This window comes from Oreochromis niloticus, linkage group LG6 (assembly GCF_001858045.2).
Source record: "Oreochromis niloticus isolate F11D_XX linkage group LG6, O_niloticus_UMD_NMBU, whole genome shotgun sequence".
NCBI lineage: Eukaryota > Metazoa > Chordata > Actinopteri > Cichliformes > Cichlidae > Oreochromis > Oreochromis niloticus.
The window spans coordinates 15848244-15970139 of NC_031971.2; the positions used below are offsets into that span (position 1 = coordinate 15848244).

At 40.7% G+C, this 121896-nt stretch overlaps 1 protein-coding gene and 1 long non-coding RNA gene across 3 annotated transcripts; one reads left to right on the forward strand and one right to left on the reverse strand.

The window, feature by feature from the left end:
* The first annotated feature begins 33252 nt into the window (after positions 1-33252).
* Positions 33253-120995, forward strand: nr3c2 (nuclear receptor subfamily 3, group C, member 2). 2 transcript variants are annotated; one of them, XM_003449674.5, is made up of 9 exons: positions 33253-33749; positions 35309-37138; positions 79846-79973; positions 90427-90543; positions 98000-98338; positions 99875-100019; positions 104025-104155; positions 114041-114198; positions 115424-115749. In XM_003449674.5, the coding sequence occupies exons 2-9, from the start codon at positions 35328-35330 to the stop codon at positions 115577-115579; spliced, it is 2985 nt and encodes a 994-aa protein (XP_003449722.1). In that variant the 5' UTR covers positions 33253-33749; positions 35309-35327; the 3' UTR covers positions 115580-115749. The 2 variants fall into 2 exon arrangements, with proteins under 2 accessions (XP_003449722.1, XP_025763414.1); XM_025907629.1 differs by lacking the exon at positions 33253-33749 and having other exon boundaries at positions 35328-37138; positions 115424-120995.
* Positions 79894-86794, reverse strand: LOC112847031 (uncharacterized). The gene is made up of 3 exons (XR_003220311.1): positions 86513-86794; positions 84341-84490; positions 79894-80026 (listed from the first exon to the last, which is right to left on the reverse strand). It is a non-coding gene; the product is annotated as an uncharacterized LOC112847031 (long non-coding RNA).
* Positions 120996-121896: the final 901 nt, after the last annotated feature.

The following is a 121896-nucleotide window of genomic DNA, read 5'->3' on the forward strand; positions in this document are numbered from 1 at the left end:
AAAAATGAAGCTGGCTCTTTGGGCTCCGGGTAATTGTGATTGATTGGCAATAATATTAACATGCAGATTACAGTAAAAACTGTTCAAGGCTCTTCTCTATAAAAAATTAATTGCATTTAATGTGTATATTTATTCAATCATTTTTAATCGAGCCAGCAACAGTAAAAGTCGCATGCTTCCCCAAAGCCCCATGAGCAGACTGCGTGTAGTAGTTGTTGAAGTAAATATTAATAGACAGACAAGAGCGCCGGCTTGAATATTTCAAATCAGAGAGGCTGAATGGTGTGACTGAGTCCAAGCCTGTGTGCTGCGCTCCATTAGTGTTGTGTTCTCCACTACAACCGTCCCCCAGGGCCGCCGAACCAAGTGGAATACAGTACTGTGTTCGCAATCTGCGCCAGCAGTCTTTCCTCAGTGTCTGCTGACTGTCTATGGGCACGTTTACTGTGGGAAGAGTTGAATCACATTTCTTTAAGCATTCTTCAGGAATAGTTCTCAGGGCTTCTTAAAGATCCTTCAAAGTTCTTCTTCGGATGTTGGCTGCCTTTTGTTCTGTTCTCTGCCAAAATGATCCCGCACTGCTTCAACAATGTGGAGGTCCGGGCTCTGGGAAGACCAATCCATGACTGATGATGTTCCACTGTGTGTGTTTGGGATCACTGTCATACTGAAAAATGAAGCTCTTGGCAATTACACTCTCTCCAGATGGTATTTTTCACAGAATTTTGCAGATTTTCATAATTTAGTCTCCAACACCACTGGCTGAAATACAGCCCCAAACCATGACAGAGCCTCCACCGTGTTTTATAAATGTCTGACACTCACAGTTGTACCTCTCTACTGAACGCATATAATGACCACAGTATAACCAAAACTTTCAAATTTGGGTTAAGCACTCCATCAGCCCTGTTGCCACTAATTTTCAGTCAAATTCTTGTGTATTTTGGCACAGCTCAGGGTTTTCTTCCTGTTTCCCTTCCTTAGGAATGCCTTCTTGACAGACATCCTTAAGTTAGGTGCCTTTTTTATATTTATTCTGGTTAAATAATAACATGAGTGAAAGGTCATTCTTACCTCTAATGTTATTATTTGTTAAAATTGCTTTAAATATACTATGGTAGTAGTATATATGTATTGCAGACTACTGTCTATTCCTTGGTTTCTTGAATTGGCTCTCATAATTTTTTTGCTCACTTATGGAGAGAGCTTCACAAAAACCTGAACACCGTACACACATGAAATCACTCAGGCTTCATATTCTGACCTTTACTGTACGTCAGCAAGAACCACTATAGTCAGAAACAGATTTTTATATCTCTAGCTGCAATAATTGTATTTTGTGGAAAGCAAGCAGTAAGACCCAGGAGAGCAACAATCAATAACAACATATATGACAGTAATTCAATCAGACAGCATGAAAAATGAGGTGGTAGGGTGCAGGTGGGTTGCAAAGCATCCTGTAAATGCACAGCAGATGTGAGAAAGCTAAAAGATGCATAACTCACACACACCCTATATGAGACCTACCAGCTGGATGTGTAGGGGGAAATCAGCTGATGTGCAGATTACAGTTGTTTCAAGACTGTCTGGCACGGTTGCTATGCTCTCTGAGGTAGTGAAATGATAGGAAGGAAATGATTTCTCTTTTAGCTCATAAACACAATGTGGTGATGAGTAGAAGGACACTGAAAAGATGGCGCACAAAGCTGCTGGACAGACAGAATGTTGGCAGGTGCAATGTTATCGATGGTTACACCCTCGTGCAATAAAGAGGATGTATATTGTGTCACGAGACGGCTGATCAATTTGTTTCACTCACTCATCTACACGAGGCATTTTGTAGAGGGTATAGCAAACATGGCAGTCTGCCTTGAAACAACAGCTGTTATCTCTACATTTCAACCTTTTTTTCTCCAAATAGAATTTCGACTTTAAGCTTGAAATTTCACCTTTATTTTCAAAATGATCAATAATATTTTTTTTCTTAATGTCGTCCTAATTTCCTTTGAACTTCAGCAGGTTCTCTTGCCAAAACACATTGAGTTTCTGCCATGTGCTTGGCTGATTACATAGTATAGACATTTCAGTTTTAATGCACCACATAATAAAAAGTCTGCAAAGCCTTCTTATGAATATTCATCAGTCATTCACATCGCATTGAATTCTAGCTTTCATGATTCTTACTGTAGACCTACCTTATTTGTCACTGCCAATGGCAAGATGCTATCCTCATGCTCATAATGTGTCATCTTGTGTATGTGTATATGTGAGAGAGAGACAGCCTGCATCTCATCATGAAGGCTTTCAGCTTGCGTCAGTGAGGTTAGAGTTGTAAAACCTCGTCTCAAAGATGCTCGCTAAATTTTAATCACATTCAACAGTTTTTGAATGGACCAGTAAGCAGGTTTAGTTTGGTTAGCTAGTTTAACTTAAATTTGCCAGTGATATTGTTGGAAAACTGTTACAGGTATTCAAATAAAGTCAAATAAAGTATTGAAGGATAATTTATTTTTACATTATACAGCCTGTCTTCACCATCGCTGTAATGTTGGCTGAGCAATGATGAAAACCTGTAGAGTTTTATTACTGAACTCCATCATAAATACTAAAATACATGTTTAAAAAAATATTGTATTGATGAGTTTTAACTCTGTAGTTGTATATGAATAGCTCTCAGTGGAGTAACAGTAGAGTAAAAAACACTCCATCAGTATTTTATAACTATTTGATAAAGTTTGGAGACTTGATCCTAATGGTTAAAAGACACCTTGACTTATACCCTGCAATATGAGTCATGCTCCAGAAAAGACTTCCCATAATAAAACAATATTTTATTAGACATAACTATTAAAATCTGGTGCTGTCGCTTGATACATTTTCTCACCCTATAAGCCTCTATCACAAAACGTGTTATACGAGGATTCAGAGGATGAGTTACCTGACGAAGAGTTTTACAACTTTGAGAACAATTTTTTGGTCTTTTTGTGCACAGAAACGTTCCTAAAAAACTTAACAGTCAGTGGTGTACAGGGAAACACAACCGGCACTGATGGTGCAACAATCAAACAAGGAAGAAGAAAGACGCAAAATAGTCAAAAATATAGGTGATGCTAACAAACCAAAACACGAATTAAAACTCCAAAATATTAAAATATGTATTTGCAATGCACAAGAAGCTGAAGAGTCGCCTAAAAACACTAAAAAGATTTGAATAAAGTACATGCATGATTAAAAGGTAATAAAGAAGAATTACTTCATCATCATCGTTCAATTATATAGCACTTTAAAAACACACCTGGTAGACCAAAGTGCTCAACAATACAACTATAAATAGTAATAATACTATTATTTAATACTAATTACTTAACAGTTACGTAATACAGATTATCTTATCGGAGATCTGAGAAACCTTCACTTTAGTTTTTCTGTGAATATTTCACTACTCAGCAACACTGTCACCCCCCCCCTCTGGTTCTGACCTTCCTTCTTTCTGTTCTCCTCTGTCTGATGTCTCATTTGTCATATGCATGTGTGTGGGCGTGAGTATTAACTCATAGGTGTGGCTGCCCTAGTTCCCACCGGCACACCTGATCTTCATCTATCATCTCCAGCTGTATATAATCCCGGTTCTCCTCCTCCTCCTGGTTCTCATATACCCCTCGTTAAGCTATTCGGTGTGGCAGAGTACTTCAGTCTTCTGAGTTTGATACTTCGTTTGCTTGCTAACCTGTGAACTTGTGCTCTGTGCTTTCCTGACCTGTTCTTCTTTGTCACATATTCAGTCCTGGTGTGCCTGTCTTCCCTGCTTCTGGCCAAACCTGCCTGACCCACTCTCACTCACAAACCAGAGCTTGTGGAGAAAAAGTGAATCATTCCCAGTATATACGTTTGTGGAAAACAGAGAAGTCTTACCTGCAAATTCCACCTGTAAAAAATAACCACAACAGACCTGTGTCTGCGACCTGTGGGAACAGTGAACACTTACCAGCCTGTGGTAACTAAACTTGAACCTACAAAACCACTGTTTGAATATCAACATCAGCAACATCCTGAAAATTTGCAAATTGTTAAAGGTCATGAACTAAAAAGTGTAAATTAAAGTCTTTGAACTTTTTCCAGCATCCAGCTGGTGTGAGTATTTCGGAAACTGCTGCCCTACTGGGATTTTCCCACACCAACAGCTCTAGGGTTCACAGAAGATGGTCTGAAAAAGAAAATATCCAGTGGGCAGCAGTTCTCGAGCCCAAAATGTCTTGCTGATGTCAGAGTAGAAAGGCCAGACTGCTTTGAGCTGAAAGGAAGGCAACAATAACTCAGATAACGTCTCATTATAGCCAGAGTAGGCAGTGGTATCATGTGCATCTATAAGAGACAAAAGACTGCACAAGGTGCCACTCCTGCCAGGTAAGTAGAGGAAACTGAGGCTACAATTCACACAGGCTCACCAAAAATGAGAAAATAGAATAAAAGTGCTTCCTCTGATGAATCTCAGCTTTACTGCTGCAAAGAATGGTTGGGCCAGAATTTGGTGTAAACAAAATAAAACCATGAATCTCGCTGTATCAACCATTCAGGCTGCTGCTGGTTTAATGGTGTGGGGGATTTTTTTTTGGCACACTTTGGGCTTCTTAGTATCTACTGAGAATTGTGTTGTCATTTTGATTCTGGCTTATTTAATATTCTAGGTTTGGTTCTTTTATTTATTTTTTTCTGTTTTGTGTATTTTCTGGTCTTATGCTATCTAGTCTTTAGGTTTCTGTTAAAATGCCTCCCTGTGATCCTCATCCCATGCTTTTTCACTCTTGTCCACATGTTTATCTCTGGTCTCTGTGTTTAATGTTCCCTTTCCCTCTCCTCTCCCTGTCCTAGTGTCAAGTCCACGTGTGTTAGTCTGTGCCTCAGTTGTTTTATTTTGGCAGTCTCTTGTCCTGTGTACATTGTGTTCAGTTTTGCTTCCTGTCTCTTTAGTCTGTGTTACCTCCAGCTGTGTTCCCACCTGTTGCCCATCCTCTCATCATCCGGTGTGTGTATTAAGTCCCTGTGTTCCTTGTTGCGTTTTCCCATTTGCTGTGTGTTTCCCTGAGCTCCTTGTTTCCCTCTCTACTCCTAATTAACTCCTTTTCCCTCAATTCTAGTTCCTAGTTTCCAGTTTCTGTATTCTTGTATGTTTATATTTAAGCGCATCATGTTACAGCTAATAGAGCTGCTTCTTTTGTTTATCCCTTTTGTCTCCAAGTCCTGCGTTTGGGTCCTACTGGTTTCTTGAACACAGCAGTTAACTCTGGTTCTGTGATGCTATCATGTCAACGTGAACCAAAATCTCTGAGTAATGTTTCCGGCACATTGTTTGAATCTATGCCTCAAAGAATTAAGGCAGCTCTGAAAGTGAAAGGAAGTCCAATCTGGCATTACTAATGAAGTGCCCAGTGAGTGCATATACACACAGTCATTGGGTATCTAAAACTAGAATTTTTTTATATAATCTGTAATTTGCTAAATGTTTTATAGCACGACTCATTTTGCACATGTCAAGAATAAATGGCTCCAGCAAAAATAATGATTTAGGTCCAGGTAAGCATTTTTCTTTCTCAAAAATCATACAGTTCATTATCTATTTTGCGGTTTCTATATCAGAGCAGGCAGATTCAGACAGAGGCATGATCAAAAACTGCACAGACTCCTAATGGTAAAAGCATTGTTGGCAGGAAATTTACTGCACAGTGTGGCTAACTGTATTTTTTACTTAATTCAACAGGAATATGCATACTGAATTATTAGGATGTGGTGGATCATATATTCTTCCTGCTTTTTAAAATTTTCCTATTTTGGTAATGCATACAGTAGGCTTACATGAATATGCAGCAGAAGAAAGCGCACAGTGTAATGCATGCTGAATGCAAAGTGACATCGACATAGAAATGGATGACTGATTACATCTGCTTAAATGGTGCTGTGCTTATAATAGACCATCTATTCCCCTCTGAGCAGACGCTACCAAACACAGGAGATGAGGCAGTAGTCGACTATGACCACGTTGCTCCAGAAATGAAAAGTTGTAAAGGCTCCTTTGGTATCCAAAGTATGACTTGGGTTCACGGGAAGCTCATTAACACAGCAAATCCCCTTGATCTTTTCCAATTAACTGTCCTGGCCAGGATGATGTGAGACATGCAATTAACAAAGGCCAGTGGCTGACTCACCCCTCATCCCCCTATTTCATTACTGGCAAGCCTTGGATCTGAGTCAGATTCAACAGCTGACATATGTGCTTTAACAATCTAAGTGCTGTGAGTTTGATGCGTAGCAGGTCGTCTTCCTCTGTGCTGTAATTATGGAGATGGCCTCCTGTCATTGGGAGAGTTGGTTCAAGGTCTCGCTCAGATGGCGAGGGGTAACACATAAGAGTCGATCATCAAATGAGGGAGATGATCAGAGAGGTGTCTGACACCACACAGATTTTACATCTATACACGGCCGTGTTTGATCTATTTGTGTAATGGCATTACTCAGCTAGATTCACCATTGTTTCCTGTTTTGTTTTTTCATTCCTGTGGTGAAACTGTGCTAAAAGAGGCAAAAGTTAATGTTACAGACACAAACTAGGGCATTATAAGTCCACATGTGATGTGAGAAACAGAACATTTCTTTGTACTGTAGTGCAAAAGTAGTAGGTTAAGAAAATGTAATAATTAGGTCTGACTAGAGCCTCATGCAGATTTTTTTTTCTCATATTGCATGACAAGTACTGATTGGACAAGTGATGTAGCCCCAAGGGAGGCAACCCGATATGAGACAAAAGCGTCAAGTCATTGCATTCATTTCCATCTTCACTCTGACACTTGATCCACTCCAACACAGATTTCCAGCAGAGAGCAGTTTCAGTATTCCCCATCTAACTAGATCTATATGCCCGCATGTGCCTGAATCAGTTTAATTCAACACCAATGAGTAGCCATGCCAACGTAGTGGTTTTATCTGGGTTTTAATAGTGGAACAACAAAAACAGTTCAGCATGTTTCTCTGTTTGTCATTCAGCAGCTATGCTTTGAGGGTGCTTGGGAACAAGAGGAGACTGTTTCAAACACCCCCCTTGCAGAACGCACCTTGACCACGGCGTTAATCCCCCCCGCAGCTACGATTGGCTAATTGTTAGTCCTCCTATGGTGCTCATTAAACGGATTGTTTTTTTTTTTAATTGAGAAAGTTTCACATCACGATGCCAACTGAATGAGTCAGCTCGCTGGTGTGGACAGACACAAAGGTCCTCACCCAGGCAAGAGGGGAGGGATTTCAAGGAGAAGGTGGAGGAAGAGTCAATTTGCAGAGCTGTTCCCTTTAGTATCCGTGAATCAAGCAAAGCTAAGCTGAACTCACTGCTTAAATTAAAACACAGGGAGAAAAAAAACATATTTTCCCCTCCCTCAAGTAAAGCTGTAGGAACACAGAGAGCATGGAAGGAAAGAAGGAAGGAATAATTTCCATTAGGAAAAGGAAGCTTTGCCAAACACAACGGCAGATTGTAGGTGTACTCAAGAAAGCTTCACTGCTCCTTCCTCTATTTGTACAAACCTATTTTTAATTGTCCAACATATCCAAAGAGGAAAACAAATAACACATAAAATAAAATGGTGCTGAAGAAATTACCATGCTTCAAATACTCTCCTGTTGAACAGCTGCCAGTGTGCAAAAAGCTTTGAGTCTTTGAAAATGTAGTCGGACTGAAAATGTGACCTTACCATTTTGACGCAAATGACACAATTAGTGGAGGGAAGGGGAGAAAAAAACAAAAACGACAAAATGGAGATTCAGAAGCCTCTTTGAAGGTATGATTTGCATGTCCTGTGAAGCGATCATGTTAGTGGGCGCACAGACTTCCTGGCTTTAAATGAAGAATTTGCCGCCCACCAGCACGGACGCATACAGTGCCCACAAACCAACACATGAAGCCCAGTATGTATATGCACACGTGAAACATGAACACAACATTGCATTGACTCAAACGCTTTCCCTTAAAGCTTGCATGATTGTGATCATTGTTTTTGCCTTAGTTCACCTTAAAAAAAATCAAACCTGTGAGGATTATATTACTGGCTCCTTTATTTGGAAAGAAAAGTGCAAATAAGAAAAAGGAAATACTAAAACCTCCTCTGAATCCAATCTTTATTGTGAATTTGGTTTCAAAAATGAGACATGCACCAGGTTTTTCTGTCTATTCCTCTGTCTAAGGTAGCTTCTTGTTTCCAATACCCGAGTGGATGTGTGTGTTGTGCGTGTCTGTGACTGTGTGTATTACTGCTACTGTATTTCTCTGCATGTGTGGGCTGCTGGAAATCAGTTTTAGTGAGAGTGAAATTCAAACTCCTTGGTACTGTCTGGGTAGCTGCATGGGCTCAGATTTCTGGCACTGTAATGTCTCCGTATTTTCATTTTGTTTGCTATAATATTCATCGCCACATTATATTTAATGTTAATTAAATGTAAAAAAGAATCTAACCAACACATTTTGAAAAAATGTTGATCGTTGAATGTGAAGCAATAAAACTGCCAGGGTCATGGTAAACAGGAGAGATCACGCTGGGAGGAAAGCTGTGCTAGAAGCAGGGTTGTCACAATACTAGAATTTCAAGCTTGATACCAGAAATCAGGAAAATGCAAAGTGCATTTTTATACTGTGGGGCAAAAAATATAGGGGTGGGTTACACATTTTCCTAAAAAGTAAATGATCCTTCATCCAATCTTGCGAGATGCAAATCCCTTCGGCTTTGCATCTGGTGTAAAACTCTGCCCATATATACATAAATATGTGGAGTTGTCTACTATGGTGATCCCTTGTGAATACAAACAATAGTGTCAGACAAATAAACAGTTTTTAATGTGACTGATCTATTGCAACAGACAGACAGACAGATAGATATCTTTAAGGCGTATATATATATATTTTATATATATATATATATATATATATATATATATATATATATATATATATATATATATATATATATATATATACATATATGGCAAAATGTTAAGACTGTAGTGTCAAAAAAACAAAAAAAGTCAACAATATTTTCAGGTTAACTGAGGTAGTGGTGTGCATCTGGTGACTTGGCATCATATTTTCTTTGCTAATCAACCAGAGTTGGTAAAGTAGGCTGCCACTGTTTTTGCCTAGTTGCTGGTATGCTTTACTCAGTTTCAATCTGGGACTCTAAGAGACACACAACACTTTTTAAACACAAATAATTGTGTAATATTGTTAAAATAATGGAACATATTAGAAAATTACAGATGCAGGACTGATAACGTTTGTTGCCTAGCCCAAATATTAATGTTATAATTTTATTATTATAGCCACTAGCCACTGTTTTAATGATAACTTAACAGAGAGAAAATGTGACTACTGGATAAAGATACTTTCCCCTGTTCCCTTATTTCCATAGGAGGTGCCACAGCAGATGAATCTGAGAGTTTGATTTGGCAAAAATGTTATGCCCTTGCAATTATCTAAGCTTGTGATTGACACTAGCAGTATACTTGCTTATGACCTAAAAACATTTGGTTTAGACTTTTCTTTGTAGTTTGTTGAATCTTTATAGAGCCTACGATTTCACCTATGTAAGTGGCCCAGATTGTTGCCAGCACTTATGGTTGTGTGTGGTAATTACATGTTAATTACCCTGTGGTGTATCCAGGTGGGAAAAAATATACCAGGACTTTATTCCCTCAAGTTTTTCCACTTCTTTGTACATTCCCTCACATCCGTTGCCACAGTTTTGGAAATCTGCCTCCAGGGATTTACTGACATTTGGACATCTGTGAGTATTATGCTGTTTACTATTCCTTGTACTGAAGAAGACTGTTGATGAATATGATGAAGATCACTAATAAAAAATAGCTAGAATTGCACAGGAGGAACTGACAGTACTGAAAAGGTCAATCACAGTATCAACTTGATATAGTTACATTTCCAGGGAGTCAGATTACTATATAGGTTACATTACAGGGTTTCAGGAAGGCTTGCGGTTACAGCATACTTATTCCCCCCTGAATCGCAAACCCCCAGTAAGGCTGGGTTTGTGGCTTTCATGTAAATGCTAATAGATTAACAGTCAACATTAACTGTTTAAGAGCTTTACTGACCTCTCAAAATGAAAAGTGTCGAACCGAGCTGTGAACTTCTACTAGTTCAGCCGCTAGTGAGGGGAGGGCCTGTATGCCTGTCTGTCTGCAGGGTGCTGTGTGAAGTTGTGTCTCAGCTGAAGGTGAAGAAAGCACAATACTGTTGCGAATGAGTAACCTACCAAATCCGATGGTAAATATTAGTACCGATTAGTGTCTAAATATGCACTATTCTTTTGTTACATTATAAAAAGGAAAAAATGATGCCTTTAAAAGATATTTGCTGATCACTGAGAAGTTTTAAACTGTGGTTGTGTGCAGGTTGTGAATCGCTGGGAGTTAATTAGTGACATGTTCATTTTAATAGCTTTTGTAAGGTGTGAGCGTTCACAAGAGTTGCAGACAAAAGCCTAGAACATATGCAGCTCTAAGCAGTGCCTCAGGTCTCGGCACAGTGCAGGCTGTTAAACTGAAATGATCTGAAAGACCTATCTGCCTCTTCAGTCAGTCTCAGTATCGTCGTGACACTATTAAACTACATCTTTAAGTGAATATGAAAAAGATGCTTGCCTTCAGTTACCTCTTATTTATCGACTGTGCGTCTTAATTTTCAGCTCTTGTCATGAAATATTCACGATAGCCTAAATTAGATGGATTGACTGGACCAAATATTGACAGCAGCAAATGCAAAAGGACTTTGAATCCCAATCGCCAAGCACGTAAGCAAAGCAAGCAGCAGCGGTGTGTCATTTTAAGATTAGCATTATGGGTCACCTTTAAAAGAGGTCTAACAAATGCCACTTTTATGTGACTTCTCTGAGCAGCGTGAAGCAACTAATGGAGCTCTAAAGTGGTCAAAGAGACGGTGCCACAAATTGCGGGCACATCAATTACGACAACCGCAAAAGTATTTACAGCAGCAGGGGTCTCAATTATCACACGACAAAATGCGCTGGTAGAGAAGAACGGCGCATGCATGTAAATGTTCACAGGAAACAAGAGACGGGCGCCACGACATGACATTATTAGTTCGATGTGTTCGTTTCAGTTGTGCCTCGTTTTTCTAAACTGTTTACTTATCAGCACGAATATTTTAGGTACTCTTGGTGGTACAGTTTGGTGGAGATTGGAAAAATTCCAACATCTGGTTGACTGGCTTTGAATATTTATGGACTCCAGAGGGTGCAGCCTAATGACTTTGGTCTATCACCATGAGGTTGACGTTTCTGGATTTAACTGAAATGTTTTTTTTAACAGTTAGAGAAATCTAACTGTTAAATAATACCCTCAGATTGTGAGAATTCTGCTTATTTTGTCGCCCTTTCATCTTGCACCGATGACAAGCCAGACCATTATTTTGGTTTATGAACCAAACGGCAGCAAAACTAATGACACTTCTGTACGGCATAGTTCAGATGTCGATCTTGTGACCGTGTCAGCATGTAGCTGCTAAAGTCAATTGATGGCTTTCACGTCTGTGCCCAAGGACAACTGTAGGCTCAAATTCAAAGCAGTCATCTGGCATGTAAGCTACATGCTACACAGTGTGGGCGTGCAGGAAAACGTGACGATGACCCCCGCAAGACCAACAAGATCTGCAGTGTTTAACACGAAAAAGTTCAAAAGAAAAGCCAGTGTGCAACTGCTTAGCATGGTTAACGCCAAGGACGTGGAATACAGTACTGGACATCTTCACGTACAGATGGAGTACCAAACATGCGCAAAGTCTCATATTTTCAGAAATGGGGGACCCGTGATTCATGTAAAATAATAGTTATAAATCCAAGATTTACAAAAGAGCAACAACAACTCTCTTTTATTAAAATTACAGAAGTACGTTGGGTGTACATAATGAACAATAACAGCCAGCCTCTCACTGCTGTAACTTTTATACTGCTGTGAGCTACAGAGCTTGAAAAGTCTTATTAACCTAGGTGCCATTCATTAACATCACAATATGCATATGCATTTCTATACTGTACCGCCTGCATTTCCAATCCTGCGACAATTACGCAGTTACCAAGGATTAAGGGATCCTATATTTAGGAGCAGTTACAGAGATAAGCAATTATTTTCAGCACCGAACAAATTCAAATTAGAGTCTCTCAAGCAGGGCTCTGTCATAATGACCATATAATTCTATTTTATCAGACTGCCAGCAAAATACTTGCATTAGTGTAATTTGAGATAAATAAAAACGACCTTGGACCACAGTTTGATCATGTAGCTGGCTACTCATGGTGCCATGTATTGTATAATACAATCCATCTTCCACAACCAGCTATATGTAACACATGTTTTGGGGTTATATGTCATTGCTGTCATGAGCTTAACGCAATATTATAAAATGTTATTAAACATACATTATCCAACTTCTCAAGCTTTGGGTACTGGGTCACCTCCCCATGTTACGTTTAAGATTAAATGGGCTGTTGCCATAACAACGCCGAGAGGCATGGGCAGCGAGTTTCCTCTTCCTGAAATAGCCTGCAAAATTGTTTAAACAGATAACTGGGAATCTGGCTGCTGGCCAGGAGCGTGCCCCAGTGCCTCATGGGATATTAATGGTAGCCCAAGCTGAAGCAGGTCCGCAGTGAGGGAATAGATCCCAGAACCAGCACGACACATCTCCCCTAATCAGTGCTTTAAAATCAGCTGTGCCTCTGCTAATTGGCTTCATTTCAATCTGAGGATGTCTCCATTTGCTATTGAATTAGAGCAGTGAGGGAGTGCTGTGAGGCATGTTGTAGGAATACATGTTTCTCAGCTGAAATCACACTTAGGATTAGCCCTGATTTCCACATTTCATTTGCCTGGCACTACTAGTTTGTACAGTGCATGCAGATTTGTTCTTGTGTCTTTACTGACTTCCCCCTCCCTGCCCCGTGGGGCTGCCGGTAGATGAATATCAGCTCTTTTGGCAGCGTTCTCCATGTTCTTTTCCCCAGTGAGCCCATGGGCCCCTTGATGAAAGCCATCAGTCACCGCTATGGGATGACCTGTCTGCACTGACCACCGCACACCTCCCCCCTTGACCACTAGACTGTGAAGGGGATGTCTCCATGAGCACCCTCACACAACACCAAATCATGATTTAATGCCTTTAATTTACACTGTCTCAAGGGCTTATCAAAAGGTTAGCTCAGGAGCACTGAGACAAGTCTATAAAGGTTTTGCTGGGACACTGCTACACAGGACACAGAGTACATTGTAGCACTGACTTTTGGATGCCATTTAGAAGTGATATGAAATCCTGATTGCAGCAGTAAGTTCCTGCTTAGTTTAACGTTCAGTGCTGCAACTGCATTGCATTTTGGCAAGCAGAGCATGCTTGTCTGTTGTTGTATCCCAAGGGACCAGGCAAGTGAGAGCGATGTGAAGCTGAGTGAGATTAATGCATGGTAAATGGAACATGTGCTGGGATGACAGAGTAGATGAGGAATGATGCCTCCACGGGAGATGGAGAGTGACAGGCTGAAAACAACATAGTACAGAGGGGGACATTCCCATGAATATTCCTCCCAAATATTTCAGCAAGGAAGTGCAAACTGTGGATACAGTTTAAATCGGCGTTGCAGGCGTTTGACGCAATTTGCTGTAATATTTTATCACAGGAGTCACATAGTAATGGTCTAATTGAAAGCGATTAAATGGTTTATTAAGCAAGGCCTGGTTGGGCAGCAGCGAACAACACAAAATCCATGCAGGTTTCATCTGTTGTGTGCCACCATGACCACTTTATGTCTGTCATCATCATTACTTGAAGTAATGTCATTGGAGAGCATATGGAACGGTAAATCCTGTTCCCGTGGTCCTCGTTACTGTAAATGTTCCTCCTACTCAGGCAATCAAAGAGATAATTCATGTAGCAATATGCTCCTGTAGGTCAAAGTAGGACAGAGGATGCACAACACGGTGAAGATGACGACTTTATAATGAAGACTGTATCAGATGTAAACATGTAAATGTTTGATCAATTGAAAATATCAAATCTCTGCGCAACATAAAATATTCAGTGTTAACAGCACTTCTTGTGAGTGATGAATTCTATATTCATCACGGAGAGGTTTTTTTTGTGCATTATTATCATTATTAGTATAAAGATGTGCTAAATTATAGATATCCATCAACTGTAGGATTTTGTAACACTTTTTTAAAAAATTGATTTGATTTAAAGGCATTAAAATCTTTATTTTAGGGTAAATACAAGACATATAACTGTGTTCTTAGGAATAAAACGTTTTTTTTTTTTTTTTAATGTTTTTAAATCAAACTGATGACATTAAATATATTTTTTTAGGCCCCGCAACTTTTGAAGCATCACCTGTCCCACATTTTTCAGGATGAGGAATGATCAGGTAAAATGGGCCAGTCAGTCTGCAAAGTGAAACCTAACACTGCATGTAAATACCTTGAAAACATCAGTTTAATGAAAAATGTAACAATCGCCTCTCCTCTACCCTGATTTGGTATTTCTCTTTTCCCATCACTTGCAGGCATCCTGTTTTCTTTCTCTTACTTTCTGACCTTTGTGTCTCTTTTCTGTTCAGTCCTTTTTGATGTGCTCTCTGCAATGAATAGTTTAACATTACTTTACTTCAGCATCTATCACTTCTTTATCACCATTCCTCTTTCTTCCTCTCCATTTCATGGAGTGTGAGATGGTGCGCATGACTATGTTCACATGTGCATGTTAGTGTTTCTATGCACGGTTGTGAATATATACAATGCACACACAAATGTAGTTAAGCACACACAAACACACACCATATGCAAAGATACTTAGAAGGGAGAATGTGAGGAAGGCAATAATAAAGCATGCAATAATAAAATATATTAGCAATATCAATTATTTTTAATATGACGATCCATCAGTAAGGTGGCCCATTTTATCTAACACATTAAAGTAAATTGGGCCAGTAGCTAAAAGTGCTTTTACATTCAAATGAAACTTAAGTGTAAGTTCAATGGGAAGATCTGAATTCATTCATCTGCCTGATATCCTGGGTGTTCAGATTACCAATATATTCGTTATACATCACATCTGCTTTTCCACACTAATAATCTGAATACTGACGTAATTAATATTATTACCTCAGTCCAGTCATTCTCTTGCCCACCTTCAGAAAGCCAATCAGTCTCTATACTGTGTGCTTTAGCCCTAGTCTAATTAACAGATAGCTTATTAATCAAATTCTGTATATCAGTAAATCATGTTTAGTTCTTCCAAATGATCTCTCCTGGTTGACATTTGATTTATTTTGCAAATATCAGCACTTTATCTGACTGAGGACTTCACAAGTATGAATCATAACTTATGTATGTTCATTTTTTTCTCACTGACAAATAAGGTATCATATGTCAGGCCACTTGCCAAGCAGTTTTCTCAGGCAGGAGGCATTTCCTTGTCCATCTTAGTAACCTCAGACCAATAAAATCGAATGCTAAATGTCAACAACTAGTGTGGCAACAGTTTGCAATGGTTTACAGCCATTGCTGTTAACATTTAAAGAGTTGAGACGTTCAAACCTTAAATGGCCTGTTTTACCAATGGCACAGTGTACCTGAGTCCATCTTATATTTGGTCATAAATGTGCTGCAAGTCTGCCACAGCATTTTTGTGTATAAAGGCATCAGGAAGGAGGGTGATGGTGACTCCTGACTCACTTGAATGCAACCAAAAAGGTGACAGATTGCTAGCTTGCCTCTCACCAATTAGGGTCCATGAAAAATATATGAATTTCACTTATTACTCCACTATACCCCAAAGCTTCTGCAGTCTGAACTAATACAGTCATCTACAGGCAAGAAAAAGAGGTACACTGTAACAAAAGTCAGTAAAACACCTGCGAATTATTCACTCGGTCAGACTCCTTGAAGGTGTCTAGGAACTGAAGACTGCAAAACCTCATTTTCTATAGTACTCAGATTAAAATGCTCACAAAATTTACTCACAACACCTTCATAGCCTTTGACACTGGATTATAGCAAGCAGTTGATAAGAGCTCAAGGCACTATTTCAGTTCTTCACAATTAGAATAGGTTCCATGCTCATCATGTTACATGGGACAACAATGGAGTAAATATCAGTAATAGAAGAAGTGTTTAGCCGTGACTCTCTCTGTATTACATTCCTTACCACCGAGTAGTTTCAGTGACCTCATACTTAAGGAGCAAGAAATCTTCAGATAGAATGCACTTTACAAACTCTTTATGCACACAGTGATTGACAGAGTTTAGAAGGAAACTCAAATGTTCATTCCACATTTTCATGACATCTCTCCCACAACAACCACATGCTGAGTTGGCAGAGTGGGCGTACTACTACTAGCTCAGACAACTCTAAAGAACCGCCATGTGTCTTGGTAGAGGAAACTGGCTAGTGTGTACTCTGCTCTTCACAGCAACAAAGTTACCTAGAAATACACTTAAGGTTGGGTGTTTGAACCACAGACTGCATATTAAACAAGGCAGCCACTGGTTGCTAGGGAAAAATGAATATTCCCCGACTAGCTGCTAGTGGACAGTCACTGTTGACCTGATTGCTAAAGCCCCAGTCAGCCCCAGCCCAGAGAACATTAAGCGACTCCCTGGTAACTATTGGGTTCTAGGAAAACGTGTATTCCCTGACCAGTTGCTTGCTGTCACTGGGTGAAACTGGTAACAAAAGAGCATGTGGTTCTCTACTGAAAACCTCCCTGCAGTGTCTTTGGTTGCAAGGAGAATGTCACGATTAGCCATAGTTTGAATGGAAGATGCAAACTTGGCAGTGAAACTATGTGTGATGACAACTGGAGAATGTTCGCCTAAAGTAAAAGTTGTGCCTTTTGAAACATGCTAGTTTCTGTGGCATGAGGCACAACTGTTGGCAATTGGTCTCAATTTCTAGTTTGCACTTTTTCAAGTTTCACTAACGCTCAGTAGTTACATAGTGAATGTTTACAGAGAAGTCGCGATGATCTGCTAGTGACCGAAGCAATCAGAAGGTGGTTTTTGATGTAGTATCTCCCTGTGACCAATTTTACCCAGTGACAGCAGGCTCCAGCAATCACTCAGCTAAGGTTCAGGGAATAACCCTTTTCCCCTATCCACAGTTGCCAGTTGTCCTATCGATCACGTTTATTGGTTCCACTTGGTACTGGGATACTGGGAACTGATTCTCTGCAAGAACAGGTTCTCGATTCCCATCCCAAGTGGTCCCCACTGTTGGGTGTAATCAGTGACACTGCACACAGTGTCATTGTGCAAATGTACTGTTTATAAGGATGGGGCAACCTGCCACTTGGATGAGTGATGAAACATTTCTCCCACTGAAAATGCTACGTCCAGATTAACAGAATCAGCTTTTTGGGATTTACTTGCCTGGATGATTGAGCATGCATCAACATTATTTTACACCTGTTTATAATTTTTGAACATGTCGGGAATTTCAGGGACCGGCTTCAAATTGCAATTTGAAGAACTGCAAATTTCTGGCAGGGTCTTTCTCAGCTTCATTTTTCAGTCTCAGCAGTAGCTGCTTGCTTTGGGCAAAGCCTAGCTGTTTTGGATATTGGTGCTACCTGCAAAGCTCAAAGCTGATAGTGGTAGTTTCACATTTAGATATGAGAATGACATTGATCTTGTCATCGGACTCGAGTACAGCAAAGTTAAGAAGTAAGAAAAAAAATAATCCGTCAGCTAGCAGAAACTTAACAACAACTTCTACTGAAGTTTTGGCTTAAAATTTTACGCAAAACTATTTACAATTTGTTCGCATGTCAACAGATCCATTGTTATTAGAACTGATTATGTGCTCCATTGATGAGGATGGATCACGTAACTTTTAAAAGAAACAATAGATGGATGGATAGATAAGCCAGCATTAAGAGAAAAAAAGGGAAAATTGTGAAATCACCCCAGTCGCTGGCAAGAGGGCATATATGCCTTGGAAAAAAAATCTTTGGCTGCTCTGGAAAAAGCTATCAATAATATTGAAAATTGTAACTTTTTTTGCAGACCAAAAGGAATTCATTGTTTTTAAGAAACTGTGCAAACAGACACGCTGTAGTGTGGTCAAATAATTAACAGTTTTATAGCCTAACCACTGCTTTTAATTTCATATAAAACCTCAACACAATCATGCTGCAGTCTTTCTAAGTATGGTATTTTTTGTGTTCGGGCAAAATGTGTTTACTCATTACGGATAACCCAGTTCAATCTGATTTGATATTCTTACTGTCAGAACACACATATGTTCCTACTCCATCCTCCACGTTGCAGTTTTATTTCCTTTGCTTCAAACACAAACACACACACACGAGTGTGCTTTTGTTGCTTTGTACTGGAGAAGTTTCCTTTGACTTTGTCTTAATCCTAAGTTTAAAAATGAGAAAATTTCCTGTGTGACGCTGCAAGCACATCTGCAGCCTTCGCAAACACGGAGATAATGAGGGCGCAAAAGAATAGAAAAATTAAAAAGAACGAAAAGTTAGTTTGTGAGAGGAGATTCCTCCCAGGCAGTTGAGGCTGGTGTGTGTATATATAGCAGAGCAGCCTTGCTTGTCTAAGGGGGTGTGCATGCTGATGGCCATCGATTGAAACAGAAGGTGTTGTCTGGCACTTCGGGCCATTCACACAGACTTCTGGCTTTGAGAGCAGTTATATTAACAACTTTGCCAGTTTGTAATTAATATGAATCTGCTGTTAGAGTTTGATGCACCCTGTTTCACTGTGCTTGTTTTGTAAGTCGCGATGCTTCTTTGCCATGTCTTCATGTGTGTTTACCAGGAGTAATATATACATCTGTTTAAAGTTAAGGATCACTATGAAGGATCATAAAAGAACAGAAATGAACAGCATTTGAATCAATTTGTTGAATAATAGAAAATTATTCTACAGCTAAAAATATTTTTGATAGTTTGGCAAAACTGCCGAATATCTGTCAGTTCGACCTTCATAAATGTGAGCAATTCTCTCACGTCATTATAAAATCCTAAATCATTTTGGGACCAAGACTATAATGATCTGGTATTTTAACATAAAGAAAATAATGAATGAATCAGTCAAAGAAATAGGCCATAATTAGGTCATAATAACAAAATACAGAGCCACAGACAGAAATACTTACTATTTATTTTTTGTGTTGTTCCTAAAGTGACAGTATGTACAGTATCGCCGCTAGATTTCAGCAGAATGCCGATTGCACTCATTGACTTCTTTTCTCTTTCCCCTCCCAATTCAAGTGCATAATCCTAGCTACTGTGGCTTCTGTAGGACAAACAATCTGTAGTGAGTGTAGGCTGTCAGTCTGCTGTTTATCTCAGCTGCCAATATGTGTTCACCTCTATTTATTCTGGAGGAGGGTGTAAAACTTAGTCAAAGGAATCTGATAGGAGTTGGTGAGTCAGTGAAGCTCACTTCTATCCAATGACTGTGATACTGAGGTAAGGTTTCTGTCTATGAGAGCTCCTGTTTTTGCCGCTGTTAGCCTCTGTTAGCTGCTGTTAGCTACTGTTAGTCGGTGTTAGTAAAACTCTCTTTCAAGTGGATCTAACATCGTTGGACTCTTAGTGAATAAAATCTCATATGATGTGAGAATGCAAATGTATTGATCCTTCATATTTTCAGTCTACCTGCAGATATTGATTAAAATTTGCCTCTATGGCAACAAAAGACTTCAAGCCATATACATAACATGTGATTAGGCGTAATTGCAATGTCCATTTTGACCACTGTTTACGAGATGGTGGGTCAACATGTTCAATCTGCTATCCTTGTGCTGGTGTTGTCCCTATATCATCATAATAATGCTGGTTCAGGATCAACATCCCAACTGACCAATGACGTCTGAGCATTCAGTTAGCAATAGCCAAGAAATTAGCTAATGCTTTTAAAAACCATCACTAGCAAACAACACCAGTAATCTATATTTTCAGCAAATCTAACTTCATAATATATATTAATTTATATAAATTAAGAACTTAAACACTTGAAATGCCCCCCCACAATGGAATGCTATGAGATAACAAGATGAAACATTATTATGATGATGTAGGAACAACACCAAAACCAGGGCAACATGGCAGATTCGACAAACCGGGACCTGTTTCTATGTGTTTTTAATAGATTAAACCTAAGTTTATGAGAATGCATCAATTTGATGGAAGACATAATTACACAGTATTCTTTTTTCTATTAAATAACCTCAAAAAATTGACTGACTGTACCTTTAACTTGCCATAATCTCCTCCATGAGCATGTCTCACTTTGCAGTCCCAGGGAATTTTAAGGAAATTGGCATATACTTTTTGCTGAAATCATTTGATCTCATATCAGGGAATGTGTGGCGGTCAAATGGTGCAAATTATTACCTCTGCTAAGTCTACTTTATAGTTTGTGTGCCCAATGTGGCATTACTTCTCCTACTCATACCCTTCTCTCTCTGCTCACTCCTCTACAATCACGCACCAAAGACAGAACTTGTGAACTCGTGTTCACAACCTGAAAAGTTTCTAAGTCTTGTAACAACTTTAACCCTTCCCCATTGGCAAAACTAATCCTGTGAAGAAAATGATCATCAAAGCCAGACAAATTTACACCTTAGCCAAGTATCATGAGTCTTGCAATTTCACACAGACCCAGTTTTCCTCCACAGCAACACCAGGAAAACAGCCAAGTTTGCCACTTTCCAGATGGAGGCTAGGCTTTTGAATAATGACTAGCTCTAAAAGTTGCATTTGAATCTCTGTGCTACAGTGTTTACAAAAGTGCTGATCCCTACACCGGTGCTGAAGTCACAATACGCACAGTAAACTTTCTCACACATCAATCTCAAGAACACATTTACGCCTCATTTGAATATGGATTTCTGTAAGGAGAAACTATTTTCACATCAGTTCGCGTTAAAATTACCAGAACTATTTCTTCTCTCACATTTTTTTTTTAGGTATTTGAATATTTCTCACTTCTCCAAACATTCTGCTGTCAGGTGTGTACACGCACTGCACATATACTGTAGGTGGACAGCAGAAAAATGCGCACCGAGCTTGTGTACACAGCTCGAAGATGAGCTTCTTTCCCTTCATTTCTATCAAGGCGATTCTCCTCTTCCAGTCACTGCTCTCTCTCACACAAACACACATATGCGCACACTCACTCACACACACACAGAGGCACACTCAGTGCACATCTTTGTAGCGGCTCCTTCCTCAAATAGAAAATGTGCACTAAAACATGACAGCACTGGCGGCTAGTCTCCGAGAGCAGCCCCACTCTCTCTGGCCTAGATTCTTTCAAATCCGCTCTGGAAGTGCCTGCGTCCTCAGCTGCACTGCCAGCCCGCCAGAGAGTGAGTGAGCAAGCCATCTGGCTGCACAGCACATCAAATCCCAATCTGTGTTAATTTGAGTGTTATGGGCCATTGTTTATTTTTGAAAAAAAAAAAAAAAGAAAGACAGAGAGAGAAAGAGAGAAAAAGCTCACTCGCAGGATTAATAACCCTTTTGTAGTTAATTGAGTGCTTTCCCCAAAGTTTTTGCACCATGCCAGACACGCTGCAGGTCACTGCTGAAAATTAGATGCGTCTAACCTGGCGACATAAAGATTTTATATAGCTACGAGACAATAATACCTCGTAGACTGTGCACAAATGAAGCTAATTCATAAATGGAGCATTTTTATAAATAAAAAACGACACTATCTAGGCCAGTAATCACGCTGAGCAGATAAAAGTAATTTTGCATTTGTTTCTACCACCTGGTGAAAACATTTGGACTCCCATAGGCGCTCCTTGATGTTTATTGTTTTTTTATTCAGATCCCAAATAACAGTCACCGGCAGCTACTCTTCCACAGGTTTTTTTCTTCTTCTTTTTAAATCCCTCTGCATTAAAATGCTTTGATAAACACATTGCATTTCCATGTTGAAGACCAGATAGACAGATAATTTTCTTGAGGAGTCCGTGGCTTGTAAGTGCAACACAGCTACTCGCTAAACAAGTAGTTGAAGCCATGTCTCTTTTTCTTTGTCCCCCCCCTCCTTCCTCTCCCTCTCTCTTTCGCTTTTTTTTTTATCTCTCTCTCTCTCACACACACACACACACACACACACACACACACGCACATGCCACCCACCCTGACACATGGTGTGTTATGCAATGGGTGATGCCTAATTACCACTGACATCGCGGAGACTGTTCACTGCGAAATTAATCATGACACAGGCGTCAGCTTTTGATTTTTTTTTTTCTTCGCCAAGTGCTCCGAGTTCGTACCAGCCGATGTAATTAATAAACCAAATGCACACAAATACTGATTAGACGCTGACACTGATGTCTTAATAATAACGAGGCGCCTTAAAAACTAATGTCAGGTGAGAGATGAGGAGAACAGTGAGTGCGGAGAGACAGAGAAATTGAAACTAATTATTTTCCAACTATTAGGATGAGGTTGTTTTCACTTTGAGGGGCTGTGGGCACGGAGAGGGAAATAATATAAGAGATCATGTGTAACAAGGGTGCACGAGTGTATCTCCACACAAATTCCAAACAGCTGTGAGCCCACAGTAGCTCATAGAAGGCTAGAGAGCTATTTATAAACGCGGCATTGTACTGGAAAGAGCTTACAGTATATTCAGCCATGCATAACATAAACAGTTGCTTTTCAGTTAGCAGAAAAACCTCGCTGTTACTTTATTATTACAAATAGATGAACTGAGACTCCAGAAACGCAGCCCACCCATATCTGGCATAATTAATGTGACATGCAGCTCATCAGAGCACAAACCTCTCTACGAGAGCCGGTTGCTCATTTCAAGAGGTTTTTGCTGCCTCGGTGGCAAATGATTACAAGCCAAGCAGTTTGGGACGAGACGCAGGCTAATTGATTTGACATCTCACTTTTTTGTTGTTTACCTCTCATACAGACGTCCTTTTTTTTCCCTTTATTTTTTTTTTTCATTTGTGTGGCTGCGATTAGCTTTGATCTTCCACTGGCTTCAAAGTGTAATGTCTCGGAGTTGTTCATTTGGAAAACACAAAGAAAACTTGTTTCCCATTTGAGACACGACTAAAGAGAACAGTGCACGGCTTTTGCTTTAGGTCTGTCTGATGTGTCTTATGTTTTTCCAGCAAAGTGCACCATTAAGCTATTTTAGACCATTTCAACTTTAAATCTTTGCTTCAGCTATTCTCCAAAGCCTCAGCTCCCGTCTGCTCTCAAGCTCAGGTGCGTCACTGAGTGCACCTGGAAGAGCAGAGTTTGGACCTTAGAGTACTGAGAGATACTCTCAGAGCTTATTTTCCTTTTTTATTTAACATTTATCCTTTGTATTTTTTTCCCAGTGCATTTTTATATTGTTTTGTGTGATAGCAGAGAAAGTAAGACTAGGGTAAAAAAAAAAAAGTAAAACAGAAAAAGCCCTCACCCTGACTTAAACAATGTAGGCTGGAGTTATATGGTAAGTGACACGAACCAGGTAGGTCAGGATGCCCGTTTTCTTTTGATTGAATTATTATAAACAATTTTTTCCTGTCTATACACGACATACGTATCATGGGCATAGCATGGAAACTTTGGGCTTTTTTAAAAGATTTCTTTGAGCTGTTCTACTTCCAGTGTGGAATGGCCGCCCAACCAGTCACAGCAGATGGCCCCGCCCCTCCTTGAGCCTGGTTCTGCTGGAGGTTTCTTCCTGTTAAAAGGGAGTTTTTCCTTTTCACTGTCGCCAGAGTGCTTGCTCATAGGGGTCATATGATTGTTGATTTTTTTCTCTGTATGTATTATTGTAAGGTCTACCTTACAATATAAAGCACCTTGAGGTGACTGTTGTTTTGATTTGCGTTGTGAAAATAAAACTGAATTGAACTGTACAACATACATACACACATACATTTAACAACTTTAACTAACAAGAATTGGTACACAAATCTGAATTTGTTTTAGATTATCTCTAATCGGCACAGGATCAACTCTTTTGTGTGCTAAAGGCTCTACAATGTCTATTAACTTGACAATGCCAAGTTCTATTAATTTCTCGTTAGTTTCTCTTTGCCAGCATAAAAATGTATTTGTTTGACAGCAATCTTTGGATTGAGCAACACATGAACAATGAGAAATGACAAGGAAATCAATGAAAATCTAAGAAGGAAAATTGTTTGCCAAAGTCTGGACCATAATTGTCACCCTGAGATGAAAGGGAAATTGGTTATGATGTTCAGGAGCAACCCACCAAGGCTCAAGCCTACAGGAACACCAGCATTACTGTCCCTTTTTGATATGTGACAAATCAAGAGCTAAACAGTTGACACTTGTACATGGTTGGGTGTTCCAGCAAGACAATAATCCCTAACTTACATAAAAACTGGTTTTGGAATGGACAAAGCAGGCTAAGCAGCTTCTCAAAGCTCAACTTTACCCATATTGAACATTTGTGGACTACCAACAAATTTAAATGAACTCTACAGATTCTGCCAAGCAGAGTGTTCAAAGATTCACTGTAAATTATGCAAAAGCTTGTTGAAGCAAGTTTTAAATCACCATGGACTTAGAGGATGGCGACCGCGAAAGAAGCCCACATGCCGAGCCAAATACCTTCTTGAGAAAAGTTTCATGGTCAGACAAAGTTTGAGCTATTTTGCCACACTGAGAGGTGTGTTTGAAGGAGGCTTTCAAACCTAAGAACACTACCAGCTGTGAAGTATGGCGGTGGTAGCATCATGCTCTCGGGTTGTTTTGCTGGCAGTGGCATTGATACATTTCACAAAACAAATGGAATAATGAAGAAAGAGGACTTTACCTCAAATCAATGGCTAAGTGTTGAAACTTTGATACATTTGGTTGTTCCAACACGACAATGATACCAAACACAAATCAGAACTGGTTTTGGAACTGGATAAAGCAGGTTATCCCCCCCCACCCAATGCCCCAACATCAACCCTTAAAAGCTGAGATTTAAGGACATATTAGTAGAGATGTATGTGTATATTTGAGCCTGCGTGGATTAGAGAAAATCCAAAATAAATTCTAGATCTATGATCTATTTGTACAATAATTCCACCTTGGAGAAAGAACGATTGAAAGAAATCATTGAAACCCCCAAATTACAATGGTAATTCATGCCCATAATAGGTGGATGTAAACGTCTGACCACAGATATAACACACTCATACTTTGAGCGCTTTCTACTACAAGCCTCATTCACCAAATCACACAAGTGCTTCTATTTAACATTGCCATAAAAGATGCCTTGATGAGGAGCCAGAGACCTTCAGTTTGGTAGATGACAACTTTCTCAGGTGCAGTATGGAAGCACAATAAAGGCAATCAGTGTGGCTTTTGCCCAAAACGTCTTTGGAATTCACCAAAAATTCGTCTGTGTTTGACCCTAAGTGTATCATTACACACTTCCACTGTCCTGGTGAAGGTGCATGTGGAAATCCAAATATGATGAGTCAAGTCAAGTGGCTTTATTGTCTTTTCAACCATGTACAGTGGTACAGTACACAGTGAAACGAAACCATGGCGCTACATATAACAGACAATCAACACAGGACTACATAAAGTGCATCACAGTCACTTCTGATTGTGGTTGCTCGATTCTACCTGCATCTGAGGAAAAGAACAACACAGAACGCACAGGGAAAAAATAGCAGGGGAAAGAAGTTTGTAAATAGGCCAGAACGTGTTTGCACAAAGTATCAGCACAGAGCCATATGTGCGAACACATGCGCACACAAACAGAAAAACATATGACAGTCACAAGAGACCCGCCGTTAACATACAGCACAGTTGTTTCCATATGCAAAGGCCAGATTCTTAGATCAAAGTTTTTAAGCGGGATCCGCTTTGATTCACTGTGTAGATTTGTTTAGAAATGTGTTTTATCCTCTGGTGAAACTACAGGCATCTAGGGACATGTGTGTCGTACGTGACAGACAGAGCAGCAGAAGGTAACCTTTACAAATGACACACAAACAGCTAGACAGTGCATCAGAGTAAAGGTGGCTCCTCTAATCCTCTCTCCTCCTGTTGTCTGGTTTCTTTTGTCTACTGTATCACTACATTACATCCCAGGCAGAGTGACACACTGAGCTCGGCCATTTCTTTGGCTACTGTTCTGATGTTCTGTTTGCTTCAGGGCTTTACCCGCCTCACTCCTTCCACTCAAGACAGCAGCAAAGAAAGAACCACTACAGTAATGCCTGTGTGTTAGCACTGTGATAAGTGTGTTGACACTTTGCTTTAGGTAATTTAATCTATATCTTTATACAAACGGCACTGCTTACACAGTAAATTGCCTATAATAATATATCTACAGTGGGTATTAAGATGATTTTCATAATCAATCTCAGAACAAAACCACCTGTGTTGTATCATTATGTTCTGCAGAAGTTACACACCCTTAATATCTGCACACCCTCTACAGACAAAATAACAGTTGGTATAATACAAAGGCCAACTCAATTTCAACTTTATTTTATATTTCCATTTTATCTAATATGTATCGGGATATTTATATATTAGAGATATTTGTATTATTAGACCTATTTTGTAATGTTTTGTACAATTTAATATTGGCGCTTTAACTTGTTCGTTACTGGTCTTATGGTTTTGGAGCAACTGTGACCACATAATTTCCTCTGGGATTAGTAAAGTATTCTATTCTGATCACTCCAACAACCCAATAGTGTTGCAGCAGACACAGGCTGGAAAAATACTAAAGCACTGCCTGTACAATACTGGGAGAAGTAGTGTAAAGAATATCTGAAAGTCCATCCAGAGTATTGGATAAATAGGTTTGTGTCCTGTGTGGACCAAAAGAAGCTTTTTAGTTTTTATTTGTATTTTCTTATTAATTTTAAGTTTGGAAAGGTTTAGAAAGGATCATTGTTTGGGTTAAAAAAAAAAAAAAAGGATCATTTTGCAACACAATTCACAACCAGTCCAGAAAGTATATCTTGTTGTTAAGATACCAAGCTCTGACATCTTAACAACAACTGCCTCTGGTGCTGTTGGTCAACAGGGAAACTTTGCTAGTGCTGGCAAAGAAAGAGAAAGGGGTGAAGGTGTGTTCAGGGGCAGTGAGAGAGAAGAAAAGGTGGAAGTGTGGAGGGGAGAGGAGGGGCTTTAAATGTGGGGACTCTGAGTTGTAAAGAGAGAGAGCTGACTGATATGATGGAGCCAAGGAAGGTTGATATGTTGTGTGTGCCAGGTGGAAGAGAAGTAAGTCCACAAGCATCAGAGGTGGATTCCAGCCCATAAAGTTGGTCAAGATAGGGCTCTGCGATATGACCAAAATCTCATATCCCGATATAAGGCATTTCTCATCGCCATAACTATATATATCACAAAATAGTACATTTTCTGTAAATTCTGTGAATCTCAGGCAACTCAACTTGTGTGAAGTGTTTTCAGCTGGGCGTTGTGTGCCTGGAGTCGAGTGTTTTGACCGATGCATGAAACGATATATTTTCATATATAAGTTGTAACGGCTGACATTTTCTTTGTAGTATTTGGTGTGGGGAAACGCCTGTTCTAACGTTTGAGTCTAAGGTTTATTTTGAGCACCTGACGGCTTCTCATCCGTAAACTCTCTCCATACTCTTTCACGTGATTCTTGTGTAGGTGGTTGAAGAGGTTTGCCATGTTTGAGTCTGAGGTGGGGACCAGTTTGTGCCATAATTTGCATAGTACAGTTTTCTGGTCCGCTTCAGACTTTTCATAACTAAACCATGTCCGTGCCACAGAGGTAACCCCTTGTTTAGGAATAAGGGCCTCGGTTTGTTTTGACTGGTCCTTCTGTTTGGAGCTACCTGGTTCTGCCTCATCTTCACTGGCCATGCTGGTATCCTCTGTGCCTGCATCCATGTGGTGACCATGCAAACGATGAAAAAATGTTGCCGTAAACTGTGTATTTTGTGACACCATGAAACAAACGACAGCATTTAAATTAAATTAAAATTAAATGTTTTAATTTAGTCATCTGATATATTTCGTCATATCACACAGCCTTAGGTCAAGATGACCTGCTGAAGTAGAAAGAAAGCTGATTTAAGTGACTTTAAATGTGACACGGTTTTATATGCCAGACAGACTGGTCTGTACAATTCAGAAACTGTTGCTCTGCTGGAAGTTTCCCACACAACCATGGATTTTTTTCAGCAATGGTCTGAAAAAGAGAAAATATCCAGCGAGCGCGGCAGTGAGAATGCCTTGTTGATGCCAGAGAATGGCCGGACTGCTTTAAGCTGATAGCTTCAACAATAGAAAAGTCTTGATCTCTGATCAGTCTCATTTAGATAGCAGGGTCAAAATATGGCAGACATGAGGTCCCTTAGTACCATCATCTCAGACTGGTTTCTTGAACATGACAAAGATTTTACTGAACCCACAGTCACCAGATCTCAATCCAACAGAACAACTTGGAGATGTGGTGTAACAGGAGATTCTCATAATGTGCAGAAGCAGTGTGACGCTATCATGCCAATATGAACCAAACGTTTCCAGAACTTTGTTGAATCTATCCCACGAAGAATTAAAGGCAGTTCTGAAAATGCTGATACCTGATAGGTGTAATAAAAAAAAGTCTGTGGTGAGTATATTTTACAGCTACAAACAAAAACTGCCAAATTCATAAGGTGTTAACGCATGCATACCTTTATTGCTTAGCATCTTTTATTGCACATCTGCAAAACAATGTCATATTTTATATACATCTCCAATCTCCAATTAGAAAACGTGTCAAATTTATTGCGCAACAGAATCAAGTGATAATTCAACACCAAAGCATACTCGGATGTACACATTGCAATCTGGGCATTTGCTCTTAAAGCTCACTCTACCTTGGCATCTAAATGCTGCGGGAGGTGGGGGGAGGGGAGGTTGGGTGGGGTGGGAGTGGTGGGTGCAAGCAGGCACCAGGAATATGAATTCATAATGTACTTGACACAGTTTTGTTGAACAACACATTATTTAGTGATAATTTTCTGCATGTTAATAATCTGATCTGAAGTCAGGCTGTAGCCTATACGCCGTGTTCCCACTGAATATGTATTTCTGACCACACTGAGGGTAAACATGTTATTTAATCATCGCCGTGTTGTCTGTCATCATTGCTTAAGTAGGGTGAACAAACCCCAGGTGTTGTACACATAGTACGAGAGACTTTTCTGTAGGGAGGCTGGCTGAACATGCTCGGGATTTAAACGATACGTGCCGTCCGTGCAGTCAGGCAACTTAAGGTGAACTGTGATCTGTGTCAAAACGTGGAGCTGGAAGGTAGCTTTATTTCTGCTGTGTTATAACAGACACAGTAAGGTTTTGCATAACATGCTATTTACTTGTAATAGCATTCTATCTATCTATCTATCTATCTTAGAATCAGTAAAATATGCCTTTATTTTAAATAAGTGTAAATTTTCACACCCATACAGTCACACTTGAATGATTCAGTATGTAATTATACCCTTGGGTGAATTAATTAATATCTTGCCAAGTTGGTTGTGTAACTCTTCAACTTTGCATTTATTCAAATGTTTGCAGTGCGGGGATATGATTTCTGTTAAATGAACTATTTCAGGAACTGGTCAACTTTGATTACCAGGTGAAAGTTAAATCTAATTAGCTGCCTCTAAATGTTTAACTACACACGATAACTGTGAATAAAAGTATCAATCGTCTTTGAAAAGCATGAATCCCTATAAAGTTAGCAAATAAATTTTCGCTTTTTTTTCTTTCTCTCTTGCATTTGCTCCATAAACTCTCTTTATTGTTATGAAATGTAAAAGAGTTCATTCCCAATGTTAATTCACATTTATTAACATTTGCAGTAGCCCAAGGCTAATTTTTTTCACATGCTGCCTACACTGACCATGGCTGCAGAGTTCAGATACAAAAACATGCTAGTTCCCATAACAACCCCATTTAAAATTCAATGGTATGTATGCCCGTGTCTGACCTTCATAGGCTTATCATCCAACTGTGAGGTTATTCAGTCTGCGAGCCAGATACGACAGCATGTACTCCTCATCTTGAAATCTGCATCGGCCAAAGTAAAGAACGGATTTTTCATCCAATCATATTAGTTATAAGAAACTTACTATGGCAAGTAGACATGTCTAATGAACTGTGAGCTACTAGACAGTGCCTGACCGCTTTCTCCTTGCCTTACAGTCTGCTACCACACAAACACTGAGCTGCACCTGACTGGTTGATTGCCTCTCAAGGGCTGTCTGCTTCAAACCAAACTAACACGGGGAGCTGTTTGCAAACTTTTTCATGTAATCCAGCAAAATGTGCTTTTTAAAAAACATCTAAAACAAGACAAGAGCCATGCAGCTGCTGAATATCTTTTCCTATTTGGGAAATCTTTTGATGATCAGAGGTACAGGTTAAGGGAAACACTCCTGTATACAGTCACCTACCCCTCAACTTTATGCAGATGAGAAGTTGTCAACTTTCTGCTCTGTTGCTACCAGATGACATTGAACAAACGGACATAATACATGGAAACATGACGGATGCTGTGAACACAATCATAATGACTGCACAGAGGCAAGAAATGTAGCTTAAGTGTTAAATGTTAGGTGAATAGTCACCCTTTAGTTTATAGTAATGAAAAGAAATTGCATTTCCCCTCACCTCAGCTTTATTTTTTATTGTTTCTAAGCTCACTTGAGGTGGCGGTGGTGGTGGTCTTGCAGCCAAAAACTGCATTGCTTTGGTTCACCCTCAGGAATCTTATTAGCAGTTAAAAGTCAGCTGTTTTCAGTGGAAACGCTCTGTTAAATCTAATTAACAGCACGAGAAAACAGGTGGAGAAAGCTTGCAACTATCTGGTGAGCAGAGCTGCAGCTAAAGAGCCACGTATTTCCCTCAGGGGTTGGTGGAGACTAAAGTAGAGCCAAAAGGAGAGTCAGTGCTTGCATTTATCGAATATTCAAAGACAACTTCTGTGTGAAAAAGGCTTTTGAATCCGGGATGTAAAAATGCCAAGCTCGATCAAACGCTTGTCTGATGGACTTCTTGGACATAAAGTCAACACATCATCATTTCGACCCATGAAGTCAGAGTTGTGAAAAAAAAAAAAAGGTGGTAATGGAATAGTTTAGTAACTGGTGGAGCGACTGCATTATCGCTTTATCTGCGAATGGATGACCCTCAAGAAAAACTGAACTGAAACAATAAGCGGATTGGGGGAGGGTGTCGGTGATGGACTTCTTCTCTGATTAAAAACTACATCTGTAATTACCACACGATGGGGACAGGGTCTTCTGCTGAGTTGACGAGTGTTTTGTTTCAGAGTTAACATGCTCCAATTCACCTGTCCCCAGGAGGCGCAGCATCCACTTCTCTGTTTTGCAGCCGGGCCTTTCAGCTACTGGAGTTGTCTGCTATGTGTCTAAACTGGAGTGGAAGCCTGCTCCTAATCATGGCAATCACTCATCTGAGAGGATCCCTACACACACACAGACACACATGCACACCCTCCCCCCAATCACTTCAAAACACAGCTATTTTTAAACTCCCATATATGTACAGTGTTTTCAGGCTATTGCGATTATCATTGATTTGTCTAAAATGACAGTGCTTGGAAGCTCAGAGAGATTCAAGGGGGCTCCCTTCAATTTCTACCAATGAGGGAGCCAATTATTACTGATTTCATATCAGCCGTGTTCTGCTGTCAGTCTGCAAATTCTTAGGACTTTGTCACTGTGGAAGGAAAATCTGTGGTGCAAAGCTAAATTAGATTTGCCCATGATGTGTTTGACTGGCACCCATTATGCGCAATGGACAAGTGGGAGCTGCATGAATGGGTGTGGGAAACATTGCTTATATCTCAATTCTGCTGCGCTTTTTTTCTGTTTTTGTGAAGCAGGTCCCCATTCATGGGTGATTAACAGGCAGATCAGGGAGGCGGGCAGTGTTGCTTGGTTGGCTTTGACTAATCTAACTGCTGCTGCCTGGCTTGGGAAATGGCTACAGGCTGGTATGGAGTATCCAGACAAGCAACGAAGAGAAACGCTGGAACTGCTGTATAAAGCGCCACCCTCACAGTCGAAACCCCTACACACTGCCTGTTATGCAGTCAAATAAATAAAAAAAACCCTACAAAGTGTGATTGACAACTCCACAGATTAAACTGATTATTGGATGTTGCTGGAGTAAAACCAAAGTCAACACCATGAGATGTGGGTCGTGAAATGTAAACAGCAGCTTAATCCAGATGACAGAGTCACAAATGACGAACCCGAGAACATTTATTTATTTAGTTTTTACGTTCGAGTGAAGGCACCTATGGACGTTAACCATGCACTGTAATCATCTCATCACCGAATGTCAGGTGCGACATGCCAGCGAGACAGCGTGAACACGCAGTGACCAGATGGACACGGATGTGTCACCATCAGGGATGAGTGGATGTCTTGCACTTCATTTTAAAAGAAAGAAGGTGTCCGAATGTCCACACTCAGATAGGAAACATTCTATGTGACTTTTATTATTATTTTCTTCTTTATGAAGACAGATGATGTGGAGAGAGAGCTACAGGTCAACACGCAAAAGCAGAAAGTGTGCATTTGGATTCATTAGAGATTAGAGGGTTTTTTTCTAATATAGTTTGACATGGACGAAATCAAGTGACAGCTTGACCACTCTGTAATTTGTTTCTGAACAGCAGCTCCACCTAGTGGGGGGCAGCCGTCACGCTCTCACCGACTTGATTTCAGTCTTCTCTCAGCACTCGCGAGGGTCTCATTAGCTCCACGTTCACTGTGGACGAGGAGGGGAGGGGGGGTCGTGCGGGGAAAGCACCTGAAATACTTTCTTGTGGTCTAAAATTGCTATGCGTGACCGTGACGGGATCTCCGAAGTGTCAGTTGGCAGAAATGACTAATATTGAAAAGTCACAAATGAGAAAGAGAGAGAGAGAAAATATAACGTAACAAAACTTGCAAGACTTCAACAGACAAAAAGAAGAAGACGAAAAAAAAATGAAATCACGAAAGCCTTACTGTCGCCATCACACGAGTTTCTTTCACACAGCTCGGTGCCCTATTTCCAGACGGCTCCGTCTACCTGCGCTCCGAGCCCCTCCCTCCCCTTCTGCCACTCTCTCTCTCTTTCTCTCTCTCCTCCCCCCCCACCTCCTCCTCGGAGTTTGTGTTGCACTCGTTGCAGTAGGAGGGTCCATGTGCACAGAATGACGTCGCTCTGACTGCAAGTCCGACTCGACTCCTTCGTTTGTTTTTATTACTCTTCTTCTTCTTCTGTTTTTTTTTCTTTTCTTTTCCAGAATCGTCAATCTTGGAAAAAAAAAATTTTTTTCTTACGGCCATAATGTGAGTGTGATTATCCGTCGCTGCCGTCCGACCCATCGCTGTCGTTTCGTCCTGTCAGGAGCAGCGGCTCGCTGTTGAGGATTACTAGTGATAATACGCAGTAGACTTCTCCGGTGTGTCTAGCTGTCAAACTGGCAACAATGTATTGGAAAGAGTAGAGGGGTGAGGAGGTGGGGGGCGGAGAGCACGTTGGTTGATATTTATTGACTTTGCTTCTTTTTTTTTTTTTTTGCGTTTTTCTTTTTCTGTCCTCTGGATTATCGCTGCCCAGCAACACAGCCACCTGACAACTCTGAATGTCGTAATTAAGGTAAGGACGGACGGAGCCCTGTGTTTTGACTGTACATTTTTAATTCAAGGTGATAATGAAAGCAAGCCCCCCTCGCAGTTGGAGTCGGGAGAACTGGATACTTACGGACACTAGCCTTGGTGCTGTGGAGGAGAAATCTAATAACTTTTAACCGGGACCGTTAGCCTCTCCCCTCCGTGTCTGCTCCTTAATAAAAGTGGCCAAGAAGTTTATGCACTTTAGGAAATCGCCACCGTGATTTAGAGCAGCGTTCGTGGATTTAACGTGCATGCGCTCACCTGTCTGCGGAGAGTGAGATATACATGTATATATATATGTACAGGGCTGTCAAATTCTGTCTAAAAAAAGTGGCTTAAATAATTCATACTTTGATCGTAGTGCACGTAATCATTCAAAAGCAATACATGCGAGTTTTAAAGCAAAAAGAAAAAAAAAAGGAGTGAAAAACGGAAACAATATAGCAGACGGACAGGCTTTTGGCTTCTTTTTTCATCTACTTTTTGTATTCTGCGCACACGCAAAATGCAGACTTGTGCATGTCCTGCAAAGGCAGAGCGATCGCGGCAGGACAACAAGGAGGGGAATTATGAGTCTGACAGCTGTTCGGGGTGGTTTTTTTCTTTCTTTTCTTTTTTTTACTTTCAAAGTCTCTGCACATGTGCACAGGACAGCCTGTCTTTTTTGCAGACAGCAACACTTTAACGCCGATATCTCGGCCGCTCGCTGCGAGCCCTTCGCGGACTTGCACCGTTGCATGCAAAATAAATAGCTTGAACATTAACCCCAAATCAGCCAGAAATGAATGCACTCTGTTGTGTTTTATCGTCCGGTTGTTGCCAGTGATGTAAAATCATTTTAGCACACAGGGAAGCCGCTCCGGCCGCCTAAAACAACAATTCAAGTTGTGTCGCAGCAATGTTGTGGCTGCATGAGCGATAACTATTGAGTGACAGCTTTCGGGCCAATCCATGAATGGGGCCTGATGAAGCTGCTGGATTTCTGGCCGCACTGGCCAATAGAGACGCAGTAGAGGTGGGAATTTAAAAAAAAAAAAAAAAAGCCCAGGCGACGTCACGTACAGATAAATTAACCCTTGTGGTCTGGGTTTCTTTAAGTTATCGCTGCATTCCTTCTTCCCTGCGCCGATAAGGGGTTTGAATCATGTGAGAGGGAAATACTGTACAGATTTATTTTGGACTTTATTAGATTTAACTTGTTTTCCAAAAAAATATGAGATACTTTAATGTTAAAAAATGTTGCCCGTGTAAATAAAACAATCAAACAGAGGCTTCACACTCAGAAATTTTTCAGTTCCTCCACTTTTTTTTTTTTTTTTTTTGCCTTGTTAGGTTTCACTTAAGTGCAACTTTTTATAAGCTATAAACAGGAGGCTGATTAGATTTTAAAGGGAAATAAAATTGCATAATCCTGAATATGTAACGTAATCTTACGTAGTCTCTTTATCAGAAAGTAAATACTCTTAAAAACCTTTGCCAACTATTGCAGCTCGACTGACCCTTTTTTTTGTTTGTTTTTTGTCTGTTTGCCATGTTTACTAGGTAACTCAATGAGCCAGCAATGGAGACCAAAAGATACCAAAGTTTCTTTGATGGAAAGGACACAGAGAACAGATGGCCTCAGGTCCCTGGCACTATGGAGTACTGCTGCAGTACAGAGGATTCAAGTCTGACTGGCAGTGATATCCTGATGGACATAGTTAATGTCAACTGCCCTGCTGGAAGCCCGGCCACCGACTGCAAAGACAACAATACAAAAAAGCAGGAGCAGCCAATGCTGCAGCTCAGCCAGAACCAGCCATTTGTTCTCCCACACTTCAACAACTCACTCCTTGGTCATAAGCAGGAAATGGACTCCAAAGAGCTTTCCAAGACTGTGGCTGAGTCTATGGGCCTGTATATGAATGCTGCCAGGGAGGCAGATTTTGCTTTTAACCAGCAGGGAGCCAATACCAGCCCAGGAAAGCTGTATCCAGCATGTGGACGGCCTTTAGAGGAGAACCAATGTGGTCCCACAAAGAGCCCCAAATTGAAGCCGTTTGGTTTCCAGCAGCCTAGCGCGACTCCCAGAGAATGCACCGCGGGGACCCCGGTTAGCTCAGCATCTATGCTGGCCTCTTCTCTTTCCTGCAGTCCCCAAACCTCCAGTGCCATTTCCAGCCCTGGAGGCAGCAACAATATGGTGTCGTCTACCACCAGTCCTCCTACGTGCTTTGCGCCTCTGTGCTCGTCTGTCAGTAGCCCTGTCAGCCAGACTTCGTGTGCTGCAACTCTAGCCAACATCAAGCGCAGGAATTCAGTCACATGTAGCCCTGTGGAGTCCAGCACCGTGGGCTCACCGCCGCTCACCAGCCCGCTCAATGTCATGAGGTCTCCCATGTCCAGTCCTCAGAGCATGAGTAGTGTGAGATCCCCTCCATCCTGCAGCACTACATGTAACATTAGGTCCTCTGTCTCAAGCCCAACAGCTGGCAGCTGCTCTGGCAACACCACCAACAACTGCAACACAGCAATGCCCTCCATCTCCAGTCCGGCCACAGCAGGCACCATGACTGTCAGCAGCCCACAGAACCCCTCCTCTGCCGGGTTTCCTGTGTCCAGTCCTGCTGACGGACTGGGTCTGGTGCAGAATGACACCAACAGCCCGGAAGCAGCGGGGCTGACCAGAGAAACGGACTTCAAGAATTTCGAGTTCCCTAAAGTAGAGATGGTAGACGGGGAGGTGTTCAACGTCGGATTAGATCAGATGGGGATGGTTAAGTACATAAAGAACGAGCCTGGGACTGACTTCAGGAGCATGTGTTTAGGCAGCTCCAAATGTAACGCGAGCAGCACGCCCTTTATCACACAGATTAAGAGTGAGCCAAACAAAAGTGAGGGATGTATGAATCACCAGCCCTACGGTGAGCAGTCACCATCGATTGGCCTCTTCCCTGCGTCTGAGACCACTTATCTGTCCCTGAGGAATAACATTGATGAATACAGTCTTTCTGGTATCTTAGGACCCCCTGTCTCCTCTGTGAATGGGAACTATGAGTCTGATGTGTTCTCCAACAATGTCCTGTCTAAAGGGGTTAAGCAGGAATCCACTGATGGCAGCTATTACCAAGAGAATAACAGCATGTCCACATCCGCCATTGTTGGAGTTAATTCCGGTGGACACTCATTCCATTACCAGATTGGAGCGCAAGGAACAATGTCTTTCACGCGGCACGATATGAGGGACCAGACCAACCCTTTGTTGAATCTAATTTCACCCGTAACGGCGTTAATGGAGTCGTGGAAATCTCACCCGGGCATGTCCCAGGGGTCTCTCGCAGCCAGAGGTGAAGGATATCCGGGTCAGAACTGCATCTCGGACGGCATGTCGAGGTAAGGAAGAAGAAGGTGTATTTAGGCAGTGTCTGTGTGTGCCTGTTTAGTGTAAATATCAAATCATGTTTGGGGTTTTTTTCTCTTCAGTGTACCTGTATAATAGTATGTCTCTCCAGGGTCTCCCATAGATGGAGAGCCAGTTTTTTGTTTAGTTTTTTTTGTAATGGGACTCGTGTTGCACAGGGGATTTAGGGCGTTTGCTTTGAGAAGTGCAAAATAATAACAACAACAACAGGGCTTGGGAAAGGCAGCGGGATGCTGGCTGGGGGAACAGGAATTAAAGGACAGGGTCCAGGTCATTGTTGTAGCAGCAAGTGACCACAACATCATCGTCTCTCTTATTACAGGCCTGTGTTCTACTGTAAAACAGAGGCAAAGTTTGCTTCTTATCAGGAGCCTGTGTGTACGTACAACAACAAAATTTATTGGTCTGTTATCAGAAGGTCTAGCTGAGACCTTGTGTAATGCAAATATCTGCTTTTATGGGCCCTAGGCCTTTGGCAGCATTATAAATTATGAATGATTGATCACAGGCTTTGGTTGCCAAACTGATGAAATAAACAGTTGATTTTTGTGAGGGTGGTGGTGGTGGGGGGGTGGCTGGAACAAAACAAACAGGCCGAAGGGGGAAAAAAATCTATAACAGCCGCCAATCTGACATAGTGGAACTTTGACACAGTTGTTGTGGTTCCAGTGTATTCTAATGTCCCGGCTGCATGTGAAGGAGGTGAATTATCAGCACGATTAATAATAGTGAATGCCACAGCCGTAAGCCATAAAACACACGGTTGTGTTGCTGAAAATACATCGCTACATTCGCCTAACAGTGACGGATGCTGCTGTTTATTTACAGTAAATCAAAGAATGGTTTGTGGTATATGGAGAATTTGCACGTATTATAAATGTTTTTAAATAACAGCGAGTGCCTCCTAGTGCTTTATAAAATACACTTTGCTATAATCTATTTATGCTTGGGGATGTCATAAATTCACAGTTTTTATGAGCTCGAGCAAAGACGCACTAAACAAAACCATAAATGACTTCCTGCTTACTTGGATCGCTTTTGATAAAAGTCAGACGCTTGCTGTAAGATAAGTGCAGCGCTGTATCCGAGCCTCCGCTGGGATTTTGATGTACATTGCTTTGCTATGTTTGACTGACCATGCCAAGTCCAAGCTGAGCTCGAGCCGAGATGTTGCACAGAACCCCGTAATGGACATGTATTAGATCAAAAGTTTTCTTGATTGATTTAATTTTAAAAAAACAAACAAAAAAACTCTGCAGATCTTTTTGATTTCTCTGCCGTTTTCTATCATTTTCTTCAGCTCAGTTACTATCATTCAGATTGGAGGGATATTATTTTAGAAAAAGCCGGCATAATAAAGCTCTTGATCACTGGATATTCAATTAGGTCATCACTAGAAGTATGATTTACTGCAGAATATAAATGTAATCTATATAATTGCTACTGCTTCTAAGGGGTTGATTGTTGTGTTTAGAATTTACCTTAAAAAGAGAGGTGTCAAACACGAGGTGTGCGGGCCAGAACGGGCCCGTGAAAGGGTCCGCCGGAAGTGAAAATCGTGGAGAAGGAGAGCAGCAATTTTCAGTGCACTTTGCACCAGGAAGTATTCTGTCTGCAGGTCATTAAGATAGACTCATGTTATGGGAGTGATTGTCTGGACTGTTAATTTCATCTGAGACAAAGATCTGAAACATCATCGGTTTTACAGCCTGCTTACTGACAAAGACGTTACCCTTAGCCAGCCATACGTCTTCAGGGGAAGGTGGTTAAGGCAAAGAGCCGTGCCGACGCACTGGTGTTTTGTTTCTAATGACTGTAAACAGAATGATGTGAAAAACAGAAAAAAACGTTGAAATTGCAATTAAATTTCTTAAGATTCCTTAAAATTCTGCTCATCTTCTGTTGTGTAAACGGATGGTTCATTAAACATGAATAGTTTGTCAATGCACGCTGAAAGAAATGTAACACTTACATCAAATTCGGCTGCATGTGGTCTGTGATCTACGATGGGTTTGACACCCCTGAATTAAAGGTTTATGTACTTATAATAACCATTATTCAGTGACACAAGATAACCAGATGAATTCCTTTTAACCTTGTTCACACCTCACAAAAAATTCTTTTGTCTCGGTGTCATTTTTGTTCTTTTATGTGTTAAACCTATATAGCAAGCACTCTGTGCTCTGTGCCTGCCCCTGTGTGTATCTGTGACAGTGTTTATTTCTTCTGCATCTAAAACATTTGGCCTGATTATCATATCAAAATTACACGCTTTCTCCCGTTTGACGCGCTTTTCAGCTTCATACGTACACACTTGTCTAGAAAGTAGATCCTGCGTCTGCTTGTTTGTGCATGTGCTATAACAAGGCTTGCAGCTCCGAGGAGACTGATACAGCCCCGTTACCTTGGAGGCGACCCATATGGCAGGAGCCAAAGCGATGTTGACGGGATCACTGCCACCTTGGTCCTAATGAGATCCAGCTTAGCCCTAATGTCAGACAGGATGACAGTAAGAGGTGGGCCACATGGCAGGCAGTCAGGCAGACAGGGAAGCAGACAGATGCAAATATACATGTGTACATACAATACATGCACACACACACACACATGCATACTGTATACATATATATATGCATTAGGCAGAAGGCAAGACTGCTTTTTTTCTTCAGAGGTTACTGCCTTCTTTCAGTTTCCTGTTGTACTACTGGTGCTGTATTGATTGACAGCTATACTTAGGCATAAACACAGGCTTAGTGTATCCTGCCTGAAATTTAAAAGAGCACTGCAGGAAAATCTGTGGTACTGTCCAGCTTTGGACTGACTGCATGGTACCCGGGCCCAATATTTCATAGGCAAAAATGTTACGTAACCATTAAAAAGCACAACTAAAACTCTTTGATCCGCTGAAGCCTTGGATGACAGAGTGTTAAATCCCTTGGCTCTTTTTTTCTCACTTTGGTTTCCTCTGTAAATGGTTTTAATTAAAAATGGCTGCTCATCTGAGCAGTCTGGATTACTTTGTGCAAAATGTTTTAACTTAGATTCAGAGCAGAGGAGGAAGGGGGAAAAAGGAGTCGTGGAATATTTGTATTTCTGTGATGTTTAATTTAAACCTAATGCTAGGATAAAGTAGAAAGCCAGAATGGAATATCACATGTTATTAGAAGCTTGAATGCAGAGATGTTCATTTAATATATGTGTTATAAATGTATCATTTCTGTATTTATTTGATTTTTTTGAGGAAAAAAAGTAGAGTGCGCTGCAGTTTTGAAGATATATAAATATGGTAATGATCATAAAATGACCTACATTAGGGCTCTGGATTATGTTTGCTCACAGCCTAAATCTCCAAATCTCTTTTCACCCTATTTAGGGCATTTTTGTGTTGGTTTTCACAGCAATTTTTCACCACATAGAATTTCTCTAAAACTTGTCAGTGCTAACCTTATAATTTCATAATCCGACAACTCGAAGCCAACAATGCTTTTTTCAATTTAAATAAGCCCTGGCTGAAACTTGTAGCTTTCAGCCCAGCAACAGGAAAAGTTGCCCAGCGCTGACAGACACTTTCATTTGTTTTAAACTCGCAGCCGGTTTCTATAGATTGAACGAGAGCCCATCGTGAAGAGGCACCAGATTCAAGCAAGGAGAAGGCTTCACGCTGGACTCTGGCCAACTCTCAATGTTCTGCAGAGGGATGAAAAGGCATACTCCTGAGAGCGCGCTAATAAGGCTTTAATTGTATGTTCCTCCACTAAATTAATGGATGGAAATGATTTGATTAATTCAGACACTGCTGGATACTAATATCCAATTAAACCCCAACACCAGGCATGCACAGGGGCTCCCGGTGCATTATGGGTTCCTGACTATGAAGCGGACAGCTATTTCTTTGGGTTGTGGAAAAGGACGTTACAGGTGAAGGTGCTGGGGAATGGCTCTCACGTGTCTGCCCAGCAGACATAACAGTGTGGCAGAGATATTGTCTTTTGTTGCGCTCAAGCGTTTTAATTATATGCGCTCTCATGTGTGCCGGTGAATATTTAATTATATTGTAGTAATTAAGTGAAGACTATGATCATTTAATTGTGCTGGATATCATTTAAACCACTTATTCTGGCAAACTTCAAGGAGCAAGTTCAGATTTCTGCAGTATTAGTGTTGCTCTTCTTCTATTGTGTAATAAAATGTAATGAATGTCAGGCTGCTTTAGAAAAACTCTCTTAATCTTGAGTGTGTACGAGTTCTTGTTAACTACGTCTCAAGTGCAGCCCTGATACTCATCGAGCGTGAGTGCTGTTTTATGCGCTCGTGAGCAAGATGAGATTTATCATATTTATATATGTATATATGGAACTAGCACATAATAGCATAGAACTTTTTAACTAATACACTGGGTTTAGCTTTATGAGGATTGAAGATATCATGTTGCCATGCAGATTTTAGTTGTCACATGTAGACAAAAACTATTAATAAATAAATAAAAAACAAACTAGATCTAAAACTATAACTCCATGTCAAAATAATAGATATTTGTATTTGTAGCATGTGTCTATATACGTCTGGTGGTTTAGGAAGAGACTGTGTAACCAGCTGTTAACAGCCCACTATTAAGGGGCTCTCAAAGGATGTTGAGAAAAGGATACGCGCTATTTATTTAGAAGAAAATGAGGCTATATTACGTAAAACCAATTTAGTCAAAATGCGTTAGCCACAGCATTGGGACGGCATACAGAATAATCCTTAAATAAAAAGACAGGTAGAGAGCCTGTGCTTCTACAATCGAGTTACACGTGTTTTAAATGAAGTTAAATGCTGCACGTAAAAAAAAGTAAAGTACAGTACGCTAAAATGCACAAGCACATCCGTGTACGGGGCTTTCTGTCTTCTTGGCTTCAGTGCAGCATTTAACTAAACCAGTCCTGCCGAGCACTCCTCACATTGAGCACAGAATAAAGTAAGGACAGAGAGTAGTCTAAATAGGTTTAGATTTTCAGCCTGTGAATCGTATTAATAAAATAAAGCAGTGGGCTACCGCGGCTTGTAGATGCAAACTGGATTTTCAGTGTAATAGGATTTGTTAAGTTAAATCAACTTTAAATGTAGATCTCACAAATACGAATCCACACAGTGTTTGTCAAGCCCACAGAGTGTTACTGCCTGAACCATGCTTTTCGTGACCTCATCATACGTATTTAAATTTTTATCCCCTTTTATTTTGAATTGATGTAAAAACAGATGCATTGAAATGCAATAAAAAAAGATTAATGTCTAGAAAAAAATGAAAAAAACAAACAAAACGTGTGCAGAAACACACAAGTTAATGAACACACACACAGACCACAAGGATCCAGTTCTTTCAGTTCTTTTCTGTCTTCTGGGTAGCCCAGCACTGGTTGGTGTGGGTGGATTGGAGGCTGTGTAAAGCAGAGTCGAAAGGCAGCATTCAAGGTATGAATAGTAAGAGCTGGTCCAAGTGGTGAATTCAGCTGTCTACAGTTCTTAAAGTCTAAAAATGTATCCTTAAAAGTGACGGTAAAAGCTCTCCGTGAGGCGTTTCGGCTCAGGAAAACCTGTAAAGAGCAGTGAAAATGTATTTTATGGAACTTAGGAGTTCGTACGACTATGAATGTACATATTTTATGTATAGTAACCTGTGTTTGTGTTGTTGGCCTTTTCTCTGTGTAATAGTTAACCATTTTATGGGCTTATGCTTGGAAACAGTTTTGTTCTTTTCAAAACAGAATTTCAGTATTGCAGATATCCTCAGTTCAGTCAGATGTTCATGGTGTTGTTTGGCCAGTGTGTTCATTTAGGTTATAAGACAATGAGTGTAAGTTTTGAATAATCAACACCAAGCTTTTCCTGATTGATTGGTATCACTCGAGCAATTGGATCACAGTTATCTAAGCATTTTGAGGACATTAAATTATCACCAACTTGACTTGGCAGTAGTGTTTGCAATTTTAGTACCATCACAGCCAACTATTGCTGTGCTGCAGTTGCTCTCAGCTATTAACTGTCCCTGGTGTGGTCTTTCAGACTGTGTGAACCATGTTTACAGCAGCAGCAGCAGCAGCAGCGGGCCACTCTTTTCCACAAAAAACTGATAGACCAACTGGTTTCTCAGGAGCAGTGAGCAGACATATAAAGTAATCCACTAGTAAGTATAGCTGCTGAATAGTCACATATCTCGTTGGGTGTGGCTGTATACCCGAACAGAGCTAAAAGGGCGTAAATGTTGAGATTTCTCATATCAAACAAAAGCTCATTTGTTTGATTTGTCTGCATTTGCTGGATAATCTGGTAGTTTTTGCTAAGAGGTTCACCGCAACAACTTTATAAGGTGATAATATGTCGGTGTTATGTTTATGGCTTGTCGTGCTGCCCAAACTGTATTTATGGTGCTTTAAGGGGGAAGTAATGGTTACCATTAAAATGTAAAGAGACATATTTTCACCTCTGTCAGCTCTACTTTCGCTTCTACGAGATTTGGTGTTGCAAGCAGCTCTGTCCAAACGCTCTGTTTCCATTACTTCCTTTACTGTTACTGCTCCAACACAGCAACGCTGAATTCATTTGTCGGCTCCTGCCGGAAGAGCAAAATTACATTAGTTAAGAGTTGAGCTATTTTTCCTGCTATAAAATAATCTTAAAAACAGCTCTAAATCGGGTACACATCTGATCAGAATATCCCCCCTTATTTTAACAAGCATAGCCATGAGGATAAAGTGAAAGCCAGTTTTCCTTTCCAGCTTTTATGAATGGATATGTTTTTTACCTTGTGCTACCAGAGTGTAGGAGTAGATGCCTACAGTGGATGTAATCTTTTTAAAAGAACCCAGATGATACTGTGTAGCACAATGGTCGGGTGCTTTTGTTGCACAGAAAAGAAATCATGTTAAAAGTTCCCACTCAGCCTCTCCCACACACAGCCATGAAGGCGCGCGCGCACACACACACAAGTACACACGCATACAAGCACAAAACGCTGCCGCCATGGTCGCCAACAGCAAGAACAACAGCACACATTCTAGGCCGGACTTGACACTCCAATAAAAGTGTGGTTACTGCTGGCCAAGGCTCCTGGGATTTCAATGCTTGTCTTGTCCTCACTTGAACTTCTTCCTGAAACACAGTCTGGTGACAGAGGGCCAGATTTCCACTAGGCTGGTCCTGTAGTTGGAGATCTACCCTCTATTACCTACCGCTGACATTCCCTTCTTTTGTTGAGGTTATTAACAAACTGCATAAAGGAGGTGGAAACTAAATACCGGAGCTGCAACAAAGCATAGTGCATGCTTCTGTGTGTTGCCCTGATTTCTGTGGCGTGCTGCTGTGTGAGATGCTGTGGCCGTCTTTTGTGCACCAAGTACTTTGTTTACCTAGCATGCAAGAAGTCTCAATGATTTCTCACAAGTGCTCTTGAACATCTCCTGAGTCATGAGCCTTGTGGGTCAGCTTGGCGATTTAGTCATACACCGCAACTAGAGGAAAATATGCGCATATTAAATCACAAATTATAGAGATTAACTGGTCATAAGAGCCTATTGCTATTGTCATAAATAAAGAAAGTACCGCTTGTTGATCTAAATGCAAGGTGATGTCTCTTTCACTGGCTGGATATTATTCATTCAGCGCTATAAAACCCAATTAGATCTATATTTCATTTTTGGTGGAGAGGATGCAGAGAGAATCCATTTCGATTCACTCTCTCAGCATATAATTGTGTTCCTCTTGTATCCTGATATATTTGACTAAGCAAACAAGGCATGCCTTTATCATTCATGTTTAATTAGAGCTTGCCCAAGTATTCGTGCCAGAGTGCTTACGTTTAAGCCTGGTGTTTGTCTTGTCACTTTCTCTATGGAAGGGATGCCATGAAGGAAGACACTTCCAAAAAATGTTAATTGTTCAGCTTGAAAGGTTCCCAAAGTAGGTCATGCATAGTTGGCTCAAATAAACCAAAGGAACTGCGTTTGTGTGCTGCTGAGTTGTTGTTGGTGGTGGTGGTGGTGGTGAGGGGGGGGAGGGGCTTCTGGGCGTTTTACATAACACTTTCATTCTTCCCTGAATAAAACACACACACACACAAACATAGACACTCATACGAGGTGCATCCACTTTTACGTCAGCAGAACCCGTGATTCAGAAAAGTGTGACTGTGACTTAAAACCATAACTTTGTCGATTTTACATTCACAAATAGAAATGCGAAAAATCTGAGTAAGCAGCGAGCACTGATCGATTTTCTGAATCGCAAATTGTAACAAGTAAAGTTGAACTCGAGCCTCTTCAGTGAACCTCATAGATATTAGTTTAGTCTTGTTTTCACTCTAGATTAATAAATCAGTTCTGTGCAAAAGTATTATTTATTTATTTATATTTTCCTGCTAAGGAGATGTTCTTGTAATTTTTTAGAAGTGGTCTTGAGCAGTAGTTCTCCTTTCTAATTCACTTTCAGTCCAGTTCTTGTACCTGGCCATTTTCAGAGGAATCATTTAAGCATCTACTGTACCTCAAGGGATGAACAGATCTCGTGTCTATACATAACAAGCAACTTAGCAAAGAACCAATTTTTAAATTGTATTTTTAGGCACTTTGTTCCCACCAGCGTGCCACAAAAACACAAGTTTGTTCCAGATTTTGTTGAATCTATGAAAAACACAGTTTGACGGGCATAAAATTGTATTTGTGCACAAACAAGTTGATTTCCAAAGACCCATTGGCTTAAAATTTGACGTGTCTTGGCTTGGCATGCTTTTTGTGTCCTTAAAAATGTTGAGGAAACTGAACAAGTGGAAGACAAAAGGAAAGTTGGCAGGCCTAGAAAACAATCTACAGCAAGGGCGAGGGACTCCAGGTCTCGAGGGCTGGTGTCCTGCAGGTTTTAGAGCTCACCCTGGGCCAACATACCTGAATTAAATGATTAGTTCATTACCAGGCCTCTGGAGAACTAAAGGGCAAGTTTAGGAGGTCATTTAGCCATTTAAATCAGCCGTGTTGGATCAAGGACACATCTAAAACCTGCAGGACACCGGCCCTTGAGTTGCCCACCCCTGATCTACAGCATATAAACAGCATGTGTAACTCCTGTCCTTAACAATAAAAAGTTCACCAAAAACCTGATACATGACCCAAGAGATGAATCAGCCCTTTCAGTTAATCCATATATCGTTCATGAAGCATCATCAGAAATGGTCTCAGTGGAAGGACGCCTGTAAAGAAGTCATTCTTAAGTAAGGGAAACGGGGATAAAAGACTGACGTATGCCACGTTACCCAAGGAATGGATCAGTGGCAACAGGTCTTATGGACTCCAATTTTCGGATTAGTTTTCATCAATATATATGGAGAAGGTCAGGAGAGGTACAACAGTGAGTCTCTACATTCATCTGTAAATGACAGTAGAGGCTCTGTAATGGTTTGGAGCTGCATTTCAGCCAGTGGTTTGGGGGATTTCGTCAAATTTTATGGAATGATTATCCCCAAAAAGTACCAACATATTTTGATCCACCATGCAATACCAAGTGTAAAGTATTTTAATTGGCAACAGCTTCATTATTCAGCATGACAATGATCCCAAACACACTGCCAGTTCAGTAAAAGCATACCTGGATATAAAAACACACAGTCATGGACTGGCCTCCCCAGAACCCGGACAATAACATGATCTAATCAATGTGGAATCATCTTGACAGAGAACAGAACAAAAGGCAGCCAAAATCCAAAGAATAGCTTTGTGTTCTTTAAGAAGCCTGGAAACTATTCCTGAAGACTTAGAGAAGTTAGGAGACAGCTTTCCTGAGAGAGTTCAGCCTGTACCGAATAAAGGTGGTGATACAAAATATTACATTACAAGGTTGTTAGAATTGTACGAACTCTGTTTTTGCCTTCGATACTGTTACTTCCTTTATGTTTTCACACATTTCAATAAATCGCTGTACCTATTTCTCATTTCCTAGAAAAACATTAAAAAAAATGAGAACTAGCTCAAGAGTTTATCAAAGTAACTTTAATAGCAAATAATATTAAATCATGTGAAGCACTGAACTATTTAACAAACTACAAACTACATATCTAGTAGTGTAACTACTAGTAACTAGTCACGTTCACACTTGTGAAGCTTTAAAATGGCTGCCATCATGACCTAGAAAAACATGTTTAGTGGGTACCCCGGGCTTCCTGCTTTGCTGTGGGATAAAAAACATTAAATGATTTGTGCGTGTCCTTTGTCAAGCATTTAGAAGAATCCATATGAGACTGTCCCACAAAATCCCTGTTATTGAGGATGGGGCAGCTTCCTGTGATACACTGACCCAGAAAGTAAAAGGAAGCTTCCGAGGATCAAGTGGCAGCTCGGAGAAAAGATACTATATTATAACTGAACCTGTTGCTAAAGAGAGAATTCACTAGTCTGGCGCTGCAAAGGGGTAAACATGTTTGTCAGGAAGTGTAATATGAGCCTGGTTTTCTGTAGAGGAGAGAAGAAAAGCCATAATTGAAGGGATATTAAAGGGTCAGCGTTCAAATTACACACACACAAAAACAAAACAAAAACTTTTCTTTCTCTTTTTTTCATGACCTTGGGTTGTGTCTAGTCATGCAGAAAGTATTAGTTTCCCTTGTGTAGGTGCTGAAATTGTTTTCATTGTCATACCTGTCAACCTTCCTGTTTTTCCGATGATTGACCTGTATTTTTTCTTACTTCTCCTCCACCATCCTCCCGTATTTTCCCATATTTGTTTAAAAAACAGAAGAAAACTTAAAAAAGCCCAGCCCGTTAGATGTGTTTGTTACGATACATTTCGCTGTGGTGTAACAAGAAGAAAAAGCAGGGCGGCCCTGCAAACTTTCAGGCCTTTGTTTTCTGGCAGTATGGGTGTGAAGGCGGGTGCAGGCATGATTTAAAGGGGAAAAAATGATTATTAACACTTGTGACTCACAATTTAATAACAATTCTTGACTCAAGTCAAGAATTTGAATATATATTTTTGGTACTTCTGGTGTCATTTCTGACATTAATAAATGTCATTATATTAGCATGAATATGTCTGAATGTACTAGTGAATCTCAAAACATATTTACTTACCTCCAGCAGTACTGAAATCTTTTTACTAGATAAAGCTGGTTGTTTATCTATCTTTTACTTTATTCTAATGAATGGTGGATGTTATAAGTTATCATATAGTCACTAGAATGTGTTGAAATGTGGTTGAGTGTTTGGGACAAACAATTAAGACACTGTTGATTTAGCATGAAGTCCGCAGCTCTGGAAAATCCTCTGATCTTACTGTTCTCCTGGTAGATTTTACTGCACTGTACCTGGCATAGACAAACGTGCCACTGTTCTGTGTCTGCATTTTGTTCTGCTTGCCTCCCTCTGACTTGGCTAGGACTGCCTGTTTCACTGTAACAGTCAGTCTGGGGCTGTTTTGGGTTTCGACTGTTAAGCAGCAGCTTTCTTTTTTATTCACATTCTTGCTCAGCTGCTGGACCTTGGATAAAATGAAAGAAGCTGACTCATCACCATACCGTAATGTCGGACTTTTAAGAGACGGAAAAGGCTGGAATGTGACATTCATAACTTCATTTTTTAGTTTGTCTGACCACATGCATACTTTCCAAAAGACTGATATCTACCTTATTGTGGTTAAAATGTGAGATTGGCATTAAGATAAACAAGACACAGTGTAAGATGTGATGTAAAGCACGAGTCAGGTTCATCGAGTTTATTCACTCCGACTAGTTGCCAACACTTCAGTGATCTCTCATGTAATATGTACATTGAAGTTGTTCGTACAGCCTGAAACAGTCAAATCCTTTGCGGCAATGATTGCAGCCTTTTAGGTGTGTTGTTGTTTTCCGAGCAACAGCCCTACATTCAGCTACAAGGATGTACTGTATCCCTGGATTGCAGAAAGTAAGCATCGTCCGTGAGAGTAGGCACATTTTATAATTAGAAATGAAGACTGATTAAATTAAGGCTTTGCTAACTCAGACTGGTAAAGCCTCACATTGGTTTTTACTAAAATTTGAACTGGATTGTTTTTTCTTTTACCCCAATCTACAATCTAAGATGGTTCACTACCAGCATGCATAGAGGGAATTTTGATGAATCACACTGTCAATATGGGCATCACCATAAAACATTGTTTTTCTCATTATGAATTTGTAATCCTAATGTTGCAAGCTGTTGCAGAATAAATGGCAGTGCAAATGAGCTTTTGAGCTACACTTATGGCACTTGGAGTGCATACAGTGTCTCGGTGAGCATTCACTATTGTATAATTTAATACCTTATGTGTTGGATGGTCAGAAATCATTGTTGCATTCAGCTGGCAAGTTTACATTTTAAACCTCCTTTCATTGTGCCAGTGCATTGTCCTCTCACACAACACTAAGCTAATGCTGAAAGGTGACAATGAATTGCCATTTCAGCACAATTTGTATATAGAAGAGGGAAAGAAAGACCAGTTGTCATTGAATGCATCTAGTTTCTTCTGGGTTGTCTGTGAAGGAGGATCTTATCCTGTGATTGTTGCTTACATGCCTGAAGTTCTTTCTTCATTCCAGTATTATTACTCACACTTGTTTCACTGCCTCGATGCTGGTGCGATGCTGTGTTGTTTTAACTACCTTCGCAGTGGTATGTTTGATGAGTTGATAAGATGACTGTCTACCTGAGCATGTCTAAAATAGAAACACAACTGCAGAAAAAGGGAGATGAGGAAGTTATGAAAAGTGATGACCTACTTTTTCATATGAACTGCTGCATACAGGTTAACCTTGGTCAATAGTGAGGTGGGAAATTACATTGAGTTTATAATAGCACGAGGCACATGACTACACTTCAAAGCATGTGTGTCAGTGTTTGCACAAAGAATTAAAATTGCTCTCAGAAAAGGTCAGATTTTTTTGCCATGAATTTACTGACTATGGAGAGTCATTGGAAAAATCCTAAGAAATGTTTCTTCCCTTTAGGTTGAATACCAAACCATGGACACATTTGTCTGCTGAAACTTCCATTAAACTTTGTTCAAATAAGGCTACTGTGTTCTCATTGCCAATATATAGCAAAAGCATAAGCACTACTTTGTGCATATTTTAAAACTGAAACTGGAATAGCTGGCTTTTAATGTAGAATGAATGTGTTTCACTGATCTTAATGGATTTTTTTAACTTGATTTTTTTTACATGAAAATCCTATCTCATTGGCAGTATGCAGTGGCCAAATTTTAGCACTCTACCGTTTTTTGTTTTGATAACATGTCGAAAATTCAATTCCAAAACTGAGCCGAGTACTGAAATGTGAATGTTCTCCACCAGTGTGATTTTTAAGAATGATACCATCACCGATATTTGGTGATTTAAAAACCTGATATATTGGTCGATATGTTTTTTTTGTATGTTTTATTACTTATGATACTTTACTACGATAACATGGCAATGCAGTTTAATTTGTTTTTATTGTGAGTGCAAACAATTGTACTTAAACAACTGTGCTTAAAGGAGATATATGACTGTTGCACGTTGTTGTGTTTGTGGCGTTCCAAACATGTATTGCCAGAGAGCCCTCTAGTGGACAAACTATGCAACATCAATGCTCGTAACATGATTGAAGGGTGTTTCTTCTTTTCTTCTTTCTTTTTTTAAATTTTTATTTATCAGCTGTTTTAAATACATGTACTGATATATTGGCAAATAGCTTAAATCAGCCAATTATATCACCCAGCCAATATCACCCTCACGTTTTAGAGGAGGAAACTTAACATAAACCATTTTTATACTTAAACTTCAGGCAGTTTGGAAAATCAGGTCAGGACATCATACAGAGTTGCCCTCCTCACATGTAGCACAGAACAGGAGATAGCCTGTGGCAGATGCGTTCTCACTGCTAAAAATATTGCTGGATGTTAACCTTGGTAGCGCAAGCAGGGGGCAGGACACATGGCTATGAATTACCGGTTTCATTCCCACTCAGGATGATCCCTGCCAGCTAGTATTTGATTTGGGGAAAAATAAGACTGATTGTAGCGAAACAGCCCAAATGAGCAAAATCCAATAGGCAAAGTTCAATATAGTCATTTGAAATATTGTATATAAGAGCCATTTGAAGACGGTGCTCACATTCAGTAAACTAAGCGTGTTTTAAAAGTTGCTTAAGTGTGTGGCTTCTTTTTGGGGTGCATAACATTGCACACATGCAACATCAAGTTAGTTTGCTGAGCGTGGCTAATGTTAGCATTGCAGGCACCAGCAGCCTTGGTTATATGCCAGTTCCCTCTGACACAGCCTACACACAACGGTCAATTTTCCACATCAAAGTGCTGGAGAACCACATTGGTTAGCGGGGCTGTCATCTGTCTCACTTCACATCTTGCTTGTTTACAACTTCCTGTCGGCGGGAGAGAGAGGTGTGCTGATGTGTGCCAGGGCTACAAGTTCACTGGCATTGCGCGTTACTAAGTATTTTAACAAAGTAGTTAAACGTGCAGTCACATACATGCCTGATTCTCATATATTATGAAAACAGTGTACTGGGGCGATGGTGGGATGGACACAGTCGACCATCTGATCTAAGTTGTACTCTTGTATTCTTCTTTAATGTTGAGTAATGGTGAGAACAGTTCAGGGTTTAAGGGTTTTTTTTCCTTACTGCTGTCCTGATTTGTCCTTGTGACCTACTGTTCATTTAATCCAGCATTAGCGCGAATCAAACAGCCACTTTACCACTGAGGAAACAAACTATCCACAGCTCCATTTACGTAAGAATAAGACTGTTGCTGGGAACAAAATCAGTGTTGATCAAATCACTGAAAGTAGTGGTGAATAATTAACAGAACAGCGCAATTAAAAAACACTGAATGAGTCATCGTTTATAGCCAAATTCAGAACAGAGATTAAAATAAGTAACTTTATGATTATTATCAGTAGGTGCCATGAGCCCGATACAAATTGCTAGCAATGTAGAGCAGCATGTGCCCCGTATATTAAATATTTCACGTCTGTAGACTAGCAGGTGCTGTCACATTAGGTACAGGTCCCATTTATTTGTTGTTTTATTCTCCTGGCCCTGCTATGAGTTATTAGAGCTCCCATCTGTGGGTTGTATTAGAAAAGTTATACCGACAGCATGGCATTGTTTTCCCTGTGTGAACAGAGCTCCATGCTCATTTCATGAAATATGAATTAAGGGACAAACACTCAGAAGTGTTCAAGGGGCGATTTCCCCTTAGCGATTACGCTGGAGAGGTGCCAAAAAAAACTAAACAGGGGAAAATTACCATACTATAGCAAGACAGGAAGAACCTGCTGTAAAAGTACGACACTTGATGCGTTTGCCACAGAGAGAGAAGGAGCGAGATAAAGAATATAGACTAAGGCGGAAAGAAGGAGAAGACTGTTGCACATTTTAATGTACTGCATCGTTTAAAGGGAGTTTTTCTGATTCTTAAGCAAAGAAATGTGACAGGTTTTTCAAAAAGACGTGTGAGTAGTAGTGGTTAGGAAAGCAGGAAAGTTAGGAAGTTGTTGTGGAAGGATGGAAGAATTTTTTTTCTGAAAGGATTAAAGGGAAACTTAAAAGTACATTTCAAAGAATTTTTTACAGCAAGGACAAAGTACAGTTAGGTCCATATATATTTGGACACTGAAACAAGTTTTGTTTCTTTTACCTCTTTACTGAAACATATTCCAGTTATAGCTATATAATGGACATGACGTAATGTGTAGACTCTCAGCTTTCATTTCAGGGTATCCACAATCAAACTGGATGAAGGGTTTAGGACCAAAAGTAGTTGGACAATTGACTCAAAAGCTATTTCATAGGCAGCTGTGGGCAATTCCTTTGTTATATCATTATCAATTAATCAGATAAAAGACCTGGAGTTGATTTGAGGTGTATTGCTTGCATTTGGAAGATTTTGCTGTCAACAGACAACATGCCGTCAAAGGAGCAGGTGAAACAAGCCATCCTTCAGGTGTGAAAACAGAAAAAACCCATCTATTAGTAGTGGCAAAATCTACACTTTGATACAGTCTGAGAAACAAAGAAAACACTGGTGAACGACAACAGTGGTGGATGATCGCAGAATCGTTTTCATGGTGAAGAGAAACCGCTTCACAACAGCCAACCGAGTGAACAACGCTCTCCAGGAGGCAGGCACAACGATATCCAAGGCTACCTTAAAGAGAAGACTGCATGAAAGTAAAACACAGGGTTCACTGCAAGGTGCAAGCCACTCATAAGCCCAAAGAATAGAAAGGCTGGATTGAACTTTGCTAAAAAACATCTGCAAAAGCCAGCACAGTTCTGGAAAACATTCTTTGGACAGATGAAACAAAGATCAACATCTACCAGAATGATGGCAAGAAAAAAGTATGGAGAAGGTGTGGGACAGCTCATTTCACTGTTTGAAGACTAAACATCGGACAGAAAGTATTAGAAATGAACATTTTATTTTCAGTTATTTAATTTGTCCAATTACTTTTAAGCCCCTGAATTGAAGGGATTGTGTTAAAAATGCTGTTCCTCACATTTTGTTGCAGTCTTGTTCGACCCACTGAATTAAAGCTGAAAGCCTGCACTTGAACTGCATCTGAGTTGTTTCAATTAAAATCCATTGTGGTAATGTAAAGAACCAAAATGAGGAAAAAGTTGTCTCTGTCCAAACATATATGGACCTAACTGAATGCAACTGTGCATTAACTAATGTTTTTTTAATTGTTTTTAAGGCCTCCCCTCTCAATCATGTCTCCTAATACTGATTCATATAATCAGTGCGCGCGATTATTCGGTTTCAGACTCCGACTCAGCACACACCCCCATTTACAGTCCATTTTTCCACGGCAAAATGCTGAGTCAAACCCCGCTGTGATTAATGGTGTTGAAAATGAGGGCATGTCACATATGTTGCCACGTTCAGAGATGCAGTGGCCTCAGCAGAGATGGCCCGAAGGCTCAATCACTGTACCGCCTGCTGTGTATATAATCTCATCATGAAGCATCTTCCACGTGTTGAAATGATTTGAATTCTGGCTCAAGGTTTATTTCTTTTTTTTGCCACAATTTTCATTTGTGCTAGTAAGGCAGTTATCTCATTGTCACGTTTGTGTGCGCCTCTCTGTCCTCCTGTGGTCTAATTTACATTTGATAGTACTGCACAAAGGCACCATCAAATGGATTTGGAGATGGATTTCAGTTCACATCTATCTAATGGATTCTAACAAGTGGTCAGACTGGATTTGATTAAAAAAAAAACACACACACATCACAGAACAATCTGACAATTTTGGACCCCTCATTTTTTTTGTCTCTTTGTGGCATTTAACAAACATCTGTGGGCTGCATGATTTAGTTATTTCCCCTCAGTGGTCTCCCTTTGGTTTTGGTCCCCTTGTGGCTCCCTTTTGGGGTGTGCACACACCATCAGACACACATAAATAAATGCACACTTGTAAACAACCACATCTGCTTAGCGGACATGTTAATATTTCAGTGTGGCTTCTCAGTTTTGTGCTCTTTTATATTGTATCCTGAGAGAATAAATGTAGTTTGTAAAAGATTTAAAGATATATTTTTTTTTTTTGTGAATGATGCAATTGAGAATTTTCTGGAAGAAATTCTGGAAGCAGAGTGTTATCTAGTGCTCGCAGGGTTTGGCATTGGTAGGAAGGGAATGTGGCTGAGGTAATTATTTGGACATCGGGAAGCCAACGCGATCACAGAAATGTAGGTAAACGTCTGTGCTTGAGATACCAACAAATCCTGTGGTGTAACCGTTAGATCATAGGATTCAAATGAAGCTGAACCTTTATTTAGCAACATCTACACAAACATAAGAGCAGAACCTATAACTCGAGAGCAATGTCTGACCAAGGTCTCAAAGCTCCATTAAAACACAGTGAATGCACGACAACGGGCTTCTTTTTTTAGATGGCTTCGATCTATTTTGAGAGATGGGTAATGATACAGGACAGATACTGAAGGACATTCAAACCTGTCAACTCCTCTTTCTTCACACCTCATTGGGCAGAGGGAAGATGGCATTGATGAAAGGTCGCGGTGACTCTGATTAAAAGGGAATATATTCAGCTAAAGCTCGGACAGCACGGGGTAGTTTCTACTCGCTGTCTATTGATGGATCGGGTAATTGATCCGATCTGTCCTCGCAGAGCTGAGCTCTCTCTGCCTCCAGCATCAGTTAACCCTGCAGTGTATTAAAGTCAGATTAGGCTCTTCCACATAAAGGAGTGTGCCAAGGGGAGCGCTGCTGCACCTTCACGTGCGCTAACACACCTGTACTCCACAGGATGAGGAAGAAGTAAGCCAGATTATCTGAAGAATACAAACAACCTAATGGCTAGCAAGTTATTTCTCCATGATATTCATTTTCCAAAATTAGGTTTGCAGTTACAGTAATACCTGCTAAAAAGACACTAGAAAAAAATGCATGAAATTGTACTTTTTGTAGCTCTCATGTTACCTCACTTTCTAAGTAGCTAAATTAATGTACTTATGTTTTTCTATGCTGATCTTATGTTGTTTTATTGTGATGTTTTTTGCACTTCTGTAACACTGGCATAACACTCTGCATTACTGAGAAAAGGGAGGTGTTATGCGAACACGGTTTAACTTATAGCATACTATCACTTTGCAGGCATATGACACAAAGAAGGTGCAAAAAAATGCAGGAAATTGTGCTCAAATGAAGCTTCTACAAAAATGAAGAAACTGAGCGACACTTTAGGAAGAAATAAAAAGTTTTATACTTCTTTTCTGGGATCTACACACGTCTCGGATCTGCTAGAGAGTGCTTTGGAATTTCTGGGGCAAATGATTAATATGCACTACATCTCATTTACATAAAATGATTTTTTTTTCTGCAAATAAGGTCTTATTTTACATCCACTGTTAGTATTTTGTCCTCATTTTTCTAAGATATCACCACCAACCCCCAAGGTGCCCTGGGAAAGACTACCTTCTCTATCACTGCTATAAATTTTTTCATCCAAATACGTTATATTTTTTGTGGGCTTTATTAATATTGCACACTGTCAATATTGGTGGGTAGAATATGAATATAATGGATTTGCTTCACAACAGAAATTTGGTAATGTTAAAGAAAAGTAATGCAGATTAAAGAGTGGTATTAAATTGTTGTGGTAAAAAATTGTATAATAGCATTATAAAATTATACCACTAGTGATATTACCCGTTCAGTATACATACTATGGGCTAAACACACTCATGCATACACCTTGGTAGTAATGGGTTGGATTTTTTTCCCCTTCAAAATTCTGAATTCTTTGTGGCACAGATTCAACAAAGTGCTGGAAACAGAGATTTTGGTCTAGCATCACACAGTTGCTGCAGATTTGTCAGCTGCGCATTCATGATTCATTCACCCACATCCCAAAGGTGCTCTACTGGGTGACTGTGGAGTACAGTGAACTCATTGCCATGTTCACGAATCCAATTTGAGATGATCTGAGCTTTGTGACATGGCAGATTATCTTGCTAGAAGCAGCCATCAGAAAATGTGCACACTGTGGCCATAAAGGGGTGGACTTGGTCAGCAACAATACTCAGGTAGGCTGTGACCCTTGAACGATCCTTAGTTGATATTAAGGAGCCAAAGCGTGCTAAGAAAATACCTCCCACACCAGAATGGATCCATGCGTACATGTTGTTTATGTCAAATTCGGAAAAGCAGAACCAGGTGGCATTTTTCTAGCTTGTGACAGGAGTGGTGTGGTCTTCTGCTGCTGTAGTCCATCTGCTTCAAGATTCGACATTTGCGTCCAGAGATGCACCTCTGCATACCCAGGTTGTAAGAAGTGATTATTTGAGCTACTGTATCCTTACAAAAAGACAGAACTGCTGCTCACTGAATATTTTCTCTTTTCTCTGTAAACCCTAGAGATAGATGTGCAGAAAAATCCCAGTAGATCAGCAGCTTCTGAAATACTCAGACCAGCCCGTCTGGCACCATCAACCACATTTAAAGTCACCATCACCTTCCTCACACATTCTAAAACTCTGGTTAAGCTTCAGGAGGTTGTCTTAACCGCATCTGCATGCCTAAATCATTGGATTTCTGCCATGCGATTGACTGATTAGATATTTGCATTAACAAGCGGTAAAACAGAACTGCACGGCGAGCGTGTGCATGCAGGAGGGAATCAGCCTAAATTAAAGCTCGTTCAGAAACGTGAAATAAGCCCTCCTTTGTCATTTATTATGGGAGCCACATAAAACTTAAGTACTGAAATAACTTTAAAAACGTGTCTCACTTAATTCATAACAGTGCCTTTCGAAGGATATGTAGCCTAATTTAAAGTGAAAAGAAAATGAAGAGGAGCAGAAAGATGGATAGAAACTGATGAAGTGCTGCACAGAAATGGACAGATACTGATCAGAGAGACAAAAGAGCAGCGGGTAAGGGCATTTGTAAGTCCCCTTTTAATTTATTCCATATTGCTGAGATTTCAGTGTGAAAAAATCTCAATAAAGTACCCCACATGACCATAAGTAACCCTCATATATCAACCCACATGTCAGTAAACGTATCCCCATGTTTTTAATTATGTAAAAATTGATTTACCCAGGAAATACATGTGCCTAATAGTAATGATTATAGTTGCTAAAATGAGACATGGGTCTGAAAATAGCGCAAATAGTATGAATAAGTTGCTTTGTCCTTGTGCTACATGAGAAGCACCATTAGAGAAAACATTAAGGCCATGTACAGTATGCTGTTTATTTTAAACAGCAAGAGGAAATACCCTTTACAGTGGATGCCTGAAGGGAGAAAGGAATGTAAGGCAAACAAAGTCTCTTGCCCTTCCTGTCATCTTTTCCTTCTGGCTCGTAGCCAGAGACTTGCCACTAAGTTTATGCATCAGGCTTGAATTTTAAACATTAAACAGCCCGGCTTGCTGCAGCTCAAGGTGAGGCACCGAAGACCAAGATTTAGCTTCCCTTTGACATTTTGAAGTGAAACGAACATCCACGTCTGAGCAGAGACGGTAGCTCGCTATTGTTAACAAGATATTTTAATGATTTTTTTATTACCTAGCTTGATGTCTACTAATACCGTAAGAGAGCGACAAGAAATAGATATATGGAGCGACTGTTGTTCTGCATATTGAACACAGTTCAGAGAAATGACTGCTTAGAGAGGAAGAGCGAGTAGACAGACCAGACAAACTTGGCAGGAAGACTGAGCTCTCACAAGAACGTAGAGGTTTGTTCCAAAATCAATGCAGCCTACTAATATTTGATTCTCCAAAAAACGAGGCTTCCATTGGCAGACGCGATGCACGCAAGCACACACTCTCCCCAACTGCAAAACCCTGCACTGCCCTCCAGATTACATCAGATAGATGAAAATTTAAAGTAATCTGACACTTAATTTGTTCAAGTACACCTTAGGGGAAATAATAAGATGTGGAATTTGGTGGGTTGCAGCTGAAGCAAACCACAAATAGTGCAAACCGCCAATCAGCTGTAACAACTGTTTAGAGGGTGTATAATATAGCGAACGACTCGTATTTAGATATAAAACCACAAAGCCTAATCAAAGCAAAGGTTTGATTAGGCGATGTGCCGTGTGGGATTTGCCCTTTTGCATTGTCTTGACTGAAAATAAAGAATATGAGGTTTTGTATACTAACAGGTTTTAGAAATGCCTCGAGTCCTCCTTCACTCCTTGAAGGTAGCTACTGGGGATTTCCTGAGGGTAACTACCTGCTGTGATGTTCCCCCAAGAACTACTTAACCTCAAGGGTTTTTTTTTTTCTCTGTTTGCACTTGCACATCCAATAGGAAGGTTTATGCTGCTGGTTGGGATAGCAGCAGTAAGGCTACAGCAGCAGCAAGCAGGTGGATGTTGCATTTACCTCTGTGTGTTTTCAAAGTTTCCAACATAATTAGACGACTTGTGAATTCAGACTTGTGTGTTGTCACCTATAGAATAAGCCACTAACCTTAAAGGCTCCCTCCATCGAACTGAAGCTCACAAGTCGCTTATGATGGTGTCCGAAAAGTAGACTAATGTTACCAGCACATGCTAGTCAAATCTGACCAGGGATAGCATCTAGTAAAGGTGATTTCACATCTGTTTGGTCTACTTAAATCAATCTCTGGTTCATTTACCCCCTTGGTGCAATTGGAAGTTAAGAGGAAGTTGTAGCTAAGTTTTAAAAAATATTTTGCTTTGATGAGTCAGAATCACCTTGTATTTCCTCTGTTGCATATAGATTTAATAAAGCCTGGATCGTACTGCCGGGCCATGTCCTTCTATAAAATGCCTATGCTGATATTCTTTAATATGGAACTTGAAAGTGCTGCACCTCTCAGCGTACACTGAGATGAATCAGCGTACACGTCACTCAAAGGTTCCTCTTGTGCTGGAGGGTTTCCCCTTGAAGTATGAGCTAAAATAAGGGAAAGAAAATTTTAAAGTAATGCACTTAAGGTGATTTATTTATCACACTCACACAAAGGTAGATGCATAAAGAGGAATTCCAAGTCTTGCCCAAGACATGCAAACATGGATAAGGGCACTGAAGCATTGATCTTCTGATTAGCGGACAATCTGCTCTATGTCCTGTATGCATTTTTCATATGATATTGGCAGAGGCTTGTTTAACAATCTGGAAATAAACTGTGGATAAAACTGGGGGGGGGAAACAAACGAAAACATTAATTCCCAAAAACTGAATGAGTGAAGAAAGAAAGAACATCAAGCTCCACTGTGAGCTGGATGTAAGCAGAGGATGCAACAGAGAGATGCCTGAGAATAACTGGAAGTGCAAAACTATACATTGTATGCAAATCATGTGTGCAATCACACACCGTCCTGATAGATGCGAATGTGGTAATTTCACTCTTCACTTCTGTCAAGACAAAGAATTGTTTCTGTGTTAACCTTTAAAAATCTTTCCTCATTACATAACCACCTACTGCCCAGTCTTTGGCATCTGATAAGCCAGCACCTGGAGCAAAACACACCCACCACACGGCCCCTTGTTTAGTTTTATTGCTGTGCTGCTTTCAGACTGAATTCCTGGTGGTGCTCAAAGTGCGTGAGAAGGTGCCCACATACATCCTTACAGAATAAACTGGAACAAAATTCTATACGAAGCTAGAATATTTTCAGCTGTCTATCTGGAGTATATTAGACAAAAAGCCACAAAAAAATGATTAGAAATTATTGCTTTTCAGATTGCTTGAGACTGCCTTCATTACGACTAATTGGATTGAATGGTGCCCACTCATTGGCCCACATTTATACATTTACATCGTATTTAAGGCGCTTAATCTGAGTGGCACTGATATCATGAGACTGACATTTAAGCTCTTAAATCCGAAGGATGTTATAAGGGTTTTAGAGAGAGAGAGAGAGAGGGGGAGGGAGGGAGGGAGGGAGGGAGCGCAAAACAGGGTGAGGGAGCAGAAGAAAGAAAGCAGCGAGAGGGTCTCAGTGACTGTGTGCTCAGAGAGACAGTAAAGTAGGAATGACAGTGTATGGCTTTTGTTAGAAGGACTGCCAGCACGTCAATTTCGATATAACATTTTTATCGACACCCTCCTCACCGCAACCTGACAGGCGGGCAGGAGCTCAACTTTTTACGTTCCACACCAGAAGTTCAGGGTTACTGAAACAGGTTTCTTTGGCAAACTTTGGAGGAAGTCTTTCTTTTACCCCCTGTTGTCTGCTGCTTAAGGAAGTATGCGAGACTGGCAATATTTATTCAGTTGACCTAGAAAAAGCTCTCGCTATAACTGCGCACATATTCTGAAGTCAAAAGTAATTTTTGATTTTATAGTGGGACTATACGCTGCATGTGGGTGCACAATGTACCATGTAAGCTATTTACTGCATGATTTGCTGTTGTTTTGGAGAATCTCAGGGGGAAATATATTTTTCTTTTTGGGGGGCTTCTACATCAGGCAGTGTACTGGAATGGTGATGGCTTTATTCTGTCAGTAAAAAACATACGTGTTAAAGCTCCTATTATTGCTCCCCCCTAATTGACAAACAAGCCAAGTATCACCTTGTTACTGGAGTTACGCTACACTCGCCAGACACTTTATCAGGTACACCTTATTAGTATTGGGTTGGATCACCTTTTGCCTTCGGAACTGCATTAATTCTTCATGGCATTGATTCAGCAAGGTGCTGGAAATTTTGGTCCATACTGATATGTTGGCTTCAGACGGTTGTACAGATTTGTCAGCTTTAATGATGCACATCTCCTGTTAGACCACATTCCAAAGTTGCTCTATTGGTCTGAGATCTGGTGACTTTTGAGTACAGTGAACTCATTGTGATGTTCATGAAACCACTTTGAGATCACTTGAGCTTTGTGCCATGTTGCACTGTCTTGCAGCCATCATAAGATGGGAACATTGTGGTCAAAAAGGAATGGACATGGTCAACAACAATACTCGGGTAGGGCGTGCCATTTAATTGATGCTTAGGGGCCCAAAGTTTGCCAAGAAAATATCACGCGGACTGTTACAACACCATGAGCAGCCTGAACCATTGATATAAGGTAGGATGCATCCATAATTTCATATTGTTTATGCCAAATTCTGACCCTATCATGGGAAAATTGTAGCAGCAATCGAGACACATCTGACCTGGCAACATTTTTCCAGTTTTGGTAAACCTGTGTGAATTATAGCCTCGGTTTCCAGTTCTTGGCCGATAGGAGTGGCACCTGGTGTGGTCTTCTGCTGCTGTAGCTCATGCAGCTTCAACATATTGTGGATTCAGAAATGCTCCTCTGCATACATTAGCTGTAACAAGTGGTTATTTGAGTTACTCTAATCAGCTGAAAGCAGTGTAATCATTCTTCTCTGACCTCTGGCATCATCAAGGCATTTTTGCCGAGAGAACTGCTGCTCCCTGGATATTTTCACTTTTTGGACCATTTTCTAAAAACACCAGAGATGATTGTGCCAGAAAGTCCCAGTAGATCCACGGTTTCTGACACCGAAAAAGCTCATTTCTAAATCCCAACAACCAAGCCACATTCAAATTCTCTTAAATCACCTTTCTTCCCCAATCTGCTGTTCAGTTTGAACTTTGGAAGGTCGTCTTGACCATTTCTGTGTACCTAAATGCACTAATTTGCTGCAGTGTGATTTGGCTGATCAAATATTTGCATCAATGAGCGGTAGAACAGGTTTTCCCTAATTACAGGTGTCTGATAATCATATATATTACTAACTAAATTAATAAGTTAATCAAGTCGACAATTAAAAGAAAATGAATATCATTGTTACGTATTATGAGTAATCCTTTTAGCTGCTTTTGAAGCAAGGAGCTAAATATTTTCTGCTTCTAGCTAATAGGATGCGAGGCCTTGCAGCTTTTCTTTCTCATATGTCAAGTTTAATTGTCTTGATTTAAGGCCGGAGAGTGAGAAAGCTAAATTTGTCATTACTTCTGCAATTTTTATGAGTTTGTCACAGCAGCTATCTTGTATCACTGCTGACATGCTAGCCAGCTGAATTTTGCTAACACTACTCCAGCGGTCCCCAACCTTTTTTGCCTCACGGACCGGTTTATGCCCGACAATATTTTCACGGACCGGCCTTTAAGGTGTCGCGGATAAATACAACAAAATAAAACTAGTACCGGTACCGAAAAAAAGAAGATTTATTCATAACACACGTGAAAAGACCCAGGAAAACCGAGTTAACGAGAAAAACGATAACAAAATAACGCTGAAAACCGATAAAAACCCTGAAAACCATACATTTCACACCTGAGCCTCAACTCTCGCGGCCCGGTACCAAGTGACTCACGGACCGGTACCGGTCCGAGGCCCGGGGGTTGGGGACCGCTGCACTAGTCAGTCAAAATATCCGTGAAATCTTTTGGGCTAGTGGCTCCCACTGTTCATTTTCGACATTTTAATATTGTGAAGATTCCTTAAAAGGATGGGAAAACTTTCTGAGCTAACTTAGGTGGGGACCAAATACTGTGTAAATACTGTGTATAGTTATTTATTTATTTGTACCGTAAGTCTTGCCGTTCAACTTATTAACACTTTAGTGGTTATTTTTTTAGAGATTCATCAAATTAATAAATGCTTACAAATATCCTCAGTCAAAATCTTACTATTTTTTTTTAAAATAGGTCATAGTCTACGTTACACAGACTACGTTACAGAGTGAAACTCTTACGATGGCTTCTTCCTTATTTCCAATCACTTGTTTTACGCTTCCTTTCACTGAAGCTGCTGCTATATTTAGCCAGTTTATAGCACTACCTGGCTGTAAACAGAAGTGCTGCAGATTACAACACAACTGTCCATCTGGACATTAATACACAATAGGAACCCAAAGCCATTTCACCGGCTACGGACAGACTGTGACGTTCACTGCAGGGCTCACTTTAAGCCTTCCAACATACATTCATCCAAATCCACCAGAGCAGGCTGGACAGGGAGTGTTTGCATGGAGGAAAGATTCCTTTGATGTCTAATAAGCAATTATTGACATATCACCACAAGTTCCTCCTAAACTCACTAATCCCAAACAGCAACTTGTTTGATTGCTTTATTACACTGATTGCTTTTGACCACCACAAATGATGCAAGCGTTCCGCATTGATCCTTTGCCTTGTGTCTTACGTTTGTTTGCAGATTGCTCAATAATCCAATTATTGCAGCACAGCTTTCTCTGAGCCCCTCTTATGTGTTTAGAGACACCTCCTTAGCATGCAGGCGAGAGGAGGAAGAGAAGAAGGAACGGGGGAAATGGGGGAAACAGACAGAAAACTCGGAAAGTCGGAGAGGCTGTGCGAGACGGCCGCTGTGGGAGGGAGAAAGAGACAGAGGGGAAGGGGAGAGCGAACGAGTGAAGGAGAAAGCAACCACAGAGGGACTCTGTGGCTCTGTGTGTGTTCATGTGAGAAAAAGAAAAAGACAGAGGGGAGAAACAAAGATGAGAACGTCACAGGCAAAGCCAAGGTTACCTTTACAAATGTACTGACCTTGTGCACTTCACATTAACCTCCCTCTCCAAGAGAATTAGTGTGTATCATTCCCCACTCTGCCGTTCCTAACTGCACCAATTGATTTCAGTGGCTCGAAACAGGGAAATTGAATGTCCTGTTATTGTGGCTAAAGAGTGGAAATACATGCTAATGCTGCACAGACCTGCAAAAGCCCGTATTTACTCTCGGTCCACTGTTGTCTCTCTGGATAGATTTGGTGTGACTAGAACGGCCCCCTAGGGTGCAAGACTGTTGGAACAACTTCATAAGCCGTGGGATGGCTTAAACTCTTTCACAGTTTTCTCACTCTTCCTCCTTGATGGTCGGGTTTCAAATTCAGGTAAGGAAAGAGAACAAAAGAATGAAGAATGGGTCACTGAAACAGTTTCAGTGAATGGCATGTAGCATCGTTGTACTGCATCGTGGCAGCCGTTCTAACCCCATTTAATCGGCGGCGAGTGTATTAGCTCTGAATGATGGCCGAGGGCGCCAAGCTGCAACGGATTCATTTACGCGATGCTTGCGCCACGTTAATAACACGAAGCTATCGAAACAAACCAACGAAAAGTTTTTAAATAGTCGTTTGTACGTTCAACCCAGACACAAAAAGGCTCCGGGGTTGCAATGAGTTGAAAGAGACAGCTCAACTAACCATGTATGGATTTTTTTTTAATGCTTGCGGTATACAATAGAAGATCTAAGTCTTCAGCATGAGGCTGATGTTGATGTTTGGCTTCGTGATGGCACACTTTGCGATCTTCAACAAATGGCTTTAATCCACATAAATTAGAAGAAGTTGCTCAGCGGGAGTCAGAGATTACGGGGATAATGCACGGAGTGTGATTTGTTCATATGAGAGGAGAGACGCGAAGGAGCAGAGAGCCTCTGACAGAACAGCTGAGGAAGCAGGAGTGTTTACAGAGGCACTGTTAAAGAGCAGCAGCTGGGGTAAGGACCTTTCAGCAGCATACCAAAGTCAGTCCTCGACACGAAAAAGGTGGCAGGAGAACATCAGTGGAGAAATCAGTATGATGAAGTAATAAAAGTTTCTTTTGAACCAGAGAGCTTAAAAAGCTTGAAAGATGTGGCCAAATGGCAATTGTTTCACATCTGGGAAGAAAAAAGAAAACAAGAATTTTTCTTTTCTGAAGAGTTACGCTTTTGTCTTTTGCTGAAGAGGATCGCGAGTTAACTACAGAAACAGAGAGACGTTGTTTCACTGTAATGACGGGCCGAGCCAGTTGCTGATTTATTCAGAACAGAAGAGAAACCTTCATCTTGAACCTCAAAGGAAATGTACAGCCTCTCCAGTGGAGCAGCGGGCCTTCAAGTTTCAGCCTTTTGGGAATTATAACTCCTGTATTTAAAAAAAAAAAAACCCACACAGACAGAAGGATATGCCTGCTTTACATTAACTTGCTTACACCAGCAAGGCTTTAAACAATAACATCTATGTGTAGGAGAAGTAGGTGTAAATGGAAATCATGACCTCTGTTTCCCAGTGGAGTTTGCTGGTGACAGATCTGTTCAGAGCAGCATAGCACTTCTTCTGAATTTACAGTAACTAGGGTTTGTATACTTTGGCCAGGCATCCCAGTGCAACGGGGCATGCCTCACCCTTCAAAATGGCTGTTATGACAGGCGTCCTCATATAAAGCCTGTGTGGACAGACAGAGGATGGATGGGGGGGAAATTTACATAAAGGGGAGTTAGTGGCACACTGATCGGCTGCCAGTTTGGTGTCAAAAATCTTTATGCGCCGCGCCAGTCATGTTCTGAACTGTGCAAAAGTCATGAGCCACCCCTCATTTCTTTATATTTTGCCTCCAAGGAGCCAGACTTGTAATTTAATTCAACTTTACAAAAAATACATGATATCTCCATCTTATTCAAAATCATCTTCAAAAAATTCCAAGGTGATTTCCAAAGAGCTGGTAGCTGGAAACCTGGTATATCTTGGCATGATCTGCAGTGTGTCCTAAAAATGAAGGAAACTCAACATGTGCCGTATAAAAGAAGAAATGGCAGCCCTAAAAAGCACATGACCAGTATCTGTAAGACTCTTCAGAGTCCGGACTTCAACGTTTTTGAAGCAGTGTAGGATCATCTTTACACAGAACAGAACAAAAGGCAGAAACATCCAAAGAAGAGCTTTGAATGTCCTTCAAGAAACCCTGAGACCTATTCCTGAAGACTACTTAAAGAAGTTCAACGGGAGGAAAACTTGCTACGAGAGTTCAGGCTGTGTAGAAGATAAAGGTGGTCACACCAAATATTCACTTTCAAGATCGTTAGAATTGCTCAAGCTCTGTTTTTTGTCTTATATACTGCTTTTCAATGTATATTTGCACACTTTTTTAATAGATCACTGCACTTGGATATCACTTGCATATCAAAATATAAAGAAATATAAAGAGGGGTGCCTCAAGACTATTGCATAGTACTGTATATTAAGGTACAGTATACATGTATGTGAATATATGTGCTTTATGTGGGTTTGACAGACATCTTTCCCAATTTCACCCAAGTCTCTTCATGTCTCAGAAAAAGCAATTACGCTCTATTTCCTTTTATAAAGGTACTCATTAGTGCTGGCGGGCTTCGCAACATGAAGCAGAACAGTGAATAGATAGAAAATATAGAGCTACAAGCTGCTTTTCTGCTGCACAAAGCAGTGTTTCAATAGGGAATCCTTTGTTCACTGTGTAAATCCCCACGGCCTCCTGTTTAAGAGCTCAGCATGTCACTTGAGACTAAACGGCTGCTCACAAAAAAATGTAATTCAAATATTTTTTAAAATCCTCTCAGGTTGGACTCTGAGTAGTCTCCTTAAGAAAAAGATCTATCTTTAGAAAAGCTACACTCTAATTCTATTTTTTTAATCTTAATCTTCATAATAACAAAAACCTCTCAAATAAGTTACCCTTACCATATGCTACTGTGCTGACTTTCACCGTCTTCTCCACCTGAGGCCCGTCTCCTGTTCTTAAATATTTATGCAATGAGCCCAAGATGTTATGTATTTACCATAAAATTCAGTTTCATACACCTCAAACAATGACATGAAGTGTATACACAATGTGGGGAGGGGAAGAGCAGCAGGGAGTGAGAGGAAAGAGAGAACCTCTGAATCAACAGTATTTCCCACACATGGAAAATGTGGGAGATATTCTGGGCCCCTGGAGTATTTGGTTGGGCTAATGTGTTATTGGAACAGGACATCTTTGTGGTAAAACCTGACGATTTATTAAAAGTGCAGCATGAAGGGAAATTATAAAATGGAAGGAGATTTTTACCTTGTGCACATGTCTGTACTTTTATGCATAGGGTTTACATGGATACATTCATCATGTAGTATGTTGTTGCTAGTAGATAAACTGAATTTAATTAATAGTTACTAATTAATCCACTTACTGTCAGAAAATGTAAATATATTGGTTTCTAGTGATTGTTTTTTGGCATAATTTCTTTAAATATGAGTTTTTCTCCAATATAATCTCAAAGATAAAGACAAGAACCAGTTGAGAAGCCAGAAGTCATTGTTATAAACTGTATGACAACTTATCCATCCATCCATCTATCCAATATAATTCAAGTGAATTATATTTTGGCAATATATGAGATTTATAATGAAATATATTTGCACTTTGCTGTAACAAAACAAATTTCCCACCTGTGGGACTAATAAAGGTCATCTTATCTTATCTTATACCAAAATAATTAAATATTTAATGATAATTATTTTATTGTTTTCACTAAAAACTGTCAGAAATCCAAATGATTGATATTAAAATGATGGGATGTGAAGTGAGTGTGACTACGCATGAGAATCTTTGCTGTTTTTATTTGGTTAAGCTCTGACTTCAAATTTCTGGGCGCTGTATACTGTAGAGGATGTTTTATTTCAAAATTCTCTTGCACTTAAACACCAAAAGAACAATCTGTAATACCTGATATGGTGTTTACCACAGATAGGCTTTTCAATTTGAAAAAAAAAAAAAAACTGCATCTTTGGTGCAGATGCTTTCATTTATTATGGCTGTAGTAGTTTTTTGCTTTCCAGGTTTCTCTTATCTATACAGTAACATTCAGTCTTTCGGTGTCACACACACTTTACGTGTCCCGAGGCTGGCAATCTACATTTTGAAGCTAATGACTTCTGTGAGCCAGATGCTACCGTTTAATGAAAAAGCGTGGAGCGCTAAGTTAGGTAACACTAGGTAGCTAGGTTAGCATGCTACATTCATAGACGGTATAAAATATGCACATATGGTCATGATAACTACGTACCTGTTGGTTTTTGAAGTGCAGCTTTGAAGCTGTGAGAGTAGTGCCATCTATGAAATTACAAAAAGAATAAAAAGCAGATGTGACGAGGAGGGGGGGCATGATACTGTAAGAGCACTTGCTCACTGGCTAACAAATTGTCAATCATAAGCCATTAGCCAATGAGTGTACCATATTTAATACTCAATGTTAGAGTCATTTTTCTGCTCTGGAGGTTGGTCGTTAGTAGCTTCTGTCTTTGTTCTATAATGTCAATGGGCAAACAGCTTATAGGTCCATAACCGCACCCCCCCCCCCCTTTGGCAACGCTAGGCTTATACAAACAAGGGGAAACTTGCACTATATTTTTGACACTAAACTGTTTGCCTTTTTTATTTGAAAAACTGAAATCCACAATGTTCACCTAATTGCAGGGCAATTATTTATGTTATAAGAAATTTATCCAAAATCACTTATAATTTTAAAATGATTGATTTAAAATAGGTTCAATCTTGTGGTTAGCTTGAACTGAATTTTTTTTAACCTTTTATTTTCCTTTCCTGTGCCTCATCATCACTCATCATCGTCCCCGGAAGTGGCTGGCCATAAAAGGTGACACGAGCGCCTGCTCTGAAAGGGCAGCCACATGCACCACTGCAAATCTTTCACCTTATTAAATATAGATCTATAGTCACCTACACCTGTGAAGCCAGTCTCACCTGAGCCAAGGTTACAATGACTGATGTTATTTTTAACCTCTTGTTTTGAACAGGAAATTGGGATCCCATGCGTGTTACAGGTTGTGTAAGTGCAGCGATGATGTATGCTGATAACAGTGGGTAAAAACAGTGTCCCTTGATTTTTCAGCCACTCACACCCTCCCACTCCTCATCGTAGTCTCTGCACACAGCAAGCACACATCTCTTTGTGCAACATGTTAAATAGACTTTGGTGTTAGAGCAAGTCCGGGCACTGGGCAGTGATGGCCGGGTGCATCTGGTGCATGATAGAGATGCAAGAGGTAAATATGCTTGATTTGCTGAATCGTGTAATTACACCTGCACCGCTGAGCTCCTCGTATTTCTTTTTTCATGAAAACAGTATTAAGTGAAATCATTCAGCTATTCTGTTTCCTCTTCGTTAAAGCCTGTCTGGTCAAGTTTCACTTTGTTTGAAATGAGAAATCAGAGAGTATTTGTTTTCTGTTTGTCACGCTGCTTAAAACATTTTATAGCATAACAGCAGGAACAAGGTGAGACAGCTTCACAAACATGACACGCGATACTTCTTTATCTTTGCTGCAGATGCTCGCTGAATGTGAATAAAGTTACCGAGTGAGAGTCAGAAGACTTAGGCGTCCATTGGTTTTAGGTTTTAGGGGTTGACCTTGATCAAAGATCAACTGGGTGTCGGATTAAGCCGTGGTTAGGGTTGTAGTCATGCAGAGATTAGCCAAGAGTGAGATTAGTCAGCACAAGCATATGTGTACCTTTGATGATTCACTTTAGGTTCTCCTTTTTTGCTGTAGTTTTTTTTTTTAATGTGAGAACCTAATTGCACTATGTCCGTCAGCAGGTGTTGCATTGTTCATCCAGAGACCATCTGGGCCTGTAATCCTTTGGAGATGAACACCAACATTGTGTGTGTGTGTGTGTGTGTTCATGTGTACCAAATGTATGGGACCTTTTGTACTTGTGAAGTCCGAATTGTTAAGTTGACCTTTTAGGGAGTAAACATTTATAATGAGCAGGCTCAGCGCTCCTGGACAAACTGTAGACATGATTCTTTGAACTATTCATTGTATCCGCTGACAGTTTTGGTTAATGTGCATTAGCTTATTGTCTTGGAGAAGAAAAAAGAAACACAAAACTGTGAAATATGGAAACTGTCCTAACCGACTACCTTGTTGAACTGCTCCTAAGTGCATAGAAGCCTAAAGAAAATATGTGAGGTTCTGCTGTTGTTGTTTCTATCCATATGCATTCATTACCTGATTGGCTCCTGATTGTTGCTGTCTGGAGCAGTTTGACTAAGTGGCTGAAAGCAGGCAGGAAGGAGACTCCTAGCAGTTCGTAAGACTGCTCTTCTGCTTTTGAACCTGTCAGATGCTATAGAAACGCTGACTGACTGGAGAGCAGCTCACAGCAGCCGACATGCAGAATGTAAGCTGTGGTGTTAACCACCTGGATCTCGGCCAACCCCAGACTTGGTTTTGGCTCCTGTGCACAGCCAGCTTCTTGAGGTTGAGGTTTCATACCCTGTGACTTTAGTGAGCCGCTTGACTATTAGCTCTACATACAATAAAGCCCCTAAATAGATCCACTTGACAGCCCCATTGCTAACTCTATCCCTCAGTATATATCTTAATGTACTATGGTTTGTGTGTGCAGCATTTCCCCTCGCATACATACACTGGACTCGCTGTCTGCTCATCTGACACGTTTGTCCTGGCAGAATTGTAAATGACTGGTGGGTGTTAAGGATGATCACATGTGACAGCCAATGCGTAGGGTTGCTGGCAACATGTGTTAGCGCCAGTGTACATTAACCTACATTCAGAGTGAGGCCTTTTTGTATCACAAGGGAAAGGAAAAGGTCATCTCTTGAATAAAATATTGTCTGGCACATTTCATTTCTCTGCACTCACAAGCTCAGTTCTTTTACATTTACATGCTTTAGAGTTGAAATGCCAACCTTTGGCCTATGATATACTTTAATTTTATTCGGTAGACCCTTCTTGCTCACAGGAAGGTCAATGTAAACAGGAGTCAGCTGCGTACTAACTGTTGCTAGAAAGTGGAGAACAGAGGTTAATGAGTTTGTGGCATGGAGGTGGCTCAGGTCAGAGCTGATCCCTTAAAGATAATCTCCCTGTCTAGGGATTTGTTTTTCTCATTTGTCCTAGGGCCTCTAAGCTGAGTTTGGAGGTCACTTCCTGTGCAGGCAACGGGGCCCAAATCTGGCTATAGACAAATAGTACGTAAGGAGCCAGGTACTGCTCGGAGTTGGTGGAAGAGAGAGTGAGAGAGAGCACAGTAAGCAGGAAATAAAGCTGAAACATGAACATCAAGGGAGGTCGGGGCTAGAGTTTATTCATGCCACTGAAATCAAAGGATTTGCTTCTGTAACAAAACCAGATTTATCAGCGTGACTTTGAAGTGGTCCATTTGTGTTTTTCTTCGTGGAAGTGAGTTTGATTCAAGTCATTCCTGAGCCGTGCTTCACAAAGGTGACGAAAACAGGTTCCCCTTTGTGTATTTAGTTAGATTTAAGCCCACTGTCCTGCTTATTTTTGCTGTTATCACATAGGTTTAGGTTGGGGAGGGAAATGCGAGTTCGGGTTCTAATCGTGGAATTTCATGTTCCTTTGTGTGCTGAACATTTTGTGTTTATCGCTGGCCCCTTGTTTGCATTGTTTCTCAATTTCCCATGTCTGGAAGTCAACCTGATGCCCAACAATGAAGTTTCTCAACATGTCAGCCGAATTGTGTTCCCAGCTGTTTCGTGGCTGTTTTCTGATTCCAGTCCAGAGCAGCTTTGAAAACTGGCAGCTCAAAACCAGAAAATTAGCGAAGCGGCAACAGATTGGTGTGAGGAGCACGTGAGGAACTTAAGTTCTCCAGTGCTTTAAAGACAATGCTGCAAGACTCGAGGAGGTGGTTTGCCAAAGCTGCTGCAGAGCTCAACAAATGAATAGTAGGATTGTTTTGTCTGAATAAATTCAGCATAGTAAAAGCTGTTGCCTTGTTTTCTGTTGCGGGGTTATTGAAAAATACATTTTACAGGTTTCTGAAGGCGAGTCCACTCAAGTCTGAAAAAGAACACTCCAAGTGGAGAAAGTTTTTAAGATGTGGGACTTGGACCCAAACTTCTGCTCAACCGTTGTCCGTGTACATCATTTCTAAGGCAGGGGATGCAAGATGCATCTAAATTAAGCTTCTTGCAGTCCTGGACCTCTTTGGCCTGGTTCAAGCTTTGCGCGTTACCCTGTGAACTCTGTGGACTGCGTGTGGCCAAATGAATGAGTGGGTGTGCTGACCCCTTAAACTCTATAGGAACTGTCTATTTTTCGTGTAGCATTATGTAAAGATGAATTTTATCACGGCTACACTAAACTTTTTAATGTACAGTTTGAAAAGTATGAAAAGCATGCATGCGAATACAGCTCACCAAGGCTCACAAAGACTTTAAGGGTAACATATAATACTCGTTTTTTTTATTCTGGGACTCCACAATTGTGGCTTTGCATGATTCAGTTCAAGACTCTTTATTTTCATTATGCAAGCATAATGAAATTATGAAATTAAGCAATACTCCCTCACATGGCACATAAAAAGACTTAGATAACATAAATATAGTGACATAATATGAATACAAATACAACAAGACTTAATATTGGATGAGGTATATACCTGAGGGTTGCTATCGTGTGAAGGTGAGCAGTAGAAAGTGAGTTGTTTTGCATATTATGAAATGATTTACAGTTTATTCTTTTAAAAATCCTTACTTATTCAATGTATTTAAATACATTTTTTGACGTAATGTAAAGTAATTTTGCGATACAGAGAGAAAAATTACCTCAAGTAAGCGCTTGGCGACAAAAATCTTAACAGAAATAAAACGCAGAGCAAACCGAGCTCAGGAAGGCTCTCCATCTGCCTCAACCAGTCTGGGTGAGAGGAGAGTGGAAAAGAGAGAAAAGATTATTTAACTCATTCTGCCTGTTATGCAGCTCCTGAGCTGAGCCTCTGCCTGGAAAGAGGCAATATTAGCTCAGGGCTCCTTAGGCCATCGTTTCTAAAGGTCAGCTTTATTCTGATTGGTCAGCTTCAGGAAGCCAGCCAAGGGGCAGCACCTTAACCCCGTGAACGCTAACTCATCCTTTGGTTGGTGTGAAGGTTCCTAAATAAAAAACACTATGCAGCTATCCATCCATCTTCTTAACCGCTTGTCCGGTTCAGGGTCGTGGGAGGGCTGCAGCCTATTCCAGCTGTCATAGTGCAAAAGGCAGATTACATCCTGGATAAGTTGCCAGTCTGTCTATCTAACATGCGGAGAAAGACCACCATTCAACACTCACGGCCAATTCAGACTGAACATTTAACCTAAAACGCATGCCTTTGGACTGTGGGAGGAAGCCGGAGTACCCGGAGGAAATCCACGCAAGCACAGGGAAGAACTTGCAAGCTCCACGCAGAAAGGCCCCGGCCAGCTGGCGGATTTGAACCCAGGACCTCGCTGCTGTGAGGCGACAGCGCTAAGCCCTGCAACCAAGTAATATATTTTCACTTGCTTGAGTGGAAACTGGCAACTTCTCAAACCCACCCATAAATGTTCAAGCCTGATCTGAGCGAGCAGCACAAATATTCACAGAAACAAAGACAACAGCAGCACATCTCAGCTCGGTAAATAAAACATTCGCTACCTGACGCACGACATATTTACCCTGTGCTGTAAATAGGTGTAAGTGTGGAAAATGTGCTTAAATGTCATCTCCTATCATAAAACATGAAAGGTAATGTAGCTAGTAAAATGTTTTTGTTTGTTTTTTTCTCCTGTTGTCACCAAACAAACGTATGGTAGCACCACACACCGACAGTTATTTGCATGCTGGAATAATTTAATTGCTTATAATACAACTCAGTTAGATTGTGAATGCAAGAAGATCACCATATAAAGAAATGTGTGTAGCCTGAAGCCTGAGTTTTTGGTTCAGGAGAAGTACTCAGAAATTTGGATACCTAAAATCTGATGTAAAAGGTACATATGTGCAACATATAAAAAGCATGAATGAAGTTTTGGGCATCCGCTGGCTTCCCAGTGTCTAATTTTATACTGGATGCATGCGATCAGTCCCTCTCTGTCCTCGGCAGGCACGAATTACGGGAGTTTCCAGCCATGATAATCCTCCTCACCAGATAATAACAGCCTGCCACATCTTTCTGAGATTCATGCCCCCATGCTTTACTAGTTAGCCAAAATATCTCAGGTGATTAATTTCATTCAATGCGGGCGACGGTGAGGAATTAAGATGAGGTTGAAATGCTCAACCGCTCCGGCCACTCTAAACCCGGTGAGTTATCCTCCCGCTGCTCTAAAGGTACCCACTGCTTGTGTAAAAACAAAGCCTCTGGGCCGTTCAGCTGCAGCTGCACGCTGAAGAAAAGGTTAAAGTTGGGCCAAAAAAAGCATCTGTGATGTTGATGTTTGTAAGTTGTTTATGGAATTTGAAAACAGGTACAGCTTCAGACATGTTGAGTCCAAACTGGATACTGTGTAGATCAGAACGATAGCGTCGTCTGTATCCTCCCGTCGACCAAGGCGGTATGAACACCTTAAGAGGGCGGAGTGTCTGCGTGCGTGTCTGCATTTCTACGGCTTTGTTTACAGTCAAAACAGTGGATTTCTAAAAGGAAGATAAATGTGATTTCGCTCTTATGGGTAAGGTCACCTAAAGTTTGCGGGAATAATCCATGGAGGTGAGACAACATGACAGCTTTGGGTTTAACATGAGGAATGCAAACACGGCTGACATAATACAAATTATTGGCTGGTGAAATACTCACATAAGCCCTGTAGTTTGACTCTTTATCAATTGTAATGTAGCAAGAAAAAAGAAAAGGCAATAAACATTCACAGGTGTGCTAAACATCTTAAGGCTGATTCCTCTTTCTTAACCAAAAGCAGCAGTCAGAGTAGATTATACTGTAACCTTAACACATGTGTAACACAAGCCTAGCAAAGAGGAAATCTCATATTTCTGTATGCTCAGGTACTCTCTGCCCAATGCCAGGGTCACCTTCACCAGGAAAAATAAATCCCTCGTGGCTCATTAACACTACCCATAAGACCTCTCTCCCTTTGAGAGGCGGCGAGTGGGTGTCAGCCTAATGTTTATACTGTCTGCTCATGGTTATGTAAGCCATTTCGTCCTCTTTCTAACTAATCTACCTTTACCTTTCCCAACATGCCAAGTTATGCGTTACATAAATATTCTTTGAACTGGTCTAGCTTAAGGTTTTTCAGCATGCCAGGGTGTGTATTACATAAATATTGTAGGCCAGACTGTAGAGAGGTACTGTACCGTGGAAGCTGTTTTTTCTTTTCCCTTTTTTCTCTTTCCAGAGTCAAGGATGCTTCTCTTTCATGAAGGGCAGGTTCAGGGAGGCTGTGGCACTTAATCTGAACTATCCCTGTGATAACAGCCTCTAGAATGAGCGAGTCAGTGCATCTGCACGCGCGCACGCACAAACGCGCGCATTTATCTGTACAGTAGGCGGCCGGCTGTACAGCGGTGTAAACAAAGTTAAGCACACACGCGTGTTTGTGTGCGACAGGCAGTGTAACATGCATGATGAGGACATTGTTTCTCTGTAAAACAGTGCCCTGTCTGTGGTTCACTCGCTTGTTTACTGACGCTGTCATGCTAATGTACTTACAGCATGCGGGTCACAGGGTTCATTTCTAACCACGAAGGCTCGCTGTCGTCCATCATAAAGCCGTTTCGTGCCCAGTTATTCACCCATAATGACGTTATCTTGATAAACCCAGAATAACTCCGGCCCCCTGGACTTCCTCTATATGTCTCCCTCGTTCGTTCGTTTTCTTCAACGGCGTGGTTTCTATAGCAACTAATTGTTCTTGTTATGCCTTAGTCAAATGATTGCTGCCCCTTTGTTGTGACCTGTATTAACCTTTTTTATGGCTATCGGAGGATATGCACTTGGGCCAAAGAAGACTCGCTGATAAAAAAAGAGAGACCAGCTGTGAGTGACTAGAGTCATTATCAGTTTTCCGGATTCTGATAAATCTGTGGCTAAAATGACCATCCTTCCTGGCCGTAGCTCTTAATGACTGAGCATTCCTGCTGCAGCTGAGAGAGGGTGGAGATATTTGAATCATTTGAAGAATGCTCTCAGTGTGACATCCGAATTACTCGTAAAAAAACCCCCCCAAAAAAACAAACCACGAGGCCAATTTGAGCAACATCTGTCCTGCGGTTTGGTCTACACACAGTTTGGTGGGCGCACTGGGCTTTTCTCTGCCTTCAAGATAACACGCTTCTTTTCATTTTTGGTTTTTTCATTAATATCTTCCCCAAGCAGCACGTTGGTCTGATAAGGAGGGAGCAAGAGCAAGTAGAAGACACACATTTCTGTTTGTACATTTTGGTGGGAAGAATCGGGCATTGTGTACTCGTACTCATCTGGGCCCTCTTGGGAAATACACAGCAACTAAATCAGTTGTTAGCTTTGTGTGTTATCTTTTAAGATGAAAGGACACTGAAAACAATGAAACTGCTGCCCTGGGGTTTCAGTTAGAAGGGAAAAAAAGCAACTGGAGCGAAGAATGAGACCTTTGATCTGTGCAGTCAGTCCCATTGAGTTAGTCTGAGACTGTACCCAGAAATAGAGAAGACAGGGGTCAAGAAAAGAAAAAAAAAGGTCCCATTCCCGGATCACAGCAGTTGCCTGCAGAACTTTTTGCAGAAATAATCATCCTGTGCATTGTTTTAGAACTATTATTAGGGATACCCCCCCCAAAAAAGAACATCTGTACTGAGTCACCATTAACTCTGCTTTCTGACTCTGTTTTTTTTTTGTCTGTTTTCATGATGAAATGTGACACGAGGCTGTGGGAATTAACACTTTAGACATCTAGCTTTAACAAGACATTTCACCAAGTCGCGCATCATCATTTAAGTTTCATCAAAGCAGACATAAACTGTGACCACTTAATATTTCAAACCACTAAATTGGCAGGCCTAAAAAAGGAAAGTCATTCATTTGTTTTGTTCTTGTGGCCCAGTAGTCAGATACACACACACAAAATATAACCACTATATCCCCATTTTGGTTTCAGCTAGGGGCTGTAATTGCATCTACTGTAAGCTTATAAAAATTGTTACAAAATTGCTAATATTCTTTGTATGTGCTGTATGTGCAAACTGTAGGCTTATAGCACTGCTAAAACAGGCTGATTTGGGAATGTCTGGCTGCTCGTTTTTAGTTCTGGGCTACTGGCAGACGTTGGTGCACAGTCACTGCAGCCTGGCCTGTCTGCTCTGGTTTCATAAGCAGAGAGAGCAAATGACCTATATACTTCTCTGAGGGAGGGGAAGTCACCTTGTTGGTGGACCAGCAGGCAGGCAGGCTGGCACGCAGCGACAAGGCTTTAATGTGCGGCACTATTAAAAGGTTGACCACTGACTCGATATTAGAGGCATACTTTAGAGAGACCTCTCATCTGCTCCTCGTGTTGCTCTTGGCCGTGAAACTTTCCGGGGCTGTTTTTCTTGGATTGGATTGTCTTCCCCTTAATGCAGTTTGGTGATGGTGTGAAAAGGCCAATGTATGGGGGGAATATTCAGCATATAAACATGCTGGAAACACATCTTGATACGTATTGGATTTGTGCACGCACACACACTTGCACTCACATTAAGCTGAAACCGTGAGGCCCGCTGCCAGAAAGATCAAGTCAGACAAACACCTCACCAGAGACTCCTCTAAGCGTCCTAACAAATTGAATGTGTGTGTAGATGGACAAGAGGGAATTAGATCAGTGGTCCTGATTGTATCTGAGTGTGCTGTTGCTGTACCCCTTTCCAGCTCGTCCCCTGGAGGAAATGCGTGTGCATGAGAGAAAGAGACTGGGAAAGAGACAGAGAAAAGGGGGAGGGGAGGGGGGAGAGAAAGAGAGCGCTTGGCAGCTGGTTTGATGAAGGATGTACGGAGAATGTTAACCAGACAATCACCTTGCATCTTATTGATTGAGATGGAAGAGAGGTAATTAGCACAGAAAAGAAGGGGAAGCTGAGGCCACTTTGAATGTTTTGATACAAGGTGTTCTCTCTTTGTACCAATCTACATGTTGTGTTCTTTGTGTGTGTTTGAGCATGAAGGGAAACGTTTTGTTAAAGATTATAGTGAATGTCCTGATTTTTTTTTTTCTCTTGTGTCTAGACGTGACAAAAACTTTTGTGCACGTAGAACGTAAATGTTAACCGGTTCACCGTACAGTACAGCTGTGCTGGTGGTTACTATAGGACAGCTGATTAATGCAGGCCCATTCCAGTTTTACTCACACCATCAAATCTACAGAAGAAAGAGCAACACCTAAAACTCATTAGATTGAAATTTTATATTAAAATACTGTGAATTCAATGCATATATAAGACTGGACTTCTTTTTTAGTTTGAAAATATAATTTGTGGTCTTTTGCAAACTGGATAGGGTTTTTAAATGAGACTAAATGATGGGAAAAATGTCAGTGTTACTTCATTGGAGCTCTTGCATTGATAATCCACAGTTGCTCGTGGTGACGATATATCAGATTTATGGAAATGTTTCTGTTTACTACCAGAAGAGATTTGGGTCTAGAACTCCACCTCGTCAATCAGTCCATCGGCCCATATTTACAGATGTAAACTAATTTAAAAAAAGAAGTTACATCCAATGTAGAATCACTAATTAGCTTCTACCAACTCGATTCTCGATCTTTTATCCAACATCTTCCTGGAATGGTCCACATTTAGGTTTGGCAAGCAGAAACATTACATAAAAATAATGATCTTTCTTCGGGTGGAAACTGACACATCAGGTTTTACCAGTGACACTCCTCGCCATGACCCCCATGGTCTCATTTTCAGGAGTGGGTAAACTGCAAGTCTTAACTAATTCTCCCATTTAACGGCGCATTAGTAAGAACATACTGTTTATCCTGGGATTTAATGAGCCTGTAATGGCAGGAATCAGTCAGTGGTAAAAGAAGTAAATGATGCCAGAGTAAACAACGCCTTAGATCAGCAGACTCATCACTCGTGTTGTCTTGCCTGTTTGTTGCGTTGTTTCGAGTAAATTCAACACGTCATGCTATTTACAGTACAGCACACGTCAGTGCTCATTCACACCTGTGATCTTTGGCCTTAAACTCGGTATATAGTTTTACCTATAACACAGTAGGGCTTTTGTTCCACCGGCGTTTTTGACATTTTAGTCCACCTCTGAACTCTTTTTCCAGTCCGGTTTCATGCCAGAGAAGAGGTGTTTTGGATCCTACTTAAATTTGACACCCTGCTCTGTGTCTCTCTGCTTATTGAATTTAAATAATCTCCTCTATAATTCTTTCAGTGTCATCCTGGTAAGCTTGGAGAAACCATAAATCCGAGGAGCGTAAAGCCCTCCTCTCCCGGTTGGCAGACATTTTTATGGCTAGCCACATTGTGCTGCTACTGTCAGTGGGTTGTAAAAACCCAAGAATGTTTCACAGTGCGCATCATGCCGTAATGCAGATGGGAAGGGGACAGTCAGCCCTGGTTTTATTGTTGACTTTTGAGTATTCCTTGTTAATTTATGCCTCGTCTGAAGAACTCTTATGTGTGTCCTTTCAGCTCGCCACTGAGACAACCGTCCTCGACGGCCAAAGTGTGCCTGGTTTGTGGAGATGAGGCATCGGGTTGTCACTACGGCGTCGTAACATGTGGAAGCTGCAAGGTCTTCTTCAAAAGAGCTGTGGAAGGTATGGCATCATCCCACGTTTAGACGAGATGTCACTGGCTTGAGCTTAAAACCCTGCAGATTAAGCAAACACAAGGGAGTGCAAGAAAACATTACCACCTCTCTGACAAGATAATAAGTAAAACAGCAAGCAAATCAAGAAACATATCGACCAGTTGATAGCAAACACGGTATGCAGCATAAGAAACACACAGCGAGCACAGGAAACAAGCAAACAGAGAGATTGGTACAAGCCAAGTACACAATAACTGCATTTGAGGCAACACAAAAAATAATGAACAAGTAATTGGTAAAAAGCTGAACCTAGGTATGGAGCCATTATCTTTTGATTGCTCTTTTGGAACAACATTGATGATTAGTTGACGTCAGTGTTTTTGTATCTGCAGCATATGCAGCCTTACGTGTTTTCAAATTGGCGAATGCGTTTCTTAATTGATGTTCTAGAAATTCTACTTTTGTGACTAAGATGCTAGTTTTGTTTGCCTCTTTTCATTGCTGTGCTTTGGACTCTCATATTTTTTATACAGGAAAAAAAAGAAAAGACACATTAATACTGTTCAATTACGCTGCAGGGATTTCTAATTAATTATTTCACTCAATATCAGATAAATGAAGAGAATCGCTTAAACTGACAGTTACAGCTCTCAGACTTATTGGCCGATATTCTGCTTATGTGGAGGATCTTATACCAGAGCGATATGCTATGAAGGACACTAACAGCCAGGCTTTCTTTGTGTTAGCTGGCGTGAAAAAACTTCAAACCCAGTCTTAGATAATAGGTATGACATCGATGGTCACCATCTTTCTTTGTTAAGCCGTGCTTTCTGTTTCACGCATCATGTGACTCTTCTTCTACACAAGACAATCCTTATGAGTGTCACCTACTCCAATCAGAGATACTGTTAGATGATGATGACAAAGTGGTGAAATTAAAATTCAACAAATTCCGTAAAGTACAAAACGTATAACAGTAAAATGCAACGCACAAAAAATAAGATGGAAATAAGACCAGAAAAGTGCATTCAGCCATTCATACCCATTCACGCAAGTTTGTTTTCTATGCTGAAGTGCTTTTTATCTAACATTCACTCACATTCAGAACAACTTGGGTACTTTGACATGTAGACTGGAGCAGTCATGGATTGAACTGCCAACTTTCCGATTAGTTTCCTCCTATACCTCCTGAGCGACAGCCACCTCATCCATTCATTCTCCTGCGCTTATCCAATTCAGGGTTTCGTGGGGCGAGCTGAAGCCTATCCCAGCTTTCACAGTACGAGAGGCACAGGGCTAACAGAGAGAGACAGACAACCATTTGCACTCACATTCACACCTATAAGCAATTTAGAGTCAACAATTAACCTAACCCCACTAACTGCATGTCTTTGGACTGTGGGAGGAAGCTTAAGTACCCGGAGGGAACCGACACAGTCACGGGGACAAGTTGCAAACCCCACACAGAAAGGCCTCGGCCAGATGGTGGATATGGACCCAGGACCTTCTTGCTGTGAGGCAACAGTGCTAACCACCGTGCCACTGTGGCGCCTACCTTTGCTTTAGTTTGTGACATATTAAAGTGAAATAAATTTATTGATTGAGTAGGTATTCTTGGTCATAATTAGTTTTCAGTTTCAGTGATCTAATCTCTACCCCGGGAGCTATACGTCCAGCAATGTCAAACAGACTAAAACTAGAAGTATTAAAAGAAAAATCATACACAATCACCAACTGAAAACATTTAAATTCCAGTGAGAATATCAAGTTTGCGCAGCTGTAACTTGTAACAGCTGGACTTTCCTCTGTGGTTTTAGTACGATTAACAGTTTGCACATATAAAACATATTCCTACAACTCTATCGTACTTAAAACATGCTCTAAATAAAAGAATCAGTGAAACATGACGACTGCTCCCGACCAGGTTATGTGTTCAGCACAAGTTACCACGGTGATTTATCCAGGTAAAAAGACTGATGACTTTAATCTCACTTTATAATGTGCCTCTAATGTTAGGTATGAAAATGTTAATGAGAAAAATGGAATAAGTCATTTTCAGATGTGACAACAAAGTTTTAAAGAGCTCACTTAAACAAGGACATGGTGGCAAGTTGCTCTTTCCACACATTCAGCACACTGTGCTTTTTTGCAAGAATTATTAACCAATAGTTGCTTTTTAAAATTTCCACTACACCGTTGCATGTATGCAACAAACTACTGTTTAATCTCACTAGACCATCTGTTTATTTATTCCTAAAATATCATTGAAATGACCAAAATTAGGCATTACATTTATAGAGTGAGTCATCGGGGAAGAAAAAAGCAATTCAGTAGGTAAGTCTCCAGCAGCAGCCCTTTATGTTATATTTAGCTTGGGGAAAATCAGCACCAGTCATAATGTGCTTTTCATGTTGTGCCTGTTGCCTGAGGCTTTGGCCTAACTCATTTAGATGAGTGTTTGAATGCAAAACACACTTTTACAGACCCAGTGAAGGCGGGGGGGGAAAAAAAAACAGGAGCAAACAAGGCTGCTAGCCAGCCAGCCGTCAGGCCCTCTAGGTGTTTTCCTGACCATTGAAGGAATTGCATTCATTCCCAATCAAATCATGCCTTAATTTGATGATATTTACACACCGTCATTACGTAGAGACCTAAAACCAGATTATGTGTCTGGGGTTATCGAATCAGACATGCCGTTGTTCTTGCTTCAAGCCTGTCTGGCACAACGCCGGCGGCAGATACTCAAGATCGGATTTTGTGCGGGAGCGCTAGTCCGGTGAGGCACCGGACAGTGCTCACATCTTTTTGTAATTACGGCACTAAAACCATATTTGTTGCTCTTATAAAAATACCGAAAAGGCTTCAGTGATTGCATAATGCCTTTCAAATTTAACACGGTGATCCTTACATTCATATTTTCTCAATATTCAGTATTTCTCAGGGTTTTTTTTTTTTATGGGAATTTCCTCTTGATTCTGCACAACCAAAAAAAGAAAAAAGGCAACTGTGCAAACTATGAAAGCAACCCCTAGAGTGGTGTTATGTCATCAAGTTTGCATGAGACATGTGAGCTTTTACCTTACTTGACCCCCCTCAACAGCTACTGCTGCCGCTGCTGAGGTGGATGGAGAGCGAAGCAAAGGATGAAAATAGTGAGAGAAGGATTTTGCAAAGGGAAGAGAGATAGAGGACGGTGAAACGGATACAGCGAGGGAGGAGGGGGAGGAAGGACAAAGAAAAAGTCAGACGCAGACCGAGATAAAGAGAGGAGGAGCTGGGAGTAAGTAACATGGAGAGGGATGGAAAGTGATGTGTCAGCAGCGAGTGCCGGAGAGGTGTAAGTCAGGACGTGAGGAGACGTTTCACTCCGCCCCTCTCCCAGTATTTCCTCCTCCTTCTCCTCCTCTTTTCTCTCAAAGTTAAAAACTTAGACTTGGCATGGGAGATATAAAAGAAGACTGCAGAGAGTGGGCATCTGTACAAGGGGAATAATCCAGCCCATGCTTAATTTCTTTTGGCACGGCCTGCCTCGGGGGACACAAGTTTTCGGTCGGCTGTAGCTCATTAGACGACTAACTGGCTCACAGCCCTTACTACAGAGCTAGCATTCTGAAGTCATCAACAAATCAGATGATATTCTGTGATTGTGAAGAGTCTGGTTTTCTCTTTACTTGAGTCATATAGGTCATTGCTAGGTAGCTTTTCTTTTCTTTTTTAACATCACCGGGCCTCAGCACGGTTATCCTTTTGAAGTCTACGTTTTAGATTTACATTTAGACCATCTGTTTGGAATATCTATTGGCCACATGGGCCCTTCACTGTCCAAATCTGTTCACTTACAGTTCTCCTCAAGAGGACTAATATTCATTCCACTTAATGTTGTCATATCTACCAGAAGGCGCTGCCAACTGTACACTATAAAGTTTATAACCATGAGCCTGTGAAATATATATTAATATTAAATTAGGTGTTGAGAACTCTCTGGCTCCGAGTTTGCCAAAGAAAAGAAAAAAACAGCCCTCAGTTCATTCTTACCTCACAACATACAGTATGCATTAAAATGATTTATTCCAATGTATTTATTATTATATATTAACATTACACGCCCTCTAATTGCTAACGCTCACGGGATAAATGTATATCAGAGGCACTGCATGAGAAACACATGGCACTTACATAATCCCCAGTAGCAATCAGTGGGAGAAGTCCATCACGCCAAAGCGGGCATTTTGCTGATTACTGGGAAATATATAAGCCAATCAAGTTGCTACATAAAAAGTTGAAGTTTACGACACTTTGTACCGTGTGGGGGGCAAACGTTTCTATTCGTAGTGCAGATGTAGATAAGTGCTCTTATCATTTGTCTTGACTTACTGTGTTAGCAGTGTGAATTCGCAGGACATTTCAAGCTCTTTGGTGGGATGAGGCATCAAAGCGCCGCGAGATGCTGTGTCGGCAGTCGGGGTTGAGCCGTTAATTAAATCACAATGCCGTGTATTTGTGCTTATGTAGAGCAATTATAACCTGCGGGAGGAAAAAATAATAATTTTTTAAACTTGTTAAAATGGCTGTTGACATTACAGCTATATCACTATTCATTTAGATAGTCCAAAATAACTCCCTGCTGGTTGCTGGTGGCAAAACGTCCTTTTAGAATACAGAGGGCAGCAACAACAACTTATTAAAGTACCTGCTGCTGCTGCCATTCATAGATTAGAACTATGCAACACAATGACTGATAAGCAAAATAATATTTAAACACTGTGGTATACAGTACTGCGAATTAGGCTCAAACTACACATTTTGTGTTCACTTTGGATTAGCCACCCAGCTGTATTAGCACCATTCACTCAGCATCATTTATGTCCATTTAATCATGGTGACAATGTAAAACCAAGGGAAAAGATTAGTCACATAGGCCTAGAGACTGCTCTGCAACCATATGACAAACACATGAAGCGTCTTTGTGGTTGTTTCAGTCACTGGTATATTACTCCAGCTTTAGTTTTATTGGAACAGAAAAGTGTGACACAAACCAGAAATGTAGAAGGTTCACTTTCAATTAACATATTTCACAAGGCACAGCTTTTACTTTGAAGGTGAACTTTCTCCACTTCTGGATTGTTCGCATCGCACTTTCCCAAAATGCACTATTTGCAGACCAATGTGAAGAACTACAGGCAACCGTGGCAAACTGCTAGCAATCAAATCAATTGCTAAAAGTTGGGGGGGTTTTGGTTTTTTTTTTTGGTGCATCCGATTTCACGAAGCAAGAAACAGCAGTTTCTGCCACTAACCAGTCGGGGAAAACACATTTTTCCCTAGCAACCAGTGGTTGTACACGTCCAATATGGCAGACAACTCTAGAGCAATGTGCGCATGACACCTTGTGAGAAACCTCGATTTCATTTAGCTGTTTCTTGTCCCGCTGTCTTGGACTGCAGTTGGCAATGACAGCCCTTCTTCTACAAATAAGATGTGCTGCAGAGATTCATTGTGAGCTCCTGGGCCACTTTAACTTGAACCTGACAAAGGTGGAAATATAGTTCATGTGCCAGCACTGCAGAGCAGAACAGGGACTATATGGTTGGCTGCTGCAGTCAAAGCCAATAAGGTTGGAGTCTGTCCACGGGATCTTATTTTTTAATAATACACAAAAAGTATTTCAGTCTGTGGGAAAACTGCATTATTAAAACTACTGTACTCTGGATTATTCTGGCTAAAAGGCCAAAATAATGTTGGGATTTAGCCTCTAACCTAAAAGGCCTGTAGAAACTGTCTACAAAGTGCAACACCTTAAAAAAACAACAAAAAAACCCCATCTCAGTAGTATTTAGTAACTTTGCTCTCACACAGTGCTGTGACACCAAAATATCAGTACATAGATAAGCAATTACTACAAATAATCCACTTTATCTTTTAGAGAATGGCAGCTTTTTTAGACATTAACTGTATTTACCGTTACATCTGACATGTTATTGTCCGATAAATAAATATAGAATGACTTATGAAGCTCACAAGGTTTTGCAGCTGTACTTATGTTATTGACTAAACTGTCATGCAAACCTGCAGTAAATGTCTTGAAGTTAATTCTTCAGGTTATGGATTAGTCCTGCGCTGCAGAAAACAACCCTCTGACATAAAACAGTGCTTTGTAAATATGTGCCATCGCTGCTAATGAAATGTGGAAATAGCTGAATGCATTCATATGTGCTTCTTTCCTGCTTTCACTCCTCTAAAGACAAGTTTGTTGATACAAGACAGCTGCACTCAATAAACGGCTCCATGTGGCGCACATTTGAAGCGTTCAGCGCCAACTTATTATTCACATGTCATCAGTGGCTTGGCATGTCTGCTCCTCGTAATAATACCAGGCCATGCTTGGAGTTTACTAGCTGCTCTTACTGTTCCTCTTCTTCTTTTTTTTAAACTTTGGGTTTACGTGATACACGAGAAATTAGTCAACCTTGCTACGCCCTCATTCAGCTCTAAAAATCCGACTGGGCCGTGGTTTCCATGGCACTCGTGTCAATCCGAAAAACTCACTCTTCCTTGCCTCCTCAGAGGAAGAGGTCGTCTGAGGACACGTCTTGCCCGGTTTGTGTTTGGATTGGCAGCTCTGCTGTCCAATCCCGTTGTTCAGCTCAGGCTCGGGGGGAGGGAGAAAGGCCTCCCTGCAGTGCCTCCTCGGTGAATGCTTCAGGTTGTGTGTGCAGGAGCTCATGCAACGACGGCTGGAGACAGGAGCGTTGTCCCGATCTCAGCTTGCCAACACGTTTCCCACATTATACATCCTTTAATCAGAAACTGCATAACAAAGACACAACCGGAGGCACAAGAGGAAAAGGAATTCAGGTGCACGGCTCAGAGTAAAAAAGACTTACTCTAAGCATGTGTGTTGCTTCGATTGCAAATAGGCCTGTAATGATATTAGAAGGGATATCTTATTACACTATTAAATACTGTTCAATTATGCATTCTTTTAGGAATATTCATATACATAAACAATACATGAGGGCTACAAATTATTTTTTTATATTAAAATTGTGCACTTGAACAACATGTCTTGCACTACAGACATATTCTTGTTTAAGCGGCTGTTCACTATGTTCTATTTAATGCCTCGTTTTAGCAATAAAAACAACATACATAACACTGTCTACTGTCCTATAAAGTCTGTTGTGGCACTAACAAGTACACCATATGTTTTGGTGCTTGTGTGATGATATAACTCGCACTACTTCCTCCATGCCTTCAGTTCCTCTGGCCTAGGCTGACCTGCATGTCTCCCCAGCGGATATAATCTGACCTCCATCTCTTCCTGCTCCCTGGTGATACCTTTGTTCTGTGACTTCAATGTGGGTTACACCTTTTGTGTTCAACCAAATAAGGGCCGCCAATCTGATGGGCTTTATCACTGTCTTCACTGGTAATTGTTTTTTTCTTTTTTTTCCCTTTTTTTTTTTTTAAAGATACAGCACTAAGGGAGTGGCGTTACGTTATAAAGTGCTGCTGCAAATATGCTTGCCGTACCAGCTCCTGCTCTGTCCATTAAAAATAGGTATACCAGCACAATTATGCAAAAATGTCTTCATCCTTTGCAGAGGCGTTCAGGATGCTTATCAATTTGCAGAGAATTATTTTCAAAACGCGCCTTAGACGACAGAAAGTTTTCGCATAGTTATATTGCAAGAAAAGAAAATGCCTAAAAGCTCAGACCACTTGGCATCTGAGATTTAGATTTAGTAGTTTTAAATAAGAGTAGACAGCAATATTGCCACAAGTGGCTGCTGTTGTACATTATAAAACTCTAGATGCTATATTATGGGCTAAATCATAACTTAAAGCATGACATACAACACAAAGGAAGGAGATCGGGGGCAAATCTTGGCCCTTGGAGTCCATCATTATAAAAGGAGACACATTAGTAAACAAAATAACAGCTTCGATTTACATCATAATATAACTTCTCCAGCCTCTTTTTGTGACGATCCAGACGGGAAAACGTAATTGTGTAAAGCCTCATCCAACACAGCTGTTTGTGTGCTGTCCAAAGAAGCGGAGTAGCGATGCCATTGCAAGGCAGTGATTTGCATACTGCTGGCTCACTGGTGACAACAATTACATCTCTGTTTTTTTTGTTTGTTTTTTTTGTGTTTGCTATTTTTGTATCTGTGTAATGATAGGTTGCATAAACACCAATGAACGGTGATCAGAGAATTGACCAAATGCTTTGCGAGTCAATAATTAAATTACTGTCGTCCACGATTGCGTTTTGTAGTTAGGTCCACAGCAACAGTACCCAGTGAAGAAGTGTGCGTCCACTGGCGAGTGTCCTTCAGAGAGGCACGGCGCCGTTATTGATGCGCGTCTGCATCTGTATTTGTGAGGTTATTGTCACAAACAGGGGTCTGACCACTTGTGTTTACTGGCTATTTAAATATGTCAGGTTAAAGGCTGTAGTTTAGCAAAGGCCTGAAGCTGATTTTCGCTTTTGAGAGCAGGCGTGGGGTAACCAGAGTGCTGTAGGTCAATTGGAAAGAAAATTTCCTTCTTAGAAGAATTTCCTAATAATGCTCCTTACATTCGTATTTTCTAAATATTTAAAATTTCTCAGTTTTTATTAAGGGAATTTCCTCTTCATTCTGCACGAATCAAGAAGTAATTTAAAAGGTAAACATGTTGCGCGAGTATATGTGAGCGCATGCACAGTGTGCATAAATAAATTCTCATGCTTGACACACACACACCTACACACATACTCACACACAAAGTTGCACACGTATTACCATCAGACTGCGACTTTGGCTGGCTCTTAAAGTGTGTTTCACTCTAACAATTATTAACAAGATTCACAGGAATGAGCCAAACGGTTGACACGAGGACTCCAGACTTTTCCGAACTGCCTTTCGGTCTGGCCTAAAGAGGCGCAAATGTGTGACTGTGTATACTGTAAGCATGTGTGTGTGTGCGTGCCCGCACGAGGATTGGGGGGGGTGCAGGGAATGGGATGGCTGCGTTGTGTTTCCTGTGTCGCAGTTTACTGTTTTTTAGAGCAAGAAAAATGGGCTTATGTAACGGTCATGTGATTTAGCCAGAAATAGTGGTGGGGCTACAGCTGCTGCCTCTCCTCCTGCAGCTCGGTTCCTTGGCTTTTGGCAGCAGCCAGACAGACACACTGCGCACTACTCCTGCTAGCTCAGAAAACAACTTCTACTCAGTCCTACACACAAATACAGATACTGTACTGTAGGTGCAACAAAATGCAATGCACAGCAGCGTTGTCGCTGGAGATAAACTGCATGTGAACGCCACACGGCGAGCTCCCGTACTAAAAGCATTGCAATCCACGACAGAAATTGCGCGTACTTTGAGAGAAACAAACAACTGACAACAAACGTGCAAGGGAAAATACGGAGCAATATGCACAGACATGCAAGCATTTGCATGCGCGCAACCATGTATGTGTTTGTGGGAGGGACACACAGTTTTAACATAAGCCCTGAGGGAGCTAAGCCTTATACTTAGGTCACTAGGGTCACAATGGCACACTGTACCACTCCATCCGGGTTGGGTTGTGATTTCAGTCCCTGTGTGTGTGTGTGTGTGCGTGTTTTTATTTCTTTCTGGAATCAGATACAAGATTTGCATTATTTATTTATTTTATTTTTTGAAATTGCCAAGTGGAGCAGCTTTGGCTGTATGTGCATGTGTGCGCATGTGAGATAGTGAGAGTGAATGACTGTATGTGTGCATGTGCATGAGCCTGTCTGTGTGTGGGCGTATGGCGCTCTGAGGCTGGCGGACGTGTGGAAAAGGAGGGATGGAGACGCAGGCGTAGCGAAGGAGAAGAGTGGAGGAGGAGAGCGGAGCTGTACAGTGAAGAGCTAGTGGAGCGGAAGGAAGCTCTCTGAAATGGGAGATCATTGGGTTTAGCTCAGGGCTAGGCAGGAGGCAGGAGGGATTCTCGCCATGTTAGCATCACTGTCAGGAATAGTCTAGCTGCAGTCAGAGTCCTGGCTCCGGCGAATTCTAAAAACCCTCATGCTATTTACTGTCTAATGCACTATTAGTCATACGCCGCGGAAGGTGAGAGCGGAATAATCACTATTTTAATCATTTTCACAGTCAGAATCGTGAAAACCGATATTGCCACACATTTTTTTTTACAGCTTACCTTGATGACCTACATTACAGTGGCTCACAGAGATCTGACATTAGAATGAAACATTTCCTGCCATTCATGTAATTGGTTGTATATTTCCTGGAAAATGTTCAGAACTATTATCCTTCCTCTGTAAGTAACCGGCTTCTATCTCCTGCTTCGCTTTTTTTTCTTCTAAGAAAAAACAAAAACAAACAAAAAACCCTGTTTTCTCCACTTTGAAAATATCACTATTATTCTGTGTCAAGCTGCAGGATTGTCATCATCAAACTGACAGGGTCTTGTCTCCCTGTAGGTCAGCATAACTACCTGTGCGCTGGGAGAAACGACTGCATCATTGACAAGATCCGAAGGAAAAACTGTCCGGCGTGTCGTGTACGGAAGTGTCTCCAGGCTGGGATGAACCTAGGAGGTAAGGAGTCACATCCTCATTACACATTTGCCCGGTCACTTGTCTCAGATGTGGCATTTAAGTCAGCCTCTGTTTGCTTCATAGAAATTATAAATGTAGGTCCGTATATAGTCACAAGAGGCCCTGGGATGCTGAGTCAGAGGATGTTTGTGTTTATATTATGTGTCTGAATATGATATGCATAATGCATCTACAGCAGGTGTAGCTCAACAATACTATATACAGTACAAGCTAAAAAAAAGCCTGCAGACAAGTTGCAGCATTGTGGTATAAGGAAGTATGACACTGTATTTTAGCGGTGAAAATTTGTGTTTTATTTATTTATTTATTCTTTTAAGTGAAATATATTCATTTTTTTGCCACAGGCATATTCCAATTCAGGGTCACAGTGGTATGTGCAAAGCTAAAAGCACACTTGATAGATTTTCACTCCATTAGAGAGATTGAAATTACAAATGGTTTCCTATTCTACGCTCCCAAAGGGAAGTGAATTTCACCACAAATGTAAACACATAAAAAAAGAGTCCGCTTAAAATTGTACAGACACATTTTAGGATTTTAGCAATTTACTAGATAAACAATAAAATATATGCATAAAGGCATATTGGATATTGTAAAAACTCAGGGAAGCTTCAGGACCTTAAAAATAGGATAAATAGTTTTAGGTTGACTAAATAATTGAATATTCAAAAGGATTTTTTGTTAAAAAAAATCCTCACCAATGCACTACTGAAGCCATGTAAAAGAAATTCTAGCTCTGAATGAACTATTATACTCTTTTTTTAAAGGGATTTCTATAATACAATACCTTTTAATGTTACAAAAATGTTAACCTTCAGAATTACACCATAAGAATGGCCACTTGAAATGAACTCCTCAGAATAAGAGTGAAATGCCAAACTTTTTAAATGAGAGTACAACCTATTTTGTTATAAGGCCTATGATTTGAAGTGGTACATCCAATATTTGGGGCAAAGTTTATCCAGGAAGCCGGCCAACCAACTCACAGTATAACAAAACTCACATAAACAGACGCTGATTAGGAAAATCAATTTTGGAAAAGGATTTTAAGATCCATTTTCTGTCCTATAAACTTGTGGAAGCTTACTTTTCCACAGACAATTTAATTTGCCTCTATATATTTCAGACAACAAAACAATATGAAATGGATGTAATAGTGAGTTGCTAGTGTATTAAAGGAACAGAGTCCACTTTGTTTTGGTGGGTATTATAACGGTCTGAGAGCAGACACAATGTTCACTGTCCGTGAAGAGCTGGGTATACGAGGATAATAAGTCTATAGGTGGATGCAGGGGTGAAGCTGGATTTTAAAGCAGAATACCACAGCTAGATAGCCACAGTATTATAAAGTGTTAGTCATTCAGTCACATTAAACATTGCCCTTCAGCACAGCAAGTTCAGCACACATGGGGCTGGAAAATGGCACCAAAAAAGTAGTTTGATTACAGATACCCTCCAGTAACTAGCCACATACAATACTTTCACACCCAGCAATGTATGAGCACTCATAGCTTGAAGTAGTGAACAAGTAGTTGAACAGCTTGAACACTGTCTCTTCTCTCTCTTCTTTCAGTATTTCTACGAGGTGTTGAAAAGCATCATATGACCATGAGTCACAAATAAATAAAACTTAAGGTTGCCAGCAAGTGTATTTCTGAGTAGCAGCAGTGTAATCCATTGAAAGAGACTTCAGCTGTTTATATAATTACTGTATGCTGTGAAGACCAGTAAAGAAAGCTGACATGTTCCCAAAACTTAATAATAGACATATTTTTGTAATGCTCTTTTAATATCAGAATTTTTTTTGTGAAGTTTGCCTTCCAGCCAACAAATCTGAGAATATTATTTCATGCTGTGTAAAGTGTAAGTAGTCCCTTTTATAAATATATATTCCTACTGCCACTATAGCATCATTTACAAGAGACATGGGATCTGTACCATGACGCATGTTCAATCTGGAAGTCATCTGCCTTCACTTTGGCTACCAGTGGTTGTCCTGGCAACATTAAGCTAGTTATTGGCTGATTCTTTTAACTTGGAGCATCTCCGTGTGAAAGAGGCAGAGTTGACCAGAAGCAACATTATCAGAATCATGAGTGAAGGATGAGTTGCAGTGATTCGAGCAGATAAATCAAACCCCAGATGGATAACCCCTCTATCGTACAGGCACCACTGAGTTAGTCAGTTCAGCCCACAGCTACAGTAAGTGCAAATATGTAGAAAGCAACTATAAAAAACAACAAATTAGCATCATTTTAAAGAACTTTAAGAAAAAAGTAATGGACTAGCTACATGAATTTAAAGCAGCTCATGCAAATTACACCAACCTAGTGAGAGCCGAGAGCACAAAGAAATAGCAAATTTGGTAACTGTATCTAGTATGTGATATTTCTTATCGTTAAAACAAACCTGAAATACCACTGAAAATTTAGCTTATTGACATTTGTTTATTATCTAACGAGTAACAACAGCTTTATGTGGCTCAATAGTGGATTATACATGTGGCAACAAGTGAAAGCTCTGGTTTGATCCCGGGATGAGACAAAAATCACTTTGAGTCAGGAAGAAGGAAAAAAAAAATCTGTCAAATGAAACATGGGGGAACTACCTGCTGTGGTAACCCCAACAGGTTTGTGAGGTGTCGTCGTAGACGGCATTGATTTTTATAGTCTCGATTGATGCCACGAGGTTAGCGATTTCACCGTCCTCGTCTTGGTTTGGAATAAAAAGAAGAAAAAAACAGACAGTGATGAGGAGAGGCGGGTCTGTCTGTAAAACCAGTTGTTAATTGGCTAATGGCTTGTTAATCACAAGCAAATGAGCTTATTGTGGCAAATCCTCTTTTTGAAACATAGTATGACCAGGATTTACAAACTAGATGTAATATTTTTCATTCAGCATGACCCAGAATGAGCAGAAAAATGTTTACAGAGGTCAAGTCAGAAAGCTGTTTTCCCACAGTGAACTATAGTACGGGAAGGCTCTTTGTAATCACAGCTATCGCCATCTGGTGGACTTCGGGTAAAGTGCAGGTTGAAGGTGCTCATTTTTCCAACCTAAAGCTAGAACCGTGTTTTATATTGTCTTTGGGTATGTCTGTGTGTGCCATATATGTTACTGGTAAAAACAGCTTCGGAAGAGAACTCATTATTGCTACGAACAATAGGCAGCCAGGAAAACTAGCTTGAAGTAACAGCGTGCAGTTACGTCAGAGAGACATCTAGCAAGTAAACTCAGATATCAAAAAAAGGTGGAGCATTAGCTGCTAACGTTAGCAAACAATATCCTTTTCTCCATGTAATTAATAGTCTGAGTAAAAGAAAGAGGCTTGATATGAATTGGAATATTGTAAACACTCAATAATTTACAATGGTGTCTGTAAATATTACACTGCATGCACTGATAAGAAAAATCTGTGCGCTGTAACAAAAAAAAAAACAGTTATAATTGTGATAAGAAATGCAGAACTGACTGTTTTATGTTTAAATATTATCTGAAAGCAAACACATTTTCTATGCACTGAGAAGAGGCGAACGTGTCAGTAATAAGCAACCTCACCGGCTAATAGGAGTAGATAGGTGGGTGCAAGGATGAAGGTGTCTTCTAATATGTCAGAAGCAGCAGTGTTGGTGTCTGATGCAATGTAGCACAACAAGACAATAGACACAAATTTCTAGGTTTAAGTAGATTACTCGATTTCACTTAGTCTGTCATGTAAAAAAATGATTCTAGCCTCAAATTTAGACACAGATGAGACCAGACAGGAGCACATAAAACTACAAGAAACAAAACGGATGCAGTGTTTGACTCCAGTCAGATGTTATAGTTATGGTTACCCTCTGATAATGCACCTCAGGCCTCACCACAGGCAACAGTTGTAAAACCAGCGATGTTATCGCATACGAGTATAGCAAGACGCCAGTTTAAAAGCAAACAATTGTCACCTTAAGCATACATAGCTTGGAATATACGTATCCTCTTTCTGTAGTGCTGGGGTGTTGAAAGGCATCACATAACCGTGACTCAAAAACAAACTTAAGGTTGCCAGTGAGGCCTCAGCTGTTTGTCCCCAATTCTGTTGTGATGACCAGTAGAGAAAGCTGCTGCATTTAAAACCATTTTAGTGAGGTGTGCCTGAAAGCTAACATTAAGGAAAAACAATTTCATGTTTTGTAAAGGACAGCAGTCTTTTTCATTTTTCTGGTGGTGGCAGAGTATCAGCTACAAGAGACCTGAGGCTGGCATCATGATGCAAATTGAACTTGGGGTTAGCTGGCTTCACTGAAACCAACATTTTACTGTTATTACCGCTATTATGAAGCTGGTTTAAACTTTTAAAGGCGCTTTTTAACTCCAGCTGTGAGCACACTCAGAGCTGCCGATTTGAATCAGCATCGGAGTCGTAAATGTAGTGCAGCGTGCAGGGAAGCACTGATAAATTTCATCGTGACGATGGAATAAAGTAAGATATCGAAAAGCGAAATAAAAACCACGTAAGCTGCACAAATATACTTCTTATCAGGGATGCAAACATGGAATCCATACAAAAGGTGAGGAGATTGTCAGGTCAGAGAAAACCTGCTGGGGTGTATAGTCACTTTACATGCTAATAAACTAATTCTGTCAGTTATTATGGGTTAAAACAACTCTGGCTAAAACATATACAAAGAACAGATGTGGGAGCTGATTAGGGGTGACCTGTTTTTCACACAACCCTTGAAGCTTTCTCTCGATTCTCTCAAAAAGATGCTGTTTCCTTCAAGCCATGTTTGCTTACATTAAAACTCGTTTGCTGTTCAACCGCCGTGTCTGCACATTTACACCCGACACATTGTCGGGTATTGCTCGTGGGGTTATCTATGAGCATGTTTGGAGCTGTTGATTAACATCTATGACAGAGCGATTAGAAAAGTATGATACATAATGAAAGAGTGATACCTGCAAGTTGAAATTAAAAAATAGCTAGACTTTTTTGTCTGGTTCCCTAATGATGAGGAAGCTGTTGTAAATATGTGATGAAGCATTGCTGTCTAATGCGCGATGAGATCAGTGGAACTGAAATGCTTCATTTATATTTGAGGGAATAATTTAACAGCGTGAGAGTTTTTGTTCTAGTAAAAGAAAACAGAAGGCTTTTACTGTACTTTCCGTTTCCAATTATCATCACAAAGACTCGCGTGTTAGTTTAAGCTGGAGCGATGAAGAAAGTGTGTAAAGACACTGACATTTTGGAGAAATTAAAACGCTGCTATTTAGGTTTCCCACACGAGATCATGCACACATTCCTCAAGAGTTGTCTGCCATATTGGATGTGATACAATCATTGGTTGCTAAGGAAACGTATTCCCCAGACTGACAAGTATAGGTTCCTGGAAGTTGGTGGCCCTGGCTAAGTCCAGACCCTGATGAAGGCCACATGCCGAAACGCATCAGTCACCCAAAAAAGTTGTTGTCTGATACATTAAGTGTCGCTGGAGTCTTCACGTCATCTTCTCCATGCGCCTTGGAAATAGGTGAAGTTGTGCCAGAAAAAAAATTGTGGCTCTGGCTAAGTGAAATTGGTTGCAAAGAAGGTCCTACCAGCGGTGGGGAAACTCCAGGCCTCAATGGCCGGTGTCCTGCAGGTTTTAGATACGTCCTTGATCCAACACAGCTGATTTAAATGGCTAAATTACCTCCTCAGCATGTCTTGAAGTTCTATAGAGGCCTGCTAATGAACTAATCATTTCATTTAGGTGTGTTGACCCAGGGTCATATCTAAAACCTGCAGGACACCGGCCCTTGAGGCCTGGAGTTCCCCACCCTTGTCCTACAGTAAAAAAGTATTTTTTGATTGCTTTGGTTGCTAGCACTTTGCTACAGTTGCCTGTAATGTTAGGGCAACCGCAGCAATGTACTAGCAACCACAACAGTCCTTGCCAGGTCCTTGCTAACAGCTTGGGGAATACCTTTTTTCCTACAACAGGTGGTTGCCAGGGGGTCATTGACCACTCTGTAGGCCTGTGTGATTGGGACTTTATACTTTTTTGCCAACAACTTCCAGCAACCACTCACAACCTGTTGGGAAATACTTATTTTTCACTCACAAATGGTGGTTGGCAGATGGTTGCGGACTGGTCTCTTGTCCTGTGTGACTGGGGTCTTGTTCACTTGATCCTACATAGTCACCATGATTGTCACACATCCAAAATGGCCCGAGGAGTTAACGTCACATGGTTAGTGGTCAGATGTCCTTTATTGGTTAGAAGCTCTGTTTTAAAAATTAAAATCCTGACAATAAGACAGAATTAGAAAGCAAAATTCTGACTCAACTAATCTCTATAAACACGTTATACTTTAACACTTAAGGGATGAAAATGGAGGAGGAATAAGGAAGGTAAAAACCTGCCTATACGAGGGCCGGGGGGAATTACTTCTCCAGAAGGAAAGTGTTAAATTTCAAGGTATTACAACTGCATTTGCAGAAAGCTAATCCTAGCCATCATTATTGTCTGTCTGGCTAATGGCAATGTAATTAGGCTCGTCATCAGAACTGTGATGTATGATACACAATGAAACCGCAATACCTGGAGATAAGGTGGTTATAGCGACAAAAGCATCAGGGCTGGGCTGGAGCCTATGCCACCTGTCACAGGGTGAAAGGCTGTCTCTTCATGTCAGCCTTGTGATAGATTGCCTTCATGCTCAAAATCACACCTACAGTTCATTTAGAGTTACCAGTTAACCAAACAAACCTGGCTTTGGGAGGAAGTTGGAGCATCTGAAGAGAAGTCACACTGACATAGCAAGAGTGCCTGTCAGGAACTTTTTATACCAGCAGTAGGATGGCCAGATGTCCCACCTTATGTGGGACCGCACAGAATTTTCATACCCCGTCCTTCGTCAGACAACGTCCCGCATTTTGATTGGCTCTAGTTAAGTTTCAGTTTAAGTATTTACCAGCTGTGCTCCCACAAATGGTTGATTTTTTGATATACTATGAGATTATACACCCTAGACATGGCAGAAAGAGTTAAAATTAAACATGCTTGTATCTGTTGTTTAAAAAGCTCCATGAGGAGAGAAGTTATGAAGGCTTATGTGCCTATATCTTTGAGTTTTGAGAGAACAAAGAGAAAATGCCAAGAATCAGATGACCCCCTATGAGGGGTAACACTTATATGATAGTATTGATAACTTATAACTAGTAATTAGCTGGTTTACAGTGCAGTGTAGGTAACTGTATTGCATCTTAATGTTTACCACCTGCCATAAAACTATATGATTGTGTGAGTAAACAGGAAATTGAACAAACACTTTTTATGTGATAGCAGCACAGCAGACATAAATGTTTGACTTAAGTAGTATGTTATTTATACCCATAGAGTGCCTGCCACATAAATAGAAAAAATACCACCATTAACACTGTTAATAAAGGCTCTTTTGTACCCCGCAGCACGGAAATCCAAGAAGTTGAAGCTGAAGGGAGTCAGCGAGGACCTGCAGGGCTCTAAGGATGGCCAAACTGCCACAGGGGGCGCTGGAGGCTACCTGTCCTCAGAGAAGGAGCTGAATGCCAGTGCTGCCAATGCCCTGGTGCCCCACAGGCCTGGGGTGGTCACACCTTTTCTGCCGCCCTCCATCTGCAGCGTGTTGGAGCTGATTGAGCCCGAAGAAGTGTACTCTGGCTATGACAACACACAGCCTGACACCACTGACCACCTGCTATCCAGTCTCAACCGCCTGGCTGGAAAGCAGATGGTACGCATGGTGAAATGGGCCAAAGTACTTCCAGGTTAGTGACCATTAGTGCAAGAGGGCTGAAGCCTAAGTGCTGTTTAGGAATGTTTGCTAGGAATGTTTAGGAATGTTGGAAAAGAGTGGAAGCAGTCCCTAAAGACATGTCTAAGAGAAGTAGGTTATATGTGCACGGCCTTATAGTTTACTGCTAACAAAAGAATTGATATTCAGTTTTATTTATGGCTGAATCGAAAAAAGTGGTAAGCTGGTAAAAATACCAGCCTAATAAATCAGAGGGGACTCTATATTGTAATTATGAAGAGGGGTTTTAATGAAGATAACATGCCAACATCTTCACTTTTGATCTTTTTCGGATAAAACACTGCCAGTTTTGTCAGAGCACCCAATTTTGATTTTAAATATTAGGTCAGGAAATAATTCTGCGGTGCTTCAACAAGATTAGAGATGAATCCTATTTTACCATTTAATAAAATCAAGATTAGGATTTCTTATAGAAGAAAAAAAAACAAAACTAATTTGCATCAGTGTTGCCAGTTGTTATGTGAACAGTTTTCTCATTAATTTTTTCATATACACCAGAGTACGGGAAGCTGAGAGAAAATAATGTTTGAGGAGGAATAAACACGTTCCCCTAAAATTCCAGTCAGTGGCAGACATAATGAAAGATGCCTCACAGGTAGCTCTTTGAGCCTGTTTAATTTGCTGTATTGCAAATATTTGATACCTCCACGGTGTCTGCTTGCCATATCCGGACATATAAATAGAAGCCAGACAGAAGGGTCAAAATGAGCACCTTCGACTTTCAGATATGCCCCCTGCCTGCATTCAGTTTACATTTGGATGTGGCAGAGCGACACGCAAGGCAACACGGGCCAGCAATGTCAGTAACAGCAATGTGCCCAGTCTCTTGTTATGTTAGTCATTAAGCACACATACTTTTCTGATGTCAACTTTAAAGCAGCCTGTAAAAACACACACACACACACACAGATCAGATGTAACAGTTTAGAGAAGACTCTCATAACGTGATATAAACTGACTAAACAGTGTTGACAGCCAGGCATTTGACATACCTTTCCCACAAATGTTTTCATACAAATCATTGTTTTTGGCAGATTGACACGCATATAGACTGAAATAGTCCCTAAGCCCTGATAAGTCACTTGGGTGTCCTTAGTTGGCCTGTGTGTTTCGGATAAGGAGGGGTTCCTTGCCTGAGTTTGATTGAGAGTTTGGCAAGTTTCCTATTTGAGTCTATTTTTGGAGCTCCGTAGATGGCATGCCAATATCTGGAGGCCTTGTGGGATTTGCATGAAACAAGAATGGGTGAATACTTCCCAGTGGTTATCATGTCTAAATAAAAAACTGGCACAAAACTGTTCGCTGTAGCACAGATACACGCCGCTTAATGCATAGACATGAATAAACACGCGCACGCACGCACGTGCCCGGCTAGATAAAGGCCTCTTTAAGTTGCTGCTTAAGTCCAAATGCATTAGCCCAGTGTTCCTTGCTGCATTTAAAACGTGACGTTATATCTGTCTGCTGTGCATGTGTTCATGTGCGCTAGGTTTCCGGAGCCTGCCCATTGAGGACCAAATCACCCTGATCCAGTACTCATGGATGTGTCTGTCCTCCTTTTGCCTCAGCTGGCGCTCCTACAAACACACCAATGGACAGATGCTCTACTTTGCCCCTGACCTCATCTTTAACGAGTAGGTCCACACTTCCATATCTGCAATGTAACGCACACACGGCTCTCATGTTATTAGATCGTATTGGTCGTAACAGTAAGCAGGTAGCAGGTAGCAGTACTGACACTAAATGTGTTAAGGCAGTGAGGAGATATGCTTTTTATCAACCATCTCAGTCATCTATTAAAGACATGAAAAAGCACAATTTGGTTGTTAGAGTAGTTAATTAGTCGATATAGTAATTGAGTGAACACCCAGGCTTAGACTGTTAGTTGCTGGTTCTATTTTTAAGCCACTCTTGAAATGTTAATTTATGCATAAACATAAGGAAGTAAGCAGTGCAATTTGGTTCTGTGCTATTTTAAGCATTTTATTAAGCCACCCAAAAGCTACTAAAAGGCCACAATGAGGTTTTGTGGTAATGACTTTCCTCTCAGGAAGTCAGGATGTACTTTAAACGAGGTCATAATCTCGCGCCAGATTTCTGGCACTTTACAAGAAAACACGTTTGTACTTTCTGATGGTCCTTTAATTGCATCAGGCACAGACCATCAAAGCCTGGCAAGAGCAGTCAATAGCCCAGTTGATCTGTGTTAATATGTTTGAACAGGGGAGCAAGCAGAAAGGAAAGGTATGCTATATATATGTATATATATATATGTATTCTGATTGGAGCTGCAGTGCGTGGCCAGTAATGAATTGAATGTTGTAGAATTAATCAAAGAGGAGAACGGTAACCACTCTAGGCAGCCTGCTGTAGAGGAGCATGTTCAGTCAGAGGCTGCTTTAAAAGCTCCCAACTAATAGCTTGTATAAGTCAATGTCACTGGGTCAGTTTGTCCCAAATAAATAAATACAGAGACACAAACAACCAAATAGGAGCACAAACTCTATTGTGCAACACAGCTACAGTAAAAGCCCTTTTTTTTGTTGTTTGGGACCTAGGTGTTGTATCACTGTGTGCTTAGCTCACATCCTGAGTTTCATTTAGCGGCAAATGAGACACAGTGGGTTAAGAATTGTGTTTCCTACTTTGAAATCAGTTTTAAGGGGAAAATCTTACGCTGTGATAGAAACCGAATGGTTTATGTGACACATTCAGCTCTGAATAAGTCCTAACACAGAGAAGAGATGTTAAAAAAAAGTAATAGCGTGAGTATAATGAATGATTATTAATCATTTATATATAAATATATATATATACTTTGCAGTTGCTGTGTTGGTTTCTATACAGCAGCCCTTCCCTTTGACAGATGGGCCTGGTATTAGGCTTGACAGAGCAGAGGAGATGTAGACTGGCTGTTGGTGGCGGCCTGGATGTTGGTCACATGCTTGCTGCTCTATCAGGGCAGCCTGGATGTCACTGCCATGTCACTGCCATCCCCGTTGAGTCTTTCTGAGCGAAGGTGTGTGTGCGTGCTTGTCGTTGTTGTTGTTGTTTTGAGGTCAAATATGGGCACACAATATGTCCATAACTTTTTGAGGTCCGGTCAGTCTTCAGGGCAGAGGACGGTGTCCACTTGTTTCTATAGCAACAAAGTGCTTATTGGCCTAGGGCATTAAAGCATTTATTGAGCACCCTGTCCCCTCACTTAGCTGTCTGCAATTGAGTCTAAATACAGCAAGCATGGATGTTCATTTTACATTAAAAGCTATGTACATCTGTCAAATTTTGTCCATTATTATCAGTAAATTCCTTCGTCAGATCAAACCAATTGCCCTAGATTCAAATATTATAATTATAGAGTGCAAACAGTTGCTTTTACTTTGTAAAAATGTGGAAACTACATGCATCATAGATGTTTAAAAATTATTCTGCTTATAGCTGTCCATATAGGAGGTGGCTGTGGCTCAGGAGGTAAAGCATAGAAGGTAGAAGATTGGTGGTTCAATACCTGGCTGCTCCAGTCTGCATGATAAAGTGTCTTTGGGCAAAATACTGAGTTACCCGTGTTGCTCCGGATATGTTCTTCAGAGTGTGAATGTTAGATATGAAGCACTTAGATAAAATTTAAAAAGTGCTTGTGTGAATGGATAACTGTGACATGTCGCATAAAGCACATCTCAAATAGAGTAAAACTGTGCTATATAATCCATCCATTACCATATTATATTTTTTGTTTCCTTTGTATTTATCTAACTTGTTACTTTCATTTGAATTTAAATTTTGAACACAGGCGAACAGTTTAACTGCTCAAAAACATACCTAAAGTCAAACAGCTGATCTAAACTTCTCTTTATTCTTTGTTATCAAGTGTTAACGACTCGTTGTCTGTCCTTAGTGTGTAAAACTGTAGCCAGTGGTACAGCGTTATTTAAACTGTGCCATTGATCCCGTGGCTGCTCAGCTGTCAATCAAACACATATAAGAGTCCTCCCAATGAGCCCTTGTGATCTGCAAAGACCCTTTTGTGAACTTGAAAAAAGAGAACACTAATTGTGATTTCATTTGAATTCTAAATGATTTCCTTTGTCCTTCTCTTGTGAGCAAATATATTTTTGGGAGCTCCTCACAGCTGAAGGAGACTCTGAACTCTCCTTTCTCCTCAGTCTTGTGCTTCTTCCCTTTTTTGCCTTAGAAACAGAGAAAGAAAAGGAAACCGAGTGAGAAGAAGACAGACACACAGAGATACAGAGAAATTGGAAAGCAAGAGGGAAGGAGAGAGATTGCTGCTGTCTTCTTTTTTCTTCTTCTCCTTCTTCTTCTTCTTCTTCTGCTTCTTCCCTTCCCAAAACCAGGCGCTCATTTTGGGCAGTGATTCAGCAAAATTGATTTCAGGAAGGGAGTGAGTGAGCGCGAGAGAGAGAGAGGTAGCGATAGAGAAAACGTGTGGAGACTTTAGAAACTCCAGCCCAAAGTTGTATCAAATAATATTACACCGCACTTTGCGAAACTGCTCACATACACGGCGCTGCTCAGCGGGGAAGCGGGCGTGCTCAGACGTCACAGTTTATCAGTTACTTAGCGGAGCCGACAGCTGCACAGTAAATACTGTAAAGGCGTTGCGTGTCTTTTTTTTTTCGTGCTTTAATGGGAATATTATGCACTCGTTTCCAATCGGCTGCTCCCGGTCCCCTCTACAAAATATTACATGTAGTTGTTATCAGAATAAGTCTCCGCCCGCGCTGCCTGTGTAATGATGTGGTGTCACTGCATTGTGGTTAAAAGTCCAACCTCTTTCAAGTCAAGGCGCACCACTTGCATTTAATTACTGTAGTCCTGATGCGGTGGTGATTTATAGCAGAGTGAAGTGGCATCCAAAGCCAGAGAATCTGTGGCATCTGCAGAGAGTGTTTCTGATTGGCTTGTGCTTTATCTCTTCTAGTGTTTCTTGCTTTCCTGTTTTTTGTACCGTTTCTTTGTGTGTGTGTGCGTGTGTGTGTGTGTGTGTGTGTGTGTGTGAGTTGTGTAACATAGCCAAGATGATTTTAGCGATAAAATGTGTGTGAAAGAGAAGGGGAGTGAGACAAATCAACGCAACTGGTGTATTTTTGACACTCCGGTGCACAGGCACTGATGCTGATTGGTAAGCATGCACATGCCTACTTAACATATGTTTATGTGTGTGCCATTTCTGCCAACATGGATGTGTTTGGAATTACACACAATTTTTCAAATGTGTTTTTCTTGTGTTTTTTTATGGGGATTGGGGTTAGATATGGGGTCTGATGTAGGCTGCCACAGCTTTGGAAAACTGGTGCATCTGTGCAGTGAGACCGTACGCAGCGCTCTGCAATCTGCAATCTGGGGGGATTTGGTATTCTGGTCTTAGCCCAGACTGGAAGGATCCTCCTCTGCACTGTGTGGAAACACTGTTTCACTGGACTGAACTAGTTTTGGTAGGAACAGAGCGAGGAAGCCTGTTAGTGAGTTAGCATCGACAAAGAAAATAAATAAATAAATAGAAATAACCAGTGAATGAACTGAGAATAAATCTGAGCCTGTACTGGGGAAAGGAGTGTAACAGAACACCGACACAGTTGCTAGTTATTAATTTCTTTTTTTTTCTGTCTGTCTCTCTTCAGGGAGCGCATGCAGCAGTCGGCAATGTACGACCTGTGTCTGGGCATGAGGCAGGTGAGCCAGGAGTTTGTGCGATTGCAGCTAACCTACGACGAGTTCCTCTCCATGAAGGTCCTCCTGCTTCTCAGCACAGGTAAGCAGTGGATTGGAAACCTGCACGCAGGCTCTTATTTATTCTCCACTTACACACCTGGCTATCATAGACTGCACACTAATAATCGAGGCATCTGTTCAGAACCACTTTGGACCTTCCTAGTACCTCGCAACACCTGCCACATTTCATGTGCGTGACTCAGCATTCAAACCGTAGGTCCAGGCTCCCAACATTTCCGCTGATGCCAAAAGTGCCCAGATGAGATGAATCCGATGTTTTGTGAACCCGGGAACGCTGACGGGCATCTAACGCTGTCTTTGTACTGCACTGTTTAGTTGGTGTTTTCAACAGCGTTATATAATACAGATGGACAAATCCCAAATCTCTTTGTTTTCATTTCATGTTGTGACCTAAAAAAACCTCCCTCATATTTAAGGATAGCGATTGTAGCTTTAGCAGAATCAGTATGTCATTGTTGCGATATAAATCCCCTCTCGCTAACTTTAGGATCACAATTATGGGTGTCATGATGTGGATTGCTACAGCGTGAGACAAGCTGCCTCTTCTTAACCAAAAAGGTTGCCATCTCACAAAGGAAACGTGGCGATGAGGTGTTTTCTGTTCAGTTTCACCACACACCTTCGAAACACCGTTGGCAGTATCTGCCTTCCTGGCGCCCACGGTTCAATTCTTAGTAATTCTTCAACATAGACAAAGAGTGTGAAAAATAGACTTGGTGTTGCAGGCACCTGTGGCAAAATGCAGTGTATGCAAAATGAAAGAGAGATGGTGTCATTTCTCGGTTGTGCTCTGGTTTATTTTCCGTTGCTGTTTTTTTTTTTTTTTTTGCCAAGGATTAACACTTGTGTCGCTCAGTACTGAGGGTCTCACTGTGATACCACCTCACACACACCACCACTACAGCCTCACAGAGAAGATACGTTGGACCAAGTTGCTCAACTGGAAACCGAAAGTAGCCTCTGTTTTTTCTTTTCACTATAGAGTGAGTGGCTGTGGTCAGGTCAATAGTAGCAGTCTATCAAAACTTTACTGTCCACACACACACACACACACACACACACACACACACACACACACATATACACACACACACTTGAATTAATGAAAAGGTAAACACAAAGCTTTAAATCACAGCAGAGACCTGATGCAGTCTTGCGTTTGTCTGTGTAGGGTGTCGATAGATGTGCCACATTCAGAAGGGCACAGAAAGGCTGTAGTGAGCGATCTCATGTTTCCATGTAAAAAAACTTGTTGTATATTTTTACTGGACTCATTTATTTGTTTAAATGAAAACTTTTTCAAATACTTTCAATTAAGTACATCTACTAAAATACTTAGAAATCTTGATAAAGTTGTACTTGTGTCAGTATTGCAGACATTGTACTTTATGCTCCACAGTCTGTATTTGTATTTGACAGCTGTAATTACTTATTACTGGTAAAATATACAGACAGGATATAATACATGCAATACAGATTTCTGAGTTGTAAGCATATATATCTGAAAATGCGTCTGTCTCCAGTTACAAAGAGAAGGATTATCAGAATGTAACCAGCACAGAGGCCAGAGGGGCTCCAGCAGCGCAATAGTCCAAACACATTGGCTCATGTATCATGGATGCAAGGCATGGAGAATAACTACAGTGGACAGTTTCAGCATATTTTCAGTGCTTGGGTTTTTTCTGAAATACAAGGAAGCTTTGGTGCCTGTAATGACTTCTGTCTTTACACAGCAGGGACAAAGCAAATGTCAGTAGCACAAAGAAAGTGTAGCCCACATTTCTTCAGGTTGTTCCAAATAATTTTGATCCAGCGGAAATGCTAATATTACTAAATTGTATTTCTATAGCACCTTTCAAAACTGGGGTTTGATGGCTGGCAGAAGTTACAAAAAGTAGAAACTACAAAATGAGAACATTTACACTAGATAGACCATAATGTGTTATACAAAAGCAGGCTATGAAGCCAGAGAAAGTTTGATTTTTGAAACTGAAGGGCTGATTGAGCACTTTGAATGCTTTAAGTAGAGCCTTTAAGTCTTATCAACTTATCGTCTTAACATTTTTAAGTTATATCGATACAGGTATGGTGTTTTTAAATCACTGATATTTTTTTTTCTTTCGGCACACACTAAACATAAACAGATTTCCCAGTTATTTATGAGTCCTTGCTAAGATAATGTGAGAGTTCAGTTTAAAAATAATCTTGTTTTATTGCCACAACAAGACGTGGATGACCCTTTTATGCCCGTCCCGACTCTGCCCAGATCAGCTGATTGTTGGGTTTGTTGAAAACATTTGTTGCCAACAGGGAGGTTGCAGGGTGCCAATTATGCAACATCAACCCTCATAACATGGTTCAACTTTGTTTCTCCCGTCTCTTTATCTAGCACAACACAACAGATATATATAAAACCAGACATCTGTGAGCATGAGCAACAACTCTAGTTTGTTTGGGTTTCACTTCTAATTGCTGTTGCTATATTTGTGTCACGATTGTGTACACATGCTTTATAGCATGACATATGTTTAACATGTTTTAAAGGTGTCTTTCTGTTGCCTTGACTTGCTCTTTTCTTTTTTATTTAACTTGTTTAATTTTTTAGATACACACATAGCTAATATCAGTTGAGCTCTAGCTTTAAGCCTGGAGTGTGGAACCTGTGACAGCTCCTGATTCTCTGATCTGAGAGCCTGGGTGCAGAATAAGAGGTTAAGAGTTCTGAAATATAAAGCAGAAAGATATTATGTAGTGATTTCAAAGTAATCAATATGTCCTTAAATTAGATTCTGTCACAATTGGGAAGCCGGTTTAGTTCTGGAGTACTCTGTTTATGAGTGTTTATGAGTGGCCTTGCTGCTGTGCTTTGCACCAACTGGAAACTGGAAACTGCAGCATCATTTTAGGCATCTATACACTGAGATGCAGTGCTGTATAAAAAAGAAGTAAAACCAGCTCTAAAGTAAAAGGTCTGTTACTTATGAACCAGCCACTGCTGAACCAGTCTAATAATGTACTGCAGTAACATATTATATTAGTCACAAAGGTAAATTTATACTTTAAGTGTGTTTTGCTTCTAATAATTGAACAGGACTATACTTTTGACTTTGTCTGTCATTATTATTATTATCATTTAATATTTTGGACTTAGTTAAGCGAGCAGTGAATACTTTGAATTTCATCAAAGTGTTTTATTAAAGTATTGAATGGAAGGGAAGTGAAGTCTACAAGTATTTTAAACATGCACTGTACCGCGAGTAGCAGAGGAAGGCCGATTTTGGCTCTATAGCTCAGCGACATATGGAAGAAGAAATGTGAAAGCGTTTCCCTGAATATAAACTCTGAAAGAAGGAGAGCTCTAACTGGACTTTAACAATGTGGATGTCAGAAGAGAAGAAGAAGCGAGGCAATGCGGAGAGAATGAGAAACCAAAGACGGGAAAGTTCGATTTAAAGAGTGAACACACTCTATGGAGTTGACGGAGCAAGGGTTGGTGAGAAAGAGACAGGTGCACAGCTATGGGGAGAAAGAAAGCGAAGACAAAGGGAGTGGTGGGATGGCGGAGCTAGTCCTTCTGTTGCCGCGGCCTCCCTCTCCCTCTCCTCACTGGTCCTCTGGAGGTTTTCCAGAGAGCCCTGCTGTACTTAATAAAGGCCAGTCAAGCACCAGGCATTGCTCCAAGACCTGCTATTTTTCTCCACTTCCTTGAAACCCGGGCTAGAATTTTGAAAGCGAGGGTGTGGATAAAAGAAAGTGGGATGCAGAACCAAAACAGGGAATTTAAGATGCTTCACAGTTAGCTCAGTCTGCTGCAGTTATTGGATTTAGTCAAAATATAACATTCAAAAATGAGGGAAGGGGAGGGAAGAAAATAATCATTCAACGCTTCATCTTTCGTGTCTATTCCGAAATGATGGAGTGACTGTACTGTACGGAGGTTTGGCAGAGCACTTGTGGGTAATTTCAAAAAAAGGAGCAGTCTATTGCAGGATTTTCTGAGGCGCTGTAGGAGGCTCGCTTAGTTACCATCATTCAGATATAATACTCGGGCCTTGTGGAAGGAGTAGCAGGAGAAATGTTTACAGAGGAGGTGTCAGAACTTGTCAGCTGAGCAAGTACTACACAGTCACCGAGTTTGCGAGTGCCTTTAGGCTGCTTTGCAAAAGGGAATGTGTGCGCTGCATGGAGAGAGAATAAACGAGTGAAACAGACATGCGAAAAGGGATAAAGGGAAAAGAGACAAGGGCTGTTATTCCTCTATGACCTTGGCTAAGGTTTCAGTCAGCCCGCGGTGTCTCATGACCCTGTTTGGATTCGGTACAGTAGCAGCGGCCTGCTTGAACCGGTTATGCTCCTCACCTCTACAAAGATGTAGATAAAGTTGATGATCTCAGTTATTTGTTTTCTTTCCAAACCGTCATCTTGCTTCTCTCCAAAATGGCTCCGGAGCCTCATTCCAGATGGGACAAGTGTGTGTGTGTGTGTGTGTGTGTGTGTGTGTGTGTGTGTGTGTGCTGAGCTGACTGGGGCATTTTGTGTGACACATTTTTGACTAAAGTAGTTACAATCTCAAATACTGTGTTCCTTTTATTGCAGCTGGTTATTTTCCTGTTGCATAATTTTTTAATAAATATTTATTGTCATTCAGCACTTTCACCTGCTTTATATTGCAGTCATAATCAGGACTAGCTGCAAACTTGGTTACTATCAGGAAGTAAATCACAACCAAGAGCCACCCTGTCAGTTAGGCATGTAGCAACCGAGAGCAGGAAGCTGCACGTAGTTTGGCAAAAACGCATGCTAAGAGCATCTTCTCTCGGCATCAGATATGTGCTTCTTCCTTTGAAACACATTAAGAAAAAGAGCTGTTCGGTGGTTGCGGTGCACACGGTGCAGCGTCTTAACTTCCAAAAAAGAAATGCAGCCCAGTTGAAGGTGCTCTCGACCTGCAGCAAAAATCAATTTGACATCATTTATAGTGGTATAAATGCCCTATTTCAGGGCCGGTCATGGTACCGCCCCTGAATGCCAGATCAGTTTCTAATCAGGGTGTATGTGGGTCAGTGGGAGAAAAACAAAAGGTCCAAATGCGACCAAGGGTTTTAGCACATTCTCATCATGTCAGCCATGAAATCAGCACAGAAATCACAGCACCAGGGTACAATCTGTTTTCTGGAGGTGATTGTGCCTAAAAGTATGACGAAAAGAATTACATAGAAAGAGACAAGAAGGAGCACACACACACACACACACACACACACCAAAATACACATTCTCAAAGTTATTGACCTACAAAGATCTGTTTTAAAAAACCTACAATTTTGACTGACAAGATGCCGGCTGTTCACTCTGCAGAATTCAAACAAGCCCTATCAGCTGATTGTTGTTGCTAACGTTCATATAAAATGTTTGGAGCTTGAGGCCAGCAACGTGTTCCTATTGAACATGTTTCAGTAGGTAATTAGGTTAACTAGCAACAGGTCATTAACAAGATTTGGTAGAAAAAAAGAGAGAGGCTGACAGTGTTTCAGATAACGAGGGGTTCACCAGTGTGTAAAGACTGTGTGGTCGTGTAGTTAAAAAATACCATTTTTCAAGATAAAAATTGTAAAGAATTTGGGGGGATGTCATCATTTACGGTGCCTAATATTGTAAAACGATTAAGAGAAACTGAATAAATCTCTATATGGAAGTGACAAAGATGACATCCGGTATTAAATGACCATAATCTCTGAGCCCTTAGTCACCAGTGTATTAGAAACACATAATTCTGTAGCAGAAATCACTGCATGACCTGAGCGACATATTTTTGTCTGACCATTCACAAAACTCTATCATGTAAAAGAAAACACACACACACACGTATATTTCTATAAAGATCCAGAAACACTTCGTTTCTGATCCTGAGCTAAATTAAGAGGGACTGAAGTGAAACAGAAAACTGTCATTTGGTTTGATATAAAAAATTGTTTAATTCTTTATGAAAATCACAGATGCTGCATCCTCCAGGCTAAACAGGAGATGAACCATCTGGCTTGTGAATGACTGTGCAGTTCAAAAGCCAGTGATGGTGGAACAGAGTTAATTATTGCACTTACCATGTGTAACTTGCACATCTGTGAAGGCACCATTAATACTGACATATTTTAGAAATATCAAAATCAGCGTGTCATTTTCAAAACACACTAGACCTTCCAGCAGCCTTTATGTTGTATTAATTTGAGGCCTTACTGTGTTGTAAAGCATCATTTTTTTAATTTTGGCTTTAGGAAAACTAAAAATGTTGCCTCAAAGAGCACACCTGATTTTTAAGCTTTGAGAGGTGAGATGTTTCTTAGTATGGCAGCAGCAGAATGTTATTTAAGAGGTTTAGCAGGCATGCATACAGTCATGTCAGTAAGAAAGGACAGCCTCTGAGGTTTTACATATCAGGACATGATACAAATAAATATATGAAAACAAACAAGAAGAAAAAATTGAAAATTAAATACACTCTTACTGCTTCTTTAGGAAATAAGAGAAATAGGAGGATGATCAGCAGCCATGGTGGTGCTAATGAAATGCACTTGATTAATTTATCATCTTATTGATCATATTATTCACAAGTGGGAAAACGTTCAGAAAGATTCTCAGTATTCCCAGTGGTGGACATTCCCGTAACTTCCCTCCAAGGTCAGACTGTACAATGGTCAGAGAAACTGCAACAAATGCAAGAGCTACACATCAGACTCAGGTCTCAGTTAGTTGATGGAGGGATGTCAGAAGAAAGGATTTTCTCTCTAAAAAGAACAGCAGCACAGCTTTGTTTCCAAGGTTGCATCCGAACAAACCACAAGGTTTCTCAAACAGTGTCATTTGGACAGACAAGATTAAAGTAGAGATGTTTGGCCAACATCCACAGTGCCACAGTTGGTGAAAACCATTAGCACAAACACCTCATGCCAACTGTCAAGCACGGTAGTGGAGGAGTGATGATTTGGGCTTAGTTTGGAGCCATAGGTCCCGAGCATCTTATAGTTGTTCTGCTGGAGTATAAGTATTCTAGAGTCAAATATGAGGCCATCTGTTCAACAACTATGGCTTTGCCTACACTGGGTCATGCAGCAGATTGGCCTGAACAAGAAAAGAATCAAGGTGTCCAAGTCCGGACCTCAACCCTGATAACAGTCCTGTGTTGGGACTTCAAGTTATTGCTGCAACATTGCTTCTACAAATTGTTGAGTCATGGGTTGTACTCAGTATTGCGCACCCCGCTTTTGCAGTTTTTGCTTAGTTGTGTTAAATAAGTAATGACACAGTGTAATATGTTGTGTTGTTTTTGTTCATCTCAGATTGTATTTAAATCATTTTAGCTGGTAAGGCCTTGAGGCAACTGCTGTTATGATTTGGTGCTATATAAATCAAATTGAGTTGAACTGAATAGCTCGTTTTCTAAAACCCCAGGGTGTACTTTTTTTTTCATGTATCCATGACATGATCCTTTGCACAGGTGGGAAGACAGAGTGAGACAAAATGATACTGTAGATGTTTAAATGGATCTTCGTGGTGTAATTACTGTGTTTTATTCATTATTATCTAGATTTCTAATAGACCAGTTTTTAACTCTAAGCGCCACAGTCCAAGTCATTGTTATAAGAATGAAAGGTTGACGTTATTTAATAGCTCCGGGCGCCGAACGTTGCGCTTAATAAATTAGGTTTGGCTAACAAAATTATTAGGCCCTTTAAATTACATAAGCACCATTGTTTCCTTTTCTGCTCTCACTGTTTCTGAGATAACTTTTAATCAATGCCTTTCGCTATATCTGTCATCCTTCATGAACCAGCTGCTACACATGGAAACTAATTACTACTTGAAATGGTGAAAGTGGTTGTAATGAGTTGCTAAATAGGCTCAGGTCAACAGCACAGGAAAAATGTGCAAAAACAGGCTACTGTGTGGGTGTCAGAGCATAATTCACTAAGCACCTCTAATTACCCTTAACACAGTTACACATTAAAGGAACATACCGCGGGATGTGCATGGCTTAGCCCATTACCTGCAAATCATATTTAACACGCATGTTCCAGCCATTTTTAAAATGCGTCAAATGTTTCAGCACGACAGGGAAATAAATTCAGAGACATGCGAGACAGGAAAACAGTCACAGTTAATTAGTAATGTGCTTTGTTTTGAGCAGAGTTACTATGAATGGTTAAAAACAAAAAACAACTTCGCTTTTGGTGTTTTCAAGAATTCTCAAACAACTAAGAATGAATGCTGTAAAAACCACAACCCAACCAACATTGGATTGTTTTTTTTGGGGGGGGGGGGGGGGGGGTAAAATGAGTTGCATGTGCAAGATGGATGCAGCCATTGTCGTGTCAACCGCTGATTACTAAAGCTGTTTTTTACACCCTCAAGATGAGTATTTTTTTCTATCACCATCGTAGCTTTTGAGAAACCACCCATCACACGGGGGTGGATCTGACTGTGAAACTGCATGCTCAATGGCTGATGACTCGTCACTCACATGGTGAGGAGTACCTTACTTTATCCTCCTTTTTCACTATACTTGCTACCATCATTTACAAAATGATCTTCATGTTTTACTCAGTAACACTTAAAACTAGCGATTGATGTCATCACAAAAGTGCTTACTGAGGTCAGCAGAGGAGCTGAACATCTCTTTGCAGCTAGTGCAGTTGCCCCCTGCTGCTCATTAAGAAGAATGCACGTTTAGAAACTTTCACGTTGGCTAACAGCATGTGATTGACAAGTCAGCAGCCAATGAGCTGGAGGTTTCACAGTCACACCCGCCCCTCCTCATCACATCCGTTTTTTGAAGCTAAAATGGCGATAATGAAAACGCTAACCTCAAGGTTTCAAATTGAGTCTTCACAAACCAACGGATGGTTCACGGTAGCTATGTCCATCTTTATGCCCACAACCCGTTTCCATCTTTTATATACAGTTTATACAGTTTGTAAACAGTGGAGTTGGAGCCACAAACTACAAGATGAACCCATTTTAAATTACTTCAGGCATCTATTTGTAATATTTGCGTTTTCTAAAAAAATAAAACTCTTATGTTTATGTGTAAGTTTAAATGTGCCAGTACTGATATAGATGGGATAGACCAAGATCAGGTGTTAATATAATATCAGTCAGTATATTGAGCTACATCAGGAACAAACTGCCAATCTAAAACTGTATGAAATATACCTTTTGCTTTTTTTAACATTTGTTCTTCAGGCTTTCAAATCAAAAGCTTTTTGGATGTCACAGTACAGTACTTACTTTTAATTTCATCACATCATAACATCCCAAATACAACCAACTTGTTGGGACAATGTGGAGAACTACGTTTTTCTAATGTGGGATTGATTTTTACTACGCTGGTGTACTTTTAAAAAAACTTAAAAGACACCTGTTTTTGACTACTTTTATAACGAATACAGAAGTAATATAAAGAAAACCAACACTGTCACCCAACAGTCCTGATCATTACTTTAACACATTGCCCTCACTGTTTTAAAATACAACCACAGATGACAAGTTGAACATTAACTTGCTCTTCAGATTCCTGTTTTTTAAAACCAACCCTACAGCCCACTGAATATTTATTGTGATAACACCATTAATTATCTGAAAAGCGTTCAGCATCTCTCAGCGTAGCCCAGATAAAGCACAATAGAGACACAATAGGTGAATATTTCTTCCTGTATATGTCTAATGGAATCGCAGGCTTGGCTGTTCAGTACAAAGTCCCCTGCAGTCACGTCACAACGGCTAACAGGTTTAAGAAGAGAAGTCTGCACTGTTTAGTCCTGATTGCTAGTATTGGGTCATTAAAATTTAAATCGGGATTGTTGTACACTCATTGCATCCATATGAATGACGTAATGATTCGTCTGATTCCCAGTTCCCAAAGAGGGTCTGAAGAACCAGGCGGCGTTCGAGGAGATGAGGGTTAATTACATTAAAGAGCTCCGGCGTTCGGTGGGAAAAGCAACCAACAACTCCGGCCAAACCTGGCAGCGCTTCTTCCAGCTCACCAAGCTGCTGGATGCCATGCATGATGTAAGTACCCTTGACCCCCCACCCCCCACCCCCCCCTCTTTGCCAGTTGCATACAGTACAGCCTTCCCTTGGCAGTCTTTCTAGTTATGCACTTTAGGGCTCTGATACGACTGGAAATGTTCTCAGTAAAATGGCAAAATAGTGGATTTGGATAATGTGTTTACTTAGCAGTTCAATGGTGCTGTGGCTTGGAATAAGGATTATTACATCCCATTTTCTCCCTGAGGGAAGGTTATTTTGGAAAAGGCAGTGATGAGGCTTGTATTGGTGAATGGAACAGAAGGGGATCGATACCAGCTTGCAGTTTATTGGAGTTCACACTGGTCACCGTAGCAAATGTGCAAAACCAGTTTTTTTGTTTTTTTTTTAAATGCATGGGTCAACAAGTGCGTGGGAGAATGACAGTGTAGGCACAGCCTCTGGAGGTGAGCGTTAGCAAGAGAGAGCAGTCATAGATTCAACAACCCTAATGACTGAGTGAATGGGGTTAGTGCTGTGCAGATGACCTTTCTTTTAAAGAAGGGCTGCCCAGACAAAAATCAGTGGTGCCCCCAAGTGGTAAAGACAATCAGTGAAATTCAGTTGCAGTTTACACACATTTAAAAAATATACATGTACAGTACAGTACTGTGTGAAAGTATTGCGTCTTTATATTTTGCTTCCAAGGAGTCAGACTTTCTTGCAATTTTTTAAAGTGGTCGTGAGCAATTGTTCTCCGGGCTTTCTGAACTTCCTTTATTGGCTGCTTTTTCACTCATTTTCAGTCGGTACAAGAAGTGGACTGAAAATAGTGTACCTGTGAATAATTCAAGCGTAAAACACAAGAGATGAACCAGTTTGAGGTGTATTCTTAGGCGCTGTCATGAAGCCATTCTCAATGAAAGGAAACAGATTACACTTTCAGCACGTCTGATGAAGTGATGAATCCAAATATGACATTTATGGTTGAAGTCATCAGTATATATAGAGAAGGTTAAGAGAATAGGCCCTGCCATGGTTTTGGACTGCATTAGAGTCAGTGGTGTTGGGAATCTTGTCAAAATGTATGTAATTCCGAACTCAGAAAAGCACCATCGTTTTTCTAGCGAAATATAAAGAAATTAGGGGTGGCTTAAGACTTTTGCACAATGCTGGTAAGTAGGACATAATTTAGAATTTAGAAAATAAAGTGAAAAAAAACCCAGTTATGTTTCTAATAATCATATTTTCTCTCTGTGGTGTCCAGTTGGTGGGGAACTTGTTGGACTTCTGTTTCTACACCTTTCGTGAGTCCCAGGCCCTGAAGGTGGAATTCCCCGAAATGTTGGTGGAGATCATCAGTGACCAGATACCAAAGGTGGAGTCAGGCCTCACTCACACGATCTACTTCCACAAGAAGTGACTCTTTACACAGATGGGACAGAAGCGGCATTAAGAACTCGAAAAAGAGGAGCGAGGAAAGTTCAGGGAAGAGAAGAAATGTGCTGGGAAGGCCCGTCCTGCTGGCCCGCACCGTGTCGCTCAGTATGCCAGCGTCCTCGTACTGTATGGAAAGATTTATTGATGATGGTGACAGAAGCAAAGAAAAAAAAACAAAAGAAAAAGTTTGGGGGAGAAGGATTTGACCCTGCAGTCACCACGAGCGGTTTAGAGCTGCGGATAGTTTGAGAAGCCGAGCGTGACACACCGAGAAGGACTTGTGACAAATGTGACAAAGCATCCCGAAGTACACCAATGTCCCCCTGCCCCAAAGACGATAACAGTATTTTCTATGGAGATAAAGCCATACATTTCTTAGGACGCGCTAGACACATTCACTAAACACACACACACACACACACACACACACACATAGAGGAAAATCGACACACTTAACTGTCCACATGCCTTCACACAAAATGCACAGGTGCACTCCACATGCACTAGAAATGGGACTCCCTTACTTACAAATCTAGAGAAAAGGTTTTGTTGCAAATATTAACTCTGGCTTATGCAGTCTTTCACAGATAATAGCACTATGAAAAAAAATTATGCCAATATTTACATTTGCTTTGCAGTGTAGTGACGAGACTGCAGGGCAAAAAAAAATAAAGGACATTAATGAGGAGGCACAGAAAATCTAGACTTAATAGACAAAGGTCTATTTGACTATATTCCAAGGGCTATACGAGGATCATCATAAGCTGAATAGTCGCATCAAATTTAACAAGGTTCAATTTTAAAATCGGTATCATATAAGCCATCACTGACATTTACATGCTGATTTTTCTTTTTCAAAGTTAAAATGTGTAGTCAAACAATCAAAACTAATATGCAAAAGTCCAAAGCTAAAGCTGTTTTGAAACACAAACGTCTCTCTCGCGCGTAAAAGAAAGCTTTGCACGTGATGCTCCCATGTCATAAAGTCACTATTTTAGAGGCATCGTGGTGTAGAATTAAAGACAATATTGACGAGAGACTTTTTACCTTTGTGCAGAAATGGTCAGGAGCGCGGCAGGATGGAAAAACATAATGCATTTACGGAAACAATTTCAGTACGGTCCGCTGGTAATGGATTTGACTGAGGTGCATCCATAGTAATTGCTGTTATTTGTGTTATCTCCAGAGCAGCTGTCCAAATGTCTGTTTTTACTCACAATGAAGCGAAACCAGCCCTTTGTGAACCGACACTTATCTACTCTTCCCAGAAAGAATAAAAAGCATTTTTTTTAAAATAAACGTGTGTTGCAAAGGTTTTAAGTTTTTGACAAGCCAGTCGTTTTACATTTAAGGTGCTTCGTTTCTACAAAAGCCAGGCAAAACATAACATGTACAGTAACTTGGTAGAACAGTCCATGCAGTACGCCACGTGGGCTCGCAGTTCAAACACGCATACTCTGTAAAGTCGATATAATCCAAGATGGAGCGTTAACTCTTTGCAGTGCTTACAGTAAAAACAGCTAACGTATCAAACCCCAGGCAGATGTGTACAGGTATTAACTTCTTAAAAACACACTCTATTCAGCTGTTGTACAGAAGACGTTTTTTGAGGTACACGAGGACGAGAGCTTGATGAAGAACAGACTTTTCGTGTTGGTATGATCACTTTTCCCTCACTTTGCTTATTTCCTTTTTCTTCCCCCCCCCCCCCTATCTTTGGGCCAAGTGCTACTATTTTAAAAGCATGGCGAGGCCCAGTCATCTGGACCATTAGCTCGTCTCACACCCCACTGGTTTCCGGGTGGTTGTGGAACACTACTATGATGCTACTGAAAAACGACAGAGTCGCTGGGGAAGAAAAGCAGTGCGCGTGTGTGTAAGGGGAGGGTGGGGGGGGTCGGTGTGTGAATATTACTATTCTTTTTTTCGTGCCCTGTAAGTGTGTATTTACATGTGTGTATGGAGTGCGTGTGCGTTTTTTTGTTTTGTTTTTTCCTCCTGGCAAGCATGTGCATAGATGATCTTTCGGCGTGGGTATTATGCATTAATGTTATAGGATTATCCTATTTCCACATTTAGATTTTTGCACAGAGAAGATACAATGTGAAATGAGGCGTCGGTGCAGCTCGTAGGAATTCTCTGTTTCGATAAGCAACTGTGATAATGCGGGGTGGGGGGCAAAACGTTCTGCATGGTCACCCCGGCCTAAAGTTAGACACGACATCATTACCACATCAGGGTGGCCGCGTGCTGTATTTGTGGCCTCGTGCTCATCTGAGGTCTCGTCTGTGTTGTTATTTGCTTTGAAGTTGGCACAACAGATTAAGTAGGTAAGTAAAGTAACTTTACTTACTTGTAGCTCTTTTGCACTTGTACCTACTCAGGTTGACTCGACCCGGTTTTTAAGGGTTTTCGAGTAGGTGGTGTTACCTGCTACCAGGTTCTTTTTTTAGGACCTTCTCGGCGGTTTTTCCAAGCAATTTGAGGCAAACCGAAAATGCTACATCAACAGGCCACATGGCACTGATTGCCTAGTCAGTGGCGTCATTCCACAAGTCATGACAGCAACTCCTTCACCAAAATTTTTGAAACCCAGCAACGAGAAAAATGGCTACACAAACAAACAACACTGTGGTCCTCGAGTTTGACAAAAAGAACTAGACCGAGCAGCAGGTAGCTCATCCTCCATTGTTGTGTTTGTGTCACGGGACTTACTGTACTGTATTTGGTACTCGATTGTAATGGAAAACAACCAAAATTGAGTCAGTCGAGTTGAGTAGGTACTAGTGGAAAAGGGCTGTTACTTACTTACTTCATTAACTGCTTGGACGTTGGCGTAAAAAGATAAAAGTAAGTAAAATCAGTCAAAGTGATTTTACTTACTTACTTATTTACATAACTGCTTGGAGGTTGGCATTGTTGGGATCACGACTGTCATTCGATACTGTATTTTTGGGGGAGAGGAAAGCAAAGCAGGGTGTTTTAACTTTTTGTCATTCCCAAATCCGAATCCTTTTTCAGTAATTCACAAAGAGGTTGGTGTGTGTGTGTGTGTGTAGGCCCGGTTCACTCATGAAGGCTAGGATTCTTGTGTTTTGCCATAAACGTTATAATAATTTCTCCTGCGCAGTCATTATCATGCAGTACCCGATCCATCTTTGCCGTGCCCTTATGCTGATCTGTCACTTTTTCTTTATTTTGCTTCTTGTCTTTTTTTTTCTTTTTTCTTTTCAAGAATTCAAACTTAAAAACAAAACTATCTAAAGGTTCATAGGATGAATGGGAAAGTATTTTTGAGAGAATTATATTTTGCTGGAAAACAATATTTAAGTACTTTGTCTAAAAACGATATCCTTTTTGTAAAATGAAATGTTATTGCATGCTTTTTGATGAGATGTTTACATTGTATTTAAAAAGAAAAAAAGGGAAACTTGTGCCTTTTTATCTCACCTGATTTACAGTTTTACAGTATATATTGTAAATAATACAGCAAGTCCTTATGTTGAGTGTAGTATAAAACATTTCTACTTTAACCATCTTGTTGGAATATTGGAAAAAAAATGACAAAAACAAACAAACAAACAAAAAAAAAATTAATGTGTGTTTCCCACTCGCCATGTCCTGTGTGTCGGATCACAGAGGAGAATTTCAAGAAAGGGGTTGGCACCAGGAAAAGGGCCAAACAGAGAAATGAATGTATCATACATCGTGAGAGACTTATGGAACTTACTACCTGAATGTTAGAGAGAGAACATTTATTATCTTCTTATTAAGTAAAATTATTTGATTCTGCATCTTTTTCCTTTTTTTTTTTTTTTTTACTTTTTGCATTGTTGTTCCCTGACTCGTAGGAAAAAAAACGATTTAAAAAAGGATTTATTTTGTAACGAGATGTATGAAGTGATGGATCCTTGTTGCTGTTGAAATGATTTCCTAATCCGTGGCGGTAATTGTTGATGAGCACCACAATAAAAATCAAGAAGTCACAAACGATTGAAACTGCGGATATGTGACGGAACATTATTTTTGGCTTTGTGCACACACTGAGAGAAGCTGCGGTATACCCGACCATCCAGCCAATTTCAGTTACGACCCCCACCCCCCCCACCTTTTTTTTCTGGACCTTCAAATTAAAAGTATCAAGAAATGCAAAGATGATGATGTTATCAAGCTCCATCTCCTGTATCGTCCTCCAGATATATAAGCTGGCTATTTTTTTAATAAATACTTTTGGATATAGTTTAGTGGGACACGCACTTGTTCGCTTGCTTGCAGAGAGCTAGATAAGAAGATGAGTGTCACTCCAGTGTCGAAATCAGAAATCTGCTTAGGCTGAACATAAAGACTGGAAACAAGGGGAAACAGCAGGGAATGGTGTCGTTTGAGGCGCCGTCAGGTGGGGCTCAAGACCACAGTGTTTGAAAATGAGCCACTGCTGGCATAATAGGAGAGGAGACAGACCTGGCACTCGCACAACGGCAAAGGTCACGGTAGAAGTATCATTTTTAGAGGTAAAACCTTTTTAAAATGTTATTTTGGGGCAGATTCTGCAATTCGTTTTAAACACTTACGGAGGTTTAATGTCCCAGTGAGCATTCAAATTCAAAATAACTGCCCGGATCAACGTGTGGAGGCATTTGTTGAAGGGCTTTGGGACCATCAGTGGTGGAGTTGCATTGTGGCTGATGTGAGAGTGTCTACGGTCAGTCTGGTAAATTTTGGGGAAATTGAATTCTAAATGAGCCGACTGAGAGCGGTATCAAAACATCTCATCTCCTAACTCTCCGCTAAAAGGGACTGTAAGTGTGTTTCCCCCAAGTGTCGAGGCAATGCTTCGGAGGAGCGAGATTAATGTATTGTTTACTTAATGGTCATCAATCACCGCCCACTGCAAACAATAAGATCAACCCTTACCCCGTACTTGGGGGAGCGGCTCTATCTTCAAAGCTGTCGGCTCCTAAATGAACTCCCTCCCTGTCGGCTCGGGATAACTCGGGATTTTTGTCTTTTTTTTTCTCACTGCTGTGTCACAGTACACTTTGGTGGAGTCACTGTACGTGGAGTCCCATCATCACCATTCTCTGTTCACAATAATGATTCGGGTGTAGAGAGACTAAGCCATATCTCCACAGCCATGGCAGTGCATTTTCCTATAAATATATACAACCTTTTTTTTTTCTTCTTTTTTTTTAGTTTCTTTCTTTTTCCAATTTGAAAATTGACTTTTTTACTCAGATGCTTTGTATAATAATTCTCAGCAAACATACAGTAGACAACCCTCACTATAAACCAATAAAACATCTTCGAAAGCAGTTACTACTGTATATCTTGATGCAGATATTGCCATACTTGTGTTTGCAAACTATTGCAAGATTCCAATAAAAAACCATTAAATTGAAGCATTTGTTGTAATTTATGGGTTGTGTGCAACTGTGTGCGTGTGTGTGTTTTAAAGGCGCATCTGTACCAATGAGAAGAAGCTAGAAAACGTTTACATCATGGGACACATATAGTCCACTTTGATCTTAAGTGGGCCGGGCCATTGAAATTCACTCTGTCAATATAGAGTTGAACTGAAATTGTAAGTAAATAAATGTGAAATAAAACATAAAAAGCTCTGGCTTGTAGTTGCCAAGACTGTCCTGTTTACTCTGGACCATCAAGAAGAACAAATGAAAAATGACCATGGGGAAGATCTTTATTAGGAGGAAAAGGTCTTTGCCGGACCGATTCTGGCCCCCCCGGGTCTTGTATTTGATACCCCTGCCCCAAACTATAAGAGTTAATGGATGTATTTGAAACAGCTGCATTTGTTGGGTGGTGATATTAATGAGGTAAAGAAAACAAAACAAAACAGAGAGTTAGAGGCAGCAGCAGGTACGCCATTCACTAGGAGAGGAGATGAAGAGAAACAGAAAGAGGGAAGAGTGAATAATGACAAAAAGGCAGCGGGCAAGCGTGAGACTTTTACAGTAAAACAGCGCCTGTGGAGAAAAATCACCATTAACCTTGTTAAAGGCTGATCTGAAAACACGCCTGCTTTGCCAGACTGTAGAGCAGACAGTATTACTTTTTTTTGCTCATTTTCCTCCCTCTCCCTCTCTGCGAATCCACAGCCCTCTCCAAATCTCCCCCAGATTTCCAATTGCTTTCACTTGTAGTCGTGCCAGATAAACAGAATCTATTGGATCAGGCTGATTTCACGGCTGCACCCGCACACATGGCGGCTTCTGTGGCCCACTTTCTCAGCTGAGGAGTCCCCCCCCACCCCCTTTCCGCACACACACAAAAACACACTCT

Excerpts from the sequence above, each read along its gene's own strand:
- nr3c2 (XM_003449674.5), top strand. The coding sequence starts at position 35,328 with ATGGAGACCAAAAGATACCAAAGTTTCTTTGATGGAAAGGACACAGAG. Across the intron at positions 37,139-79,845 it reads ATCTCGGACGGCATGTCGAG|CTCGCCACTGAGACAACCGT; the intron begins GTAAGGAAGAAG and ends GTGTCCTTTCAG. Across the intron at positions 79,974-90,426 it reads CTTCAAAAGAGCTGTGGAAG|GTCAGCATAACTACCTGTGC; the intron begins GTATGGCATCAT and ends GTCTCCCTGTAG.